A 126,824-nucleotide genomic window follows, 5' to 3' on the forward strand; every position below is an offset into this window, starting at 1 on the left:
AAATCAGACCTTTATTTAAATTTTCTGACCATCTAAACGATATTTTTCGGAAAAACTTAAAGAACGAAAGTGGTAGAGAATAAAAAGATCTTTTTAGAAAAATAAGGTTCAAAATTTAAATAATTATTTAAAAATGACTGTTCATTTTTACAAGATTGCTAATTTTTGAATTTTTTTAGAATTATTATAAAAAGAATTACGAAAATTTTGAACCTTATAATTCAAAGAAGATCTTTTTATTCTTTACAACTTTCGTTCTTTAAGTTTTTCCGAAAAATATCGTTTATATGGTCAAAAAATTTAAATAAAGGTTTGATTTTAATTAAATATAATTAAATTTCCCAAAATGCCCCTGCAAAGGTTAATGGTAACGGCAGAAATTAACGAAAAGGGTGCAAAGTGTCTACGGGTTAAAAGTCTGGGGCTACAAAGTGTATTTTCCAAAACTATATGGTGCAATGTGCAAGATTCTGAAATCAAAGATGTGCCAATTGCAATTAACTCTTTTAAGAAATATGTAAAAAATTCACTCTAACGTTTCCTACCCATTCCCTAAATATCAAGTATCCGCTTTTCATTCATTTGATTTTTTTAATGATTAAATATTTATCTTTTAACTTTCGCATACTTTATTATCTTTTTGTTAAAAAATTTGGATTTAACACTATCAATATACTTATATAAAGGAGGAGCGAGGGGCGTGTAGGTGGCGCCTCTCACATCGCTCCGTTCTATTTTTCTAATTTTCTGGAATTTGTGGAAGAAAAATATCAAAAATTAGAACTACCTTTTTTAGTTTCGGATATATTAGAAGCAAGTTTCAGAATCTGTTTTTGTTTCAGATTATTTATGAAATATAGTAACTTGAAAATTTTAATCTGATTTTTGTTTCTATATAAAGGAGAAGCGACTCTCACGTCTATTTTTCTAATTTTCTTGAATTTTCGGATGAAAAATATTAAAAATTAGACCTATCTTTTTTAGTTTCGGATATATTAGAAGCAAGTTTCAGAATCTGATTTTGTTTTAGATTATTTATGGAATATAGCAGCTTGAAAATTTTAATCTGATTTTGTTTCAGATTATTTAATCATGGGAAAGAGTAGCACACAAGTCTCTCTGCACTTATAAATACAAGGTTTTGGATCATCTAAACACAACCTAATCTCCCTCAATACTACAACTCTACCTCTCTCTCGTGATAGTTCTCTTGCTCGATTTCTGACTCGGTGGTGCTTTTCTTGTGCAACGATAAGTGAAGGTTGTTTATACGGTATTTAAAAAAATAAAGGTTGTTTCAAGCAAAGGTAGTTATAGACCGCTATGTGGGAGTCAACAAATCCAAACACGGGAGAAGAATATAGTCTTGACATGATTTTGATGGATGATATCAATAAATTAACTATTAGTGATGTATGTTTGTTGGTTATTCTTTTATAATATCTGTTTTGTTCATCGGACATGTTTGTTGTTGTTAATTTACATGATTTAATTTGTATACAAGAAAATATTATTCATGTATTATCTGTTTACTCCGTTCAAGCAACTTTTAAGTGAAGGCTGTTTAAACTTTTAAGTGAAGGTTGTTTATACAGTATTACAAAATAAAGGTTGTTACAGGGGTAGTATAGACCGCTATGGCGCTATCTCACGGATTTAAGTTAGATGTTTTTGTGCACAATCAATCCAAAAAAATTGGAGGAAAGTGACAATGTAAGAACATGATTACTTTTAAAAAAAACACAAATAAAATTAAGATTCGTCGTGCTTTAAATTGTTAATTACGTGTAGAAATTTATTTTCATTTTTTCACCATAAATTATAGTCCAATTTTACAATTTTATATATTAGTATTGGTATTTCATCAAGATTTTTATAATATAAAATTTATTTTATCCTACAAATATTAATTTTTAATCATTAATATACTTTTTATGGACAGCCACAAAATTATTGCATCCTACAAATATTAATATTGAATTATTAATATAAGTTTTATAGGCCGCCGCAACGCGCGGTTTCTCAACTAGTTATAATAATAATAGAGAACACAAATAGGGATTATTGTTGGAGTTGTCAATCAATATAGAATCCTTATTTTTTAGAACTTGAATTATTTATCATATATTTACGGAACCTCCTCAGAACAGTGGAGATGCTCTTAACATCATTACTTGCTGCAGCTACAGAATCTGCAAAACTACCTTCATTGGAGACCTACTAGAGTCAAGAAGGCAATGTACTTGTGCAAATCAGACCTAGTTTAGAAACACTTTTCATTTCATCCAACAATCTTTCTTGACGTCTGTTTCCAGTATATCAGCAAATGCTATTTCTTTCCCCGTAATGCCTCCATGACCATTCTGCGAGGTTTATGTGATTCTCACTTCCATGATTAGGCTTTCATCCTGTCACGATATCTAAAAGTACTACTACAAAGCTAAAAACATCGATCTTTTGGTTAATCTTTGCAGTATGGGTATATTCTGCATTTGAAGAAAACATACAAATTCAACATAACAATTTGAATTCTGAGAGGAGCAATGTGGACATGGTGTTGGCCTCATAGCCTTTTAGCTAAAATCTTAGCCGATCCGAATTTGATAGTCATGAAAATCAGAGTCCAACAATGTATTATTTAAGGAACTCCGCCTTGGAACATCTACATTTGTAGATAGGAAAAACCAGATATATTATAATATTATAATAATTAATATATTATTTTAATTTATTTTATAATATTTCATTTAAGAAGAATTTATAATAATTAATCAAATTTTAAAAATCGAATCGGACAAATATTATCAAATTGTTTAAAGCATGCTTGTAAATCTTTCAGATGGCCAACGACAAAATATACTGTATAATGTCGAATTGCAACAGGAAATCTTGAAAGTGGACAACTAAAGCAACTGCATGAACCTGCGCTTGGTAGTTGGTGATTTGCTTTTATCAAAACTCAAAAGCGCTTCGAGTGATTTCTTACAATTGAGTTTTTTTTTTTTTTAAAATAATTCGGAATTAGTTAAGGTTTTTAATAAAGATCATACTACATACCAGCTTCACACAGCCATGTCAGCTCAGCAATTTCATATGTTAGTTATAGGTCAAGAGTTATATATAGCATCGCTGTAATCAATCAAATATATTTCCAATAATCAATGATCATTTTTAATCTTGTAAACCGATTTTGACTAGAAGTCCGTAAATATCAAACCTACATGGTTGCCAACTTAGCATCAAAATGTCTAAATACATCAAAATGTTTAAAAGAGGCGAAAGAATAAAGGTATAAATCATCACTGTCGTCCTCTTTTTTCTGCACAGACTCGGTTTGATTCTACACAATCATTTAAACAAGCTACAAAGAACAAGGTTGGTTTCGATGGAAAATCCGAATACATCAATACAGGCCTCATTGTTGGCAGCGTTATCAACATGAAACTGTCCCCATCTTGCAATGGAATTTTTACTTTGATTTTGGGGTTGTCTATGGTGACATGTAAGTATGAATATTATAAATATCTTAGCAGAAATATCTACACATAGGTTAGTTACTCTAATTTCTAGCTCATTACTTCATCATGCGCAAGCAGGGGCGGATCTAGAAACGAAATCTATTTTCGGAAAACACCTATGTATTTTTAAATTGGGGGGGACTTCTATAATTTTGTAAACTTTAGAATGGTGAAAAAATGTAAAAAAATTAGGGGGACACTTGTCCCCCGTACCTCTTCCTAGATCCGCCCATGTGCGCAATCTGACGTGAACGTCAGGGCGCACAGAAGACATGCATATAGCTAATCCGTTCTCAGTTCGGAAAAAGCTACTGAGGAATGCCAAAACAATGTCGACATGCAGACAAGATGCTTCTATCCCGGTTCTCTCATGAATGGGGAGAATTGATGCCGATCGCGAAATTATACCACATTATGATCAGTTACATCTATGTAATTGCAACGCTGTATCTGTTTCATCTTGATTTTAACTAGTCCACGTGTTCTTGTGTACGATCAGTGTTTTAAAGGGGTCAGGAGAACTTTTGGATGTTTCATCATCTCTTCAGGATGCATGAACGCATCTAATAATTGAAGAACTTTTTTTTTTTTAAGAAGAGGTCCGCAGTCTTTTTTGTTGTGAATCCGCGGCTAGCGGCGTAACACAACTACAGATTTTTAGACTCGTCAATCGTAGCTAATTATGGATATGGTAGGAAGACTCGAACCCAAGACCCTTAACCGTAGCTAATTATGGATATGGTAGGAAGACTCGAACCCAAGACCCTTAACAAATCACGTTGATGAGTAACTAGCTCATTCAAAGTCTTAAGATTCCAGAGGGTGATCATCATATAGTTTTCAACAGTATCAACTATCAACTGATATGGTGTAGGATTTTAGTTGCAGTTATTTTTTACCTAAAAGTATAGTTTTTTTAGCTTCATTTATTTTCAGCTTCTACCACATTTGCGCCTTCAAGTGTACATTATATTTCTGTATACTACAAAGATGTGCATAATAACATATTTCTGTTCTAGTGAATTGTATACGTTCATAATTTGCACGCATTTCGAGACTCCTATAAATTATAATTTCATGATGCTTTTTTAAAAATTCTCTATTTTGAGTAAAAGTTTAAACATTAAACTTTTATTCAGAAAATAATAATTTAAAAATTTATTATGAAATTATATTTTAAAGAGTAGTGTTACATGCACAAAATTGGGCACATAATTTTATACAAAATGACATGGCGATCTAGATGGGAAGTTTTAATTGGTGCTATTAATGCATGTACAGGGGTCCATATTAATCAGAAGTTAACACACATACTCATTCTGTGAATGTTTCTGTACCCAATTCTGTGCATGTAGCATTTTCCTTATTTTAAAAGAGTCTTAAAAAACGTGTTAAAAAGTATCGTATACAATTGAATGGGACGGACGGAGTATACGAGGTTTTACACTTGCAAGAATCATACTGGAAAATGTAGCTCTCGTCGTGAAGGACAATCGGAAGAACCTATCATAGCATTCTTGCCACCGAAAGCATGAGGAATTCTATGGCATGCAGTACTTTAAAGTACTCTGATGATCAATTCATAAGAGTTAACGCATGCTCATTTTAGGCTCCCGAAATTCTAGTTTTTGTTCCTTAATGTATTGCCATCATGGTCTGGCCTTCATTATTGACATCATGGTCTGGCCTTCATTATTGACATACAGTTAGAAAATATATATGATCCTAACAAACCCTACTTTTAATACCTTCAAATTCAGGAGAATCGTTTATTTTAATATGATATCATAGCTAGCTAATTGCCAGGGGTCTCGTGTTTGAACCCTCCTCCCTCAGTTCTTGTCATTATTTAAATGAAACAAATTAAATGCACGTTGATGGTAACAAATGTAGCTAAGATTGACGTCAATCTGAACTCTCCTCCCTCAGTTCTTCTCATTATTCAGAATTGTCGTATAAATTGAATTGAATTTGCCGATCAATTTTAATACTTTCGATCAAATATATAGTTAAAACCCATGCAACTCCTCGAATTCAAAATTTTATGTAAAAATAACCTCCATCGTCAGTTTCTTATCTACACATGATAGCTAGGAAGAGGGCCGGATAGCTAGCGTAATCAGAAAAGAAGGAATATAATGTATGTTCTGATCCCATTCCACTCATGTACCATTCTTAGCCAGCTTTGTTTCTTTTACAAAGTTATAATGTACGTGACCACAATTTCGCACACAGTCATCCATTGGAATTTGTAGCTGGCCTGGGAGACTCATCATGCAATTCTGCGAAACGATGCATCAAACATCCCTGTCTTGTGTGGGTGGCAGAGGAATAAAGGTAGGCATCATATCTATCTCCTGCAGCGTTTCTCTTTCAGTGCTGTGCTGGATTAGCTGAGGGATCGACAACGAGACGAAGCAAGGACCACTGTCTGCTCATCTTAAGGCTAATGCACTCCTCATTCTCCAATCATTACTGCTGTTTTCTCTGTAATGCTTGCGATTCTTCCATATGCTTCCTTGCGATTCTTCTTGTTTGTTGATGTTGATTCTCCACTTCCAAAGAGCTCCAGTCGCAGTAGCTCGTTTCTTTTGCTAGAATCGCATCCATTATATATTGACATTAATCAAACAGTGACAACATATATACAACAATTTAAAGTGAAAACCTCAAAAGAGTGTAAAATCGCAAAATCACTAAACAAGAATAGAGTTCTTCCGTTTTGAGAACCAATCCATTTAATACCTTAAGTTGTTACTCTGATATCATGTTGAGAACCAATCTATTTAAAACCTTAAAGATATTAGAGAATTGTCCCGAATGGATCTTATGCTATATTCCAACACTCTCCGTCGCTTAACAAAAACACTCTCTCACTTTGATTACAAAAACGGTATGCGTTGTGTATCTCCCACTAACTATAATAATTAAACTGATTAAGTTTTTGATCGTAATGGCCCAAGATGTTGGCCTATAGTTATTGATATACGGGGATTTCATATTCTGGTCTAGACTCAACTTCAAAAATAAATAGAGAACATACCTATTTTAGTTTTGGTTCAAAATCATTTCAAAAGGTAACAGGTTCAGTTGGCTTCCATGAATTAACAATAGTAGATGTTTTTAATCTTGTTTCTCTAAAAATAATTCTAATTCCGCCGGTGGAGAGACTACATGTCAATTACATGCAGATTCTTGGACACATCAAACGTTGTCATATTCTCCCACTTTTTTCCTTTAGACACCAGTTGTGTCTAGATTCAGAAGTGTATATATATTTGGTTAGCAGCTGAAAAGCTTGACATTAATGTATACTGCAATCATGGTTGTCTGCTTCTATTTATACTATGACATTTTCCTTGGTGCTTTCACGTAAATCGCATGGAACTTCACACATATAATGTACGTAATATATGCATGGTTATATTTGTCACGGTGAGACCTGCACAATTAGGTATAATATGTTTGTTTGTTTGTCAAATCATAATTTATCATCCCAATTAATATTTTTTTTAGCTCTTCTTGTTTTTTTTATAACTTTTTACATTATTTGACATGTATTTTAAGATCTATATAAATTACAGTTTCATAATTTATTTTTAAATTATTTTTTTAGTATAAAATTTTAAATATTAAATTTTATTGAGGAAAATAATTAAAATAATTTATAAAATTATGTTTTATAGAAATTTTAAAATACTAGTCAATTTTCTGTACTAAAATAAAGAACCTAATGACAGAGAGACTACTAATTAAATATGTTATATATATATATATATATATATATATATATATATATATTTCTTCTTATAACTTGTGCAAGCGCCCATCTGAATCATATTTTTTTTTATATTTATGTCGGACATCTGACACTTAAATATGAAAATGAAAACACCGCGATCATTGTTAATTAAGATTATTGTTAATTAAGATCATTAACATCTTCCTTCAGTCCATTTTGATAGCTTTTTTAGAATTTGATTGGTGTCTTAATATAAGTGATTTTTTCTTGTTTTTATGTAAAGTTTTGTCCCCATCAATACAGTTTATATTTTCTATACAATATAAATAATTGTTTAATTTGAGCTTATTAATTAGGGATAGTTATGTAAAAATATTCAAACAAACATCTCAATATATATATAATTTGATTAATGTATGTTTATTTAAGAAAAACAGTTACAAACCGGGTGTATGTTTTCCAGGAATTAACAATTTCAATACTTGCGCATATTATATCTTAGACGTGAAATCTCAGTATAGAACTCTTTAGAGGAGAAGCTCGTGGTATAGGCGTGTTACACACGTGCACAAGTTGTTGATGAGTAAGTGAGCACTGATAGCTTGTACTCCCTCCGTCCCAATGAATTGTATACAGTTTCTTTTTTGGGACGTCCCACCAATTGTATACATACCAATTTTTATAATATAAAATAACATTACACCAACTACTTTCTTCCACTGTCTCCATTCTATAATAATATAAACACTATTACACCCACTACTTTCCTCCCCTATCTCCATTCTATAATAATATAAACACTATTACACTCACTACTTTCCTCCACTATCTCAAATCTATTATTAATAATATAAACACTATTACACCCACTACTTTCCTCCACTATCTCAAATCTATTATTAAATATAAATGTATCCCACCACTATACTCACTTTTCATCTAACTTTACTCATTTTTTACCCTTTTTCTTGGTCTCCGTGTCCCAGCCATTTGTATACAATGACTGGGACGGAGGGAGTAGTGTTTATCGAGAACAATATAATCCAAGTTTCTGTGCTCATCTCAAACCTACTCCCTCCGTCCCATTTTAACTGCTTTTGACTTTTTTCCACGTATTTTAAGATGTTAAAAAAATTACATCTAAACATGATTATTTTTTATAAAATTTATATCAAAGAGTGTAGATATTGTTTTTTTACACCTCAATATACGTGTTAAAAAGTCAAACATCAGTTAAAATGAGACAGAGGGAGTAATATCTATGTCTGTTTCAGTGCCTTTCATAGTTTCAATTCTATTTTCTTTTATTTGTAAGAACCTTGCTGGGGTAAATCAACAAAAGCATTATCTACTCAACTTTTAATATATTCAATATTTGATCCATGAAAAATATAATAGCTATAGAGATATGGCCGGTCAATATCTTGTGACAAAATTGTTCTATGCAAAATGAATCCAGATTAAATTCGTAGAGATTGAAAACTTAATTCATACAGTATTATTTATCTGGTGCAAATTATTTCTTTTAACAAATTCCAAAATAATTATGGACTTTGGCCTTAACCTCTCCCTCTCATTTTGGGAATTTTTTTTATTCCAGACTATACCCCTCTATATATTCTCTTTAATAAAAACAAATGATCCCCAACTTGTTCTACATTTTTTTAATATGTATTTATGTATAATTTTCTGAAATTACCCTACCATAATCATTTTCATTATCATCTATATCTATATGATATTCATTTCATTCTCATCTATATATGATCTTATATAATGCACAGGCAACATAAAAATTGTAATATTAGCTTTATATTGTATACGTTTAATATTAAAATTTGTTTTGAGAATATATTTATATTAAATAATACATGTCTATCAATTAAGATAGATTTTCATATAATTAGTAGAGTTATATATATTTTTATTGGATGTTAAATAATTTTATAATAATTAAACTCATCAAAAATTTTGTAAATAAAGAAGGTGAAGAGATTGAGATATGGTTAATTGAAATTTAAAAATGTGTTTTAGTTTAATTAAAAGTTAATTAAAACATGCTGTAAAATAAAAAAAACATGTAAACCGGCAAATTAAACTTTTTATATATAGTGCAAATACTAAGCTAACAAAATAATTATGGATAAAGATATAAAACAACACAATCACTGGATAAAAATATAAAACAACACAATCACTTAAAATTTATTAATATGTGTGGCATACTAACATATATTTGAAGTACGTATGTACATATTAATATTTGGAGTATGGACTTTTTAAGCCCAACTCTTTACTTAAATTTGGTTATTTTGTGAGTTTATGTAATAAATTGATAAGTTAATTTAAGTTTAAAGTCAAAAATTCTACTTTTTTTAAACTCAACTCGTCTCAATTTTGAAAATTTAACATATAAAAAATTATATTACTAAAAATAGATTTATTCAAATCTAATAAATTATAATCTATTTTTCATTTTTAGAAGAACCATGATAAGGACCTTGTATTATTGGCAAAGGATCTATCTAGCTAGTATCATGGTCATATTATTCCGACCCATCTTTTCACAATTTTCCCATAATGAAAAGCCGTCTTGTCTTGGTAATATCATGCCAATAAAAATTGCAATAGGGACTCCTCCTGTATACCAGAAAGATATTATTATTCATCTTACTCAACTTGCAGAGTTGCAGCTACATTTGTTAGGATTTCTGCTGAAGTTGACGCTCAACTTCGTATTCGAATTATTGAAATATATCAACTATACATCAGCTGCAACATCTTACGATATTTTCCTCTCTCAATCACATATATTTAAACACCTGTCTACTGTACAATTTGAAGTCCTATAAATACCCTGCATATCTTGGCTTGTAATAAGAAAGAAATCTCCATATCAGAAGCTCCAATATATATTCTCTTTGGCTGAAGCTCTCCACTTCCTTTACATTTTTAAGGATGGACCGAAATCAGATGCGAAAACAGATTGCTTGCTTGAGGAATTCATTCTTTGATGAGGTTCGTAAGATTTTGAGGTTTTTTTTTTTCTGTCTGAAACTACTACTTAGTTTGAAAATAATTTGATGTTTACTATTTGTACGTGCAGGGATTTCTTGATGAGCAATTCTTACAGCTAGAAGATTTGCAAGATGATGCTAATCCAAACTTTGTGGAGGAAATTGTAACGTCCTTTTATGGTGATTCTGTCAGATTGCTACGCAACTTAGAAATGGCACTGTGAGTACTCGATTAGCATGATGGTTAATTCTTGATCTGGAGACAATACTACTCTAGCCGTAGCAGTTAACATTATTGTCTATGTTCTTAATTATGTGCAGAGAGAAAAGGCCTTTCGATTTTTGTAAGCTGGAGAATTACATGCATTTGTTCAAGGGTAGTAGCTCCAGGTAAAACCAGCTCTGTGTGTTGGTGCAGATTAATGTCATCAAAAACGCAGAACGGAATTGGCTAAAAAAGGCTAAAATTCCCAGCCATTTCTTTACACTAAAAAAATATTCTATTCAATTCTTTACATTTCAAAACTTACCAAACATAGTAAAATTTTATAATATAAAAATCAACTACTCCTACTATTTTTCTCCATGATACTTACTTTATACATTAAATATCAACCAGCAATCCCACCACTATCCTCACTTTTCTTACTTGACCTCTGTGCTCAACCCAAATATAAACATTTGGATGGGATGGAGGGAGTATTAATTAAAGATATGTTAAAGGAGAAAAATAAAAGGATATATATGACAAACTAAGGCAGATGAAGATTCATCTATAGTTTCGACACAAACAAAGACACCATTTCTAGGCCTAGCATGTCTGATTAAGGTAACTGATCATCGATCTCGCTATCATGCAGCATTGGTGCCATCAAGGTAAAAAGAGAATGCACCCGGTTTCAGGACTACTGCAAGGCAGGCAATGCCGAAGGGTAATTCACTCATCTTCATTTCATGTACATGCTCATCTACGCGACTACGCCTACTAATAATCAGTATTAAATTCGAATTTTGATCTGCAGATGCATCAACTCATACCAGCAAGTAAAGCAAGAGCATGCGATTCTAAGGAGGAAGCTCGAGACTTATTTCAAGGTCTTCAATAAATCTCTCTCTATTTATATTCCTATCCCTCCTTAATTCTGTCGATAAAGATATGCTTATATTTGTTTCGAACTCAAATTTTCAGTTAGCAAGACAAGCCGCCTGATCAAACAAGCATAAGCTTTCATAAGGAGAAGAACAGCTAATTAATCAAGAATCACCAAGATCTTGATGTAATGTTATACTTCCATATATTTTGTATGTCCTGAGAGCTCATCTCTCTCACCATAAAATTTTCGATCTCGAAGTTATTAATAAAAAGACAAGATGCAAGTCTTGGTTCGATTCTAGTTGTTTGCCAAGTTTCAGTTCTTTAAACTTTGAAATTGTAGTGAAATCAAATTGTCTTGGGCCACTAATGGGTGCAATATGGGCCTCTGTACTATTGTATAAATTGGAACATGTCCATGTAAAAGTTTGTTGATGGACAGAAACTTATTTTCCATCAAGTTCAAGTTTGTTTTCAAAAGAACATAGCATGTAGCAACATGTTGCATGCGTATATACACCGGAGGCGGAGGTAATGGACGATAGAAAAATAATGGGGCAATGTTTAAATAAGTTTCAACCCCCACTCATGAAATAAGAATGCAATATCAAAATTTTATATTAGCTTCGGCGTGTACTTGTACAAGTAAAATCATCTTTTAACATATTTATGCAATTATTAATGACGGAGTTACTGTATGAGTTATGATCAGTGCTTACGAAAGAAAGAGTTTAAATAATTTTTCAAAATTTATTATTTATTATAATTATAGTATTTTTTATTAATTAAATTATCATCTTTTTTATATAAGTATATATACGATATTATATGTAAATATAAAATATAATATATATTTTCTATATTTTAAACCAAATGTAATGAGATATATAATAAGAATCTTATTATAAAATTGACTTTTAAAGAAAATCATAAAAATAAAAGTTATTTAAACAGGTATATTAGTGTACCAATTTCTGATTTTTTATTAACTTTTTCTTAATTATTTTTAATATTAAACTGTCAATTTTATTTATTACATAAGACATTTTTTAGTTGAGAATGGTAAACAACTTTTTAAGTCCAACCCCTCAAGGTCAGCAAACATGCTCCTTGTACCCTAATTAAAATTAACTCAATATGGCATGTACATATCCTCGTCACTTCCTTTCTCAAACGTTTGTTGTTCTTTCCTCAACAAAATTTACAACCTGATTTCATCTATATGATCTATATATGTTTCTTGTAAGTTCTATAGAAACTATCAACACCAAATTAGTAAGATCTGATAGCTGATCTTGGAATATATTAATTACACATTCTATGTGTGCTATATAATGTGTAGGAGTACTGCAGGACAAGAAAAAGTTGTTAAACGGGTCCAAAGTCCAAACTAGCGCGCACTTTTGTGAAAAATAAAGCTTGACAGAATTATGTAATAGTGGAGATATATCATGACCTGCTGCCCTACGGCCTATCCTCAGATCATCTCAATACACAGACGACCTTGACTGCTCACTTTTTCAACACTGAATTTCGAATATATTGAGCTCCTGTTGGTTTAGTTAAGTTAGTTGTAAAAGCTATTCATAATAAGCTTTGAGTGTTTAAGCCAGGAAAATTTACATGGTAATTAGGGTTACAAAGAACTAGCTAGATGTTGAGACTCACTGTGTTATGTAATCATGGTGGTGTGCTAGCTTCGCACTAGATTGCACCAATTTTTCCTACACAATAGAGAGAAAAGTGATCAAGTATCACGAGAAAGTCTAAAAACAAATCATTTGCCCTCTAAAAATTTCTACATCCATATGGTGCCCTTGAGCTCATACACATATATGTATACATGTGTGGGTATATATACATGTTATGGTCACTTACAAGTTACAAGTTACAATGCGCATGCATGCTGGTCATGTGCACATTTTAAATACGAAAAATATTTGATGCACATAATTATGTACAAAAACATGTACGTAAATAATGATATATGGTGGGTTTTAATTGGAATGAGCCTCTTACATTTACATCAACAACCTCAATTAAAACTCACCACATCACTTGCCACATCATTATGTACACAATTATGTGCACCTAACACTACTCTTTAAATATAATAGAGGAAGCTAGCTATATACTATATACTACCCAAGTGAAGTGGAGGTGGACTGGGATTAGGAAAGAAAGCAGAAAAATTCTCTCTCTCTTCCTCTCTCTAATCTCTCTCCCTCTCTCTCTCTTCTCTCTCTCTCCCTCTCCCTCTCCCTCTCTCTCTTCTCTCTCTCTCTCCCTCCCTCTCCCTTTCTCGCTCTCTCCCTCTCTCTCTGCCCTGCCCCCTCTCCAACTGAAATAAAAAGGCGAAAAAGTTCACTAGCTATAATCCGCCACTCTCTCTCTAACCGAAACGAAAAGTAAAAGTAGGTAACGGGTATTTGGGGCATTGTCAAGGTTGATATAATAATAAAAAAGGATCAACACTGAAAGGGTGGGGATCGGGGGTAAGGATTGTAGCATTGAAAGTGAACTAGCAGTCGCATCGAGTAGTGCAAGTCATAATGTGGAATGTGACTTTGATGATTTGATATATGTGCTTATATGGGGTCTTTCAATGTTCACTGAACCTCCTCTTCATCATTGCTCCCTTTGAACCTCACGATATCATTATAAAGCTACCTAGTTAGTGCTCAATCCAACCAAAAGATAAACCAAGTGTACCATGCGCGTTTCCATAATCTAAAGTTCCATTTTCATGTTCTTTATATTATACTAAACTCGTCCAATAATACTATATTTAAACCCTAGTATCCTTGTTAACCCTAATACCTTAATTCTGTATACACTTCTATAGCCACTGTGAATGAAGTCGTACTTAACTGGCCTAATGATCTTTTCGGATTGTAAAGCAACATTTTCGGATAGTAGTCGGTTTTGATCAGGTGCCACGTGTTGAACAGCAAGTTGGACCCACTTATTGTAAAAATCTCAGCTAATGACCTGTTGGTCGGTAAAAGGACTGAACGCGATCAAAATCGGTTATTATTACTGACTATCACTTTCGGTCGGTTATAATTGTAAAACCGATAAATCGAGGTCTGAGCTCACGAATAATTGATTTTGTGTTGTTTCAATATTCAATGACCTACAAAAATCAACTATAATGTAATTGATGATCATCAATGAACTAAAATTACAAAATTGATCGATTAAGATATTAACAGACTATCACTTTTAACTGATATTATATTGTTTTAGTATTTAGTGACTTATAAAAATCGATCATCATTCTTGATGAGTTATAATTATAAAATGAACGATTGAGATTAACCGGTCATCATATATAGACGGCCGATCTTATCAACTGATTTTATGTCGCTTTGTTGCAGTGCCTAGCTCACATAGTCGAACTCATCTCGTAAAATTTGAAAAATTATATATACCTTCGTCTATTGACCGAGTCTTTCAAAATTGGTAGGGCACATCGATCAGTTCAATACACATACACGCATAATCCATAAACATTTCGTGCTACACACTATACACACGGATTTATATGTATAAATATATCACAAGGAAGGAATTGAAAGCAAAAAACAGTTACCGATTAGCAGTACTATATATATATATGGTACTTCCAAATCTTTTCTCTCCTCGAGTGTCTTTTTATCATCTTTAAATCTCATTTCATCTATCAAATATCTGCAACCACTTCATAATTCCTGCAGTATAATTAGGTTACAGAGAAAACGATGGAAAGATATCCTGTAAGAGATATTAACAGCAACAAAAGAAGCCACGAAACAGGTCATGTTTCTCAGGATAAAAGCCTGGAACTCAAACTCGCGCCTCCCGGAGAAAACAAGCCTCTTATTTCTCTGCATTACATATCTCATAAGTCTCATAGCAATGACAAGAACAAAAATTTGATGAGTTCTGGAACTAAAAGAGATTTCCTTGACACGATAATCGGGGAGAAAGGCCGGGAGAGGAACTGGTTGACAGGCAGTGGTGATCAAGGATATCAGTCAGGTGTTAATCTTGGTGCTCCCAACAGCTCTAAGAGGTACTCAATTATACAAATTTCTTTGTTTTCTTATTCTAATTGTCTGTCATACAATTATGTCAGCATAATTGTAAATATATGTTGGAATTGATTGTAATCATGCATGCATTTTGATCGAGCAAATATATATGTTGGCTTTATGTACTTAATTGATCCAATATTCAAGAATTTAGGTCTCCTATTATATCCAAGGATCGAAAAATCATAAACTGCTTAACACGTCCCCAACACACGATGGCTGGATACCAGGACCTGTGTCTATCAGTATCCGCAAAGTATACTTTTACTATGCTGACTAGACTTTAACAAAGGGTTGTGTAGCGTCGGAGATGGGGATGCTCTGATGACTGAAGTCATTAGATATATAATTATATTGAAGTATTCTGTACATGACTTAGCTAGCTAGACACAGCTGATACATGATCATCAAGCATAATATCAGAAAAAGAATTATATACTACTCTCTTTGTCCCTTTCATTTTTTTACGTTTTTTTTTTCATTGTTCGACACACATTTTAAAGCACATATAAACATAGTTCCATAACTATTTTCTAAAAATTTTCTTTTTTATAAAAATTTAGATAATAAATATATATTCAGAAAAAAAAAATTCAAAATAATTTGTCAAGCTATGTTTTATGAGAGTATTAAAATACGTGTCGAGCCCTCGTTCCCTAATGTAAACAATTGAGGGGAGAGAGGGAGTACTATATATGATCTTGCTACTGTGAATAATTACTATATATAATTATGATTCATATCGATTTATTTATGATAAGTAAAAATTCTTTAGGATGGATGTACGTCCGATTGTGGGGTGGCCTCCAGTTCGCTCATCAAGAAGAAATCTTCTGAGCAGCAGCAATTCCAGCAAGTTAGAGACGGATTCCTCCAAGAACGGTGGGAAGAAAGGCGAAAAACCCGAAATCACTGAGGATAGTTTGTTTGTGAAGATAAAAATGGATGGAGTCCCTATCGGAAGAAAAGTTGATCTGAAATCCTATTCTGACTACGACAATCTTTCCTCCGCTGTGGATGAACTCTTCCGAGGACTTTTAGCAGGTACATTTCGCGTACTTGGACAATTTTGTAAAATTTCTCTTATGCTGAAATTTTTAAATAATGTACATTTTTGTTTATGAATTGAAAAATATAGCTCAAGGGGAGATATCGAGTTCTGAGAAGGAGAAGATGGAGAAGACGAAGACGATAACGGGATTATTAGATGGAAGAGGTGATTATACTCTTGTCTACGAGGATAGTGAAGGAGACAGGATGCTTGTTGGTGATGTTCCTTGGCAGTAAGCACCTTCTCTAATTTTGTAGACCCCTGCAGCAACTGAGCTGCTAGCTGTTTGATTCAAAATTGTCATGGGATTAGAATTAAACTTATATTTATGACGTTATTTGTGCAGAATGTTTATATCTTCGGCGAAAAGGCTTCGGGTTTTGAAAGAGATCTCCTCTTCCTACCTCAGAAAGTAAGTTCTGCAAAACTCTTTTCTTCTTTTCTGTTTCAAATTCTTTTAAATAGTGTGGTCTACTGTCGTACTATTTTTCCGTGAACAAGAGATTAATGGTTCAAGATGGGAGACATGAGTATGTTACTACGATCATCTCCAAGGACACAAGAAACTTGACGGAAACTAATGTACTATCACCTACTGTATTCAAAAAAATTCTGATTTGTTGAAAAATTCCCCATTAATTCTTAAAAAATATTTTACCATTTACATTCCTATTTAACTAAAAATTTCCGATTTATTGTGGCAAAAAAAAATTCCACATTTATCAGAAAAATCTCTGATAGAAATTAACTGATTAGTTCAGATTCTCGATTTCTGCATTAGTTCAGATTCTCGATTTCTTGCAACCATGTTTATGTACTGATATATATGTATTTGCCTTCTTGCAGAATCTAGGAACAAGGCGATGCGGCGTTTGTTGAGTCGAAATGAAGAGGGACATGTATGGATATAAATAAGCTGAAAGATCTTCACAGCCTACTGCTTGGCCAAGTACTCTAGTTCAATAAGCAAAACAATTATAGTAACTGATTGTTTTCCATTTTTTCCTTCAATGAAGAGGCAAACTGAGGGAAGTAAAATAGCTAAAGCCTAAATGTGATGTTTGCAATACACTGCCAAAGTACGGCATCTTGTTTCTGAAAGATTATATCAGTGTGGTTATTGTAGATATGTGTGATCGTGTATGATAGAGTTTAGAGTTTATATGAACCCTGAGCTTCACACTGCGGAACAATACTGTAAGATCTCAGTGTACACGGCCTCTCTTTTTACCTGTTTTCGTAAAGCCTGCATTAAAATACATACTCACGAAAATACACTAAGATTTGATAAATGCAGAACAAATAACTCTCGGAATTTATAACTGTTTTTCCTTTTAAGCGAGAATATTATTATCTTACAAGTTACAAGCATGAGGCATGGCCTTTCTTCGTATCTGCCTGAGTCCGGAATAAAATAGACTTACTCACCAGTCGACAAAAAGAAGAAGAAAAGGAATGGCAGTATATCACGCTCTACAAGGCTGTTGTTGCATAACGGCTAATAGCTAGTACTTATTGACCTGATCTATTGGTGAGTACATCAGTACTTCAGCTCATGTCATCAGCAACTTGGGAGCTCCGAATTCCCCAGAAGGATCGTGGCTTCAAGGATTTACTTGTAGCAGTAAACAGCCAACCCATTTGTGACTCGCAAGTGGCGCAATATGTAATTGTCCATGCATACCTGTAATATATATATATCTTATTAGCAGAGAACTCCACAGAATCATGTGTGAAGAAGAACCTAGCTATAAAATGAGAGTCTAATAGTCTATCTATCCAAAATATTCCCTGTCTGAGTTAGCACTATGTGAGCAAACCCATTTGCAATTTTACAATGCAACAATTAACAACACTTAGAGAAGTTACAAAAACAAGTCATAAACTTCAAATAAGTGATGCTGTGGTTTAAAACTCATCCGGAATATAGATCCATTACAAACTAATCAAGTCCTAATGAAGATGCTGGATCACATAATTTGATATAATTCCACATTACAAATAGTGCATAAGAAAAGAGAGGCATCTTGAACACGCACACACAATTATTAAATTTGCAATATTTTCTTCCAGCAGCTAACTTTTTCTAAACTAGATATTTGTTAGAAAGAATATTGTTAAGCTTATATTGATACAGCTCTTAAACAGCATAAAATCTACAGAACCAGTAAATCTCTACTTCCAAAGTAATTTTTCCAGAAGTTATTTGTTATAAAGATCATCTTAACAGCCTAGTACTAATACAGCTCTTTAACAGCAGCAAGACTAATATACGGAGGTATTTCTCGTTTAGATATACACACACTCTACTCTGAGAGGGGAGAGCTTAAACTTTAGCAAACTTAAATTGCAAATTATACCAGTTTTCCGGTAACTCCTGTTTGAAATAAAGTCTCCACTTAGACACAAATTTAAATACGTGGAAAGAATGACAATAAAGCAGAAGGTTGTTCATCTCTCCTGTAACCTCTAGGTTTGATAATTTAATATGCAAACCTTTTTATAACTTATTACACCCCCTTTCGAGGTGTGAACTCGACACCTCAGCATCCCATGTAGGGGTCGTTTGGTTCATGGGTATGTGGAATCAGGTATGGGGTTTGTCCATTCCAAACCCATACCTGGTGTTTGGTTGGTAAAAATATAATCTCAAACCCATACCTTAAACCCCCAAGGTATGAGTTTTTGATACCTAGGTGGGGAGGTGGGTATGAGATGGAGGTATGGGTATCCATTCATTTTTGATTTTTTTGTCTCTATTTAAGTAATCAAATATTAATGTTTTATACAAAATTAAATCAATGATGCAAAAATATATAACAATAATAATTTTATTAATTTTTTCAATTAATACAAAATTAATAACTTATTTTTTACAAAAATTGCATATATTGATTCCAGCACTCAACCAAACACATGATATCATATATTGATATCATATATGATACCTCAAACCCATACCAGCTTAACCCGATTCCTCATTCCAACCCGATACCACTCTTCGAACCAAACGACCCCGTAAAGTTACCAACAACTCTCCTAAAACCTTATTGTTTCTATATATTAATATAAGTCTACAGTACCATTAAAACAGTCCCACAAACGTAAAAAGAAGGGAAAGACACTGAAGATTCGAAGGTGCTTCAGCAAAGCATAAAATAGACTACAATACAGACACTTGTTTATAACTGAAACAGCAGCAGATAAAGTTAATATACTAAACCAAATTATTAAAACATATCAGGGAAAGACACTGAAGAGTCAAAGGTGCTTCAGCAAAGCTTAAATAGAATATAATACAGGTACTTGTTTATAACTGAAAAACCGGCATATAAGTATATAGTAAACCAAACTGTCCATATCAAGTCAGCCTCAGCTGAGAAACACTTCAACCATTTATTCACTCGAGTAGGGTGTGACTAGGGTACTCGTGGAACCCATTTTTAGCAATCATAATATATATTTGATGGTTTGCTAAGAGTGGTATTGAATTCTGCAACAAATTAAGCCAATAAAGGTAAGAGTTATACCCAGGAAACCAGCTGTATTTTTTTACTGGATGTCCAACAAGAACCAAGTCATTTGCTGCCAAGAGAGTCATTACTTCGTGGACAAAACCATGTGGATTTACATAAGCACCAAGAGGACCATCACTAGACATTACTAGCATATCACTACGCCTTGCAATCACCGTCTGCTTGCAGGAAGTAAAAAAAAGCATATTATATATATGATCACACAGTACAAGGCACATAAGAGAGTATTTAGGGAAACGCCAAAAAACTAATAACCTGACAAGTTTTGCATCGAACACGATCAAATTTCTCAAGTAACTCAATTTCTCGGCGCAATCTATAGGAAACCCCATCAATTTCCAAAAGTTCTTGCCTTGTAGATTCAGACACCGGCATTTTGCTGGCAATATGAAATGACATAAGGTCAGGTTTCTTTACAAACCCATCCATCTTTGGTGCCTTGACAATCTTATTCCACAAATCTGACAAATTTAGGCAGAACTATTAATTTCAAATAGTAAAACCAAATATCAGCACACTAGGATTAGGCTCAACTATCCTTAACTATCATTTTCTTTGTTAATGCTACCATATTGGAAGCATGTCGTTATGTTGTTACATTCTACATGCCATATTCTCTATGTCCACTTTGCTCCAGTAAATCCCAGCTAACCTAACTTAAGCAAGTTGATGAAAGCCCATATGATGCACAATAGAAAAAGAAATTCAACACAAAAAGACTCATTGACTACTGACCAGTCCAAATATCCACAAACAAATATTTTCAAATCATTCGGTTGGTGATGTTTGTTCATATAATACAAAATTAGAAGTGGGGGAAGAAAGCGATCAGCATGGCATGTACTCTTAAGAGATCAAGACATATACATGACATGTAACCTTAGAGATCAAGTCATTCAAATCTCTCACCTTATATACAGTTTATGAAGAATAGTAAAAAGTATATATAAAGAAGGCATAACCATCTATCAGTGACACCATAATGTAAAAAGAGTTGATTATCACGTGTCCCAATTAAATTTTGAACCATTAGTATTTCCTTCCTTTTGTTTAATGTTAAACTGGAAGGATATCAATAGCCCTCCAAACAATTTTCATCCGTAAGAGTTCAAGTGAGCCCAGTCAAATTACCTGCCACATGTTGAGCAAGGTGATATGAGTCATACATACGATAAACCCAACTGGGCCAGAACGCACTTGGAGCTTCCCTCAACCTGCTTACTGAATGCTTTCCTAACCCTACAATTCGACGAACTTCCCGATCTAATATTACCTCATTCCCAGTTTCCAAACTAGCAATTGCACTCTTATTGTTGTCATCTGAATGTATTGAGCCAATAGAGTAGGCTTGGTGAGATCCACCTGACTGGTGATCTGAATCAGACCCAAAGTTCTCCTCCTCCCCACTTGTAGACACATCATTTATATCAGAACTACAATAAGACGAGGCAGGAGCAGATTCACTCGGTCTCCTTTCATTCAAGGGATGTTCACTTGAGAAACTATCCTCTGACATTGAATCTGAATCACCACTTCCATTTCTATGCCCATGCTGTCTAGCTCCAAACCCACATCTAGCGTGCAAACTCCTCACTGTTGCCAATCGCCCAACAGCATCCCTCGGTGTTCTTAATGGGGAATCTTCTTGGATGATTTGGATCTCTCCACATGGCTAGAAAATAGTAAATAGCACAAGTTTAACAAGAAGGGACACATAACAAAAATTCCTTCTTGTAATCCCAGCCAAAAAAAAAAAAACTAAACCGGGAAAACATAGGAATCTTACTGCTCCCTCGACATCAATCCATCGGCGTCTTAAGCGAAAACGTTGTTGACCACGAGTAAGGACATTCAGCGAACCATCCTCTAACCGCCTGAATTGCCTTATCTGACAAAGGCGGCAACAGAATTTATTTATATAATATACATGTTTTCATATATAGTAGCTAAAAATAACAAAATTAGATACTCGAGGGAAAAAATAATACGTATTCTACCTCTGCTGTTGTTCCCGTGGTTGCAAATTGTAGTCTCCCATTATTAGTATCTCTATAAACTCGAACCTGAACAGATATCCATATTTCAATTTAAAGGTGATTAGTGGAAAAGAAAATCCAAGTCGCCAAGAGCAAGTAGAAGCGGATTTAATCTACATACCACACCCAGGGTAAAGGGAGCATCAGCTTGTTTTAAAGCTCTGTGCAGAGCCGCTACAAAATTTGGTTGGATAACTCGTAAAGGAAGGGTGGCCTCCGGGAACAGAACTACACCTGTTTTAGTTGAGAAGAAAAATTTTAAGTATATATTTTTAAAAAATTAAATGTGTCAAAAGATGATATAGATAGTATTCAAATATTAAAGTGATATCATATTCACTATGAATATGTTGCGCATATATGTATACTAGAACAACATGACAGGCTAAAACTGATGATTTTTAAGTACCAGGTACCTTCACATGCGCAAAACTTCGATTTATTAAAATCACCAAGCAGGAAGGAATCAATCTAAAATTTAATAAAGCATGCCTAAATTACTAAGATATAAAGTTGTGAACAAAAAGATTAGCTGTAAAATGTACAACTTGTTTGTTGAAGGCTTCAAGCACTTGGTGAACCGGGCATACTTCCTGTCATTTATATTTGGAGATCATCACTTTTAAGCACAATTTTATATATGATGTAAAATTATATATATAGATATATAGCGAGCGGAGATATTACAAACCTAAATAGGTCAAGGTGTCAGAGGGAACAAAGTTGACAGAGAAAAACTAATGAGCAAAATGATGGATTGTATTTACTCAATACAGTGATTGACTAATTACTAGGAAATAGGTATGCACAAAAACAAATAGAGTCGATTCGAAATCAGTGACCTGACAAGGATAACGTAATCTAGAGGCAGTTAATATTAAACATTTTCAAAGCAACATAATCAAACGTAAAACGTTCGAAACTAAAAAACTTTACCAAAAAGTGAATAGTGATACATATCTTATATATACCTTCTAGATAAAACAGTGGGAGGTTTAGTACGGCACCACCATCTAAGAAAGCCATTCTACTACGAGTATCTTCAACCTCTGCCAAACATAAATTGAACAGGAACTAGATTACGGATTTATCAAACATCTCAAAATTAAATTTCCACAACAGATACTTAAAAAATGATTGAGCAAGGTAGCATACCTCCGAGATAGGTATGTAAGGAAGCCAGACAAGGGTCATATGCAAATTCAGCTAAAGCAGGGGTCCCTCCAAAACGGTCACTGGAAAACAGTAAATGACACAACGGTGTAACTACATTTTACACAAGTGATAGATTAACTATATTTACAAAAAAGTAACACAAACAATACATAATACTACAAGACAATAAAATGTTTGTTGCAAGGCGGAACTCTGAGAAACTTTATGTTGAGATATCCTGCATCAATTTGGAGGGTTTAAATGCTACTTATATCCTCACCACACAAAATAGGTTCTGAGGTTGACAGAATGCCATTATCATGTATCTTTTATTTACAAATATAGAAAAATCTAATTACACAATACGAAATTACAGTCCACTTGCAGCAATACGTCTATCAATCGTATGTACATATACTAATTTTAGGACGATTCATAGCTAGAAAAATATTAAATTACCATTACTCAACTTGGTTGGGCACAAAACATCTAATTATAACTCCCACTTCTCATTTCTAAAAGTAACTCTTGAATCAAGCACCCTATGCACTCCTCTGAATTCTGATTTTAGTTTCTTCATAGATGACAAATGAGAAGCATGCAACGCATGGTGTTATTTAATCATCAAAATTTAAAGATACTGAGGGATAGATGAACGCTATGGACCCTAAATTTGAACTTGACACATGTGTACCAAACTGCTCAACCAATGGAAAAACACTAAGCTTTCTCAGTGGTTTTAAATTATCAGTTATAGGCAGTCCTAAGGCTGGTAAAAGGTATGACTGGCTTCTTTGCTTTGGTGTTCAAACCCAAAGCATTAAAAATGTGAATATAGATTACTTGGAATGGTTGTGGCTTGAGATTGATTTTGACCATATAAAAAAAAACATATCCCTTCAAAAGAACATATTAATCATAACAATATATCTAGAAGCTTTCAAGAAGATCATCCATCTTAATATCAGTCATGTTGAAGAATGCTTAATCAAGCTTATATAGACATGTATACAAGTTTATAAAGATACATACGCAGAAATGTGTAATGGCTTATAGACACACTCACAAGCATATATAAATTATTGTGTGTGTGAATATAGAAACACAAAATAAGAACTTCTTCGTAGGGTCCTCAATTGTATTTTATACTCGCACAAGCACAATTGACTTGACGGATATATATACATAGATATGCACAAGTTTATACACACGCATATATACATTCACAGATGTATCTACAGACATGTATGAACAGATACTCAAATTTTCATTTGCCTTTCTTTAATTTAAGTTTGTCCTATAAAAAATGACATCGAATTAAGGACATGCACAATCACACTAAACATCATTTATATATATATATATATATATATATAGGGGAGTGCTCAAATACAAACCAATCTTAAAATACAAACTACAAACCACATATAAAAATAACAAAACTCATACACAGTAATCCATTTTTCTTCCTTTACTTGGATCTACTTTCTCTCTCCTCGTTTCTCTTACCTCCATCTTTCTCTCAACCTGCCGCGATGTAAATCAATATAGTTTGCTACAACTGAATTTTGTTCCCATTGAGATAGATACAAATATATAGATATAATTTAGTGCTGAAGTTGTGGTGCTTTTGGTATTTGATGATGCTACGTTTTGGTAGTGGTGATGTTGGTGATGGGATGTCAACGGTGGTAGTGCAATGGTAGCGGCAGAGGTTGAGGCGAATTCACCCACCATCACGTCTCCACAAATCCGCTGTTTACGCCTCCTGCTATATACTTTTGTGATTTTCGCTTTGCAAATTAGTGATTTGTGCTATATAAATTAGTGATTATCACTTTAGAAATTGGTGAAACAGCGGGTACAGCACAGAAGCTAGTGACAGTGACACCGGGATGTGGCCGTGTTTTCAGACGACGGAGGTGAGGCTGGAGGTGACGGAGGTGAGGCGGGAGGGCACGGTGGAGGTGAGAGTGGATTTGGTGGTGATAGAAAATAATGGAGGTGGTGGTTATGGAAGGGGCGGGCGGCATAGAGGTGGAGGTGGTGATGATGGAGGTGACAGCGGAAGCGGAGCTGAAGGAGGTGGAGGTGGAGTTGGTGGAGATGGGGTTGTCAGAGTTTAGTAACACTAAAAACGGCTGATTACTAAATATTATTGTCATAATCACCAGTTTGTACGTTTGTAGCATAAGGAGTTTGTACTGGAATAGGACCCTATATATATATATGGGAAAAAAGATTCTTAAGGCCACAACAGAGAAGTTCTTTACTTGATATAACAATATATTTTGTGATTGGTTTTTCATAATCCAAGTGTACGGATGAAAATAATTTCGAAATTTCAATGATTCACTGTATAATAAAGTTTATGCAACTTAAGTCCTAGATTACTGGTTCTATAACTGTATTATTTTCGTAGGTGATTGTATATTCTTTGTGAAGAAACAATTGATCTGAATAACTAAGTGATTTCAAAATTTACATGTTTTCTTATTTTTATGTGACGATAACATTCGTACAGTTGAATTTCTCATCAAATGAGTAAATAAGGTTTATATGAGGCGCCTTAATTAAAAAAGTTCTGTAGTGAACAAGTGTGTGTGACAAATATGCGCATACGAGAGCATACATGAATATAACATAAACATCTATAAACTTTGCTAACAACATAATCGATAACTCATACGAAGCTCAACACTACATAACAATAAATCACTTCAACAATCACACCAAATACGTAAAATATTCACATAATTACTTGTCATCATCCGAAGATTCGTTCAATCCATCAACTTCTTCGATCATCAACTCCTCGTAATCTAGGCCCCTAATTTCTTCCATCTGGTGCCTTTCTCTCTCTAGAGCTCGATCCATACTAGCTCTATCTCTACAATCACAAAATTAGCCTCTTGTATTACACACAAAACATAGATATACAGGCATATGTATGTATATAGAGCAGTGATTGTAAGTAATAATTGATTAACATGATGAAATTAGGTCAAATTTGTGGAATTAAAGAGTATGAGGTGTTGCTGACCTGAATTTTCGATCGGAATTGGCGTCTTAGCCGGCGAATTTGATTTATCGGCGATTAATTTCAGTTTCGATGTGAAATTTCTGGAACGAACTGTGAAATGGATTTTTGTTTTTACAAACAGAAGGAGAAATAGAGCCGATTGAATGTTGAAGCTAATAAAACTTTGTCGCTACTTTTATCGTAAACTAATTAAAAATTATTAATTGTTAAATCACGGGGGAAAAAGGTTAAGTAAGTATTTATTTCATTCTGAATAAATTTTTATATTAAATAAAAAAAATTCCAAATTTTCAACTATGCCCCCATCATAAATTACTGTTTAAGTTTTTTGTAATTTTTTTTAAAAAATGATTTTTAATTATTTCATTAAATTCTGATGTTGTTGGAATTAACCATAGTCAAGTTTTTCTAATTCTTTTTAAATCTCCTCTATCTTCGAATATTATTTTCTCTGTTTTTATAAATGACTTTGGATTCTTGAACAAACTTCAAATTTTAAACTATATATAAAATGATTGATCTAAAAGAAACAGATTAAAAAATATGTATCATATGCAGTAATTCAGGAGAAAATGATTAAATAATTATATTAAATACCTGATTAAAATTATTTGAAATATGTATAAGAAAAAAGTTACCAACAATAATCATTTTAATATGCACTACTAGCTAGGCTGACTCTGATTAATATCAAACACTTCTTACACTCCTTTAATGAATTTGCCAGAGTCGCACAACAAATCTACAAACTCGAAAAACACATCTATAACACAAGTCTCCGATTCCTCTGTGACATTGAGTAATGGTGGTGAAAATCTTCTGTGAAGACGCCGTTTTTATAAGTAGAGGCCAGTATTTTTTTAGTGGAAGCTTCTAAATCGGCAATATCATCCAAATATATCTGCCGGCTTCTACATTCCACACTGCAGAACCCCTGATCACCCTTGTACATGTACACATCTTTATCTGCCCTCAGTTTCTTTCTGCACAAACAACACAAATTCATCGAGTACCGACCATCGTGATCCTCCGAGATGCATGATCTGCCACTGCTACTAAGCTTCAGAAGATCACGAGATTTAACAACAACGTTGGAGCTCAGTTTAGAGCAGTCGGTGAGATTGTGCAGCGGAAGTTGTTGTACTAGAATCCGCAAGCCTACTGCAGCAACCTTAGCCTTGGCGACTTGATCATGAGCATTCATGTTTGATCTTGCAATTAGTCGCATGTTCTTCAAGGCTGGAATCACAAATGAAAGATAATGAGATATTTAACAAGTGAAGCTCACAAAGGACACAGTAGTCAACCTACCATACACCACGCGTTTCATTTGATTTCTTTTCATTTTATTTTTCTGAAAACATCACGTGTTTCATATTTTTTATATCAAATATTTTAATATATTATATCTAGTGTATTGTCACCTGCCTCAAATGATAAATTATTAGGCTTCGTTGTCACTCGTCAAGGCAAATAGTATGTTACGTGGGTCTATATTAAGCATACTGTTACCGTAAATTTCTACTCCAATAAGTTAATAATAATTAATTTCTAGTGTTTAATATTATCTCTTATAAATAATGAACTTTGTAAAATATAATAGATATAGAAAAAAATATTCATTTATACAAAAAATAGCATATTTAATGTACCTAAAGCTACAAGAATGCATATTTAATCAGTACAAAAAAATAGCATTTATAATTGTTATTCATTTATAAATATTTTGTTATTTAATAATTTTTAATTTTTTCGAACTATACGGAACATCTACAATGAAGATGATATGAACGAGAATGATATCAAATTATAAAAAAAATGAAGAGAATGGTTTACTTATACAATAGAAATAAGGATCTTTTTTTTTCCCCAGAAGAAATAAGGATCTTAGTTCTTATAATATTTGATAATAACAAATCCAAGTAACGTCATATGATATTAATTTTTCACTGAGAGTTTTTCAGCTGGTTAGTAAAATTAATTAAATGGAATATAGATAATTAAAAAGAGTGCATTCGGTTTAAGTATAATATAATTATTAACAAAAATGTATCTCAATAATTTACTAGGAAGGTCAATTTATAATTTATCATTGAATTACATCTCTACGGTACCAGAGATTATTCTCACATGGGGAATTGGGATTATATGGTTACGGAGCGGCCTCGCAGCTAAATTATTATGCACATTGACATTTTAATGCAAAGTGGGGACTGCTCATTAAACAAAGAAGTTCCTGATTTCCTAATTTATAAAACGTGAAATTTGTTTTTTATATAATTAGATTAACATCAATATCACTAGCTTGATGGTGACTCATTCAACATAATTATTTTTGTATTTTATTTTTGAACAAGTGAATCTCACCTCTGCAGAAGAGTGGTCTACAAGACTCCACAGAATCACCCTTCACCAACAAAATCCTAGCATTACAAGAAAATGTGGCTCCAATCCAATAAATCTACCAGCAGCAAGATCCAATTTCCCCAAAACATAAACCTTGTAAAGACTCAGCACAATTCATCGAGCACTTCGAGAATTTTAATATTGCACAAGTTCAGCTCATAACTATTTGGTAATAAAGCAGAGCACTTGCATGGCTTCCAACCAAGTAATTACTAATAAAAGACTATACAAACTTCAGTTAATAATATTTGGTACTCTTAAGGTTAGACTGCTTGAACTTGAAGCCTCCAGCGGTTTTTAACTCGAAAAACCAACACACCCCAATAGTAGATCTTCTAAAATCATACTTTAACATGCCCTAAATACAAGATTGGCATTAAATCAATTCAGAGGGAATAAAACCCAGATGTCGAGTACTAGTGTGTGCCCAAAACACAGGTGCCTTCAGAATACATCCTTGACAAAATCGGGGCACCTTCAAAATGCAATGCCAGACAAAAATGGGGGACCTTATGAAACAGTTCGACCATAACTAATGGATGCAATATACAGATTCTTTGCCCATTTTTCCTGCAAAAAAGACCATATAATCCATGTCACGATACACAATAAACACCAAGTACAAATCAACAACGTGAAAAGGTAAATTGTTTACTCACCTTGACATGTGTGCTAGGAAAAGCAGAAGTCCGTAGTGTTTCTTGCGTTTCATCTGGTGGTTTTCTTCTTGGTATACTAAGAACCAAAGCAGTTTGGTCTGCAGTTGCGGCAGTTGATGTGATGCGATAACCTCCATCCCACCTTCTATGAACACCTTCACTAGGATATAAAAAGTCTAGTTCCACAACCTGCATAAGGTAATATAAACATTTAAGTTTTTTAAACCTGCAAGCATGATCTTTACTAAAATAGAATCCGAGCAAAACCTGGTCAGAAAACCCAGCCCCACGAGACATTACAATCCCCCAACGACTTCCTGCAGTTGCCATAGCGGTAACAAAAAACCCCTCTCTCCACTTCTTGTTTATCCACTTAAATGGAAATGAGTCACTAACTTTATAGGACTGCTGTACAAACTGAGTGCCTAGAATTTAAGAATAAAAACAATCTTAGGTAGACAAAAAATATGACGGAACAATAATGTGCATTCTGGCCTTGGTGCTATACTTACTTTAATAAAAGATTTCAAATGGAGCAACAAAAAGTTCAATATGAAATTATCACAAGCATTATTTAAAAAAATAGGTGTTAAGCAAGTCCACCAACCCTTTGACATTACAACAAGCGAACTCCCGTTGTTAGCCCCTGCTATAGCAGTAATGTAATAATTTTGGTCCCATTGTTCCATGATCCATTCCTAAATTAAGAAGATTGAATATATTAGTTAACTAAATCAACAAACAATATTATACCACAGAAAGTGTAGCATGGATTAAAAGCATGACAAACAAGCATAGTCTACCTTATGAAGAAACTGAGGTGAGATTTCATATACTTGTGAAGAGAATCCAGTCCCGGCATCCATGATTATAGCCCAAAGGTTCAAGCAAGATGCCACACTACTGATAAATAATCCATCTTCATTCCCTTTTTCAATGTGTTGAGCAAGTCTCCCTTCAGCTACATTGTAGTGGTATCTACACAATCAAGTAAAATACAGGACATCAACGTTTTACCATTTACTATGACTATATGAAGCACACTTGCAAGAGATATATACCTTTGCTTCATAGGACGTCGAGCATTATAAACACTAATCCACTGCGTTGCAGGCATTCCGATCCTGATTTTCTTCTTCGGTTGGTCTTCGTCTTCTTCATCCATCACAAGACGTCCTCTCTTCTGTCCAACTACAAGCTACATATAATGTACAGTTACACAATTTTAGTTTATGCTCAAGACAGTTTACGGCCTTCTGTTATATACTTATATTAAAGACTTACAATGTACCACAAGGATAAAGGTTTGTAAAAAGAACCAAAAAGGATAAATGATATATCAACAGTCTAGAAATTTATCAAAAAAATGAAAAAACAGCAGCAAAGGTGTACAGAATTTGGAATCATAAAGCATACCTTCTGAGCACCTTCAGTGTTAAGTGGCCTTACATCTGGATTTGGACCAACTATTCCATCGAAAAGGGAAATATATTTTGCATAGTTAGGCTTCTCATCGAACTTCAAATTTACTACATGTTCAATAAATTCTCGAAATGGTGAAGGACATAAGGAACAAAGAGCTTCTGGGGAGGTTGCCATCTTTTTCTTGCAGACAAGGAACCCTTTATTTTCACCCTAAATGAGATGCTAGTGTAAGAAAGAAATTATATATGACATGACCACATTTTCTTTAAAATTCTGAAACCAACCAACCTGGAAACCCTGCCAAGGCAATCGTCCACGAAGGAGAAAAATGAGTGTGTAGGCAAGAGATTCTAAATCATCTCTTCGGCTTCCAGTTCTTCCAAGATGAGCATGCACACTGGCATACCGCACAGTCCCCCTACACCATGAGTGTTTGTGCAATAATATCAATCATTCATATTACAGATACACATTAAAAGTTAACAGGATACCCAAGACAGAAAGAAAGAAAAGAGCATGTCAAGATACAGTACCTAAAAACATCTGGGCGCTGATCATATTCAACATGTTGGCTTGAGCCTTCTCTCCACTTAGTAGCTGATATCGTTATGTCATGTCAAAAGGGAGGCAACACATAAAGACAAGGCATTGCTGCATTGATGTTTATGATAGACAACTTACCTAAGCCAAGGTCCACCAGAAAGAGCTTCTTCTCTTCTGGTGTTCCAGATGGACCGAGCAAAAAGTTCTCTGGTTTCACATCCCCATGTACATATCTGCACAAATTGAAGTTAATTTTATCAGAACAACATACTTGGTTCATTAAATGTTCATCTAGCTTAATATAGGGAATTTATTTATTTACTGAAACAGAACTTAAATAGAAGGTATGCATTAAAAGGCAACTGGACATGTCATATGTTTTCTGAAGTGATCTCACATATCAAAGATGAATGAAGTATTAGCAATCAAAAATGTGGTCCAGAAAATATGATACAAGCAAATTAGCATTGAAAAATCACAGTGAATTTAGGTACTATTCAGAAGTAACTATAACCCCTGCTGTGTATAGATTACTTTATTTTTTGCTAACAAGTATGAGCCACTTTCTAAATGAAAACATTTTAAAAGGGTTGGACCTGCTGCAGGACACTTATTACAAGTGAAATAGCACAAGCTAAAAAACATCTGTAGAACAGTCCCATGTCATCTACACATGATACATTATATAACGCCTATCTGCACACTATGTAAAATGTAAATACACAAAATCCTTTCACAAAGGACTGTAGCTATATTACTAACCTAGACAAAGGCTAACAATAATCTTTTCTGCTTTATATTTGGGACCATAAGAAAAAAATTTACCCTTTGGAATGCACCTTCTCGAGAATAGAGATTGCCTCAATAGCGATACATGCAACCATTTCAGTTGACATCCTGGAGTTAACAAAGGCAAAATAAAACATCACTAACTCTTAGTTGGACCATATGCTATGATAAAACGTTTCTGGCCTCAGTATAGAAAGATAGCTTACGTGTTAGAGTTAGACTTATTGTTCCAGATGTCCCACAAACTAGGTCCAAGCATGTCCATAACCTGCAGAAGTTGTTCAGTCACTGATTTGTTGGAGAATAAAAGAAATGCAACAAATCTATAGGTAGCCCCAACAACAAAACTAAAACTAATTAACATTTGAAACTAAGAATATTGAAATACCATTATATAGTAATCACCCTGCTTGCCTTTGTAGTGCACGCGCGGAACGCCATGAATGCCTCCAAGGGTACTAAAGAAACAAAATTAACTAAATTACACAGACTTCCCTACAATTAAATGAATACACTGCATCAAACATAACATAAGAATATAATGGAGAACTCCTCACCCATACACTTGCCACTCATAAGGTGGTCCATGATTACATCCTTTGCTGCTTTTGTGCTCAAATTTCAGAGCAACCTAATAAATTTAAAGCATTTCAATTAGCCAATAAGTAAGCACCATTCTCACATGTCAGAACCTCTAAAAGTACCATACCTCCACTGCTCCAGCGCCAGTTCTATCATGTGGAACCGGAGCATTAGTTCGACGTCCTACATACACCTGTCCAAATCCTCCTTTGCCCAGTTTTTTCTCAACTTTGTACAGTGGGGAAGAGCCAACCTGGACCTGTTATATATGAACAATAGTTAAATAAAATCAAAACTACATGGTTGAAATACATTATATGCAAGCAGAGGTCTACTTGAATAAAAGGCCGCTTATGCTTAGATCATGACACATTAAAAACACAGGACTATAAATATATATTTAAAAAATTAGGATTTTTTGATGTATACGATTTAAGGATTTTTTAAGACACTGCTAATATATATACAAATTATAAACTTCCTGTATGAACATTAAATAAAAATTTCCCCTCTATCTTAATCATGTCTCCACCCCTGATTGTCACCAAAACAACAGTTGTAAAGAGACACAACAGATCTACAAACTTACTCATACCAATAAATTCGCAAAGGCAACCCTAGTAATAAGCATAGATGTGTAAATCACGAAAAACATAAACCAGGACACAGTTCAAAATCTCAAAATATAAATTTATTACATTGGGGTGTTCATAAACCACTCACCGCAAAAACCACTTACAAGCTACGATCAAATGCAAGTTAAAATTTATGCACCGCAGCTGCAATTCATATTTAAGCAAACAAAAAATTGGCCAAGTAAACCACAACACAATCTTATAAAATACTAACTTGTAACGCTTATACATATGCTTAAAATTATCATGTTATCAATGTTAATGTTCAGTGTTATGTATAACTTTGTAATTGTAAATTCAACAATATCGCATACATATATATATGTTCTATATGCCAGCAATTTCCACTCTAATTTTCAAGCCAAGGCAGCCCGTAGACCATAAACAATCATAACCCAGTGCGGCTTCATATCTGGAAAATCTCCTACTGATACTTAATTTCGCAGAATCTAGATACATCACACAAAAACATACCATAATCATCAAGATTGCATCTTTACACCACAAAACACATTCAATTCACACAAAACTAACATAAATCAAAACCCCAAAAATATACACAGACAGGTAAATACACAACAATCCTAAGCATAAAATGAACAAAAATTACATATATACCCTTTCAGGAATAGGAGTTGTTCCTTCATCTTCAGCATCCAAACCCTTGTCTCCGCCACTCGGTTCACCACTATACACATCCATCTCTTTCAAAACCCTAATTTCCCCAATTCAATCTATCTCTTTCAATTCCGCCGCATACGACGTCGTTCTCACCGCATATCGACAACCACCTTGCTAATTTGTTTGGTTCTAGAGGCCCTTTTGTTGTTGGTTCGTTCTGCGCCGGTCGGGTCGGGTCAGATAATCGGGTCGTTGATTACACGGCAACTGCGAACTCCTTGACGGAGCTGGAGATGAATATCATTAAGAAACAATATGTCAATTGACCAAAACACCCTTCATGAAGCTTCTGGAGAAATTATGTCGATGATGATTAGTGCGTATGAGGGAAGGAAATTAAAATTTGAATACGGGGTAAAATTGGAATACGAAAAAAGAGTTTTGTGTGCTTTGCATAGGGAATAAATTCTGTATGTAATGTGTATTTATATGGAGAGGAATTAGGGTTAAGCGGGGTGAAATTGGGGGGAGATTTTAGGATTTGTGGAGGGAAACCCAAAAACGAGGAGTAAAAATTATTAATAAAAAAATAGTTCGAAAATAACAAGAATTAATTTCAGTTTTTTTCTCTGGATTAATACCGTAAATTGCAACGTAAATATGTGATATATGGTAATTATGAATCTTGACCTTTTTGGCGTTTTCGGATTCATTGGAGTTCTTAGAATTTATTAATTTTGAGTTTTTAAAATATATGGCTGCCGAATTTGGGTAAATTATGGATCATAATTTTGAATTGAGAAAATATTAAAAAAGTTAAATTTTTACCCCAACTGAATATCTGTTTCCAGAATTTTCAACATTTTTATTACCATATGCTCATTTTTATCTCTTTTTTTGACAAAAATATGCTCATTTTTACTTTAAATATCATATAGAATACTATTATATTCCTGTTTTATTGGGAAGAATTTGTATGTTTACATATAAATCTTAGATAGAACACTCATTTCACATCCGAATATGAAAGGAAAAAATATTTCTTATCAAAAAATATCAGAACAACTTATACCTTTAGAAAATATAACAATTTGAATAAGAGGTAACTGTATATCGCCCCCCGTAAGTATCGTCCAAAAACGATCAAGTACCTATATTTTGAGAAACTCAACTCTCACCCTTTATCTTTAGTGTTTAAGCCCGAGATGCACCCCCTGCCGTTAACTTCCGTTAACTCTTTGCACTCTGTTAAATCGCTATACAGGTAATTGCAATTCGGACCCGCTAACTTACGTTCAAAAACGATGTTGTACCCATATTTTTGGAAACTCGAATTGCACCACCTACCTTTACATCTCAGGAACGATACGCACACCCTCCGTTGAATTTCGTTAACTTCCGTTAAAATACTCCTCCGTCTCAATGCTATAGAAGGGAGAGCAAGAGTTTTAAAAGGAATGAAAAATGAAAAATGAAAAATCTAAAAGGCACCGCAAAAAGGAGAGGAACAAAGAGAGTGGAGAAAAAAATAACACCCAAGAGGCCCCAACATCACATAGGTGGAATAGGTGATAAACCCGGATTTCTTACGACATTTTGTAACACTTCAAGTGGAATAGGTGATAAAATGCTAAAGAATTATCATAGCCTAAGAGGTCTGCAAACTAAAAACACATCAGTATTACCGTATACTACCATGTCACCGACGCATCCAATAAATCAGGACAAGATGCAAGACATGCTATGATTCAAAAACAATCTTGATAACAATTTTTAATCAGCATCAGTAGCCAATTCACATAAAAAAGGAAGGAGAAATAATTCAGAAATATAAAAAGAAATAACACCAAACTAATATTGAAATGTATTCATGATGTTGAAGAAATGCAACGCCGCCTTGTAGATCTTCTACTGGCCACCAAACTATTAGTAATCTCATCTCGAACCTTTTTCATCTCAGTAGCACTCAAACGATGAACCTCTGGCAATGAGATACACCCAGCATTCGCTAGTACTTCGCTAGTGCTTCAGGTGGAATAAAGTTTGGATGTCTATCCATGATCGCAAATGCTAGGTCTGAAATATTACTTCTTCTAATATAGTTATGCAATGCACATGAAGCACAAATGATTCTATTCTGATCTTCTGGTGAATACATTGGCAGTGCTGCTAGTATCTTCCAACGTGCTTTTAAAACACCAAGTGCTCTTTCAATACAACTCCTTAAGGATGAGTGTGCTTGGTTAAAAATTTCTCGAGCTCCTCTTGGATTCATCTCAAGAATTATTAAAACAAATACTAATTTATAAAATATATAAATCTAAATTATAACAAAAAAGAAAGAAGCAACAGATATTGCCGACGAACCTATAGGTCCTTAGTAGCGTTAGATAAAGAAGAACAGTCGGTTCAAAGACAGCGCATTTTTGTGCAGTGAATTGGCGAAGGCCTTCACTACTCAAGTGTTGTTGTGTTGGTGGTCTTTTTGTTGATAATTTGCTAATATAATCACCAATTCTTTAACCGAAACACCAGATGAGGGTTCACTGATTTTATAACTGGGCTCATCTTGATATTCATATTACAGGGTCGACCATTATGACAGATCTTGAAAACTATATATATATTGCGAGAAAAGGTTAAAATAAAATTTCTTAAATTACTTCCACAAAAGAATATAGTTAACATTTTCTCGCTTTCATGAAAAAAATCACTTTCCGCTAAACGAGTAAAATCTCAAATTACAAAATGTTTCCCACAGTGCCAAAGTTATCTAAGCAGATCTCCATGGGAAAAATAACAACGCATTTCCGAAGTGGCCCATAAAGTATGGTAACGGATAGCCCACCAGTCCACCTCATCATCCAAGCAGGGAGGCCCAATATATCCCGTAAAATGTCTCATTTTCAGTTATATATGTTTAATTCTTTTCGCCTGGTTGATATTTTCCTGAAAAAAAATAGACACCAATCTCTATTCTCTTGTGCGTGAAATATAGTGGGTGTTTGCCCCGGAGACTTAAACTCGGATTCTGAAATTATAAATTATAAAGCACTTTGTACCGTTTGTTTAAAAAGGTAAGAATATTTATATAAAGTTAGAGATACTAGCTTTTGCTTCATGTTTTTTATTTTTTTCCAAACACTTTAATCATTTATAAATTTTAATTTGTTTCTAATTTCTATTTATTTTTTATTTTAAATAAGAAGCGCATATTTTTAAGCTCCTCAAACGACCCATAATCATATGAATCGATCGTGAGATCAAGTGAATGTTAATACGAAAACAGGTACTGAAATCTCTCAAAATTGCGTGAAATTATTCACACACTAATTACATGTGTATATATGATTTATAGGGTATCCATTGTTCCATTTACATTATTATCATTTAATTCCGTTATTGGTTGGTTGGACCGAAGTAGGAGGTATTTGAGAAAACTTAAAAAACCTCATACAAAATAGTAGAATTTAATTTTGTTATTAGTCACTAATTATGGAAAATTGGTAACAAAATTTAGCATGTTTTTAGATGGGTTGGCTGATCATCGACTTGTATATTTTTTTTTTAAATTAGGACATATCCAGGGATTCATATATTTTTATGCGGTTTCTTAATATCTACATTTTTAATTTTTCAACACATATTTTAAAATATTTTGATCACATATTTTGAGATATTTTTTAATTTTTTTGTGAACAGAAAATTGATATAATATTTTTATTCAGATTTTTCTAAAAAATTATTATCTTTAATTCTATAATTAAATCACTTAAATATGTCAAAAATTAAAAGACAAATATTTCAAAATGAAGGGAGTATTAATAAGTCACAAGCAGACTTTGTTAAACAAGTACAAAATCTTTTCTGCTAGGTTTGGACCCCATTTTACATTTTGATAACAGTTCTTTTTGATAGAAAATATGTTTGATAAATGAAAAGTAGTTTTTGCGAACAATAATTTTTTGATGCTAATTGATGATGTAGCATTAATTGTTACATATATGTTGTGGTTTGTTAATTTAATTATTTATTCATACAAAATTGACTAAAATAATAGATAATGGGTTATATATGGTTGAAGTGTGATGTTTTTATAATAATTTTATATTTTTTACTTTTTTGATATGTTTAATCTTTTTTGTTTGATTTAAAATTTTTAATGATTAGAGTTTGATCTCGGTTCCAGGTAAGAAGCAACGGTTATTCAATAACCAGGCTTGTATTTTATATTTGGCATGTGTTTTCCTTTTTTTAACAAGGTTTATGCATGTGAAATCTTTCTGCTTTCTTTGTATATATTTATTTGTAGTGTTAGTGTTACATGGCGGGTTTTATTTACTCTATTTGATTTTCTTTATCTCTTTTAACAATTTTTTTAGAGTAACTACTCGAATGTACATTGTACCTCACCATGCATGCAAACAAAACACCAAACATACAGGTCTTACTAAAAATATAAGATTCACTTTTCTTTTTTTTTTTCGGCATCTCCTTCCAGGATCCCTGTGAACTTAAATCTTTTTACAAGCTTTATGTAATTTCCCTCTTGCGTCTCCATGCATATGTATAATATCTAATTTTAGTGATGAAACTTGGTTGGTTTAGTTTGGTTCCTCGTGATCAGAGAATGCTTGTTTAATCTGCAGTGAGAAGTTGATATTGTACAGTCATTTCCTATCTTTGTATCCGGCCCTTGCAACAGAAAGTGAAGGAGTTAAACAAAGAGATAGCCAGATGATGGAGTGGTTGAGCTGGAGTTTAAATTCTCGTGATCAGAACCATGAAAAAGTTACTTGAGAGGTATAGAAAACTAAAAGTACTTCTTGGTTGAAATTAATTGCGTGTGTCTTTGAGATATTTTCCTTCACGCAGAAGTCAGAACAGATTTTGTATGTGGAAATAACTAGACCAGATGATCAGTTTACAGGAGCTTCTAGCGGGTCTAATTCAACTTAATTATAAATATTCATTTATTCATTCAGAGCACTGTTGTCAAATGTGAAATTCGAACTCAATTGACTAATACACACAATAAAGATTGATTGAAGATTAATTAAAATTTGAGATATTAATAAAATAATTGGAAATTTAATTGGTTCAGCAAATTATAAACATGAATTAATCGACAATTGATTATGGTCAATAAACGATTTTTGGAATGATGATTAAGAGAAATATGTGCTAGAACAATTTTTTTTTTTCAATTTAAGAGGGTTATAAATCATTGCCAAACAAGACATGACCAGTATCATTTCAAATAAAAAGCGACAAGAATAGTATATTCTACCTTTTTTCCATGGTATTTAGATGCTAATCTTTGAGCTTAGTGTAATTATATTGTGTTATCTGAATTTATGAAAAATTATTACTATTATTATCAGAGTCTATAATGCAAGTCCCACGTCGACTACATAACAAAGCAGCTGCAAGAGCTGCAGTTTGATTAACCCACAAATATTTAAAGTACTTATTGCGCCCTAACAACCAATAAAAACCAACACTGTTCCTCTGCACACTCATCATGCACCTAAATTATACTTTCAGGTAACAGGTAACGACCCTGTTGCCCTCAGGCATCATCTTTATAAAAGTAATAAAGTAAAGTTTTTATATTTCTTTCTCATCAATAAAAATGGGATGCTGACCCCAAAAGTAGGTCTTTTTTTCACAATAAATAAAAAAAACTAGATCACATTATATGATAATTACAGCTAACGTCATATTTTTCAGATATATATATATGCAGGGCGTGTTTTGGGAATCTGAATTTCATTTGAAATCCAATTTATTTTAGAATTTGAATATAGATTTCATTTGAAAACCACCCATTCAAATATTAGTATATATTAGTATAAATCTGAGAATTTAAAATGACAACTCAAATTCTGTTATTTGAAATGAAATGCATGTTTCCAAACGTCGTTTTAGAAGTTTTAATACATATCAATATTTAATATAATTTCCTTTTATCTTTTCCTCTGCATGACACATGCAACTTGTGCAAAACCAAAACGAAATAAACAAAAGTTGATACCTTCCAGAAGTTTGATGGAAATCAGAGTATATATATGACAAGATATCGCTGGAACTTCCATGCATAAACCCAAACTCTAGAACAAATTTTACTCTGCAGTAACAAAAAATCATATATTTTTTTTCATCATGGCTCCTACTAGAGATAATTACCCTGCAAGAGTGGCTCTATACACTCAACCCACCCCAACCCCTCCTCAAAAACCCCCAAAGCTCTCCATGGACAGCCTCCACCGAACTATCTCCGACATCTCAGCCGAGCTCCGCAAAGAGGCCGAAGCCGCATCCCACGAACTCAACCATAAACCACTCCCCCCGATCTCCGAGGTCGAAGACGCCAAGTGCGAGTGCTGTGGCTTGTCCGAGGAGTGCACCCCCGAGTACATTAGCCGCGTGCGTGCCAAGTTCTCGGGGAAGCTGATCTGCGGGCTCTGCTCGGAGGCCGTGAAGGAAGAAATGGAGAAAAATGGGGGGCAAATAGAGGAGGCTTTGAGTGAGCATATGAGTGCGTGTGCGAAGTTTAATCGGTTTGGGAGAACGCATCCGGTGTTGTTTCAGGCTCAGGCTATGAAGGAGCTTCTGAAGAAGGGGGCGTCGTCGAGAGCCAAGTCGTTGAGCCCGAGAGATCTTAATAAGGGTGCGAAGAAGGGGGGGATTGCGAGGAGTTCGAGTTGTATTCCGGCGCTTACGAAAGATATGATCGAGTAATTAAGTTCAATGATCGGAAGGTGATTATTTAGCTAATAAGTTTTCAGTTGATAACATGCACAAGCAGGTTATTTACATGCACGGGGGTTTGGAAACAATTTAATCTCCGCTAATGTTCACTTGTAATTGTTTGAACATATATTACTATAACTTTCTTTTATAATCCGGTGCTTGATCAATTTTCACGCATCTCAATTAATCAGGATAGGAGTAACTGTTAGCACATACACCCCAGAGATTACTTCTCTATGGCTAGAAGAATTACTTCTGCGGTTCTCATCCTGATGTTCTTTTTCATCACTAGCGATTTAGTTATATAATTGATCTTAGTTGATTTGGATTAAAGCAAATGGGACGTTTGATTGGCTGATGTTATGTCTTTCATCGCAAGACAAAATTTGTAGCCTATTCAAATTTACTAAAATTTGAAATTTCAAAATTGTTAATGATCGGAAATTACTTTAAATACTACTGAGATACTAATTTCGGTGTTTTTTAGTAGTTCAAGGGGAGAACGGGGAGAAGAGGCAGTGAGTGCCTTAATTTTGATAAAAATCCAATTCTAAGCCGCGGTCTACTTGGAATAATTATAAACTTGTATCTTTTTGGTTATGATTTTAGTTTTTATTTTATTAGCAAACTTATTATTTATGTAATCATTTTTACATAAATCAATAATGAGAAGGTTATATATTTATGATAAATATAATATATTAGTAAAATATAAATAAATTTATGGATCATTATACGTATACTGGTCATAAAATATATGAAAAACATTTATTATAAGATTTTCAACCACACTGCATAATATATGTTGCATAATATAATATATGAGAGAGTTTCTGTACCCACTACATTACAACTTTTAATATAAGGGGTATTATCGAAAATCACAACTCTAACGCAACAATCGTTATAGCCAAAACAAACAAAAAGATTTATAACGCTGACTATACACAGCCTACAATAGATTTATTATACACGGCCTACGATAGGTTTATTTAGTTCACTCTTGTATCTCCAACTCCGAGTTTTCTTCCAATCCCATATAATTTTAATTTTATTTAAAGACTTCACTCTATTTATTTTTATGTATCTGTTTAATAAATAACAGTCATGTAGAATACATTCACTTGATGCTCATGCACAAAATCTGGCCACTCGTAACAAATATTTATGAGAAAGGAACAAACGATGCATGACTCTTCTTGGCTAGCCTGGGTTGTGCGTTTTTTAACCTTCTGCAACAACATCAATAAATTATTCTGCAACCATTATTCTTTTGTGAAGCAACTCAGCGACAACACAAATACTGATTAACGTTGCGTTCACGTGAATTAAATGAAACGAGAAGATAATGTAACGAATTATAAATGGGAGGAAAGAGAAAGTATAATATTATAATTAAATGTGAACGTCCAAATTTATTATAACAAATTAATAGGAAATTATAATAAATAAGTGGATTAATATTTTCTCATAATACCTGGGTTGATTTTCAGTTCAAACAGTTAAAATGAAATGAATGAGCAGATGAAAATTATAGCATTTTTTCTAATCAACCATAATTTTGAGTAAAAATTTCATTTAATTCTCTCTCAGTTTCATTTCAGATTGAACCCCAAATAAAAGATATTATCTAAGAAATTTGTTTGGTGTCCGAGAAATCGATCTCCGACTAGATCCACTGCTAGTTGTGTGTTGGTTTTCCATTATTGCACGCCGAAATGTGGAGTTGTAACGACTAGCAACTCCTAGCGACTAGTATACTATCATCATTTACCCTGCAAGAGTGGCACTCAACCCACCCCAGCTCTCCATGGACAGCCTCCACCGAACCATCTCCAAATGTTATTATGAGACTGCGGTGTATAAATATTACTCCCTCGAGTTTTTATTATTTGGCGTTTTAATTTTCGGCACACATTTTTGAGTGTTTGATCGGGTAGTTAAAACTATTATTTTTGATTGATTTTTTTTTTTGTGAATTAAATTTTGATTATATATTTTCATTCAGAAAAAAATTAAAAAAAAATAATATTTCTAACTATCCGGTCAAAGGACTTAAAAATGTGTGCCAAAAATCAAAATGTCCATAATAAAAAATAGAGAGGGTAGAGATTAGGCTAAATGTGTATTTCGGTGTTTTTGTAGTAGTTCGTGGGCAGATGTAGTGAGTGCCTCGTTTTTTCCGATTAAAATCCAATTCTTAGGCTGTTTAAGTTGAAATAAAGTTGGATCTCTTCTGTTATGATTTTATTAGCTGATTTGTTATATATTTATTTAATCTTTTTTGCATAATAAATTGATAATGAGAAATTTATATATTTTTGATAAATACTTGAAAAAGATATAATATATGACTTGTCATAAGACTCATAACAAAACAATACACCTTCAATATACCATCAGAGATTAAATGTAACAAAATATCCTATAAATAACCACAATATTCAAAAAAAACAATTATAATAGTGAAAACAAAAGAATACACGATCGGAATAGACATAAGATTTATTTAATTCACTCCCATATCTAAAAGTTTTCTCCCAATCTTATAATTCTAATTTTATTTAGAAATTGCACTTTGCGTATATCTGTTTTTATAGATCACAGTCACGTATTGTGTACTCGCTTATGCTCACAAAATCTGTGCACTTGCTAACAAAACTTTATGAGAAAAACAACCAATGCATGATTCCTCTTGGATGGCCCGAGTTGTGCGAGAACATGTGAGTACGGGCATTTCATTTGTAACCATGATTTTCATATAATAGGATTTGAGCATTTAAATTCTCAAACTTACATATACTAATAATTTAATATTTCAAAAGAAATCCAGATTCTGAAACAAATCATAATACATGTTAAATAACATTATATGCCACAAGAATGAATTACACATTATATTTGAAGAATTTAGCCATCTGGTGACTGATACTAATACTAAGATCCCTACCATGGCCACGGCGAGGTTGGCTCTAGTAAGTTGGAGCTCGAATAAAGTTTGACTGTATTTAGCAGAACTAAGCGGTTCATTTGTACGGTTGCAACATTGGAAGAATTGACAAATAGTAATCTCAACGACGCTGTAAATTTCGAATCAACACCACGCCAACTTTGTGTGCTGTAATATAACACTGGATTACCTTTTCTTTGCTTTCCGTTCTAGCTCGAAGCTGTGAGAATCGTGACACACAGGCTCACAGCAGAGGATTAGAATTAAGATAGTTCATATACAGGAGGTGTGTAGATTCTACAAGATTGCATAATTAGCTTGCTAAGTTTTCATTTGAGCAAATATTTATAATTTTTGTAAAAAATGTGATCGCAGGATTCATTCAGCTCAAAGTAAGATAGTATATAAAGTTTTGGAGAGTTTTTACTAAAATGTTCTTTTATAGTAAGCTTCCTTTATTAACGTCTCAGTGTTCTTTTGACAACTTGTTTTCTCGAGCTCATAATTTAACAAAATTATAGAACATGTATAACTATTTAATAAAAATTGTAAGATGAGATATGGTACTAAAGTTCCTTAAACTACTGTTACGATGCTTATAACTATTTTCTAATAAACGTCGACGACACACCCCTAATTATAATAATTATAAGAAGCACACCAAGTTTGAGAAGACTTACAAGTCACACTACTTCTAATACAACAAGTAATTTTAGGACCCGTGCCAATTACAGCAAAAGACTAAAAGAACAAAAATACATTCTCATAATACATAGTTTATTTAGTTCACTCTCATGTCTCGAACTTACTATACATTCCACCATTTTTATATAATTTTAATTTTATAATTTAGATACTTCACTTTGTTTATTTCTCTACATCATTCTTATAATTTAGAGCCTTCACTTTGTTTATTTCTCTATATCTCATTCTTATAGATAGCAGTCATGTACTATACTCAATTAATGCTCACATAAGATATGAGGACTTGTAACAAAATTTTGGGAGCTACAAAGAACAACCGATGCATGACTCTTCTTTGGGTAGCTAGGGTTGTGTGTTTGTTAACCTTCTCAGATCTCACGCTGAAAGTAAGCTAAGCTAGCTGCAGTTGTTATCAAATTTATCATACGGAATGTGCCTCAACTGCAGATCTATTTCAGTTAAATATATGTGAGGTGATTTTGCAAGATTTTTTAAGACAGCTGGTAGTCATCGAGTGACCTTGTTGTTTCAATCCTTCGTTATCGTATCTTCACATATTGCCTTTCAACAAAAGCGGCTATGTTTGACTGTTATTATTGACCGGTATCTATTTTCAACTGTTAATATTGAAAAATAAAAATGGTCAGAATTATACGGTTGAATTTAATTAATAGTAGCTATTTTAATAAACGGATGAAAATAGAGACTGTCAAAAAAGAGCGGTCAAATTTATTCTGCCAATTTATCCCACCCATTAATTTGGTCGAAAATAATTTCAGTTGAAATATTTTAATGACGAGAAATTTGTTGCATTTTTCAATTAAAATTAACTAAAGTCTAGACTCTAGAGGCCGAGCTGGGTTCTTTCAGTTCACTAATTGATTTCTTTATCATTATAATCAAATACCAAGATGTATATAAGGGTTCGCCTATATAGAGTCGCAATTTCCGGTTCATCAATGACAGAATTCTGGAAATTAAGGTTAGTAAATAAAACATACCCCCTCCATATCTCAAAATACATGTCCATTTCAAAAAAATTGTTTTAAAATACTTGTACACTTCAAATTTCAATATAAATTTATATTTTTAAAATCAACTCCCCTTCACATATTTCTATTCATATTTTCAAGATCAACCATATACCATGCTCAATTAATGATTTAATACACTTCTTATTTTCTTAAAGTTGAAATTAAAATTGAAAGAGGAAATATACTTAATTGAATAAATCAGAATTAGACAAAAAAATCTTACTAGACTACTTCAAATTTCTAATTTAAAATTTTGTTATAAATAGAGAATGATCTAGGGCTGGTTTTCGATAAATAGTGCCCTATCAATACAATGATATACCTATATCTGATATTAATCGGATCAAAACCTTTTCACTTGTTTTAATGCAATTGTTGAAATCCAAAATCAATACTTATTAAAGACATTCATAACTATACTATTTAGTTCACTTTAATATCTACAAATGTAAATTTTGATATCGTATCAATCTGAACTAAATTCTTATATTCAATAATAAAGTACAGCGCTCTTAGCTCTTAGTTTCTAAAATATATGGCCACTAGTCATGTAAAATATATCTACATACGGAGTTGATGTCTTCACAGTGTTGTAGTACTTTCCTTCTATTATTCAACGCAATACAAAAGCCACAAGATATATAAGGGGTCGTTTGGTTCAGCTGATTCTGGTATCAGGTATGGGTTTTGTTCATTCCAAACCCATACCTGGTGTTTGGTTGTCTATTTTTATAATCTGATACCCATACCTCAAACCCACCTGGAATCAGATTTGATACCTTAGGGGGGAGGTGGGTATGAGAGAGGAGTATGAGGTATCAAATGAAAATTTTATTAATTCATTTTTATTTATAAAGTTAAATACAATCTCAAAACACATAAATTAAATATGATATTTTTTTAATCTGAAATAAGTTATACTTATTTTTATTTACTATTAATTAGTAATATTAGTTATTACTAATTATTTATTTTTATTCTAGTACATAAATTATTTATTTTCATTCCAGTATTAAACCAAACACAAGATATCAAGAATGATTCCTCAACCCATACCAGCTTAACCCGATTCCTGATTCCAAACCCATACCGTCTCGTGAACCAAACGACCCCTAACTTATTTTGATTAATATTTGCACATAGTTCTGTAGTTTCCTTATGTAGTGTTGACGCCTGATTAATCGAAAGACTTTCATCAACTTATGTAAGAGCGGGTTATTATTAAAAAAAAAATTATTTAAAAAAATAATTTTAGAAACCAATTGTGTAAAACATGTAAGGAGTCAAAAAAAAATCATATAAAAATGTGAGGACTAGTATATTACTTACTTTAATATAACTTATTGTATATGTATGTCTTATGTGAGCATTAATTGAGTAGTATAGTACATGACTGCTATCTATAACAATGATATAGAGAAATAAACAAAGTGAATTCTCTAAATTATAAGAATGATGTAGAGAAATAAACAAAGTGAAATATCTAAACTATAAAATTAAAATTATATAAAAATGGTGGAATGTACAGTAAGTTCGAGCCATGAGAGTGAACTAAATAAAATATGTATTATGAGAATGTATTTTTGTTCTTTTAGTCTTTTACTGTAATTAGTACGGGTCCTAAAATTACTTGTTGTATTAGAAGTGTGACTTGTAAGGCTCCTGAAACTTGGAATACAGAAAATACGTCTTAAAATATATAAATTTAGATTTGCGACGGAAATACTCCGCCGTAAATTTAAATTTTTCTCTATAAATTATGAAAAATATTCAAGAAAGAAACCGTCAATAGTTACTTTATGACGTTTCGTTGAACTTACTATTTAAACAAAAACAACGAATATGTTCAACTGGAAACTCCAACATACACGTTTTTAATTTTCTCTAGTATCTTATTAATCACACTATAAAGATTTAATTTTTCACTATGTCCTTATAATAATTCTAGAGCAATCTTAGAAAATATTCCTTATAATAATTCTAGAGCAATCTTATAAAATTTCTAGGTCTGTTCACAAACTCATATAGCTTTCTTTGTTGGTAGGATATTAGTCATCTTATATATACTCGACCTTTTTTATTTTTGAAACCAGTCATGTCTATAGTATATACTTACTTTTTAGACATGCCTGACGCTCACAAAATATATGACAGCCAAGAATACATTTACCTAAGGAGCAAAGATGCATGACTCTTCTTGGTTAGCTGGTGTAACTAATTTGATCCTGTTAATCTTTTCATGGTCCAACATACAAAAAAGAGAACGAAAGATCGTGAATTCCCGGAAAAGAATAAAAGAAAATAGATTCTGGATTTGACCAACCAATATTAATTATATATAAGATATACGGTCGAGGTTAAAGAAACAATTTAAAAGAGCCGAGTGAAATAATTAAAAAATGTTTAAGATTAAAAAATTATAAAATATTCATATTTTAATAATAAATAAAAATTTGTTTGTAGATTTTAAAAATTATTATAAAATTTTGTATTTTGTTCTTGAATCTTACAAAATTTGTGCGCTTAAAATTCCAAGTATTATGGCCATTTCTGTGTTTTTGACATGCCACCGAGTCTATCAATAGAAGAAAACAAATTATCTTTTTATAATCTTAAAGCATCTCCATCGTGAGAAACCTAAACTATAAATTTAGTGGACTTATCAAAAATAAAAATTATAGTCAAACGTCTTCAAAAAGCGACACTCCAACCAGGCACACTCCTACATAGACAACTTCCTATGAATGACTAAATTTGTCGAATATCTACATGTCTGTAAGAAATCTATAGGAAGATTACACATCATTTATTACCATCCCAAACTGATATATTCTATTTATAACAATTGAAATTAATATTAATATCATACTATTTTTAAATTATAGCCAACTAATATAGCCAATACCATCGAAACACAATATCTTACCGAATTTTACATAATATCTTACAGATTCAATATAGCCGACGATTATAACCAACGTCATTGGACATGCTCTTAATTAGTACGCTCAAATAATGCTTTAGTTTACGTCGTTGTCAGCATTATATTTTTTAAAGATAAGCATCATATTTTTTAAAGACATATCTTTTTATCTCGTTTGACTTATTACACACTATAAATTTTATTATTTTTGAAATGTACATTGAGAGAGATGTCCAGAAGAAAGATTACATAAAAATGAAAGCACAGACCGAGCGATTCAGCCAGTTTTAGAATCGCTCAGCCCACTGTCATGAAATCCAAATGATCTGATTCATATGAATCGGTCAGATAAAAGTCATTCAGCGGCCTTCAGCAGCAAACAAACGAGACCTAAGGACTAAGGAGTCAGAAAAAAAAATCATAAAAAATGTGAGGACTATTTGCACGAGGTATATAAAAAGATATATTTCTGCCTATTATTTTCAGAATTTCTTTTTTATAATTACATAAAAATGAACGCACAGACGGAGCAACAGAGTATAACTGTATAAGCACATATATAATAGTGTTATTAATTGAATCAATGTGACAGATCGAGTCATCAACTACAATACTTACACATTATTATATATCAATCTTCGGAATGCAACTCCTGCTTCTGTTAATCTTGAGTTTAGATGACGTGGCAGGACAACAGTTTCTACTCTCACAGCTCCTCTTAACAATCTCCTTCATAGAACTTGTTAAAGAGAGCTTAGGGTTTACTCTGGTAGTCGTGTTGAAATCTTGACAGAAGCTTCTCTGATTACTCACTGCTTCATCCATTTCTGTCGATGGCGCTTTCGACATCTTCTCTTTCACAACTTCTGAACAGAGGCCACACAGCCACTTCCCCGAGTGAGATGTCTTCACTTTGGTTATGTAGTTTGGTGTGCAGTCTTCTTCGAGGCCACAGCACTCGCAAGCTGCTAGCGTCACTTCATCGATTCTTGTTAGGGTTTCGAAGTCTTCGGCTTTTTTATTCATGTCGCTTGAAAAATCTGCTACTGCCTTTTCGAGATCCTGTTAATCACAATGGTAATAACACAATATAATGGTGAAAGAATGAGCTTAAATGTTGTGTACTCCTTATTCCCGTTAGGTTCTTTAATTATATTAGAGGACAGAGGGCTTGAAACCAGTTAAAACTCTTATAAAATGTGATTTTATAAATTATTTTAAATTAATTTGAATAGAAATCTAATATTTAAATTTTGATAAAAAAATGAAAATTTTAAAAAGAAATTATAAAACTATATACTAGAAGTATTGAAATACGTATCAAACACTATCAATAAATCTACAAGGGGAGATACCTGATGACTATATTCTTCTCTGCTTTCAAATGCTTTGCCTTTTTCCATGTTCTTCAGCAAGAAAGCTCCGGTATTCAAAAATTTGTATGAGCTAAACATGTATATATAGGTTATGAAAAGCTGGTAGATAAGAGCTTGCTAGGACTAGATATCCTATGGGCCTAATTAACAAGTGAAATCAAGATAACAAATTGCGCTCACACTTGCTGCTCTTTTTCATCACTTGCAATTAATTCAAGTAGATGTGGGCTTTCTCAGTTCACTAACGAAGTTTAAATTTGTTTAATTTTTTATCATCAAATATCAAGTTGCAGGTTAGGGTTAGCCTAGAGTTGCAACTTGCAGTTCCTCTTGCCAATGGAGCCTGCCAGCCTTGTGTCATTGCATGTGTCATAAAGGAACCCTTTCGTGATCTTCTACATGTATCAGTACACAGATAATGTACCGATAATGTATAACCACACGTGTATGGGTGGAGAAATTGAAAATCGGAATTTATTGGAGATTTTTTGGATAAATTGGAGAATTTTAATCAAATTAGAATGTAATCGATAAATTGATATTTTTTTAAAAGTGAATCGATTTTTTTTAATAAATCAGGATTTTTAGAATAATTCATGCATGTATATTTTCATTCAGTGTCGTGCTCAGAATTTGTATTTTCGGCAGGATGATTAACAAAAGTGCCCCAAATGATTATAGTTTTTTCTTTTCATACAACAGATCTTTAAGAGAAATCATTAATAAAATACTTCTAATTAATAGTATTTGTCTAGATATATAGGATATTGCATGCTAATTCATTTCATCTCTCAGTATTCAGCAACATTAATTAGTTGATCTTAAATATAATTTAAATAACATATATATAATAAAAAAATTGATTTAAGTAATTTATATATTAAACTGTTTCCCTGTATATGAATTCAGCCGCACAAAGTACGAACTGCAACTTCATTAGAAAGATTAAACGCATAATGATAACGTGAAACGAAGTAGCTAGTATGAGATTAGAACAGCTAGACCTAGATGATCCGACGTAATAACTTTGGGGGCATGCATATTTTTTGTATACAAGTAAAATCTGGTATGTTTTCTATTTTTGTGCGATATTTTAAACGAGATATCCAATCAAAAGAGTTTTGCACTTTCTGGCTACACATGATCAATGCAAAGCTTAGGCGCTAGGTGTAGATATGAGTATCATGTGACCTTTTTCACAACACCCGCGCCCGCGCGAACGTCTTCAGCAAATTGTTCTGTGAAAAAAGAGAGTCGAAATAAGAACGATGACACTCAGTGGGTGTCCCGATTTGTTGAGACCGTGATTTTAGGGATTTACCATCTCAAAATCATAGGTTCAATTTTACTGAGAGGCACGGAAGTAAGTAGATTATCATGCTCTCTAAATAAGAATGTGTTTACGGTTTTCGGAACAGCCAAGATACGCGAGAAAGCCAACAAGGTGTTGGTGTGATGACGGAGCTCTTGTACCCTCTTTGTACCCTCTTGCGGGAGGTTGGAAGTTCGACTCCCGCGTCTGTAATCAACTAGCAAAAAAAAAAAAAAGAAAGAAAGAAAGAAAGATACGCGAGAAAGCTGATTGGGGTTATAAAAAAACAATTCATGTTGCATACCCAATTACGGGCCTTGAGAAAATCAAATTTTATATTGGACCAGTGAATAAGGGAACCTAGCTGGCCCAAGCTTAATCCAAAATTCATAAAGGATTTTGTGTCAGTCGGATTCTTTTATCGACAGTAAGAATACAGAATCTGAAATTCATGAAAATATTCGATGATCACAACATATTTTATAAAAATAACATAATAGGCCTAATAATTATATACTGTTATATAATTTTTAATATATGTGGTTGATACTTCAATTAATCATTCCGATTGTAATCACTAAACAATAGTTACACTGATAGATTTCGATTTCCTTCGTTTCCAATACTGTTTAAAATTCATAATTATATGGGTCCTTGCAATATTTTCAAAATGGCTTATGGAAGGTCAAAATGGAACGCAGTAGTACGTAAAAGGTAAAAATTTAGACCTGGCAATTCGTGCAGATCGTGTACTTTCGTGTCGTGTACTTTTTCGTGTCGTTCTCGTGTCGTGTTTCGTGTAAAATCGAATTTAAATATAAATATAAATAAATATATAAATTAATGTAAATATTAGATTTTTAGGCAAAAAATTTACAAAATAGTATGAAATATATATATTTAAATCATTTACACTTACAATATTATAAACTATGTATTATTTTAAAAGAATATATACATATATTTATTATAAATATACATATTTATAATTAAATATTAATATTTAACTATAAAATTATATTTATTTCGTGTACCTCGTGTCGTGTACCCAAAGGGTAAACACAAAACCGACACGACATCTCAGTCGTGTACTTCGTGTCGTGTACTCAAAATGCAAACACAAACACTAAATTTTCGTGTCGTTTTCGTGTCGTGTATTCGTGTCGTGTGAAAATTTACCGGGTCTGAGTAAAATGTTACTCCCTCCGTCCCATTTTAGTTGTCACATTTCCTTTTTTGTTGGTCAAATTGACTAATTTTTGACCAAATATTACAAGTCACTCTTTTATTATTTTAAAAAACTGAAAATTACATCTTAAAGTAGATTAAAAGTTATTTTCGGTGACATATTTTTTTTTATTTTTTCAATTGATAAAATATTAATAAATTTCAGTCAAACTTTGGTCAATTTGACCGGCACAAAATCAAATGTGACAACTAAAATGGGACGGAGGGAGTATTTCGCGTGATGTTACTGGAATGCTGGATTATCCATCCTATAACCATCAGCCCAGTTCAACTGGACTTGCTATGGGCTAAATTTAACTATTTAGCTGTGTTTAACGTTATTGCCACTTCGCAAGTCGCCAACGTGCCATTTCACTATTCACAAATTTTATTTTATTTTTGATATTCGCATATGTTACATAAAAATATAAAATGAATTAAACTGATATAAGCTAGAATACAGCTGCATTGAAAGCTTATTTATAAGCTTATATAATTTATTTTTTTTGACGAATATGGCTTATAGTTTCACAACAAATGAATAACAAATGAATATCTGTTCTAAAATATTTTTGAGGTGAGTCAGAGTCAAACTCAGGACCTGGCACTATCCAACATCCAACTGTGCGCTTATATAATTTTAAGAATATTGGATGTGAGCATATATTTGATGAAAGAATAAAAAGTAAAAGAACGAATTAAGTATCATCATTAGTGATATGATATAATCCATTCTAGTCAAAATTACACTGATCCCGCTACAAAACCACCTTTGGGACCATTTCCCTCACATCAACTCGGATACAAGTCCGGTCCCGCTACGATGATCCGGACAAAGTCACCTAATCCCGCTACCCCAATCCAAGAAGCAAACAAAGTGTCCCCTCTGAGACATCCCAGACACATAACAAACATGACCCCACATGTCTGTTGCAACAGCTGGTAATGGTCGGAGGAATGGATGCAGCCAAACGTACGAGTCAGTACATTCTTGGAATCATCCTCAACCACAACGGCCAGGACACGTGTAAGGCGCTGGTAAATGGAAGATGTCCTTCTTGGACCACCACAGCAGTCAGGACACACGTCAAGCGATCAGGACCTGCGGCCGTTCCCAGATGAACGGTCAGGATCAAAGGTACCAACCCTTAAACCCTAGTCCTTCACCTATAAATAGGGAAAGGAACAAAGGGTTAAGGGTTATGAATACATACACACTCAAAAGCTCACACACTCACCCTCTACATTTTCTGATATCTTCTACTTTCCGTATTCCCCTTCCAAAGCCACCAACTTATTCTCACGCCGGAGGCGCCGCGGGGCCACAACCCCCCTCCGGTGTTGTTTTGCAGAATCCCACCAGCAGCCACACCATGACGAAACCATGCATGGCGGAGGAAGGATCGGAACGGAAAATGAAGTTATCAATTAGTTCTTAAAAAAAAAAAGTATCATCATTAGTTATAAATTATAAAATAAACAAAAACATACAACGACAGTTGCATAACAAAATTTTGTAAACTATTGAAATACAAAACTGTTATACAATTGTAATCTTGAAAACTAAGAACATCCGAAAATGTCAAACATAAGTTTAATATTTCGAGTATTTGTTTTTAATCCGTGACTACTTTTTCATCCCTATTTAATTGTCCTCTTTAAAAAAAAATTATTGGGTGTTTCTCTTCCATGTAATAATTACTAATTAGGATCAATTATGAAAATCGCTACCAAAATAATTTTTTTTAAAAATGTACTAAAATAAGAAGCTACCGAATCATATCGATGAAAGCATAGCATAAGCGAAGCTCTCGTTCCACGTGACATGTCACAAGAGGATCCCACGTGAGTTACCTTCAACACATGAGTTACCTTAGGCACATGGCCTCACGTGACAATCTAACGTAAAGGAAGATCATCACTTAATAAAAAGATTAATTAAGAAAATTAGATAAATCTCCCACAAAAGAAACATAAAATTTTTATAAGTCGTTTGATTCCCGCCACGTGGCATTGACCACCGTCAGCAACGGCTTTGATACACGAATCAAACCAAACTCATCCTTGTCACATGCTTCACTGACACTGTCTTAGCGTCTATCACGTGTTGTTTGGACCCCCTTGCCATGTTACAAGCGATAAGAATTCTAAATTTTTTAAACAAAAACAAAGTGAAAAAAGATGAAACAGATAGCATTTAAATATAAAGGCAAAATAAGAACTGAATTTCGAAAAATTAAATACAAATGATTTAATCAGTAAAAAATATCGTCTATATAAATATTTAAGATTAATACGTTTGACTGAAATTACAAATAAATTATTATCAAAAAGTATATATTGTATAATTTTTCTCAATTTTGTATATACATATAATATTTTCAGTTTATAAATTATAATAAAACCCAGCTGAATCCTACTGCCATTTGTTTTAACTACTGATCTATAACTTTATCGCAAGAAATTTACTTTCTTTAATTCTTTTGAAAGGTCGATAAAATATGAACATAATGCAAGATAATATTCTACAACTAGACATGGTAAAATTATACGCCAAGCTATCACCAATATGCTTTGGCAGTCTTTTTCATTGTGCTCAAGCATATATAAAGAACTCCAACATCAAGAATGTATGCTCTATCTTCTTGAATAATAATAACAGCCATTTCATTTTATTTCCACAAGAATTTTCAAAAACTAAACGAATAAGTGCATACACATTATACAAGAAAAATAAATCCATTTTAACAAAATGTGTCAAATTTATAATAGCATTTTTACTAATTTTGAAAATCGGTTGACAAGATTATAAATCAATTTCGACCCGTTTCCCGTTACTTTGATGAATTTATACGCAGAAAATGATTCCGAAATTTTCATAATAAATTAAATAAATATCCATGTCATTATGTAACGACAGTAGTACCATCAACTTAACCTAGGGATTGCTTTCATCGAACTATGACCCACGTACCCGAACCGTACTTATTAGGTACTGACACGTGTCCATCGGAAAGAAGCATTCACAGTGGCCCTACCGATTATCTACGTGGCAGCGGTCATGTAAAAAAGTTAAAGAAGCTCACTGAAAAAAGAAAAAAAAAAGGGTGAAGGTGAGGGCAACACGTTATGAAGATCTAGGCCGTTGATTTTGATCAAGTCGAGCTGGAAGCGTCGTGCTTACGAGTGGGTAGGGTTTCTTATAATAATACAAATATTCATGTGGGTGTAAAAGTTAAGTAATCAAAAAATACAAGGTGAAAATCAGAGATATTTATTAAATAATATTTATTAAATAATAGGCACGAGGCCCGAGAACAGAAAATGAAAAGCAGAGGAATCAGGCTGTATAATTGGATGCTAATACAGTGGTCTCAGCGACAAAGTGGCTAGATCGGTTCTCATGGGTTGTTAAGTTGCCTTCACTAATTCACTAATGTAGAAATTAAGCTTAATTAATTATTACTATATACTTAACCCAAATTTGTTTAATATTAGACCTGTACCGCTACATGGCTACATGCAGAAGGGTGGCCATATAGCCTTCGGTGTGCTTGTTTAAAGTTCTAACAATGATTTTATAAGTTTTTTCTTATTCTGATATGGATTACATGGACTAAATTAAGAGCAGAGCCATATTCAAACGGTCTTTCTAATGTGTATCCAAAACACACAGTAAGCACCAACTCTCGTAAAAATGACTTCTTTTAATTGGTAGAATTGATATAAATGAGGAGACCATCAATATTTATTATCAATCCATCAATCAAAATTAGCATCACGGGAGTTAGTGACTATTGTGCGCCCATGAGCACACCATAGAAAATTTGATATTAAAAATACCAGAAGTATATAATTTTTCATATTTGCGGTTTTTATATATTTCATTATTATCTTCTAAACATTTAATATGCGTCATACCACATAATTGAATTACAAAATATTAATCGGGAGCAGTGTTACTGAAATCGGGAATCGGACCTAATCGGTTGAGCTACCGATTCAGGGATTAATCGGAAATCGGGGATTAATTGGAAGGATTAATCGGAGTGAAAATCGGACGTATTTTAATATTAAAATATTATTTAATATTTAATTATTATTATAGTAGCTATTTAGTAACTAATATATTTACTATATTCATAAACTCTATAATTGTTCATATTTAAAGTAATATGGTATTTTTGTAATGACCCGGATTTTTTAAAAATATTTTTATTAGTATTAAAAGTGATTTTAATTCCGAAAAATGTTTAAAAATTCTGGAAAATTCCCGAAAAATCATTTTTAACCCAAGACTTGATTTAATATCAATTGGGATGGGAAACCTTATGTGTTGTGTGTTGTCTGCTATGGGTTGGATGTGTTATGTGCCGATATAAGAGTGAGAAAACGGTTTTAAACATATCTTTTGATCCGTAAGTCGGAATCAAGTGAAACGAAAGAGAGACAGAAGCTTATAAAGTCTAGTTTGATATAACATAATAATATGATGGAGTCGAGAATGTGAATAATTGTTGTTAAATGTGCACAATGTGATTATATGTTATTTGATTGCTATTAATTGATGATTACGTGATATACATGTTTATTCATGATAGTATACACGTGTGATAAAAGATTTGGATGGCATAGTGTCGTGAGTTGATTGATATTGGATAAGAATATATGGATTATAGTAATTGGATCTTGTTGGTTGATTGTTGATTGGGATAGGATAACAGGTGGATAGTCTAATAAATAGACGAGACGATGTCGGATTTTCGATAGGATTCATATGATAAGTGATTGGTAATATGTTATGTGAAATATGACTTGACTATATGGTAGAGTCAAAGCATGATTACGTGTTAAGTGATATGTGATAAGTTTAAAGGGGTATATAAGTGGGTATCGATATACGTGATATGTATATGCGATATATTGTTTAGTGACTATAGTATTATCTTATTCTCGTAAAGGATTTGGAGGAGACGTGTACGCTCGAAGACGTCAGAAAGTCGGAATGGTATTGCAAAGCGAATAAGGGATGAATCGAGTAAGCGAAGCGATGTGGCGAATAGAGTATAGCTAGAGATGGTCTAGAGATTATGAGATGCATAGATTGTGAAAGTGGAAAGATGAGAATGAGCTGTGAGACGGGAGTCAGATTTAAGGCAAGTATCCTACACCCTGCTTTTGGATATATTGCATATTCTGATCCATTCTTTTCTATATGTGTTGCAAGTATCCTAAACCTTTCTCTTGGATATATTGCAAATATTCTGATCCATTCCTTTGGTATATGTTTCAAGTATTCATACCTTTCTTTTCAATGTTTGAAAGTGCGAGTATTCTGACCCATTCTTTCTAATCTTCAAGTTTCTAAAGAATTTCCGTTTTACAAATTAATTCGAAGTTCAGATTGTCATTGAAGCATGTGTTGCTCAGTGATAGTTAGAGCTTTGAATGAATTGGGATCTTCTTGATTATTCAACCCGCCATTGTCATGCTGGTTTAGCAGGCTAAATTCAGTTGCTTAGCCGATAATGGAGGATACTGAATAGTTGAGGATTTCCTGAACTGTGATTTATGAAATGATGGATCATGAATTATGAATAGATTATTATCAAAGTTTGAATTGGAATTATTCTGTTGTTGATGATATTTATGATGATGTTCTGTTAATTTACATTGGCTTTTTGAATTGAATTAGAGAATTGGATTATTGTTTTTATATAAACCTGTGGACCAGATTCGTGGTCATGTTAGGCCAATGAGTGCCTTGGATCCAGTGATAGAGCATGGCGGGGCCTGCTCGGGGTTAGTGCGGAACTGATCAGCTGCCTAACCTTGGTTTTAATTAAAATGTGATAGTCCAATTCAATAATTCTTTGGAAAGATTGAATTTCTCAGTTTAAATGCTGCAAGGTATTGTAAATCATTCTATACAATACCATGAACTCATGAACTCAGGTTGAATCCTCTTATATCTTGAACTCGTGAACTTCTGTTATATCATTTCAGAACTATCATTGTTTATTATTACTTGCTGAGCATTGTTGCTCACCCTTGCTATTCCTTTCTAACCATTTCAGAAAGGCGTAAAGATGAGATGATTGATTGAGATTGCGAGTAAAGTTAATGCTAGGCGAGGAGACAGAATTGAGGATCCAGTGGTCGAGGAGTGTTCAGGAAAGTTGATGAGGTTGGTGCAAGCTAGAGCTGTGCTATAGGGATTCAAGTGTAAGTCATAGCTGGAATAGTTGACAGTGATTCTTCTTATCGAAGATGATCTGATTTGGTAAGAAATGTTGTGTAATATTAGTGGTGGATTCTAATTTCAATACTGTAACCTGGATGCGATCCTGTTGCTTTTAGGGGGTTGAAATGTTCTCTTTCGAATCATTTATTAAAGTTTTCAGGTTTTAAATTCTTTGAATTTCACGTTTTAAATTCTTTTGGTTTTAAATAAAAAAAAAATACAGGTTTTCAAAAGTGTTTAAAAATGGGTTTTATGTGGTGACGTCAGAATCCAGGCCCCCGGATTCCTAGACCGTCACAGTTGGTATCAGAGCAACAGGTTATAAGTATTTGAAATTAGAATATAGATCATAGTTTAGGTTTTCTAGAGAAAAATGTGGTGTAACCTCACATAGAGGTATGGTCGGACTATTCGGGAATAGTCTAGAGATGTGAGTGAAGCATAGAGTCTAGTTAGATGATCAAGTTAAGTATGGATATTTAAGGAGATTAGGATTCTTAAGTTTAGACATATGATTTCTAGTATGTTAACTAATTGAGATGATGAATTGTGGAAAAGGTCAGTATTAGACCTATATAGAAGAGTTTGATAGTGAATGATTGAGTTGAGAATGGTGAAAATGCAGAGTTCAGAGTATTCTGACTATACTGCATATTTGAAATTGGATTATTGTATTGATTTAAGGATGATATAAATGCATGGTTCATAGTATGTTGACCATGTCAGATATTTGGAAGATGTATATTGTTTTGAGTGAAGATATGAAAAGTTAGTGTAAGATATGAGTTGTACTGAATTAGAAGGGGAGATTGGTAGATAGAGGTTGATAGATGAGAAGTGCCTGATAGAGAGTATGTGGAGTTGAGTCCAGTTATTAGAGGTGATGTCTGCGAGTAAGTTAGTACGTTAGTCCTCGACAACGATGTTTTAAGTTAAGCGGGACAAGGCGGGCCCATAACCCACAGGGCGACAATTCAGAAAATCGAAGATATGCTACGTGTGTGTTATGGACTTCACAGGCAACTGGATGAAGCACGAGAACGTGAACTACATGGTCCAGAGTTATTACGGACGATAACGTCTACGATGACATCTTACGAGGCTATTACGAGTCAAATCGATTGATTATCGAGAACGTTGAAAGGATGACATAAATCGAATAACGATTTTGTGAAGCAGAGTAGAAATTCGAGGAGACCTTGGCAATACCTTTCTTCAACCAAAGATCATTTAATTATTTTCTTTATCAGTGAGTTATTATTATGATACTTTTTCAATAAATGAGATCTTCAATTTCTCAAATTCTAAGATGACATTGATATTGACTATTGGTGTGAGTTGGTATTGATTTGATGGGTGATAAAGGTTTGATGTGAAAAGACAGTGATGTTCCTTGATATTGTTTGATACTCCATGACATTCCTTGATATTCTTTTATATTTCTTGATATTCTTGATATTTTTTTTACATTTCTTCACGATATTTGATATTCCTTGACAATCTCTGATATTCCTTGATATTTCTTCCATCTGATTGGGATGAACAACCCTACGTATAGGGGACACAAGGTATACCTGTCTGTGTGATAGGAGTTGGATGGGATGCCATCACTTGTGTGTGTTGTGATTACAAGAAGGTTAGCAACCTTTAGTAGTGTCTAATGTGGACACGCAACACCAAGTTCATTTGATCGTATTGATCTCCCAGTCACTCTTGTATTCCAATGTGACCTATTTTGAAAATATCTTGTTCCTCCGAAATTCCCAAAGATTGATTCTTGGGAAATGAAGTTTGCAATTGTAAAAGTTTTGATTCTCCTATTTCTTTAACTGTAAAGGTATGCCAAGGTTGATTAAGGGCGGATGAGCATGTGATATTATGAAGTGTGTACAATGATTTTACAGATGATACGTTTTAGTTCTCATCGCGGATTCTGAGGACAGAATCCTTATAAGGGGGGTAGAATGTAATATCCCATATTATTAAATTTAGAATTGTTTATTATAAATCTATTTGTCTAAATATTATTGTTGGCTTTAGTTGAAAAGTGAATTGATTATGTGAATAGCTTTATATGATTACACCTGTTTTGTGGATTAATATGGATTTTACAAATATTGCATCCTCCTTCTTTCTCTGATTCCGAGGACGGAATCCCTATAAGGAGGGTAGATTGTAATGACCCGGATTTTTTAAAAATATTTTTATTAGTATTAAAAGTGATTTTAATTCCGAAAAATGTTTAAAAATTCTGGAAAATTCCCGAAAAATCATTTTTAACCCAAGACTTGATTTAATATCAATTGGGATGGGAAACCTTATGTGTTGTGTGTTGTCTGCTATGGGTTGGATGTGTTATGTGCCGATATAAGAGTGAGAAAACGGTTTTAAACATATCTTTTGATCCGTAAGTCGGAATCAAGTGAAACGAAAGAGAGACAGAAGCTTATAAAGTCTAGTTTGATATAACATAATAATATGATGGAGTCGAGAATGTGAATAATTGTTGTTAAATGTGCACAATGTGATTATATGTTATTTGATTGCTATTAATTGATGATTACGTGATATACATGTTTATTCATGATAGTATACACGTGTGATAAAAGATTTGGATGGCATAGTGTCGTGAGTTGATTGATATTGGATAAGAATATATGGATTATAGTAATTGGATCTTGTTGGTTGATTGTTGATTGGGATAGGATAACAGGTGGATAGTCTAATAAATAGACGAGACGATGTCGGATTTTCGATAGGATTCATATGATAAGTGATTGGTAATATGTTATGTGAAATATGACTTGACTATATGGTAGAGTCAAAGCATGATTACGTGTTAAGTGATATGTGATAAGTTTAAAGGGGTATATAAGTGGGTATCGATATACGTGATATGTATATGCGATATATTGTTTAGTGACTATAGTATTATCTTATTCTCGTAAAGGATTTGGAGGAGACGTGTACGCTCGAAGACGTCAGAAAGTCGGAATGGTATTGCAAAGCGAATAAGGGATGAATCGAGTAAGCGAAGCGATGTGGCGAATAGAGTATAGCTAGAGATGGTCTAGAGATTATGAGATGCATAGATTGTGAAAGTGGAAAGATGAGAATGAGCTGTGAGACGGGAGTCAGATTTAAGGCAAGTATCCTACACCCTGCTTTTGGATATATTGCATATTCTGATCCATTCTTTTCTATATGTGTTGCAAGTATCCTAAACCTTTCTCTTGGATATATTGCAAATATTCTGATCCATTCCTTTGGTATATGTTTCAAGTATTCATACCTTTCTTTTCAATGTTTGAAAGTGCGAGTATTCTGACCCATTCTTTCTAATCTTCAAGTTTCTAAAGAATTTCCGTTTTACAAATTAATTCGAAGTTCAGATTGTCATTGAAGCATGTGTTGCTCAGTGATAGTTAGAGCTTTGAATGAATTGGGATCTTCTTGATTATTCAACCCGCCATTGTCATGCTGGTTTAGCAGGCTAAATTCAGTTGCTTAGCCGATAATGGAGGATACTGAATAGTTGAGGATTTCCTGAACTGTGATTTATGAAATGATGGATCATGAATTATGAATAGATTATTATCAAAGTTTGAATTGGAATTATTCTGTTGTTGATGATATTTATGATGATGTTCTGTTAATTTACATTGGCTTTTTGAATTGAATTAGAGAATTGGATTATTGTTTTTATATAAACCTGTGGACCAGATTCGTGGTCATGTTAGGCCAATGAGTGCCTTGGATCCAGTGATAGAGCATGGCGGGGCCTGCTCGGGGTTAGTGCGGAACTGATCAGCTGCCTAACCTTGGTTTTAATTAAAATGTGATAGTCCAATTCAATAATTCTTTGGAAAGATTGAATTTCTCAGTTTAAATGCTGCAAGGTATTGTAAATCATTCTATACAATACCATGAACTCATGAACTCAGGTTGAATCCTCTTATATCTTGAACTCGTGAACTTCTGTTATATCATTTCAGAACTATCATTGTTTATTATTACTTGCTGAGCATTGTTGCTCACCCTTGCTATTCCTTTCTAACCATTTCAGAAAGGCGTAAAGATGAGATGATTGATTGAGATTGCGAGTAAAGTTAATGCTAGGCGAGGAGACAGAATTGAGGATCCAGTGGTCGAGGAGTGTTCAGGAAAGTTGATGAGGTTGGTGCAAGCTAGAGCTGTGCTATAGGGATTCAAGTGTAAGTCATAGCTGGAATAGTTGACAGTGATTCTTCTTATCGAAGATGATCTGATTTGGTAAGAAATGTTGTGTAATATTAGTGGTGGATTCTAATTTCAATACTGTAACCTGGATGCGATCCTGTTGCTTTTAGGGGGTTGAAATGTTCTCTTTCGAATCATTTATTAAAGTTTTCAGGTTTTAAATTCTTTGAATTTCACGTTTTAAATTCTTTTGGTTTTAAATAAAAAAAAAATACAGGTTTTCAAAAGTGTTTAAAAATGGGTTTTATGTGGTGACGTCAGAATCCAGACCCCCGGATTCTCGGACTGTCACAATTTTAATATTAATAATTTATCATATGTACTTTGATTAAAAAATATATGTAAGGAATAATCGGATTTCAAAAATCGAATCGGTGACCGACCTTGCAGGGGATTAATCGGAGATTAATCGGTTAAATCGGAAATTTTTAGAACACTGATCGGGAGTAGTAATATATCTATTATAAAGGCCGAAACTGAATAATTTTCGTTTTTATTATAATTTATTCGTTATGACCTTCTAAGCTTTAAACATGCGTCAGCTGTTGGCAAAATCAGTTACTACAAGATTACGAGAACTGATAAAAAATGAAGAAGTTATTCAAGGGTTTAAATTAAACTTCAGTTTTTCTATGGCGTGCCCGTGGGCACATACTAAGCACCAAAATTTATGAATTTAGATGGTTTCTATTGACTTAGCTTCTTTAATAATGATGGACCTCTGTAGTTGCAACAACCACATCAATCAAAACTCTACAATTTCAATTTTATAAATGTTAGTGCTTAACATGTTCCATGAGCCCACACTAGCCAAATCCATTAAACTTTTACGAGTTCTCGAGAATTTATGTTGAAAGCGGGTGAGTAAAGTGAAAATGGAAAGTACACTCGTTCGCCATGATCATACGAATTAAGGTCAAAAGTTATTGCATTTCTCAAGTTGTGAGTTCACAAGAAAACTTAAACGACGTGCCACGTACCGGTGACCGCACGATGAGGATAATGATATTCAAGTACTAAACCGCAAGCTCAAAGCACACGTACTCCCATTGATTTCAAGGGGACACTTGAGTAGTTTTCACACCAACATTACCCTTTCTCTTTGCCAAATGTTTTCTTAATAAAATGATATGCGTTAAATTTTTAGTTGAACGAGTCTCCTGTATTCACATTATTAGTTAATTAAAACATTAAATATCAATTATTTTTTATAAAATTTGTATCCAATTTATACATATGTTCGAAATATGTATGATATTTCTCTGCATAAGCACTAACCTTCATCTAAAACTTCTCGTTTATTAATAAATATCCTGATTAATATTTGACAATTTTTTATAAATATTTAACTGATTTTTTTGATTATAATTTGATTTGACTATAAAGTACTCCCTCCGTCCCTTTTACTTGTCCCTTTTGAAAAAATAACGCATCTTAAGAAAATGTTAGGTGGATATCTTGTTTTCATATATATCTCTAATAAATGTAATGAATTAGATAGAGTTGTGTATATATATGCTAGTCAAACATTGGAAATTGTTACATTTTGAAAAAACATACAAAAAGTTGCTTTGAAAAGAGAAGTGGACAAGTAATTTGGGACAATTTTTTTTTTCAAAAGGGACATGTAAAAAGGGACGGAGGGAGTATATATTTATCAAAAACTCAGTTATCGTGTTCAACAATTAATTCTGATTCCCAATTCTTATCCGACTCACCTCAATTATCGAGATTAAAATATCATATATATTATAAAATCATAAATCTATCTTGAGAGCGTGTATTGGAATTCAACAGCTACGGTAGATTGAAATTATCTTTAGATTAATTTAGCAGGTAAGAAATAACAAATAAAAAATAGATCGTCAAATCTGGGAATAAATTATTTTTAGGTGTCTCGATGCCCCCTTCAAACGCAAATAAACACTCCCCTCTCTTCACTCACACCCACATAACCCTCCTACACCTACTATTCTCACTCTCTTTATTGTTCTTACACTCTTTCCCTCTCTCTTTTTCTCCATCACTACATAATTCAACCAAATATTTCTCCTCAACCATGGAAACACCCCATGAATTCTACCAAGCCTCGGCTGCTGGTTACTACAACAATGTCCAACAATTCGCACCCGAGAAGCGAAACTCCGATATCAAGCCGGGTGACCATTTTGTGATCGAGGACCTCCTCGACTTCCCTAGCGATGACTTGCTTGTCACGGATGCTGCTTTCGATAATGTCACGGGAACTTCCACTGATTCTTCTGCTCTCACGGTGGTGGATAGCTGTAACTCCTCGTTTTCGGGGAATGAGGCGAGGTTCGGTGGCAGTTTGGCTGATCATGCTCAGTTCTCGAACGAGCTCTGCGTTCCGGTAATTTTTAATTTGTTAGTCGTATTCTAAATTTGAAGAGTATAATATCATGTTTGAGTGGGTGGACGGCTGTATAATTATAATTTAGTTATGTATACGAATGCTTGAGATTTACGTTGATGAATTGACTTTCTGTTTTCTTCACGTGAAAGATATACTTCCTTCGTCCCTCTCATTTCTATGCATTTTTTTCTTTTCACTGAACACACGTACTTTAATACTACTGTAAAGTACGTAAAGTATGTGTCACGTCTCCGACCTCCGGTATATATAATTGAAGGGGTGTGGGATTTTAATAAGATTAGTAAAAATAATGATTAGAATGAGTGGAGTTAATGGTAATTAAATTTTGAAAACTTGCATGAAGTTAAGATACTAAATCGTCAATTTTGTTGTGGGTGACAAAACACAGTATGATGACATGGCTGAGCTGGAGTGGCTGTCGAATTTTGTGGAAGAATCATTCTCGAGTGAGGATTTGCAGAAGCTTCAGCTGATTTCGGGAATGAAAGCTGGCGGTGATGCATCGGAAAATCAGCAATATCAGCCTGAAACTAACCGTAACAACCCGATATTTCGATCAGAAGTGTCAGTCCCCGGTAAGGCACGGAGCAAGCGTTCACGTGCTGCTCCATGCAACTGGACGTCTCGGCTTCTAGTCCTCCCACCAACCAACACACCTGCAATGTCGTCCGAGTCGACTGAGTCCGACATTGCAGCGATGGGGAAGAAAATGGGGAAGGCTTCGATAACGGGAAAGAAAAAAGAGGTTTTCGACAATGGCGGTGGGTCTGGTGGTGATGGGAGAAAGTGCCTCCATTGTGCGACTGATAAGACTCCACAATGGAGGACCGGGCCTATGGGCCCGAAAACACTTTGTAACGCTTGCGGGGTCAGGTACAAGTCGGGCAGGCTCGTGCCCGAGTACCGGCCCGCGGCAAGTCCTACGTTCATGCTCACAAAGCATTCCAATTCTCACAGGAAAGTCCTTGAGCTGAGGAGACAAAAGGAGATGCAAAGAGCACAGCATCATCACCAGCAGTTTATTCATCAGGGCATGATGTTTGATGTATCTAACGGCGAGGATTTCTTGATTCACCAACAGATTGGGCCCGACTACCGACAGCTAATCTGACACGTACCAATCGAGTCGAGTTCGAGTTAAGTCAGAAGTTTAGCGTCACTAATGTTGGTTAATTAGTGATTTTATGAGTTTTTGATCAAATTTCCTAGAGTTGATGTGTCTTAACTTATGGAATTTTGTAGTTCTTTTGGCATTCGAAAATTTGAAACTACCTCAGCAAAAGGTAAAAAAAAATTAGTCTGGGACCAAAGGATAGAAGATTAGACTCTTGAATGTCCTTATTAATTTGCAGATTTGCCAATGTTTGACAAATTTTTCTTAATTGTAATTGAGAATCATTTCCTTCCTCTCAGTGTTAAGTTCCGTACTTGATGTTTACGTTAATTAAAAGACTAATTAGGTGATCAACCCACCTAACAATATTTTAATTAGAGCCAAAAGAGAAGAAAGCATGGAGTGATGTTTAAACTTTTTTTTGTTTGTTTGTTAAACCGGTATCCGACCAGCTTGCGCGCACCCGGACTATCCGGTTAGCTACTAGGACACTCATACCCGAGCACTCCCACGGGATGTGATGTTTAAACTTTACTTGCATTGTTCTCAATATTTGATAAAGTATCCAGTAATTACGGACAAAATTATTGTTGAGAAAGAGGAGTTTAAAATCCAAAGGGGCATAGAATTGAGGGTTCAGTGATTTTAAGGAGCATAGAATTCAGTGAAGAAGTTGAGTAACGAAAGATTCAGAGAATGTTAGAGACAAACTGTGGATTGGTTATCTGGTTATTTTACCGATGAATCTAAACATATTTGTGTTGTGGATAGTTGAGAAAATGTTACTCGTATGCATATGAGTGCGGAAATTGAAATCAGAACTGATGAGTTCAACTATTAATTCAAGATTTATCGAAGATTTCATTAATAAATCGGAGATATTCAGTCTAATCAGAAACTGATAAACAGATAAACTAATTTATAAAAATTAATCAGATATTTTATTTGTTGAATTTGAAGTTGTTAGAGCTATTTTAATCTTGCTTAACACTTTTGCTTAACATGCTAATCTGTTGAGAATCAAATCCTTAATCACTATACTCCCACGAAAAAGGAATATCTAATCGAATTCAAAATATGGGACATCGACGTCAATATTTGGATTATCCAACCTAGCGATGAACTTAAAACATCTGATATTGCAGTCCTCGATCCTATCAAAATGATTAGTTTTAACCACCGTAACATATTTATTAAATATCGTTTGCTCATAGTCCCTGTTATTTTATGGGTGATCCTAGGCATTGCTGATCCATAGGCCTGCAAATGCTTCAGCTCAAATAAATTTGTTAATTCCCAGATTTATTTAAATTGCATGGGAGAGAGGCTAATAGAAATATAGAATAATCCGTAGTACCAGTATGTCTGCTGCACTACACTCTGCTACATATCGATTCTTTAATACAATCACAAACGAAGGCACATGAAAACAAAGGTTAGTACAATTATTAATCCCACCACGTACAGTTGATCTACCATGTAAATTAATTACTGAATTCTGCAGCTAATTCATCGGTGATCACATGCTGCAGCATGCCTCTCTTTATGCCCAGAAATGGACCATCCTTCTTCACACTTTCCCCTACTTGCTGTCAGTCCGAGTCCTCTGGCTACTGTTTCGGTACGGTTCCTTAAATTCGACTCGAATCCGACTCGATGAAATAGTTAACAAGCTCCGGTTTGTGCTTCAAATTTTGTTTCATAAGCTCGACTTGGTTCAGATAAGAATGTAGTGCTCATAAATTTATCGAATTCAACTTCATTCAATGAGGAAAAACTTGAACCGCTAATTCAGTCAAGCAAAAGTTCACTTCGACTCGGCTTGTTCAGTGTCCTCTGAATATATCATTCAGCTAAATATTATCTCAATCTAGTAACTTTATACGTCGAACACATTTTTTCCTCTGAATATATGCTACTGACGTCCGTATATTCTAGTATTGTTCTACACCAGCTGCCATATATGTTATAGTACATATGCTCGCTTCCAAACGTCCACTACTGGTTCACAGTAGGTGACTCCAATGCATAATTTTTATAATATTGCAACACTGTTCAAAAGATAACGATATAGTTAGAGATAGATGGGGTTCCATGCATGGGGGATATTTGCATGTTCATCATAGACAGTCTTGTCTTGTCTCCTCTCTCTTTTCTTAAGACTACCAGCTCAGTCTGATCGATCTGGATGCTTCTACTTTTCCTTGTCTAATTTCCCTTCTACATTACCTAATAACAAGAGATCGATAGTTCAAAATCTCAATTTTACATGAAATGATATATAAAAATAAAACGCGTTTCTCACTCATTCTTGAATGACAACCAATTAAATTAGACTATCATAAAATTTTATTAAGAATATTTTCAACACTCGACACTTGCAATGAAACACTGTTTAGTGTTTCATTGCATGAGTTGGTTGTCATTCAAGAGCGATTACGGGCCTATTTATTGTACAAATATACTTTTATGATGAGGGCAATTTAGGGAAGGCCCCTTTTTCCAGAGGATGGGAGACATGAGGAACAGTATCATCAACCTCTCCACTTCGTCACGTGCACAGCACGTTTTCTGCCGATTCATGCACCCCTCCATTCATGAAAATGTTTCAACTAATATAGAATACTTACAAGAACAAGTCATTTCCCTGTTAGGACCAAGATTACTATGATACTCCAAGCTAACTTGTGCCTAAATGTATACTACAATAATATATATATCTATCTCTATGTAAACCCTCAGCACAATTACCATTTATTGGTGTGTGCTGGTAAGAATAAAACTACTATACACAAATTCATAAGAATCCGAGGACTCCAACCTGCATTCAGTACTATGCAAATTTATCTCCATCCCCTTAAAAAAACTCGAAAATTCACCACAGTATTATGCTAAAACAAGGCTGTTAATGTTAAGCTGACAATCATTTAATACAGAAACTTGCACTACTTGTAGATTACCTGATCAAGAAAGATGAGTTAACTTGGTCAACTTTTTTTTTTTTTTTTGAAATCAACTTGATCAACTTTTAAAAGGGATTTTGAGCCCATTGTGGCTTACGACTTAACGTGACTTTAAATAAACGTTTGTCTGAGTAATTTTGACTTATTAGTAACTTATAATATTAAAAATGTAATAAAATAAAAATAAAAATGACTTACGGGTAACTTATGACATAAGGGTAATTTTATCAGAAATAAAAAAAAAGCCACTGAAAATATATCACAAACTACCTTCTAATTTTAAGTCATTTTTTATTTATATTTGACTTAAATCAGTTTCTTGCTTATTACGCGCACAGAAACAGCTTTAAGTCACCGGGTTTCAGCTTTGCCAAACAGGCTCTTTATGTGATGATAAATATCTTTATCTATTTTTCCTGAAGTCACCACCTGTATTGTATTGACTAAATTTTGCACACAAAAAACGATATATTTTGGTTGATTTGCTGTCTATCCATCTTCTTTTCCTCCATACTCCAGGGTCCCTACTTTTGAGGCAACATATGGCCAGACAATATATATACTTAGTGATGGTCTATTAGTTCGACATGTCATTTTGTAGTCTGGCAAATTTGGAATTGTTCAACATTTAAAATCTTAATATTTGTTCACAACTTCTCTGTCAAATCCTAGGACCAATTTGGTTGAGAAAGGGTCTGTCAAGATCTTCAAGCAATTGCTTAAATCAATCGATATCAAGATGCTAGTAAACATATGAACAGCTTTGATGTGATCACAGAAATGATAATTCTTCGCAATTAGAAAGGTGGCATACCTTTTAGAAATCCATTTGTTGCAATTATGAATTTCAACGTACAAATTAATATCAGGAATAATCCACGAGTGTTATGGGAAGAGCATCAGTAGATAAAACGCCACATGCACTTGTCACCCAAGCAGCTCCTTTTTCTGTAAACTTCGACTGCAAGTATCATCTTGTTGAGGCACACTGAGACCTAATTGTGATAGCAAAGGAGTCCATTAGATTAAGGTGGGATGGGCACAAGCCTAACAAATAAAGCTTAGTACAGCAGTATTAGTAGATGTTAATAAATGCAGCAAACAAACAATAAAAGCATGGAACACATATGAGAATGAACATGACTTGGTTCAAGTTAACCATTTAATGGTGACCGACTCTTGAAGCCAAACCTTGAGCTGAAATTATGAGCAAAACTAGCAGTGCACATGGCATTTAGATTTTTAAGTTTGACCTTATGGCTACACCTCAAATTTCCTTCAAAAGAACCTAAATCTTCCATTTATACGACGGAATATTATCATGCTGCACCTACATAAGACTGATGTTGGACATTGACTTTGTTCGTAAGCCGTATTTATTTGGCAGGTATGACTCCAAACTTTGAGGATAAGGCAAGGAGCAAAGCGCAATACTTAGACATGCTAGCATCAGCGTTAGAACTGGTACAGTGACCCAGTTGCTGTTTTTTTCCTAAACCTGCCAATGTTACAAGATGAACAATTTACATCAAAGCTTCCTTCTAATAATATCAACAACCGGGAGGCAGCCTACTGGTGATAGCTACTTCAAGATTGCAGATTCTTCCACTCCCCTAAGGAAAGGAAAAAATGTACAGTGAACCTCTAGTTAAAGCAAATAAGCAGGTCCTTCTACATAAACGTATTACAAGCTAGTAAATAAGGAAAGACTGTAACAGAAGAAATTCACATGTGTTAGGGAAACTATTTTTTTCAAGTCCTTTGCAATCAAGCGAAATCTTAAGCATCATCATCACTACAAATTCCCACAGCTCTTAACTGATGCAAACACTAAGGTCTTTTAGGTATTACTAAATGGTGACTTATTCATTGAAGGTTAAAACTTAAATAAACCTGTTCATAAAGGAAGCGAAACATATACTTAAACATAAAGTGATTGACGAAGACACAATCTCCAATTCCCCAAGTATTATCTCCCCAGTTATATAGAAAAAACTAAATTTTTGTTGGAATCAATATTTAACAATACAGTAAGCTTAAATCGATGTGATAATACAACACTAAGATTAACGCTCATGTCATAACTAAAGCATAGAAATGTCAGATGAAAACTTATTGTGATCATGGAGAGCAGAAACTTTAAAAAAAAATCAAGAAAGTAACTTCCGTTTATCATGTAATCGCTACTATAAGTTCACATACAGGGAATGCCAGAATCCTAGTTATCTAGATAACTTGAACTATCTACAATGCATCAGAATTGGGACATGAATAGAGATATCAGATCGTGCAAAGGGTAATTGTATTTCACCAAGCTGCAAACAGTTGCCTCGCAGTACTATGCACTGCACAGCCCATAGCAGGACCACAAATACTTTGTCCTGCCTGAAATCAACTGGTTGAAAACAAGTACCAAGCAACTTCCCAACACTCCACAAAATGAACTATACGAGACATTACTTGATTCTATTATGACCAATCTATGTGAAGACTTAATACAGAAGATGAAGACAATTTTCAGATCATAAAGACAAAACAAACCAACTATAATAAAATATTTATCGCAAAGTAGTAAGTAACCAACTATAATAACACTATAATCCCAATGTACTTTCTTTATACTTGACTACGGATCATGGAGTGAGTTCCTAAAATTGGGAGAACATAATCAAATCCTAACATAATATAAACATTATGCATCAAAAATCCTATGAAAAAGAATCTCTATTTACAAGAACACCAAATTAAATTTATGTAGAGCAGCTAGTTTTATATAAACATATGAAACATTTCAGTTCTCTTTGTCGGCCAAAAATGATATTTCCTACTACAAATAATGATCTCATTTCTCCATATTCAGAGAGGTATCACCTATTCATGGATTATAGAAAAGACATTACTGGGAATGGAGAAAAACTAAAAAAATAATCTACAAATTTTTACATGAACCGTTTCTTCTCTCCTCACATCAGAAGCTAGCTTCCTTGCTCTCAAAATGAAACCATATACATATATGTCTGTGTGTCTGAAGTTTATATCACAGAGTCCCTAAATAACTATCCTTTTGAATGCCTCGTGCAGTTGCCTTTGTCCAGGGGTATATCAGTATTACTGAGCAAAAGCTAAGATTAGTCTATAGTCGCCCTAGTCGCCCCAAGACCCGATTTCCAGACCACAATGAGTTTGGTCTACCTATAACAAGTATAAGTCAGCCTCCTTCACAATGATTGTGGACCCGTAGCACCACGAAAGCTGATGTCAGGTAGGCAACAATAATTTCTATCTGTATGGACTACCATTTGAACGAGATCCATAACTTTCAGGAGTGATCGATAAAATGTCTTTAGGTTGGTCCAGACTTCACAGTTATACTTATACATAAATAGCTGACCTTTGGGCAAAAAAACAAGGGGACATTGAGGATCCTAAGTCCGGGCCTGGGACTGAGCTGGGGTTTTCCAGATTAGGCTGAGCCAAATTTTCGAGTCCAAGTTCAACAATTTTTTTCTAAAAATGTATTTCTTGGGTAAATTCAATGCTGACATATCCTGCTAATGTTATACATGTGTGCATATAACTCATCTATAGCACAAAGCTTTGCTGGAGTCCAAGAAACTTAAATACACCTCAGATAAAACAGTGGTGATTTCATGGTCTATGACTTTATGTCATCTTCTGGATTCCAAAGACCTCCATTGCAAAAAAGGTCACACAATTGACAGTGGGAAAAAAAAAAATTAGAATTAGAATATAGGATTAGTTATAAGTATGAAAAAGAAATGGCACTGCTTCCCAGCAGAAACTAAATAAGCTCAGTTATAATTATAAGAAAAAAAATGTGTCGCCAAATAAAATTTTGTTACACACATTTTAATCACGAAAGGCCAAACTGGTTTACAGGAGGTAGGCAGTTCATCAGCTTGAGGTTACAGGGCAGTTAATCCATACTCATTTCCTGACCTGCAAAAGTATTAACAGCTTCCATTTAAAAACCACATAGAGCATCAAATAAAGGTCTAATCCAACAAGGGCTTACTGCACATACTCCACAATAGGAAAAAGGAAAATATGTGTTGTGATTGGCACCCTGTACACTGTAAGTATAATTGTGCTGGAAATGGGAAACACTAAAACTTAATATAGCAAAGGCAACGAATGATATAACCCCTTGAATTTTTCCATCAGGCCGCAATTGTATGTTTAATAATATTTTCTTGAAATACAAAACAATTGAACTGTATCACAAATAAGCTACGATGTCTAAAAAGTATTTCTCAGAGTATAATTTTTGAATAGTTTACTGTCATGTCACTTGCACTACACAAGACAACACTTTATATCCTTGTTGTATGCATGTTCATCAAGTGAGATGCAACCAGAAAATGATTATAAAAAATCTGCATACCGCATGACAGGGCGAACGGCGAACGGATGAAGATTCAGGTGCCTTTAGATCTGATAAACGACCTTTACCACGGTTAGGTTTCTTGGGAAGTCTGTCACTGTCTCCAGCTTGGAGTGCTTTTTGCTTGATTGGTGATTCACTACTAATACAGGTAGAAATTGAAGAAACTGGAGCAGATGCAGTGATTGTGGAAGTGTCCGGTACTAGGGTTATTGTGTTAGGACTAGTACCTGGAGGCATAAGAGTCTTACTCAGAACTTGGCCCAAAAATTGGCCTTCATTAGCAGCAACACTCAAAATTAGAACCATAACTGGCACAAGCAGCCAACCCTGTAAATTAGCTTACAGGGTTAACGGCTGACCATGTTCCACCAACTACTTTTACAATAACAAAATTTCCAGTCTGTCATTCTATCAGATATTATAGCAGCACAGAAGAATGCAACAGATAACTCATTACCAGAAGTTGTAGCTTCAAACTTCTCTCTCATGGTCCGTACGAATTGAAACAAACCATTGCTCTTATTCAACTCGATGATTAAGCCTTTTGTGTCATTTAGACATGGATCAGAATCAAGTACTGGAGATAAAGGAGAAAGTAGTTAAATAATATCAAGATAATGTGTATCCAAACTAAAGACCAACTAACAAACAATTTCTTTATTACTCACAAGAGTACACATCATTCTCATGACGGATTGTAAAGTAATATTCTTCCTTGGGATCATTTGGATTGATATTTTTAAAAATAAATTTTATCCCTGCAGAAACAATAAATATTGTAAGAAACAATTTCCACAAGATTGACAGCGCCAGATCTGACTAGTAAACATACCAAGTCCACATTGAATCCGGAAACCAAGAACCCTATTGTACCAAGAGATAGCCTCTTCAACTTCTTCTCTGCATTTAGAGTCCTTTTTGCACTTTTCTTCACATGCTGAGAGAACTTTATGATAAAGGAAGTAGGTATAAGGCAAACATGAATGGAAGAGTAATATAATATTATAAATATATTATTACACGAGCAAACACACATCAGTAACGAAACCAATCTATAGTGGCAGTACACTGTAGCCAATTGGCAGATTACCAAAACCAATTCATTTACCATGGAAACAGCCCAAAGAAACAGCAATGTGATGCATATATCAGTTGGATACAATAAACATGTAGCTAAGGTGAAATCCTACTACCAGAGATAAAATTTGGAACACAAATAGGCACATGTTTGGAGTCCTATTATATTATAGTGCATGTCTTGTCTCTAAATGTTTAGTACCATATAGCTAATTGCTGTTAAGTATCCAACCTCATAGACATCAACTATTAAATATTATAAAAATGCAAAACTCTAGTATGCGGCTCAGTAGTTTAAGAGATTTTTTGTTCATGGTCAGAAGACAAAATAGGTGATGGCTTAAAAGTCACATAGATTTGTAAAAGAAATGTATCAAGTCAAATTCTACTAGAGGAAAACTACCTTTAGATTGTTGAAAAATAATTTCAGCATATTTATCTTTCCTCGCTTTTTGCTCTTCTACCACTCTTTTCAGACTATCTACTCTTGCTTTGGTAGCAGCCAATGAATCCATCATTGCCATCCTCTTTGCCTCTTTCCGTGTCTTTACTGTACATTGATTATAAAGAACAAGTTAGTAATGAGATAGCTCCTCCTTTAATTAATATGTTGATCAATAAAATCATAACCTGCTATACTTAAAAAATTGCCTTACAACTAACTGATAGGTACTTTAAATAGCAAGATACTTTGTAACTAGAAATATAGCAAGCAAACATGAGTACATGACGCCAAAAGAAGGTTCTAAAGGAGGCTTTTCAGACCGCTAATACAAGAGCAGGAATACAATACAATTAAAAATCAGAAAACAAGCCACATACATCTCTCTACATAGTTTAATCCTATGTCACTCTGACTCAAATACGAAATGTCGGACACGACACATATCTCAGTGTCAGACTTGAAAAATCTGAAAATTGGGGACACGGGGACATTGTCCTATTTTTGAACATGGTTACAGCATGATACATTAATAAATAAACATGGTAAGTAGATACCATAATAAAAAGTAACAACCAAATTATGAAGAAACACAATTTTGTAAGAAATTTTTCAAATTAGGGATTTTCACCTTGTTTTTTGTTTATTTGATGTTTACTAACGGAATGTACTCGTTGACTGACAAAATGTACCCATTACTGACTTAAGTGACCAGTTTGATACCATTTTAAGTTTGGTGACCAGCTGGATACATTGAGCCCACTTCACTAATTCACTTGATTATCAACCCGATAAACAAAACATATAATAATAAAGGGTGTTGACCCAATCTATCACGTTTTTAGGGACAAGACCCCACATATCACTATTGGAGATAATGGCCCCATATATCACTTAATCCAAAACGCTACATCGTGTAACGCTCATTCCTCTTTCACTTTTTAATGCCATATCGTGTAGCGTTTTGAAGCCCTAAATGCTATTTAATGTAGTGTTTCACTCTTAAACGCCAAATTGCATTACGTTTTGTAGTGATTTTTAGACCTAAACGCAACACGATGTAGTGTTTTCTTCTAAGAATTGAAACGCTGGATTATTTGGCGTTAATAAGTGACATTTCGGGCCATTTTTGACAACTCTGGTATTTTGGGCATTTGAAAATTTTGTCATATACGAGGCATTTTCTCTATTATAAACCCATAAATCGTAAATTCCAAACAAATCAGCTAAAACAACAAATAACCAACAATTCAAAACGATAAAGGGACCGAAAAACATTACGAGCAAGAGCTTTGACCAAGTCATCCTCCACAGCTCTCAATTCTGCTCTAAGCTTCCCTAGTTTAGCTGCAACCACTCAACACACGAATTATCAATTAAACCCTAAAAAACAACAAATTCTATATTTACTAACAATAATGACAAAATTAACAATAATAATTGACGACGATAATAATAATGATTATAATGATAATATCACCTTGATTTTGATAAGTTGTTTGGGCAATTGATAATTGAGACTCGAGAGAGCCGCGAAAAGATCGGAGAGATGTGATTGTTTTGTGATGTTGAGTTTCGATCTCGTTCTCGCATTTTAATCGAAGCTCGCGCATATTAGATTGGGTTTTCATGCGCTTGGAGACTAGAAGTAAAAGGTGAATGATGTATTGCCCCGCCTTTTTTGTTGTTTGATTTCAAAGAGCTGAAGATCAGGAATCCGTGAGCTGTTGTATGTGGCTGGGTTAATGAATTTTACAATTCAAAGTTTCTTTTTCTTTTTGTCAAGGAATATTACTATTTAAAATAGCTTCGGCTGTTTAGGGCTTTAAGGGTTATCGATAGGGGTGATCGCGGTGCGGGCGGTGCGGTTTTGAAAACTCAAACCGCAACTGCACCACGCTAGCATAAAAACCGCGTAAACCGCACCACAAAAATGCGGTTTGTGCGGTGCGGTTTGTGCGGTTTCTATGCTTAAGAATAAAAAATTTTGGTTGAAGTTCGAAATAAAATTTAAATATACAATAATTAAAATCTTTTCTTGTAATGAATTTATATGATATTTATCATTTTAAAACTACAACAACCACTAAAAAACACAAACAAAAGTGTAAATATGATAATAAATATGGGTACTAACTACAAAGAGACATATTATAATAATATAATCATTTCATACAAATTTGGTATAATAGTAATGCGAGATTGATTATATACTATTTAACTATTATTTGAAGAGATTTAACAAATACATATAACATAATTATAAATAATATATATATATAATATAATTTTATTTGACAATCACTAATATATATATATATATATATATATTATAATATCGCGGTGCGGTGCGGTTTGAACCGCACTACTAATATGTTAAACCGCAACCCGCACCGCACCGCGCGGTTTGTGAAAAATTCAAACCGCAACCGCACCACGAAAATTAAAAACCACGTTTTGTGGTGCGGTTTGGCGCGGTGCGGGCGGTTTATGCGGTTTTGGCGGTTTTCTGATCACCCCTAGTTATCGACAAATTTGAACCAAAAATATCGAATTTGTATTCTTATCAGAATGATTTGAGCTAGGAAGTAGCCTGATTTCAGAATTAACGAATAATTTTTAAAATATTTAAATGAAATTAGTTAATAATCTTATTAAATAAATAAATTTATTTAACATAAAATATTACTACGAGTATTCAAAGATAATTGGTTATAGGTTAAAATTTTAAAACTGCTTATTTATGCATGTAAGATTATACGCAAACAATCATTTCCTGATCGTTGATCAATGAGAATCGAAATTTCAACTAACGTATCGACTTTTGGCTCAGTAAAGTTTTTGTATGAAATATAGCTCTTCTATTATATGGATAAACCGTTCTTCACACACTAGTTATAATTAAAAGCATCTGTAATGGGACTGACAATAATCATTGGTTAAATTGGATATATAAGACAATATGTAAAATTTGTTGAACCGGTACATTGTGCTTAGATATTTTGTTTTGATGATATTATCTGTCTATAATTTAAAAACAGTATATTGTTGATATATTTAGATTGGTATAAATAGAATATATAAGTTTTATGTGGTAATAAATGAGTTATAATATTCCCACAAATTTTTACACCCCTGAGTCAGACAAATATAATCATACACATAAGCTAGCTAAAAAACATAGATTAAGGACGGGGTAGGATTGAAGTGTGATTTTTTTTAAAATAATTATATTTGAAATTCACATTTTATAAAAGTTGTATTAAAATTATAAATTTTAAGTTTATATCGGATTTATGAAATCAACATGTATTTATTATCCTGATTAATGTATATATTTAGCTCTTAGTCCATGAGGTATTATATATACACGACGGTAATTTATTAAGAAAAAATATTAATCACAATAAATTACATATACTCATTATATCTTGTTTAGAACGGGATTGAGGATGACAAGATTACATAAATCATACTAAAAGTAAGGAGTCTCGATGATAATTTTTGACTTAATCTGCAACAAGATATAATGAGTGTGATATAAAAATATACATAAAACAAATAAAATGTAAGCATAAAAAAATGATAATACATAAATAAAATTTAAATTTTGTTGATAGATAAAAAGTATTTGAATATTTATTATTTTTACAAATAATTTAAAAGCGCCCGTATAGCTCATACTTCAACTGAGCTTAAAACCTCTTCCAAACGGACCCTAAAAACCCTCCAACACCTTACATATCTCCGGCGACTCTCCGGCAAAATGCCCGGTGTCGCCTCCAACTCCGATGACCTCGCTCTCATCCCTCACTCACCAACCAACTCTCACACAATCGCACTCCACCACACGGTGAAACCCCCAATTTCTCGCCTCTCAATCGCGTGGGCGCGTGGAAACTCCCTGCGCGTCGCCGTTATCCGGAAGCCGCAGGCCGGCGAGTCCGACGACGAGCCGGGAGGACAAGTAGTGGAGGTGAAGCTCGGCGTTGACGAAGCCGATATATACGAGGCGCAGTGGAGGAGAATTGCTTATGGCTCCGTTACTCCGTTTGCGGTGCTTCAGAGTCGAAAAAATTTGAATACGAATGCGTATAATGCTGATCTGTAAATGCCTCTCGAGCCTTCATATTTTTAGTTTTCACTTGAATTTGTCGATTATAATGTATATGTGTATGTTTGTGTTCTTTAGGTTGTTAGATTATTGATCAGAAATCAGAATGCCTCTATTCCGTATTTCCACATAATGCTGACTCGTAAACAATTACATTATGCGTTTAGCAAGAGATATCGTTTTTTAAAATAACAGAAATTAAACTTTGAGTGCCTATAATGCTGACTTGTAAATATCTCTATGGCTAATATTTACATATGTGCACAAGTATTTAGGTCAGATTACGTTATTGAAATGAATGCCTGCATTCCGTATCCTGCCGACTTATAAACAATTCTACGACTTCTTCACATATGTACATATTGCTTTTGCTCTTGCTCGAGTTTGTTTGTTAGTGACATGTGTATATTTGTGTATGTGTTTAGGCCAGCCTATGTGATTGAGTACAGCAGGGAAATAAACTCATTGCTGGGGAATCAAAAAGTGCTTCCTGATCCGGTTATTGAAGATCCGAAAACAGTTCTACAGGTAACACTGATACTTTGTTCTTTAAGTTGGTTTGGATTTGGAAGAATGTTGATTCGTATGTGCTATTGTTTCTCTGTGCATTTTGCTTAGAGGGTTGACGAGCCAACATTTTCGAAAGCGGCTTGGGAACTGATGGAAATATTCTTTGCTGATAAGCAGTCTGATGGTTGGATACCTGAACGCCTTGTTGATTGGTTATCAGTAAGGATTTTAGCTTATCTTTGTTTTTTTCCTGTTGTGATATCATCTACATTTTTTCTTTTGACATTTCCATCTCAATTCATGATTGATTCTGTTATAGTAATGCTTTTATTTGTTACCAGGATTACGACAACCTTATCCACGGAGAGCAACCAACAATCTATTCCAGACTTGTAGATTTTCAAACTGAGCTTGTTAATTTACAGGTTCGGTATTATTAACCTTTAAATGCCTCTACGAGCATGTTTTTTGAATGAAACAATACCCTTATGGTTATTATGCTTTGTACTCTGGCCTCATTGGTTGGCATTGCGAGTTTAATCGTGACTTACCTTATCACTGAAAATCGTTACTCATTAGTGTGTATTGAATGTTATTTCTTAGCCTTTTGATTCTATAATGAAGTGAACTAATTAATGTGTGTGCATGGAATTTTTCAGGCAGTTGAAGAGGATCCCAAGTATTGGGACGTACTATCAGCTGCACTAGCCGTTGGCTGGCTAGATATTGTGGTATGTGTTGAATGCAATTTACTAACTATTGCAGTTGACATCTTTTAATTTGAGTGTAGGATTCACACTATATATGGTTTGTATATACAGTTTAATCATATAATTCAGAACTTTGAGAACATGCATTAAATAGGAGGTGATTTTGATTGCAGGTGAAATTGTTGCGCCTGCACAGTTCTTATCAGCACAATCAAATAGGGAGTCGTGAGGTAAGTAGGAAGTAGCTCTAAGTATTTTTTGTTTGGATTTTATCACTGATCTTGGCATGCTTGTTGACTAAAGTATACAATCATCTGACTTGTCTGGAATCTGGTTGGCTATTTAAACAGACAGAGAATGGATTGGTAGAGACTGTTGTTGTTCTTGTCTCAAAAATGCCACGCCTGCGCCCTAATCTATCAGCAGGAAAATTAGGCGAATGCTTTGACAATAAGCCTGATTTTGTTAAGGTATGCTGTCTAGAATATTGTAAGCCTGTTCCTTCACCCCTTTAACTTATTCGCTCTGCTGGCTTGACTAGGCATGGGAGAAATGGCGAGGACAAATTACTAAGCTCGATTGCAGTGCCTTTTGGCTTCAATGTGGGCATCAGGACACAAGGGAGGGTCTGAAAAAATTGTTGCAAATTATGTTGGGTAATGCTAGTGTCCTTTCTGCTACAACATTTCATTGGGTAGAGCTGTTTATCGGACACTTCCTGTACATCAGACCATTCACTGTGGTCAGTTCCAATGTTATTTCTTCTCCTGAATTTAGAACCAATGAGCTTCTGTGATGGTATAAAGTTTTTCATCTTCTATATCTCTGTTGATGAAGTCTTAAATGACATTGCATATCTTATTTTGCTACAGGGTATGGAAAGCATGTATAATCTTGCTCAGAAATGCATGCAATTCAAACCAGGATCCAGTCCTCATAAATTGATGGAACTACTTAATGGAATTCTTGGAGAAAATACTGAGGTTAGGGGAATATTGTTGACACTGCTGAAGTACTATACCTAGTCTTACTCATTTGTATTAGTCTGAGGTTTTCTTGATTACAACCCATGATCCAGGTTGTCTTAGCTGAATGCTCAAGATCGTTTGGTTCCTGGTGAGTTTCTAGTTTAAGCATATTATCTGTTTGTTTCTTGCTTGGGAAATAGAAGCTTAAATATGTATCTTGTAAATACGTGCACTAGTTCCTCTATTCTTGTTAAAAATGTTATTAGATGTATAATATATAAAAATCCTTGGTTCCATATAAATAACGAGCTGTGGGGTTGTTAGTTGCATATTCATTTAATCCACCCGCTCATGCCACAGAGTATACAATGTGAAAGAATTTCTTCGTCAACTGCTCATGCAACTTTTGGTTCTCCCTTTTAGGATGATTACTCATGCCATTGAGCTGCTAACGGCTGGGAGCACACAAGCAGATATATTATTGCATGAAGAGCGTAATAATCTGGGGGGAATTTGCATAGAGGAGCTCCATCGACTTGTCTATGCCCAAGTTCTGTCTTCACATGCATTAACTTGGCAAGTAAGAAAATAATTTGAAGACCACTATTACTATGATTTTTTCTTACTGTAGTGGATCTTATCCAAATCCATCTAGAACGAGTCCAATTTTTACTTATTTGCAGCCACTTCAACTCCCATCTTCTTTAGCAAATTTTTATGTCTATTTCTACAGATTGCTCCAATATATTTGGCATCATGCAAGAAGCAAGGAATGGGCTTGTTAGAGATATTATTGTACAAACAACCCGTAGGACATAACCAAGTACTGCTCAAGGTTATTGTTTACCTTTGATGTCATTTTTACTTCGAGAAACTAGTATCTGCTGAAGCTGATGGTATCTTTCTATTTACTATACATTTTCTAATTAATAACTTGACATCTTGAGCAGAATATAGAGATTTGCCGGATGTATGAACTTGATAATGTTGGTGCAAACGCAATGAAGGTAGTTCCACCCTTCTAATATAGGAAAGAGATGAGGTTATGATGTGCTTCTATAAGCTACAGTTATTAGAAATATAATATTCTGACACATTGATTTGCTTTGCTTCACTTCTCTTTAATGTTCTATATAAGATTGCCGGTGTACATCACTGGAAGCATGGGAAGAAAGGGTCTGGAGTTTTTTGGCTTCAGCAAGCTCAAGATGAATTTCGTTTGAACAGAATTGCTCAGCAGCTGTTTGATTTTGTTGGGAAGTCGGTCTCTGATGAAAGTTTTAAGGTATTAATAAATTGTGATTTAGATATAATGTATTATCCATCTCCAGTCTACTCCAGCTAACCTATTATATTTTTTATTCCCTCCTGCAGCAATGGGAGGGATTAATTGAATTATTGGGATCTCAGTCTAAAGCTGCGGGTGGTCTGGACTTTCTCCACAAGTAGGCTTACATCTGTTTAGTGCCTTTTGTTTTCTGTGTTCCATTTGCAGAAAGACTGAGTAGGCTATTCCTTCTCTTGATTCCAAATTTCTGTGCTGCTTCAGGTATAGAGATTTCAAGAGATCCCTTCAGCAGGTTACTGATATTGCATGTATTGATGCTGCACGAAAAGCTTCTGAAGCTCTCATATTGGTATATTTTTCCATGCTCAAGTTTACATGTATTGCCTCAATTTAGACTTCAAAAGAACAAATCTTACTGGCAGTATATTTTGGATTTGATTGCCATTTTCATGAGAAAATGACATTAATGGTAAACATTACATCATGTCTAGCATGTTAACTAATCCACATTACAACATGTCTAGCATGTTAATTAATCCAAGTGGCAATGCCTCTTTTTGATTTGCAGCTTATGAAGAACCCATCAACGCCTCAACGTTTCTGGCTATCTCTTTTATATGACTCGGTGAGCTCACCTTATATCTTCCCCCTTACCCTAAAACCAGCTTTTTAGGAATGTTTTATTTTTTGCTAAAAAAACTAATTGTTATTATTCTACTATTTTGAAGCGAAGACGAAGGTGTTGTATCTGCATGTATAGGCCATAGGGAATGTAGAATACAATTTCTTGTTGACACTTTCTTTGCGTGTTGTAATGTGTAGGTGAAATTGCTTAACTGGAAGGAGCGTACTCTCTTAAACGTCCCTCAAACTAACTTGTTACTAAATAAATTGCAAGAGTTGTCGATGGCAAGGCTACGTCCTGACTTTATAGAAGCAGACTTGCCGCCTCAGGCCTTGAGCTCTGTCAGGCTGGCCCTTGCAACTAACCTTGGACGAGCCATCTTGGAGGAGTAATCAGGTTTATATGACTAGAAAATTATATGAAGTATGTTTCTTGCTTCTTTTTTCCTCTTTTTCATTAGTATATTATTGAGATGTTACTGAATTTGTGACCTGTATCTTCTGAGTAAATTTATGGGTTATGTTTACTAGCATAGATGTTGCTTGTGCCACAATTGTCGATAATCTCTTCAGTTGGCGTAGAATAATTAGCTATACCTACACCGGGAGAACTTTTTTATTAAGGATAACTGTCGAGAAAGTTCTTTTAAGTTTACATGTTGATTTTCTCAGAACATAATATTAATTTTATAAAGTCAAGAATTTCTTTTACCTTACATCATCTTCATCTGTATAAAATTGTGGTGTTTTTTCATTTCAGACTTTCCAGGAACAACATTTGAGGATTGGTTGCAACTGTATATCTTTTAGTGTTTTCCAAGTCGGCATGTAAAATTTAAAGAAGAAAATAAAATATACACAATAAAAGAAACACCATGTTCGGAGTTCGCTAACTTATTAGCTAATGTTATTTCAGTTACTTATCCTCAGTTTATTAGAGTAGATTTTATTTGATAATAATATAATATATAACCTTGGTAGAATACTTTTGGAAGGAGGTAGTTTATGCGTTTGCCGGAGGCTTTTCTATTGAAGATCAGTTTATGTGCCAAAATGCCAATAAGAATTTGATGCATACAAGTATATGCCAACATTAATGGATGTCACTCCAATCTATAGAGATATGTTACTATTATGTTCTGCCTCAGACTTTTTTTTTTTTTTAATTTGATTGTTTCAATTTTCAGATATTGTAATGCAGATATGTGCAGGATTTGGTGAAGATGGTCATCATATAAATGTTATACGCACGGTCCTGCACAAGATTCTGCCGCTGCGCAAGATTCTGTCGCTTCTGTGCAGGATACTGTCGTTTCTGTGCAAGATTCTGTTGCTGTGCAGCTTCTGTGCATCTTATTAGTTAGAAGTATGGTCCTATTGAAAATGTAATGCAGCTGGTTTGCTATTGTATTGATTGTACCTAAAGTATATTTAAGTTGTTACTCTATAATATAGTACCGTTATAGGGAGAAGAGATATAGTGGCTGTTTGGCGGGGCTTTTAAGCCCCGCTTCTGGACTTTTAAGTTAGAAGCACTTATTTCGTGGGTGTTTGGGTTGGACTTATAAGTCTTATGAGCACTTATTCGTACCGTTTGTGTAATAAGTCAAGAAGCACTTATAAAAAGCTAGGAATGCTATCTTTTGTTTCAGGACTTCTACTTATTTCCCAAACACTTTAATCACTTATAAGTCTTATCTTGCTTTTAACTTCTACTCCACTTATTTATTTTAAGTAAGAAGCACTTATTTTAAGCCCACCCAAACGGCCCCATAGTTTTGTGAATTTGTTTTAGAATTATTAATATAGAAAACACGAAGAGCTTTCAGCCGAGATGTTCCATGGAAAGATACAACTTTGAAAATGCAGTTAATTTTGTTTAATGATCTGATGGGTGATGAGGTTCCCTTTTCCTGTCCTTAGGCCAGGATGAGAGGCTGAGAGCTAATCTACACTGATACGCTTTTACCTTTGCTTTTTTAAAGCTCTTTTTGTTTTTACTCGGAACTGAAATTAAAAATGATAATAAGAGATGAAAGCAATGATAGTAAATCAAATAGCAGATGCAACAAAGAGAGACGAACGGGAGACAATATAAACGGATCATAAATGGTTCGAGACATAAAAAGAAAGCTGCTGTGCATATGGATAACTAATCTAAGGAGATTTGCTCTGCAAAATATTAGAAACTCGCTTCCAATAATACTTGAAGAAAACATAGAAACATCGAGAAATATGGTCAATAAAATTTCCATGCGCGAGAATATATACAAAATAATTATTTAGGAGAGCAATCAATTAGAATTGCTTGGTGCAGGAATCCAAAACAACTCTCTTCTGCATTTTTCTTTACTTCTGTTATGAATCCTTACGCACAAAATCATGCTCAAAATCCTTACGCAAACGCAGTAATTTTGGTGATTAATATCCAAATTTTATTCGTGTTCTGTATATTTTCGTCGTTTTCTTGAAGTGCTATGTCCATACCGTGTCTTTGCTGAATTTCTGCAGATTTGTGTTTTGAGAGTGAATGCGAAATGTGAGCAATGCAAGATGAAGATGATGAGCGTACTAAGTTCAATTTGCGGTCTATACGTGATTATTATAAATTGTTCTTGAAGGTTATTTTTTCGAGTTTTGTTAAGAGTAACATATTAATAATTTTTCTGTATTTTCATGATTCACGATGCTACAATGCATGGGTGTATTCAGTATTTCAGTTAACGTAGATGCAGACAAGGGCCTAGCCGAAATCGAAGGCCAGGTAGATCCGAATCTTCTCTCAGGAGAGCTGACTAAGATCAGGACTAAAATTTTGTATAAATAGCAAACAATTTTGAAAATTGCAATATCCTGGGGAACTATGGGGAACAATTTTACCGAAGAGTAACCATAATCATCCCGGGGAATTATGTTAATTCTATGCAACTAGCTTTTTAACCCGTGCAAAGCACGGGTTGTTTTAAATTATTTTTTCAATATATCTCATATTTTTTTATTCATCTTTTCCAAATTAAGATTATTTGTGTTATAAACGTAATTTAAATGTAATATTTGTTTGTATTTGAAGTCATATCATGTGTATGTTAGGTTGTTCCTGCTTCCGGCTTCTTAGAGCATCTCCAAGAGCCTCTTCATTTAGGCTCCTAACTTGAGATTTGAGGAGGGAGAGGAAAAATGTTGCTCCAAGAGACTCTTAAATGGCTCTTAAATCTTAAGAGCCTCTTGTTTCTCTCTCCTCTCTCCTCAAAGTTAAGAGCCACCACATGGCTCCTAACTTATTTTTTTACAATAAAAAAAATCTTTCCATCCAATTCACCTCCATCTTTCACTTTCTTTTTTGTTGTAGTGGAGCCCAATATATGAATAAAATATGAAATAGAGAAGAGATGTAGAGAGTATTGTTGGAGTTCACACTCTTAACTTTGTTCTAAATTGCTAAGAACCACATTTTTTATATTATATTTAGGAGCCAACAAGGAGGCTCTTGGAGATGCTCTTAGTTTCTACTTTTATTGACCCGTTTGTGTAAAAAGTCAAAAGCACATATAAGAAACCGAAAATTCCATCTTTTTATCAGGACTTCTACTTTCTTTCAAACACTTTAATAAACTTAAAGTCTAGACTTACTTCTCACTAATAGTCCACTTTTTTTTTTAAGTAAGAAGTCACTTTTTTTAAGTTTATCCAAACGACCCCTATGCTGATGTATATATGTACACATATCGTCACTATAATAATATTTATTAAAATATAATTACAAAAAAAATACACTATTTAAATTTTTTATTATATAATTAAAATACCACTCACCTAAAATTATTGAAAATTTGTTTTAAAAAAATGAGGTTCTTGCCGAATTAGAGTCTTTGTCATATAGTTAAATATTATTTATAATCATTCTAATATATATATATGTGTGTGTGTATATATATATGTATATATTAGTGTGTGTGTGTGTGTGTGTGTGTGTGTGTGTGTGTGTGTGTGTGTGTATAAATTTTATTAAATCATAATAATTAAATTCTAAAAATCAGCCGAATTAACGGAATAATCGATAATCGGACAAATTTTGATCCGATTTGGTAAAATCCGGTTAAATCGATGTCTAATTGGTAAGAGATTTGATTAATAGTTTGAAAATCAGCCAGGATATAAAAAATTACAAAATTTATGGGGAAAATTTAAAGTTTAAAAATGATTATATATTGTTTTAACATATATAATATTAAATTAATTTCAAATAATGATCATGTTTATTAAATCATAATTATAAATATTACTCCCTCCGTCCCTCCCATTTCTTTACACTTTCGTTTTTGAGGTGTCCCATCCAATTCTTTACATTTCAAAACTTACCAAAAATAGTTAATGGGTCCCACTACTTCTCCATTTTTCTTTCCTTTTCACACTACTTTTACTCCAATATCTTGTTTTTATACAATAAAAATCAATGGGTCCCACCACTTCACCCACTTTTCTTCCTCTTTTCCACTACTTTATACATATTTTTCCACTACTTTATACATATTTCTTAACCTCCGTGCTCAACCCATTTGATAAGAAATGGGAGGGACAGAGGGAGTATATATATACTTATATGTATATTGGAGTTTTAATTATAAAGTAATTAATGTATATTAATGAAGAGACATTAATGTCTAATAAATTTGTTAAAATAAAAAGTCAATAATAGCCTCACTATTTATGAATATATATGTATTGTGAGCAAGGGTAGTTTCGTCTCAACGAATTAAATTACTCACACTTGTTCTATTAGATATATAATAGATTGCAAGAGAACAAGCAGCATAATACCATCCAAACCCTTCGTAACAGTGTATATTTTTGAAAATCGTAGTATTTATGTAATGTTACTATGTTCCCGATTGATGGGATTATAATATTTTTAGATTAAAGAACTTGTTGAATATTATATGTTTTAACCGATCTGAAAAAAAAGTCTACTTATTTAGATCGTGTTTTTTTACGATTGAGTTGTAATTAACAGTTTTGAAGTTTATGTTGGATTTCCGGTATAAATTCTTCGCTTTTCGTAAAAAAAAATAATAAGCAAAATAATTATCAAGGTCTTGTAACTTCATTCTAACGGTAAAACCCTCAACTTTTTTTAAACACACGGTAAAAACCCTTATCAAAACTGATCCCACCATCCCAAATTCCCAATACCCCTCGCCTTTCTTGAATCTTTTGTATGTCACAATTGAAGTTTAAAAGATTAAAAATTGAATTGAGAGTGAAAGAACAATTGTAACAGAAAGTGTCGATGGGTTTATCTTGCTACTTGTCAGTAAGAGCATTTGGGGCATCTCTGCTTAGATTCTCAAATGGGGTTTTGCTTAAACCTCCTATCTCTTTCCCTCTTCAAGGTACACTAATCTCCCTCCCTCCCTCTCTCTCTCTCTCTCTCCCTCTCCCTCCCCCTCTCCCTCCCTCCCTCTCCCTATCTCTTTCCCTCTTCAAGGTACACTAATCTCCCTCCCTCCCTCCCTCCCTCTCTCTCTCTCTCTCTCTCTCTCTCTCTCTCTCTCTCTCTCTCCCTCTCCCTCTCCCTCTCCCCCTCGCCGTGTGAATCTTGAATGAAAGTGTTTTGGTACTCAGGTAGCGATTTGATTAGCAGGAAGATATGTTCTCCACTATATAACTCGTTTTCTGCAAATGGGGTTCATTCATTTGAGCTTCAATCTGCGAGAAAGATTTGGACTTCAGGTCCTCTTTGTATGGGAAGGCGATCCAGCAAAATTGCAGGAAGAAAGGTGTGTTCTAGAATATTGTGTAACTGTGTACATGTTTGATTGCTTGTGATGTAACTGAACTTCTATAGCGCATGATAGTGCTGATGACTGGATGAATTTTTTGTTGTTTTTGCATCAATGAATTATATCTCTCACGACTACAAGTTGAAGAATAAAACTGAAGCTTGTCATGAGTAGGTTGGATACTAGAGATGGAAACATTGGAAAATGAATACAGAAGCCCAATTTGTACAAGCTGAAAGAAAAAAAAATATCTTTTCTTATAAATAATGGCGTTTAAGGTCACTTGAAATACCATGCTCAAGAGGGCATCCACCACTAGTAATACTAGATGCGAATTGGGATTGTCATCATTTGTTTGTTGATATTTAGGTTATCCTAGCCCTTAAGACATGATTCAGTTTCTTGCCTTTCTGGAATTTAAGTTGATTACTTAGGTTTGAAAGTTTGTATATAGGTGTTTCTTTGAGGTAATTTGGTTGGAGTGACGGGGGGAAAATCTTTTTTGTTACTTGAATACTAGCGGCGACCAGAATTTGTATTGCTATGGATTAACTTAGAAATCAGAGCATGGTGTGATGCAATTGTGTACGCCGATACACCAAATTGGACTCCACAGAGGGGTATGGATAATCGAGATACAGGTTTAGCCATGGTATTCATAGTTATAAGGATAATCAAGCTTTGCTGTATCCACACATTTTGGAAAAAAATATATTTTGTATAGGTTTGAAATTTTTTAAGTATATATAGGAGGAATTTCAGTAAAGTAAAAGCAATTATGGCTCACACGCTGTGTGCTAAAAGGTTTGTCCTAGTGCAGGGGGCTCAGGATGCTAAGAAGGCAAAGTTGTATTCAAGAATAGGGAAGGAAGTTATATCTGCGTAAGTTTTTCCACAGATAAATTGGTGGAGTTCCAGTGGTGGAATTTCCTACTTGTATGCATTTCGAAGGGCTTCTATTTAGAAGTGATTGGTGGTCTGAATTATTTTTGACAGTTTCATCTGGTTAAGGTGTTTGGTTTAAAGTGAAAAACCAGTTTTTGGGTGTTTCTTACTTGTGAGTAATGTCACAAAGATAATTCTATTAGACTACACTTTTTAATTTCTGCCACTTTTTACAGTGTTAAGAAAGGCGGTCCCAGTCTAGTATCAAACAAGGCATTGGCAGATTTACTCGAGAAATTTAAGGAGCTTGATGTACCCAAAGAAATATTCGAGCGCAATGTTAAGAAAGCTTCTGAAAAGGGACAAGAAGCTTATATTGAGAAAGTTTATGAGGTGTTTAAATCATAATCTCCAAGTGTTAATTATTATTGTGAATGTTTTCTCCATATTTGGCACCAATTATATTAATGTTGATATATTTTGATGTTACAACTCCATAAGTTTCCTGTATATTTAGGTCTATGGATATGGTGGAGCTGGAATTATAGTTGAAGTTCTGACTGACAAAGTTAATAGATCAGTGGCACTTGTCAGAGAGGTTGTGAGGGACTGTGGTGGAAAGATGGCAGATCCTGGATCCATTATGTTTAAGTTCAGGCGTGCTCGAGTTGTCAACATTAAAGCCAAAAATGCTGATAAAGATCAGCTCCTTGCTGTTGCTTTAGATGCTGGTGCTGACGATGTCATTGAACCTCCAATTGATGAAGAGGACAATGAGGAAGATCTATCTGAAAGGTACTGGGTGGCCTTTCCTAATTTATTGGTCGTCGTATTGTTGTGCACGTTCTTGCCCAATTCAATCACTCCTATATGCCTTACTCTTGCATAAGTTTTTGTTATATCTTTTTGTGAATGCGTTATTCTTAAATAATGCTGATCTGTTCAACTTGAAGTCAAAGTCTGATTGATACTTAAATTAGCAGAAAACTAGAGGGACCTTTAAGCAATGCTGGTGGTTAATTTAGAGGAAAAACATTCTGTTATTACTTATTAGGTATATTATTCAAGAGTGTTGCAGTTTACAATTTAAATTAAGTTCAGGTAGAAGAACAGTTTTTCTGGTGTTGTTTCTCAGGTTTTTAGAGGGAAGTCTGTGTAACTTTCTGCAAAGTTATATTAGAATCCTTCTATGTATGGATATTAAACTAGCTTACAACCCGTGCGTTGACAATAATATATAAACATTCTTTGAGATTAAATCTAATGGTTCTCGTCTATATATTGAAAGATCTAACTGTTGTGGGTAATCAAAGGGATAACCAAAAATAGTGGATTAACCAAACTAGATTTTTATACCTGTGTTCGGTTATAATAGTATAGTATGGATAGATTATACGGGTGGCTAGAATCTAGATATAAGCTTAGAAGTTGGTTCCCAATTTGTATTCTGGTAAATCATTATTATTATTGATTGGTGTAGCATCTCCTTTCGCTGTTTGTACAAGGCATTCATCTTCTTCTCTACCATTCCTTGATACCCTCTTATTCTTTTGTAGATACTATAAAATTGTAACCTCCACAGAAAATTACACAGCAATATTATCAAAACTACGCGAGGAAGGAGTAAATTTTGAACCAGACAATGGGTCTGAACTTCTTCCACTAACTACAGTCGAGGTACTTTACTCGTTGCTAACTGTATATTATGCATAATTTTCTATATAATCGGATAAGTTCTCTTGTATTGCTTATAATATTTGACATTATTTGTAGTACTTATTATGCTTGTGTAAATGAGTGCCATATGACAACAATTAGTTACCGTGTAGGATTTGTTAAGCTTTGTCGAGATCCTTAAGATTTCTTAACTTGTAAATTTCTTTGGAAAAAGTGGCATACAAGAGCCAAACTGAAATCTTCTTAATCAATGAAAAAAACTTCTGCAATGGGAATTGATGGAAGTGAATGGGATATTTTAAGAACTTGTGCAAATTATTTATAATAGAGGTACCCTGCCCTATGGGCTATGAGTGGGATATACATGGGTCTCGTTCATGTCGATGTAACCTTGTTATGTAACTGCAAGTTCCTTGGAACTAAAATGAGTTGCTCTGTTTGTTTCACAATTTTTGGAATTGGACAAATGAACTTTTATTTCCGATGTGCTTATAGTTACAATTACACCAAAACATAGGAACTTGGTTAACTAGCTTACCCATGTTTGGATTGGTTTGGTTCAGGATTATTTGTTTTGAATGTTATTACAATTTCCTTAATATAGTAGTGAACATATGGATTCTCTTTGGAAAATATGGTGTTTGGAATTTCTTACTGAAGTTATTTTATATGTTAATCCCTGCAAGACATACTGCTAAGATAGGAATTTGCTAGTTAAATCAAACTGGGTGTGCTTGATGACGCTAAAGAATCATACTGCGACTTTAGACGGAAAAAAGGGCTGATACATACTGCCATACTGGACTGTTACATAATCAGTTCATTGTTGAAGCTTTAGTTATATTAAGGGGCATTGCAAAAATGGAAAAGGTAGGTATATGAAATTCTTACTTTGACATCTGAATGTGGTTTCAGTGATCAGCGGCAGTGTAACTCTTCACGTTTTGTACCAGCTCCTGGTCATCCCAATACCTTCTTGGCCATGGGAGAAGGGCGTGTTGTATATAATCCTAAAGTCACAAGGGCCTTTCTATGCACAGTGTTTAAGTTATGAATGGTTTATAGTGTCATTTCGTGTAAACCATCCTCCATCTTGCTCCTTGTCTATTCCTTCAACATTATGTTATCATACAAGTTAAAAATGCAATCTTCCCTAGAACTTTTTCGATTTCTGGTCCCCATCATAATTGAAAGCTTGAGGAATGTGTTTATTAAGTACACATTGTAGTCTACACCGCCTGGGATTATGTAACTTTTAATTGTACTACGATTTATTAATTTACTAACTCTGAATCGTCACATGCTATACAACTTTGGATGTTGCAACTTGGCATTCTAAAACAGTTGTTAATGTATAAACTTACAGTATTGCTCTTGTTGTAATCTCCATCTGTACAGCATTGCACCTGAACAATTTTGAGTTCGAACTATGCACCGTACCATACATTTGCAGATCTTGTGCATAAGATTACTATTGTGGTTCTATACTAGTTATGATGCCATTTAGGGTCCTTAGTCCTTACTGTTTTAATCATTTGAACTGCAAACTGACTGTCAAACTATCGTCGGGTCTCAGGTAGATGACGAGGCAGAGGACTTGAACAAAGATCTCATGGCCAAATTGCTTGAGCTTGATGACGTGGAGGCTGTTTATACAGACCAGAAATGATCAAATAATTACAGGCTATTGAGCTATTTTTTCAACAAGTAGTTAAGCCTAATCATAAAGCTCCATAGTTCGGCTCAGTAAAGAAAAAGGTATACTGATTCACGCAACATACTTGGTAGAAAGGTTTACATTTTTGTTTAGCTTACAGATTCAAGTTAAGGCATGATCATGTACCAGCATTTGGAAGAGAGTTCATTGCTTTCGGAACTTATAACATTCTTAATTTTTTTACACAAGACAGGTACTCTGTTAATAAAGTGATTGTATGAAAGCACATTATAAAGCAGTGATATGTTAATGCAACAAATGTTTATTGACTGAAACCTTCTTTTCTAGTTAGAGTATCCCATAAACTCAGGATAAAGACTCGAAACTTTCAAATTTTCATTCATGTTTTCCAGTAATATTAGAAGGGTCATGGTCGTAAATGCCGCCTATTATTTTTTAGCCGTTAAATGAATATCAAGCGATCAGATTCCAGCCCTTTTTAATCGTCGGATAGGTACTCGTTTAATGCCTTTAATGACCGGGTGACATAATCACTTCGATTATTTAGCTAAAAACAACCGCTCAACGGACAAATAATCATTTTACTTGTCAAGTGATTAAAAAGTGATGAACGTGTTAAAAAGTTAGATTTTTGGTCAATCTATATTCATCCAATAGCTGAAAAATAATGTCAGGTAATCCTGAAAAATAACAAAGAAGAACATTCGGTTTTTTTTTATTTCTGATCAAAGCAAAAACTGTCAACTACACAAGCACATACATCCATGATCGATTCACGCACAATACACTTCAACGTGCTGCTAGACATTGCCGAAGCCTAAACCCAGATACAAAGCTATATTCCTCTCAACTGAAATAAAATCAAACTAACTTTTACAAAATATATATATTCACATCACAAACAATAAATATGACCAACACATAGCCTCGGTCACTCGACAATCAGACATAGAAATCGACACTATTTTTACAGGACGGAGAGAGTTTAATGTATATTTTTCTCGGTATAGTTATGGCGATTTCTTCGGAACCCAGCATCCATGGAGGCCATAAGGAAGACCATAGGGAAACTTAGCTCTTGCGATTTCTTCGAATGATTTCCCATCTAAGACCAGTGCATAGCCTTCGCCATTTTTGTCACTGATCATCGAGATCACAACCCCTGCAGATGCAAATATTCGTTTTTATTATTTATTGTGATCGAATCTCGAAAGATTTTGTCACGGGATTATAAAATCCGAGATGTACAGATGTGAAGATGCCTTTGGTAAGAATAAATTACTTGATTACTCTAATCTAGAACAGTTTAGTAGTTAATTATAAGTGGAATTACCATCGTCTTCCTCAGTTGCACCAGGCCGTGCCACGAAGAATGGTTCAGACGGAACTGCACCCTCATCGTACCAGTTCTTCGCTTTCTTGTCTACCAGGTCAAGCTGCAATTCGATATCGAAACATTAATTAATTAACCGCATTATCATGCATCTTATATGTCTTACAATTTAGTATTGGTTTTAATAAATCTCGATATAATTGAGAATCTTGTTAAAATATAACATATGACCCCTTGAGATTTTGAGAGAATTGGTCACTTAATAAACTCAGTGTCACAGGAGACTCGGATTCGACCGGTTGAAATTACCTTAGTGAGGGTGTTGGGGAAATTGCATGGACGCACAGCACCGCAAGCATAAGCATACCGGTATGGCTTGCCCAAGAAATCGGGGTTAATGCTGCACATATCCATTCCTCTTCCATGTTCATCTGGATTCAATGCTGCCTCTAGCTTCCCATTTGGACTCCCATCGAATGGTATCACAAATCTACCAACCCTATAATACCAAATAAATTTAAATTCCGTTAATTTTTCATCAACACCGAACACATATATTCCCAGCTTTAGTACATCAGATCGATTTTTTTTCTCCTCTCGGTAATAAGTCCATTACTATTTACTTACCGTGCATCTGGCAAGACATCCTCTTCACCCGAATAAGATCGGAGACTGTTCAATCTGAGCTTATCTAGAATTGTGGTGTCGGCACTATGTTCACAGCAATCAGCAACAACTCCGATCACCCTTCCATCTTCATCTGTTTGCTCATACGCATTAATGAAGTGGAACGTCACAAACAGCGGAACCTCCACACTTGCCACCTTCAATAATATACATTCAGCTATCAAAATTATTACTGAATAAATCTCGACAGTTTTCTGAAATTATCATGATCCGAAGACTGTAACACTGTTCTACGACAAATAAACAATTTCAGAAAAATAAATGAAAAAATATTGTTCGAGATGAGACTCACCACTTTCCCACTAGCTTTGCACATAACATGCACAAAGGCTTTGGATTCGGGGTGCCACTCAAACTTATAAAGCGGAGTCGGCTCGGCCTTGAGTAAATTTTGTGCACAATATCTCAATGGCATCTCCGGCACAACCACATAATGTTCGGTCACCGGAAAAGAGTGAACCCAACCCGGAGCAGGTCCGTTTCTGCAATCCACCCTACCGATCACTTTCCTTTCATTAGTCCCCGGCTCCATCCGGACCACCAAATACCCGGGATTTATCAAATCGGGCAGTAACGTTAAAAATTCCGAATCTGTCACTATCGGATGTGCCGAATGAATTAATCCACCTAAAGTGTCACTATACTCAAACTTGCCTAATGTGTCCAATGTGTCGGGATCGATAATAATCGACCCTTTTTGCGTTTCGGTCAAGCAAACGACCCGGCCGTCGCCTAAATGGACGACGCCGGTGTTTGCATTATCAGTCAAGGAGGCGCCCGAGAATAAATTCGCTAATTCACCGATGTAGGCCAAGAAATTGTCTTGCTTAGGAACTTCGGAAAATTCACGATAGCAAAGCTTGTTGTTCTTCTTAGCAGCTATATATGCATCGGATTCGAGCTGGCGGTGCCCCATCACGAGATGTCCGTTCTCGAAGCGGAGCCGGACTAGGGTGGCGTAGCCGTCGAAGAGGTGCCGGAAGTTGTAGTCGCCTACGTGCCATAATCCCGGTCCGTTCCTTAAGTACGTCCCGTTCTGCATGCAATAAATAGATCAATATTATTAGGGTTTCTTTTTCCAAAAATGTGCATTATTGAATAAATAGTTTTAAAAAAATTGCTAGCATATATAAATAATTAAAGTTGCCCCATGTTGGAGAAAAACTAAAGCGCCAACAAGATGAATGATTATACATTTATACATCATGATTGTTCCCCATATAAATTAGTTGCAAAAATATATGAGTTAAATTATGCATCCATGAGAAATAATGCTGGTATATTTTATATTTTCTGTCCGCGTGGATCTTAAAAAAATGTTCCTCCCGTGAACAATGAAAATCAAAGCCATGAAGTACATAGCTATGATAAATTTGTAGTTAAGTTTCGAGAGGAGGGTTTAACAGGATCATCTATTATAACGTACCAGCCAAAGGGGCAATTCGCCTTCGACAGTGAGCTCCCCCTCCCAACGCTCTTGTTTGACACTAGTCCATGCCGCAAGCTTCTTAGTCTCATCATTTTTTCCAGTTCTTGGATTACCAACAACTCCCGGTGGTGGTTGCGTTGCAATACTCACGATGGCCGTGTTGCGTTTCTTAGCAAAACTACTATCGTTAGTAGTGACCGAACCGAAACTGAAACTGAAACCGCCTCGAAAATCATCGAACTTACCTGAAACAGCCTTGTTCAGATTAACTCCCGAGGCTGAAAGTGCGAGAGAAGCCATGTCTAAAGATGCAAATGATAAGTGTTAATTCAAGTAGTAGTTTTAAATATGAACTACTTTGTCTATGCCCAACATATTTATAGTACCTGAAAATTACTTAGTACTATTCGATTCGTCAGGTATCTTGATTGGAGGAATTCCCTTGCACTACAAGACACTTTGATTTACTATGTAATAAAATATATTTTGCATCGTAGTGAATCACAGTCAATTTCGCGGAGCTGTGATCCAAGTAAAAAGACACGTGGCATGCACGTCACGACTGTTATTCAACAGGGATATATTTTGTTTTGATGCTCTTATCACACAATAAAATATCAATTTAATATTAGAAAAATAATATAATATGGTACCTTAATTTAAAATAGTAGCTGATGCGTTCAAATAGTTGCATGTACATTTGTAGATCCAGGTTAGTAATCGGCCGATAAGAATAAAGAATGCAATGGTAAGTTACACTTGTAGATCTATAACATAGTTTATAATCCATGGACCACGCACAAAGAGAGGTTAATCTGTTAATATATAATCGCTGAACACTAAAAATTGAGGTAATATGTATAATGTGTAGCACGTTAAAATTTTGTTTAAAATTTTATAATCTTGCTCTTAAAATTTTATACAAAATTTGAAAATGAAATGAAATTTAGAAATTATATGATTTGCATTATACATAAAATTATTCTAATTAATAAAAATAACATGTATCCTTATATAAAAACTTTCTTTGATTGAATTTAGAAGAAAAATTATTTTTGAGTTTTATTAACAATATATAATTACTATGTAAAAATATCACCATTAAAATTTGAGAATAGTAGAATAACATATCAGTAAATAATAAATTATTTTAATAATTTAGAATGACACACACACACATATATATATATTTGTATGAATTTTTTTTATTGAATTTAGAAAAAAAAATTACAGGTACTGTTTGGGAATCAGCGGTTAGCGGATTGAATTAAATGTTTTGACTAGCTGATTGAAAGAGATGTTTTGACTAGCGGATTGAATTAGCGGTTTCATGTAAAATTGTTTAGTAAATAATTATTTCATCAGCTTTTTATGACACATACCGAAACCTCTAACCCAAAAAACTCTTCAAATTAGCTTTTTGAAAATTAGCTTTTTGAGCCAAAACCTCTATTTCAATTCGCTAACTATCAAGCACTATCATTAGCGGATTGAAATGGTCAAACCTCTAAATCACCACAAACTTCTAATTTTATACCAAGCCACTAACTTCCAAATGCGGCCATAAATATATTCACAATAAATAATTATTATTTAAAATTATAGTCGTCAGAATTTTAAAATAATAAAATAGTAAATTTTTAAATATAACTAATCATTATAGCTATTATCATTGAAGCATTTTATTTACAACATCAACAAATTTTACCTAATCATTTATATTAACATATTAATAATTTTAGTTAATAGTTAACTATCTCCCTGGAAGATGCTCTTAGCAGCTATTTAACAAAAAGACCTCCCTACTTAGCGCCGAGGAAAGTAGTAAAGGTGAATAGGTGATAGTCCTCCGTCATCTCTTCTGAAAAAATTAGGCTTTTAAAAAAAAAAATTTAGTTAAGTTTATGGCTTTCTTGTCTATACATTTAGTTAAGTTTATAGAATACATGTACTGAACTAAATTAATTTATATATATAAGTATGATAGTCAAATATGAAAATTTGTATTCAAAAGATATTCTTTGGAAAAACGCTAGTACAAGTATAAATAGAATATATATATATATATATATATATATATATATATATATATATATATATATATATATATATAGGCTTTTGATCAAATACAAACCTTTTTAAAAATAAAAACTAGGAACTTATCTTATCCATCCATTAAATAATATCATCTTTTAATCTCAGCCATTGAATTAAATCAAATAAAAAAAATATAAAAGACAAAGATTTTTACGTAATCAACGCATTCATTCCGTTACTTTCTCTCTCATCAAACACTCATCTCTCTAACTGTCATATCTCTCTCTCTAAACTATCATATATTTCTCGATATCATCGTCTCTTAACGATTTGTCGGAGATTTTTCACTGAGCAAAAGACTTGTGGTGAATAGCTCTCTGTTCGAACGGTTGCTTCTCTCTTCGAACTGAGGTTGTGTTGTTTTTTCCATTGATCGAAGATGATTACATTGGATTTGGCTAAAATCAGTGATAATCAAGGTAATTTGCATCTTATGTGTATTATATTTACTGTTAATCTTAGTTTATTATGTTTTCGATTTTGAAGTATAGTTTTTTGTCGAAGATCAAGCTTTTTGTTTTGATAGTGTTAGGTATAGAATGTTAATTGAGTTGTGATTTTCGTTATTATGTTTTGAGGAATTTTGTGTTTGAGCTTTGTAATGGAGGCTATGTGAGAGTTTACAATGTGAGAATCAAGTTTTTGCTTTGATTTTTTAGATATATAATATTAAATTGAGTAGTGATTTTGATTATTATCTTTTGAGGATTTTGTATTTTTGAGCTTGCAATTGAGGCTATGTGAGAGGTGACTGTGTGATTTTGATGATGATATGTTAGATTTTTTGAATAATTCTGTTTTTATAGTTAGTATCTAGTTCAAAAGAGTTGAGCAGCTGATATGTGCTTTTGTTTTTTTCGCAAACAGGTTCGACTTGTGGTGATTGTTCTCGTGTGGGGGCTGTTGATGTCAGTGATGTTGTTGTTTCTGATGAATGTGATAGTTCAATAACAAACTACACGTTGTCTCCTGGTGGTCAGAAGTATTATTTACCAAGTTCTGTTGACTTAGTTGAGTTGCCGTTTCCTAATCAGGTGTTTGATAGTTTAGACAAGGCGTTTAAGTTTTATAAGGAGTATGGAAGGTTGGGAGGTTTTGATGTAAGAAAGGGAACGGAGAAAAAGGATGCTGATGGGACGATTATTTTGAAACACTTTGTTTGCAGTAAAGAAGGTTATAATGTAGCTAATTTTGGCAGTGAAGAAAAGGTTGGTAAAATTGTTAAGGAAAGGCGTACGGGGTCTCGTAGATGTGGATGCAAAGCGAAAATAGTTGTCAAGATTATGAGTCTTAATAGGTATTTTATATTGAATTTTGTTGAGTCGCATAATCATCCTTTAGCTAGTGAAGACGGTCGGCAGTTTTTGAGATGTAGTAGAGATATGAGTATTAGTTTGCGGAATATGGTTTTTGATGCTAGTAAGGTTAACATTGGATGCAGCAAGGCTTATAGTTTGGTAAAGGAAATGGCTGGTGGTTATAGTAATGTAGGTGCAACCTTACGTGATTTTAGAAATTTCAGTCGTGATTTGAAAGAATATGTTGGTGTAAGAGATGGTCAGATGGTAATAGACAACTTCAAGGTTATGCAGGAGACTTCGAAAGCTTTTTATTTTGCTTATGAATTGGATCCAGATGGACATTTAATCATGCTGTTTTGGGCTGATCCAACTGGTAGACGGAATTTTGAAATATATGGAGATGCCGTGTCCTTTGATGCCACATTTGATACGAACAAGTAAGTTTGGTGTACTTGTTGAGTGACATTTTTCTGTGTATAGTATGTTTTTTTTGAATTGTATTACCCTGTTTTTGTGAGTCTGTTATAGTGATTAAGCTAGTAGTTTTTAGTGATCTGTCTAATAATTTAGTGTGTTATAGTTATTCAGCTTGTAGTTTGTGTATGGCAGTAGTTAATGCTAGCTGGTAGTTTGTGTATGGCAGTAGTTTACACCATTAGTTCGCTGTCTTGCATAATTCATACTTGTCACTGTCTCAATTTACCTTGCTATGCTTCAAAATTTTCTAAGGCGCGCCGTTTTGATTAACCAGTTGTTTGATGATCTCCACTTTTGATTTAAAATGGTTTCTTCTTCTTTTTTATCATTGCATGTCATCTTAATTTTGTTGGAGTCCAGATGCTATCTCCATCCTTGCCAAACGACTATCTTCACCATTTCTTTCTTCTTTTTATTTTATCATGTAACCTCTATTTGTGCTCATCACTTTGCTTGACCATTCTGACTTGTACGTAAAATGTCAGATTTTTTTTCTCTGATAACTATGTGTTGCTACGTTCCCTGTAACCACTAGGCTGCAAATCCTTATATTTTGTAATGAAGGATTTTGGTTTAAATACAGTTGCATTTTAACGTCCGAATGTACAAGAGTTTTTACAAGTAGATACGCCTTTGCCTCAATCCTTGAACTGCAGTGTACTGGTTTTTCTGAGGTTGTTATAGTGATTCAGCTAGTAGTTTTAGTGATTTTTGTCTAATAATTTAGTAGTATATGCAGTTTGTTTTAGTGATTTGGACATTTTTTTAGTTTAAGTGGTTGTAGTGTTTGTAGTTGAACTGCATCATTTTGTGCAACATTGCACTGCAATTTTTTATTTTTTCTAGGTGTAGTAGTTTGTTCTATATTATATGTTTATATTGAGTTTTTTATTTTTGTTGTTTTTTGTGTAGGTATAATATGATTTTTGCGCCGTTTACCGGTGTTGATAAACATGATCGATGTGTTACATTTGCTGCTTGTCTTTTAGCAAAGGAGGATGTTACTCATTTTAGCTGGGCATTTAGGCATTTTGTGAAGGCAATGGGACGTAATCCAGTTGTTTTGATTACTGATCAGTGCCCTGCGATGAAGATAGCTATCCCTGATTGTTTTTCTTCTGAAAATGGATTAGTTGCTAGCAAGCATCGTCTATGTATGTGGCATATTATGCAAAAATTTCCAATTAAGGTAGTAATTTAAAGTTATGCATATTAGTTGAGTTGATTATTTTTTGGTTGCACATAGAGATACTGACCAATTTCGTTCTTATTGTTGCAGCTTGGTAACCGTTTGTGCAAGGAGACTGATTTTATGGAGAAAATGAAGGCTTATATTTGGTCATCAACATTGGAGGTTGAAGAATTTGAAAATGGCTGGAAATCTGTTATTAAAGAGTTTAATCTTGAGGAAAACAAGTGGCTATCTGATATGTATGAGATGAGGGCATCATGGATCCCTTCATATTTTAGGGACAGTCCAATGTTTGGTTTGTTGAGAACAACAAGTAGGTCTGAAAGTGAAAACTTTTTTTTTGGCCATTTTCATAGACAGAGTGATACATTGTGCGAGTTTTGGATACGGTTTCAGAGTGCTATGGATAGGCAACGGAATGAAACAAAGAGACTAGACCACGAGTCGAATTCTAGCAGTCCATCAACGTTGTCAAGATGGTATATTGAAAATGATGCTGCTGACATCTTTACGCGTGCAATTTTTTACAAGCTTCAGGAAGAAATTTTAGCATCGTGCTTGGAAATGCAGATTAAGAAGATGAGTGAAGATGTTAATGGAGTCATTCATCTTGAAATTAGAGATGTGAAGGTTAAGGACAAAATTTTTAAGGTATGTGATGAATAGTATAATATAATTAGTTTAGTTGTCTTAATGTGATATAAAACCTGTTAAATTTAATTTAATTTTTATCATATTTTGTGTTGTGTTTACTTTTTTGAATGCAGAATGCATAACTAACATAACATATATTTTAGGTACTAAGATTATAGCAATGTAATGTAGTTTAACAGATTTTCACATATATTTTATGGGAACTGATTTCAGTTATTTTTTTTTAATGCAGGTTTCCGTTAGTAAAGCTCATGCTGTATGTTCATGTCAGAAATTTGTTATGTGTGGAATAGTATGTAGGCATGCATTCTGTGGCTTGAAGCAAATAGGCGTTACAAAATTTCCTAGAAGCCTCGTGCTTAACAGATGGATGAAAATCGCTGAGTGTGGCAGTGGATCAGATGTTGATCTGGTATCTAATGACTATTTCAAGATGGAGAGAGTGTCTTTAAAGTTGTCAAATATATGGTTTGATTTTCGTCAAACGGTTAACAATGCTGGTATTGATTTAGAGAAACTTGAATATGTGCACAAAGCTATAAAGGAAATAAATGCTGAGCTTGAAAAATATGGGGGTGATGCTGCTGAGTTTAGTAAGAAAGATCATATTGCATCTATTCTTGGTGAACAGCCAGTTGGAGAACTTAATATTCTTGTACCAAACATTTCAAAGAACAAAGGTAATCATTTCAAGAGGTTGATCAGTGACCGGGAGAAAGCATTGAATAAATCGAAGAAAAGGATTAGAAGATGCAAAGAATGCTCTGCGACGACTCATGATTCTAGAACTTGTCCAAAGAAAAAAGGAGGAATAGAAACAAATGTGTGTTAAGTGGCTTGAAAGTATTTGACAGTTTGAAGATATTATATAAACACTTTTTAAATGATGCTCAGGAAATTTGTACTTTAAGACAGTTCATAAGTTGACAGTGGCTTGAATGTATATTTTGATTCTTGTAGTTTATGCATAACTCTATCTATGCTTTTAAGGCTGGGGTCTGGAAGTAGACGTTTTCGTACTCTGTAGCTAGAGAGGTACAATGTTTTGCAAAAAAATGAGCTGTGTAATGAAATTTGTGAACCTATTGATTCATGGTTGAAATGTTCTTCCCAGTGATAAGAGGGGAACCACTGCTTATTCGTCTCGGTTAACGACTGCTTGTCTTAGTGAGAATATGTTTGTCGAGAATGGTTTGATCAGAAAATCAATTTAGTAGTTTAGTCACCTGATATTAGTGATTTGTACTTTACATTTTAGTGATTTGCAGTATGTAAGTTAGTGATATGCAGGGCAAAAAATGAATAATTGGATGAGTTTTTTATACTTTGAAATAAATTGAATTCGAGTAATGATTTTTAGAATGTAAATTAAGATTTGTTGATATTCTATCATATCTTCGGTTTAGAGTGATAATTTTATACCTTAAACTAATTAAATTCGAGATATCGTAAAAAATTTATACACTTACAATGAAAAACGCCACATTATATACAATTATGATTTTAAAAATGTTTAAAAGATATGTGTTTTTAGTTGAAATTGATAATGTAGTGTTTTTCATATTTTGATTTTTTGCTGCTAATGCGAAAGAGGAATAAAAACATATTAATACGATCAGATTTAATAGAGTAATTTTTTGCTCTTTTGAATATTTATAACAAGTCTAATATCTCAAAACAGAACATGAATTATACTAATATCACAAAGTCACCAATATATCACAAAAACAGAGTCAAACATTTGTATCACCAATATATCACAAAAAACAGAGTCAAACATGAATGAACAATTTTGTGCCAAAGTCACAAAGGCAGAACATGAATGAACAAGTTTGTGCCAAATTCACCAATATATCACAAAAACAGAGTCAAACATTTGTATCAATTTTCCTCTTCCGATTGGCAGGCTACATCTTCGAATATAGTAGCCAAGTTCCTAGCAAATTTGACAGTCTTTTTTGTGGAGCTTGTTTCTTTCTCTTTCTGCTGTGGTGGTTGTGGTTTTGATGATCTGGATTTTACCATTTCAAAAATTTTCTTATCTGCTGCCTTCTTGTATAAATCTTCTGCTTCTTTCATGATTGGTTCCCTTAATTCATTAGCAGGCGAAGACAATATTGCAGTTCCATACTTGAATCGGAGACGTCTGATTTGATTATCCTGGAGGTTCTGTAAAATAGAATGATTAAGTTTGCAATTAGTAAATGCATTGACATTATGATTAGATATTTGAAACATCTAAAAAGTTATTTAAACTCTTACCCCTTCTTCCACAAAATCAATTTCCCAATTTTTGACATCCCCTTTGAAGGTTTCCATATGTCGCATCAGGAATATTCCGCAGTCAGTAGAATTATAAACTGTTTGCCACGACATCTTCAAGTAATCTGGCTTCAGTCTACGTATTCTCTTTGTCACATGTGCATATCCTTTATCACTCAAATAGTTGCATAAGTGTGAATGCTGAAAGAAAATGTTAAAGAAGTAAATAAAATTTGTTATTCCCTTGAAAGATAAAAGATATAAAGGAAGATTTTTGCAGTTCATTTTATTGAATTATATTAAATAGTTATAACAAATACAAAAGATATTTTATATAACAACTAGAAGTGATTCATGTGTCTTACCAAAACATCCGGTACCCTTGTATAATATGGTCTTGGTTTGTCATCACGGCGAATATTGTCAATTAAGAAGCATTCCGGGGTCTTCAGATTGTAACAGATCAAATAATAGTGTCCATTCTTATTAATGGGAAAGAATATCTGTATTCAAAAGAAAGGTTAGTAGCATGGCAAAGACCGGTCAATATATCATATATCATATAATTAAGAAGATCTGTATTCCCATGGCAAAGACCGGTCAATATATCATATATTCATATGGTATGATGAACCGATGAATATATACTTGGAGATGAATGCATTATTGCCATCTGAATATTTTTAAGTAAGATGCAATAAAGTAGAAAAGGATGAAAAACATGTTATAGAAGTTGGTGCCGAAATCATGCAAATATTTTTAGAAAAACAAAAAGGGTTGAACAAATAATATTAAACTGTTAAAAATGCATTAAATTGATATTACCATGGTAATATCTTCTAATCTTTCCATAGAGAATGTGCTGAGTATTTTGTCCATCCCTTTGGAGAATAGAGGTAATGTCTCTGGAAATCTTTTTGTTGGATCAAGGCTGAAAGTCTGAAAGCATCACAAAATAGTTAGGAAAAATATAAAATTAATGAATATTGGTAATGTCTAAAATACTGATATGTATTGGTAATTACCAAATCTCCAACAGTACAAAAGAAGCGGAGTGGAGAGTCATCAGACTTGTACTTCTCAGTTTCATTTAAAATTGTAGCCCATACATCAATGACTGAATAGTACACACTTGTTTTTGGTCTCAACGTTTGAATATGCTCCCTAATGCTTTTCACCCCTTTGCATCTAAAGATAATTTCCCTGTAATTGCATGTTTATTGTCAATTTAGTATAGATTATAAAAGTAAAAGTGAACATTAATTATTGAAATAGGAAAACTTACAGCAGATTACTTTTCTGGATTAAAAAGCTCCAAAAACCAAAATCAAGATTGCCAAGGTGTTTAGTTATATCAACCACTCTGTCTATATATGGTGATCTTGCATGAGGGCCGATCTTCTTAAGTCTTGTGCTTTTCTGTCTTGCCTGAGGTTGTGGAACAGTGCAGTCATCAGCATTTTGATTTGGTTCATCATCTATTCCAAGTGAGAAACTTGGAATTAGTAGACTGTCTTTGTCTTGATTATTAGCTGGACTTGTTCTCTTTTTAAATGTTATATAGAACTTCTCAGCGATCTCCAATTGTTCAAGACTCTTAGGACTCAAATCACGATCAAAATCATTAACAATCTCTGGCTCCTTATCTCCCAGTTCTTCTGATTGATTAGACATTTGGACTGTTGGGGGTTCTTTTGATTGATCTGCTGGTGCATTAGTTGTTGAGGGTTGTGGATCAACTGGAGGATTCTGATCTTGTTCATTTGCCTTACTTGGTGGATGAACGTCTGGATCAACTGCAGGATTGACATGTTCGTGTGTAGAACTTGTTGTTGGTGGAGGTTTTTTTGCAGGGAAGTTTTCACAAATAACTTCTTCAATTGTCTTTAGTGAATAACAATTTGGAAATTTTTCCCTTGCCTTCCTCAGGTCATCCTCTAGTTGGAACTTGGCTTCCAAGATATCTTGAGCTCTTGTTGTCAACTTTTGCACAATATCCTGAAATATGTTTTATAAGTATACTTTAAACACTTAATTTGTATAATGTTTTTATGTAATTTTTGTACAGAAGTATATGGATTTTTTGCATATATCATAAGTGATCAAAAACTAGTTTCTTAGTGATTTAACATTCATAGTTAGTGATTTAACACATGCAATACAGTTAACTATGAATGCAAAGTTAGTGTATTCATAGTTAGTGTATCATAGCTTTTAGTGATTTAACATTCATAGTTAGTGATTTAACTAGTATAATCTAGTGATTTAGTATAGAGATATTGAAAAATACCTCTTCTGATGGTTCAATCTCTGTGTCCTCTTGACTATCTCTGTTGATTGTATTTTCATTTATGTTGCCATCATTTTCTTGAGGATCATCGGGTGAAAAGGCTTTTTGTGGTTCTTTGTTCCTAATGTGGTCAGCTTCAATATCATCCACTGTTTGCCAAACATTCAAATCATCCCAAATCTCATTTTGTTCGCTAGCGTTTGTACCAGAATTGCTAGGGTTCTACAGAGAAGTGAAAAATAGTTAATATCTAAGAATTATATATTATAAAAATTAACAGAGATTAGTGTTTATACCTTTGGTTGATTTTCAAATGGATCTTCTTCATGTAAATATTCTCTAAGTGGTTTCAAAACCTGGCCAACTCCAAAAGCTCCACCACCTAACAGCTCCAGTGCTTGTCTTTCCCTTAATGTATCTACATCCCAACCTTTGTAAGATGGGAACTGCCTTTCAACAATTTTGATACCTTTGTTTCTTACACGGTCAACATAAAACAACTGCATAAAAAGTGGAATATGCATAAAAGTGAAATATGCATAAAAACAAAGTGATTCACGAAAGAATTTAAAAAAGTGTGTTGGAGACTTACAGTGAGGAAAACAAGGGATCCACGAAAGAATGTGGTTGTTGTCCTATTCCAGTTCTCTGTTGCAAGCACAAGATAATCTAGCAAAAACTCTGGCCAATTGTACTTCCTTAGATTATCAAGATCATCATCAAACCTCAGTAGCTGTCTGTCAATATAAGAACTAGTTGTTGTTCCAAGTAGAGCATTTGACATGAGAAGTAGAAAATTCAGCTTAAAATTCTCCGTAACTGGTTGTCCTCTCATGACTTGCACAAGTCTTTGGGCTGTGATTTGATCTTTATCATATTTGAACTGTGCAAGCCATGCATCTATTCTTTCTCTATATTCGTCCTCTGTGCCAAGTCTTATTGATAGATCTCCATGCGGCAATCCCAGCACATCAAATACATCATCTTCTGTGATGTTGATTTCTTTATCTTTAATTTTCAGAGAAACTGAATTATGATCAAAAATTTGAAGGACGTTGTAACTGAGTTTGGCTGGAAGCATCTCCAACTGAAACTCCAATAGCAGAGAAAAACCAGCTTTTTGGACCCATTTTCTTTGTTCTGGAGTGAGAAAATAGATGACCTCACTAAACAATCTAGGTGAAACTCTTAGTTTCACTTCATCTTTCTGTTTATTAATGTGTTTAGCACCTTCAATTACCTAAAGATATGAAAAAATGAAAATTAGTTCAAAGCAATGATATACTTTAAGTATGATATAAGGTTAGTGTAGATGAATGACTATATATGAATAAAGTAGTGAAAATAATACCACAGATTCCTTGTTGTTGTATCTCATCGTTGGTAAAATGATCGTAGGCTTCTTCTTTTTTGGTAAATTTGTATCAGGATAAAATGCCTTCCTTTTAAATTTAGTGGTTTTTGTCTTCTCATTAGCTTCTGGCACTTCATCTTCTTGTTCATCTGCTTGCTCATCTTCTTGTAGATTTTGTTCTTCTAGATTTTGTTCAGCTTCTGGTTCTTCTAGATTTTGTTCTTCTGTTTGTTTGTCTGATTGTTCTTCCTCTTGAGGTTGTTCTTCATTTTCATGTTCATTGTTTGGCTCCTCTTGATCGGTATGATCCTGTTCAAAACAATCAGTTTACTAAGTGAAAGTAGTACTACATACAAAAAGATAAACAATTAGTTTATTAAGTGAAAGTAGTACTTAATACAAAAAGAGAATGAATATCTAAATACATACATAATAATTGCCTGCAGGTCTATGTGCTGGTTTTTTCACTCGAGTCATATTATTTTCTTCCTCTGAATCAACTAAATCTATTGGATCTGTGGATGTTGTTTTTGGGAAGCTATTTTGACGAATTCTTGAGCTTCTTCGCACTTGAATTTTAGGACCTGCATATGTCAAACACTTGCAAAAATTTTTGTTACATCAAAGTACACATTTTATATATGTTAAAACTACTAAAACCTTTATTTTTTAGTAATAGCTGTACATGATTTAATGATTTAGATAGTTGAATTTAGTGATTCAACTATTATCTACGAGTGAAAATTGTGTAATTTGTAACAGAACTTAACTTACTAGTAGGACACTTTAGGGTACACTTGCCTATGTTCACGATTTGCTATTTTTTATAATCAATAACACTTAGACAATTAACTATTATATCCTAATTTGTTCTAAATATCACAAAACTAAACTATAAGATTGTGTAATTTGTTCTAAATAACACTTGTCTATAAGATGCTTAGTAATTTGGAAATTTATTTAGAATGGAAATCTGCAATAACTATATCAGCTAAATAAACTATATCAGTCTATCATCACTTATCAGACAAGTGATGATAAACTGATAAGATTATGCAGACGACTACACAGAGTATAACAAAATCGCAATTACACGCGTGCACAAGTAGAAGGCATATTTTCTATTCACACATGATGTCTAACATTTTATGTTCAGAGTTATTATTTTATCCTAATACTTAAACAATTAATATTAAATCACAAAACTAAATTGAATAACACTAAATCACAAAAACAGAGAACAATTCATAAGTTAACTCACTCATGTGTTTAACACCAAATCACAAGTTTAACTCGTATCACCAAGGTTAACTCGTATCTCCAAATCACTAACTAAATTATCACCAAATCACTAAATTAAACAATACAAAATCATCACTAATTCATCACTAAATCAATAACTATCACTCACTCGTCTGTTTAACAAAGTTAAATAATATCACCAAATCACTAATTAAATTATCACCAAATCACTGAATTAAACAACACAAAAACATAACTAATTCATCACTAAATCACTAAACTATCATCAAAATCACTAAATACTGACTTGCACATCAATAAATCATATCATATAAAAACAGAACATAAATCATATCATAGCATTAGACAGTAGATAAATAGAAGCACAATAAATTATAATAAAAAAACATAAAACCCTAGATTAACATACCTCCTCTAGTTCTAGCCATAATTAGTAGCTTTTTGAGATCGAAAACAGATAAATTAATGCTGTTATAGAAGAATAATAAAGGTGAAGAGTTAGATTGTAGTAAAATCGGTACAGAAGATCTCAAATTATATAAAAACCGAACATGCACTAAATAATACATGTTTTATAACTAAAATGTTACTAATATATGTTAGAAACATTACCTTATTGATTAATTCGAAATGAGAAATCGATCGTGAACAGTGGAGCACCAAAAAACCCTTGCCGCGCCTCAAATTTGTTCGAGAACCTTTGAGAACGACGAAATACGCATCAGTATGGTGAAAAACGAGTTAAAACGCCATGAAAATGCTGTAAGCTTACCTTGAGATCGATGAAGAAGAAGAGGGTTTTTGTGATTATGGCAAACTGTATTGTATGTATATGCGTAAGTATTTTTTTTTTTTAAAACAAGCGGTAACAGACAGCGGGTGTATAAATGAGTTGGGCTTGTTTGTTATTTTTGTTGGGCTGGGCTGTGTAAGAGGTGGGTTGGGTTGCAGGTTTTTAGTTTTTATTTTAAATTAGTTTGTAGTAGAGTATGACTCTATATATATATATATATATATATATATATTCTATATATACTTATACTGGTAATTTTATATATTTACATTGGTTACAATATTTAATTTTGTTTCAAAGATATTTATTTTAAAAAAAATATATATATCTATTTAACTAAATAAAATTTTAAATTAATACTCTTTTTTGTTTGATATATTTTCATCACACGTGTGAACAAGTTTGTTGCAATTAAGCTCGTTAGAAAATATATAAACAAATAGAGACGAGATATATTTTTTAATATAAATATTTGAATATATTCTAGTTATAATAAATAACTGGGTAAACATGAATGAAAGATCTACTCATAAAAATTTTAAATATTTAAAATTTATAGATATTTTATTCCATGCTATTATTTCATTATGTGTCTGTTTGGCTGGAAGGAAAAGTACTTCTTTTTCCAAGGTGACTTCTACTTTTCTTAATCCGGTTAACATCTTTAAAAGTTACAAATGCTAATTTGTCTCTGGAGCTTATACTTCTTTATGTCACTTATAAGTATTAACTTCCTTATAACTTCTAATTCACTTTTTTATTTTAATGAAAAAGCACTTATTATAAACTCACTTAAACGCCCTTGTATAACAGCACTCCTTCGATTGTTATTTTATGTAATACTCAGTTCTTTAATGACACACTGTATAATACAAATTATCACATACCAACACATGTAATCTATGTTATATGTTTTCTTATATAATTCTAACATCTTCCCAGATCTTTTCAAACTTTGAAAATGTTAATACAGACATACACTTATATATATATCTAGCCGTTCAAAGTGTTTACAATATACGCAATATGCACAATGAAATTAATGATAATGCCTACCATGAAACATACTCCACACTACTGCACTTTTTATAATAATTTTCATAGTTTATACTCATTTTGGAATGTGGGTCAATAAAGGCATAACTTTTTATTATAAAATTAATATATCTATTAGACGAGTCAAAGACCTAGCAAGTGCAACAAAGACCCACTTGTCTTCCACCTCCCCTCATTTCTTGTCATAGTTTCCTCAACCTGGATCATAAACCACCTTTAATTTGTAGCCCTAGCTGGTTTTGCTGCACCAAAGATAACTCAACTCTGCTTATAGTTACTTGCTACTTTATCAGCCTAGTTGAGGAATTATGCTGGTCTTCTTATTCAATTATTTTCAGTCTTGTTATTCAATTATATTTTTGGTGAACAATTAATAATGGTTCTTTTTATTTTTCCATTTTATAAATCTTGGGGGTTTATTGCATTAAAACTCAGATTCTATCATGTGAACAAGAAATGGTCTAATATAAACATATATTGATCTTTTCATAACCATTCATACTCTTATATTTTTATTTAGCCCTCTTCATAATTTTTCATATTCTAACTTAAATATGTGCCAAATAATAACACCATATGTATAAATTAAAAACTCTCTGAATACAATTACCAAGAGGCACATTTGCCATGCCTGAATTAGTATAGAAATTATGCTCAACTTTGTAGGTTGTTGATGTCTCTTAGTGACATAAACAAATATTTCCAAGAAGAAAAATACATGTTCTTGTCTTTTCCTTTCACTTCTTGTACTCCTCATCTTATGAAAGTCGCCGATTTTAAATATGTTTACACGTTCTTAATCACTTCAACTATGAGCTATGCATCGTGTTAACTTAGCTAGGATAATTAACCTAAACATACAACTCATATATTATATATGCAAACTTTCTTTTAATCCATCTACTTAATTAATTATGTTTAACCTTTGCTTTCTGGTCCAGACAAAAGTTATTAAACTAACAGCCGCACAAAATATTTGACTTGCATATGTTATATTTTTGGCATCCACTGCAAGAGTGATTCGCCTATGTATATCTGCAGTAGATACCCTAATGCATGAGTTTCAATACTGTAACTTATGGTTGCTACACGGGCATGCGTATGTATACGAGGGGAATATGCATATGAGGGGTGGCAATATATATCAGACTCGACCCGAACCTGACCTGAACCCGCAACCCGATTTACTGAGATAAAATCCGAAAATGACACGAAATTCACCCGATTGTTACGAAATGGACCCAAAATGATCTGAAATTAGAATTTCGTTTCTAATAGCTTTAATTTTCAGTTTTATTCAATTTTAAATGATTTTAGCTTGATCCGAAATCGATCTGATTGTTGACACGAACACGACCCATTACCCGAAATTGTCACCCCTTATGCATATGTATATTTTGTTTTATGATCGAACATGTAACTATAATGAGTCTTAGTTATGTCTTAGCCTGACTTAACATGATAAATTTAATTGTTTAAAATGTTTGATTAAATTATTTTAGGTATTGATTGTTAAAAATATAATAAAAAAACATAATTATAAGTAATTTATGGGTAAGTTTTATAAATTTTTTAAGAAAACTAATTCACTGAATAATATATCTCAAATAAACTCTTTGCTCTAAGTATAGACTTACTATACAAATATTTTTGAGTGTAAAATCACAAACAAATATAAGTCCTTACTTAAAATGCACGTAAACAAGCTCAATGTTATAATGTTGGAAATCGAATAGAAATGTGATTAGCACATACTTAGTGACCCACTTGTGCTTAATTACATCACCAACGTATACATTGATTTAAGGTCACTTCTTGAATCCCATTAGAGTGATTACTAAATACTCCCTCCGTCCCTCCCATTTCTTTACACTTTTTTTTTGGGTGTCCCATCCAATTCTTTACATTTCAAAACTTACCAAAAATAGTCGATGGATCCCGCCACTTCTCCACTTTTCTTCTCTTTTCACACTACTTTTACTCCACTATCTCCTTTTTATACATTAAAAATCAATGGGTCCCACCACTTCACCCACTTTTTCTTCTTTTTTCCACTACTTTATACATATTTTTTAACCTCCGTGCCCAACCCAAATGATAAGAAATGGGAGGGACGGAGGGAGTACTGATTTGCGAACACAATTGATTGTGTCTTCTCATGGTCTAGTTGATTCCCACAAGTATCAAGCACAGTGAAACTTGTGGCAGACATAATTAGGGTTAGCCCACCCAAGGTTACAACTAATTCGGTGTCTCATTTAAATAGATTTGTTAAATCGATGGTCCGTCAATTTATGATTAAATGTGTGGACGGCTATGACTCCCACTCACGTGTCACCTAAAACCAACTTGCTTGATTTAATTCATCGCTTTTAAATCATTTTAATGATTACCAGCTAATTCTATACGAATCATTGCTGTTTCAACGGCTTCATTATTCAAAGCTTGGCCTCTTTAAATACTCACCTTCGGTGACGAAGGAGATCGTGTTGGTATTCTCACCGAAATATAGGTGAGGAGAGGGAAGTCAATCATATATAACAAAATTATACACTTCGGATTATAATATTTACATTAGGAGTATTAATATTAATATTTCGTATATATTATAAAGTATGTAGTGTAGAGCATATATATAAAATCTCGATTTCGTATACTGTTTCTTGCTTGAAGATATCATCTCATATAGGTTTGAAATTGAACGCTAGTTAGCTTAATTATAGTGGTGAGTTTGATTTTTTGTCATTCATATTTTTGATCAATTAAGAAACCCAGATCATATACAATATGATGTAATATTAGCTCTTCCTGAAGACCACGGGCATTTAAGTCGGTGTGAATCTAATTTTAAATTAAAAAAGTATTTCCAGTTTCAAAAAAATTAAAAATATTATAAATTACAAAACACTAGTTATAAGATATTATTAATATAAGCGCGTTAATAAAGCACTTACTATGATGAGGCTCATCTTAAGACATATATTAGTATTTTAATATTATGTACATAGACTTGCTCTAAATCTGCAACCTCAGATCGGTCGCGGAACCAGAGGGGGTTAGGGGATACTAGAAACACCCCTAACCTCGAAAAAATAATATATATATTTTTTCAGCCCCAGCTGAATTAGTGTGATGTTAGTATAATTTTTTTTAACCCCAGCTGAATTATAAATATCATAGAGAGGGACTTATTGGGAAAAAAGGAAAACAAAGGCACTTTTAGTCTAAACAGAGTCTAATAACAAATACATTCGAACTGAGAGCGACCCCAACAAACTCCTTAACTTTTCTCTAAAAATAAAATAGACAATCAACTCTTAAATATATAAGAAGTAAATTACACAATATCTCCAACAATATTCCCTACATGTGATCTCTATCTATATATGCTAGGAGCTTGTTGGAGTTCATTTCATCTCCATATTCTTCAAATTTAGGCTAAAGAGCCCATATGAAGAATCTTTGGACATGCTTTCATAAGTCATACGCACACATTGACACTACCCTAACTCAGTGGAGTTCTTTTGATGAAAGTTTTCTTCGCAATTACTAATGATTTGTCATAAGCTTTACAACAAAGAACTCGAAATATTATAAATATCATGACAATAGTTCGAAGTATGAAAATTAAATTGCACCTATTAAGAGAGAAAGACTGGGAGACATTTTTAGAAGATGTTCAGTGTTATAAAATTTGTTTACTAACTTTTTTATCTAACAGTTTATTGATCAAGACTTATCAGCGTGATAAGGTGGGAGATGCATGACGGAATGATAGTATGATGATATATATTGAGAAAGCTATTTATACAAGTATAGATGAAAAAATATTTCAGCCCCCTAACTTTTAGTCCTGGTTCCGCTGCTTCCTCAAATAATTAAGAAATCAACTCCCGAAATTTTTAATTACATGTTGGAGGAAGATTACGTGGTTAACGAATCAATTGCTATATTGGGATCACGAATCAACAAGTCTCGATGTATATAACCAGCATCTTTAGCCGTTTGATACTGTTTGGAAGTATTGTAAAATGGTGAAATCCTTGAGAGTGGCTTTATAATAGTAAATTAGTTTGCCACGCCAAGTGTTGTAGAAAGAAGAAATAATCTAGCTAGTAAACAGGACTGCGTGCTCATCAGCTTCACCAAATATACTTTACTATACTTGATAACATAGAAAATTCATACTTAACTAACATTGGTTACGATCTTGAATTGGAGTTTTAACTAAATTCATTATAAATCACAGGTGATCATGACAGTCCGGGTAAAATATGGCGTTCTCTCTTTGACTTCACTTTTCAATTTTAGATATTTATTTTGAGAGGAAGCTATATATTTATATATTTTTAATCAAAAAAAGGAGGTGTTTATAATTTTATTTATTTTCAAAAATAACATATTACAAGAAAATCCGGAATTACCGACCATAATTTTTGTTGATAAAAATGATATCATGTGACTAATTCAAAATTGGGACAGAATTATCCACAGACCAAATCATTTTCGTTGAGAAACTGTAAGAATGCTTATGTTACAAATTTTTATTGATAATTCTAGGATTTTTTATAGTAAAATATTGTAAGAAAAGTATTTTTAGATTTGTTTCATATATTACTACTTGTTTTCTAAAATAAGATAAGTGACATATAGTATTGGTCCACTTAACTTACTTTTTCGGTACACTTAAATTTAAGAGACCATGTCTGGTAGAAGACAATGAAATGAGGCGACTGTGCAATAAAATAATAAGTAACAAAATTTGTATCTCTTTTGAACATTTTGAATGATTTCGATATATGCGAAAATAAATGATTAAAATAATATAAAATACAGATTATATAATTTTTTTGAACTTTCCAATATTTCAATAAGACTGGTTATAATCATTCGTATTATCCTAAAATGATTATTAAATTTGTTATAAACAGAATACTATATTAATATGACAATAAAAGGCTGTTACTATAACTATGTATAAAATAATGTAAGAGATTTGGTGGCTGATAACGTGTTTACCCGTATTAATATTACGGACAATTTTCGCTATTTTCCACTTTTTCCTTGCAGATAGCCCGTAAAAACAATATGAGAGCAAAGAGTGTCTTAACGGTGGATGTGTTATAAAAATAATAGAGTATGACGTTCTAATAGTTTAGGGGAAAAATGGTGGAGAGAGAGAGAATGATAATATTTTATTATTAAAAATGAAATGAGGCTCAAATAGATAGCCCTATAATAGAGCTGGAGTAAGTTATCTTGAGCAATATTTTTAATCAAATATCTTAAATTATGACTTAGGACATTGAGGCGGTTTTTGGACTTGCTCTGAGTATGGTAGAGAACACTACAGCAGACCACGATACCATATATATCAACAATGAGTATGTTCGAAAAGAACAAAAAAAGCTTTCGATGGTTATAAAGTTAATTTCCAGACTATGTGTTGCCTGCGAATTGATTTATTTGGAATTTTTGAAATTTACAAACAAGGACTTGGACAAATTTAACTAGATAGGAAATTCAGAAGCTTGGATTATTGGCTTGTAAATATCCCTATCATACATTGACTTGGTATATATGTTATTCCCTTGTTTACATTGGCTTGCATTTCGTTTTACACGAGCTTGGCTTAAAATTATAATATGAATTTTTTTGTTTTTCCAAGTAAATGCTCTACTGGCTTTCAGCATTTTGTACGGCCTGTACGACAAAACCAAAATACGCCCTCTTTTGAAATATAAGTTGTTTAACTTTTTTATACATATTTCTAAATTTTTTGATCGCACAGTTAAAATCATTATTTTTTTAAAAAAAAAATTTTACGAATAAAATATATGATTAATATTATAATTTGGAAAAAGAAAGTTTTTAAAATAACAATTTTAACTAAGCGGTCAAACGACTCGAAAACGTATGCCAAAAAATCAAGCGACCTATATGTCAAAATCGAGGGAGTAAGATATTTATATGCTCATGTAATTTATTTAAAATATATGCGTGTATGGGCCAGCTTTTTTTGTCAGACTTAACGGTTTATCTTGTAAAAAATTTACATATAGTTGCAAGTTTTTTAGATATAAATGTGAAAGAGGTGTATTATACTCGTTATTTAGCAAAACAATGGTGACTTATTTCCAAAAAATATAATTATGTATATTTTTCTTTAAAAATAAAGTATTGTTTCATAACCAAACTGTCACGTAATCTATTCGATTCTTTGTGTTGGGGCTGTGAAGCTATCAATACCTTAATATGGGCCACTTCGATTTCTTCAGTTTGGACTTGCTTGATATGGTCCAAACTGCACTCTCTCATGGCCTAAATATTTGTTTGGAATTTTCTTTAGCATTTTGAAAAGGACCACTTGGAAGTTGGACTATGTTTGATTTTTCAAGTTATAACATTGAAAATATCATAAATTTGTGAGATTGTTTGTACTCAACATCATTCTGCTGCATTCACCCGTGAACGGTGGGCACCGTGGATCGAAATACGTGAGAAATAATTTTCCGTACTCGTCGGAGTTAATGTTTTTTTTCTTACTGCAGCGGTAATTATCTTGTCGATTGATTAAATTTTTGTGTGTTATACGTTCACTGTTTGCACGCCGAAACTCCAATAAAATATAGTTATATAATGTTTTTTTTTGAAATTTTCCTTTCTTGAATAAAAGTTTAAACATCAAATTTTTATTTAGAAAAAAAGGGTTTAAAAAAATATTGTAGAACTATATTTTAAAAGATCATTAAAATGAGTGCCAAAAAGTATACAATTCATTGGGACATAGGGAGTATATATCTATTAAATTCTCAGGCAAGTACCTCAAAAAAAGAAACAATTCCTTATATCAATCAGACTTGTTATATAAGTATCTCAAAAAAAAAAAAAATTATAATATCATATATAAAAAATTGGGAACCGAACGTAATCAGCGAAAAAACATAATAAGAAACAGTACTATGTTTGGTAACATGGAGTTGTCGAGGTAGAAAGAAGAGCAACCCCATGAGCTCGGCTCCTACGGTATAGGACCAGGCCCATGTTGACTTGTTTGTGTCAGTCCATTGAGGCCACAACTCAGTGGTCCAGTATCTATATGAACCACATTTATATGCCTACACCAATTCTTTTGAGCTTTGATTCATGCGAAAGAGAGGCTGATGCTCTAGAGGAAGACAAACAAAACAAACTGGATCCACCAAATGTCAATACCAGCTAGCAATCTAGCAGTCGCTGACAGCTACAATATCGAAATATCATATACACAAAAACGTGAATTTTTATAAAAGTTGAAAATTTTAAATTCGAATACTAGTCTACTCACGTCTTCGAATTACATATAATGTGCTTCCTTCTGTTAATGCTGGACGTAACTTACAAAAGTTGATTTTAATCGGGTCATAGATTTATATATTACATAGAGTGATAGAGATATATTAAGTATTAACAACCAAAATTTGAAAAAGAAATATTTTAGAGCAGTTTTTATTTTTTTTGCCATAAATTTAGAGCAGTTTTTAGCTACTTATCATTGTCCTAAAAAAAAAATTTACTAATTATAATAATTCATAATTTTCTTAAACCAGGTTATCCTTTAATATGAACTATGAAGGGATCATACTTCATAGTATTATGTATTGGAGAATGAGTAATATATCCTCGTGTTCTATTGTTATTACTTATTAGTCTCACTCGTATGTTTATATTTAAGTTGTGTATGCATGTTAAAAAATTAAGTAGAGTCATCTGAAAATTGAAAAAAGTGATTTTAATTTCAATCTAATAATAATGTCAGAAAGGTATTGTGATTTTAATTTCAACCATCTTAAATATGAATTTTGTGTTGACTCTGCATTAGTATGATATTGTCCGCTCTGGATTATGCTCAAGCCCGCATGGAGTTGTTTTTGAGCTCCTCCCAAAAAAGCTTCATACAAATGGAGTTTTATGATTGTTTATATTCAAATAAATCTTCTTTATCTTTGTGATGTGAGATTTGGATTGACACACTCAATATTTGGAAAGAAAATAATACTGTAAATAAGATTCTGTATTTGTTTTTCGATATATCTTCAGACAAAATCGCTTTTTAGGCCATTACCGAAATTGTTAATTAAGTGGCGAACTCGATTTTAGCTTGTTACCAACCCATTAGCTGCAAAAGCTTCGCCACTTTAGTGCTGCACTTATTGCGAAGAAGAACGTATATACATTCGCAAACGTCAAAAAGAAAATAGTGGCCAAGTACTTCGCCCACGTCATAATCTTTATTTGTTGTTGTCACCATTAAATTTTGATTGGACAACTCTAAAACTTTTTTTATATGAAAAAAGTAACAAACAATTTTGTGTCTGATATAAAGTTAGAGAAATTATATTTAATTTGTTGGGAAAAATGCATTACTCATATATATAAATATGTTTGGTGGTATTTGGGAATTGGGATTATAACTTTTATTTTATTTTCATAATAAAAAATTTGATACTTTATGCTTTTTTGTTTTAAAAATTAATCTCTAATTAATTATCTATTGAATTTTTTCCTAAAACAATATCAAATACTATATTATAATTTTTTAAAATAATTATAATATTTTAAAAAATAAAAACAATTTTTTCCTTACCGAATAATTATCCAGCTCCAAAATTCACTTTAAGTTGGTCTTACCCTAAATTATTATGCTAAACTTTTGAGATGTCCCGACATATTGTGACAAGCATAATAAAGCATATACACCTGCGAGACCCCTCCAATAACTAGCTCATTGCTCACACTTATCTAACTTATAGTCAGGGGTGACGAATAGAAACTATTTATATACATACAAACATATTATAATATCAAGATATAACTTTTTGCAAGTATCAATCTCAATTCTCACACAGTAAAGTCAATTTCTCGTGCAAATTTGCAATGCACCAGTTCTATTATTAGCATAAAGTGGTTGCATGGAGTCAAAGGTTCCAAAACGTTCCAACTTCATGTAATTATTTTACTCACTTTAACTACCTTATTTTTCTCACTTTAACTTTAACTTGTAAAAATATGTGTATTCATTATTCATGTAAATAATTAGATATTATAACATAAAAATAGTGGGAAAAATAGTTATAACAATCTACTTTGAGGATCCCGAACTAAAGATATATTGCCGATGCTTGGGAAATATATAGAAGTTGGTGGTATTTATTTTACTTCTGCTTTAGAAAGAAGTTGGAAATTGAAAATAGTAAACTTTTTATTAAAACTTATACTTTTTTCCAAACAACTTAATAACTTATATAATTATTAATTTACATCTTATTTCTATACTCCACTTTAAGTTAATTTTATTAAATTAACCCAAACAGTCCTTCTTCGAGTATACTTTCTTTGTTATCATTTCTATTCTACAATTTGTAGAGTTTTGTGGAAACATTTGATATGGTATGATTTAGAAGTGTATGTTTCACAAAGTGAGGCCACCGTAGATATGTAAAGGGATAGTCTAACACTTTATAGTCATGCAATAAGTAAACTTCAACTAGACACCGGTTAATTTATAGTAGTGATTAGGATTTTAATTAATATTGTAAAAGCATGACTTTAGTTCAAAGGTAATTGCCCTTTATTTTAATAGAGTCTGATATCGAATCTCTTTTATGATAATATATTTCTAAAGAAGGATTGCTTTTTTGTTAATTTGCTATGTGGTAATATTGCCGATTTTATGACTTTCTTGACTTGGATTGATATCTGGTTCTCGCTACTAAAGTGTAGATTGCTTAAAATTATACCACTGGGCATCCACTTTAAATTAGTAATTAATATTGAAACCTTTGATTAAATTAATCAAATGATGTTCATATATCATATAATTAAAATATATATAAATATTATATCAATAACATATATATAACATTTTTAAAATATATTTGTTAGTTATAAAATGATTAATCTGACTACAATATATTAAAATAAACTAATATTTATAGACATGTAAAAAACATCTCCAACACTGTGGAATAAAAATGCCCGACTCAAGTGGAAATGTAAGGTATCATGTGAAATTTGTTGAATTTGTAGGAAATTTAAGTTTAATGATACTATCTCATTGATTATATTCCAAAAATATGTAATACATTACTGTTATTATTTTATGTTATTATAAATTAAATTTATATTATTTTAATAATATAATAATATATGATGATAAAAGATTAGTCAAATATAACCAACAGAGGGTTGATTATAATTATACGTAAGAGTTTTGTTTAGTGAAGGGGTGAGCTTTATACATATTATATTGAGATTTTGTTTTTAATTTATATGTATGTACCAATATTTTTAGCCAATTTTATTATCATTCCTCTAGAAAATATAAATACAATTATTCATGATATGTAAAATTTTGTTACATCATAAAAAAGAGTATAATTATAAACCGTGGATAATTTGACATAGAACAATAATTTATTAAAATTTAGTGCGTTCACGATTTTTGTTTGAGTAATTTTATCGTAAAATTTATCAGATTCAACCTACTTGACCTATATAAAATTGTGTTCAAAATTCTAGATAATATTTGAGAATATTACACTGTTATCATTTACATAGAATATATACCTGATATAATTTTAACCAGATAAATAATATTTTAACTAAGAAAATTTCCCTGTTGAAGAGGACTACTTAGCCAAGTAAAGTAATGAGTCCCTAATCTAAAGGTAAATACATGACATTCTATGCTTTCCGCTTCAATAAAAAAAGTTATTAGCAAAAGTAACCCCTGCTCGACTGACCAATACAATATATTAAAATGATTCGAACAATATAATAGTTTCTTTTTCATAATGGGTAAAATCTTTGACTTTGTGTAGGTATACTTTAAATACTTAATTTGCTTTAATAACTTAATTATAAATTTAATTAGACGAGCTACCTAATACTCCATCCCCATAAATCTTTCTAGTTTCTTTCTTTTTGGTAATGTAATGGATTCGTTAGTCTCTAAAGTTGATAAAATAAGTACGATATATATTTAAGATTTTTTCAAAATTTATCCAACGAATAGAGAGTATCTGTTGACTGTTATGCTAATCTAATATGCTTTAGTATGCTAAATGTACAGTAAAATATTTTTTTTATTAAAATAATAAAAGACAATGAGTTTGATAAAAAATATTGGTGGAGGACACGTGTCAGGAAGAGGGTGTGCCGACAGTCGCTATCAGGAATCGTGCATATATCTGAATATATATAAAAAAAGAGGATAGTACTCCTGTAATATATTCCCACCACCAGACACGGACTACGACGCCGATATATTTCGCCCTTTGGCTAAACATTTCGTTATCTGACGCTCGACAATTTTTTCTTTTTCACAAGAAAAGTGAGGCATGTACGTATATATATGCGTGGATCATCAGAGTTTTGTCAATTTTTTTTGATGGTTCATTATTTATAAAACCACTCGATACTCCTCAATTCCGATCATTTTTTATTATTTTTTGAATGTTTTATCCAATTTTTAAATTTCAAAATCTATAAAAAATAATCAATTTGTTCCATTACTTCTTACTTTTCATTCATTTTCAAACTACTTTTTTACTCCGCTATCTTTCTTTTATGAATTAAAAATGAATGGGTCACACCATTTCACCCATTTTTCTTTCCATTTTCCACAAATTAAACGTATTTCTTAACCTCCGTCTGAAATCATATGTAAACAAATGGCTGAGACAGTAGGAATCTCTACTTTCAACAATTTATTTAATATGTTATTATTATTATTATTAATAATTTACACATGAGCACGAAACGACATGAAAAATGTAGGAAGCTTGGGGCAAGTAGTCACTTAGGGTGGAGAACTTAGCTATGGATATATAATTAGGGGCAATAAATTTTCCATAATTATTAGGGACCATTAGTTAAGTGTACGTAGTTCTGTGGGAAAGTTGGGGTTATGTGATTTTCTACATATAAATACTCCTGCTTATCAATATTGTATGTGGATTGTGCATTACTCAGACGAGACCTAAACGGAGTTGATTGTTTTCTGTAAACTTTATGGCTGACATAATGAAAGAGTTATGATCGATTAAATGTAATTATGTCGCCGTGTGCTATAAATTGACATTCAACGGTTATCAACAATTTTCTTGTCGATATGTTCCTGTACTACGAGATATAGGAAACAAGTCTCCTGATTCAGCTAAAAACTGCATTTCGGGCATATGATAAGAGCATTATTAATTCGATGTTCAAATAAATTTTAAATTTTAAAAAAAAGTGAATAATTTGTGTGTGTAGACTCTAAATATTTTCTTCAAATTTATGAGTCTCGTCACTATAAAAGAGCATCTAGATATTTATAACCTTAACTAAATATAATATCCACCTTCTTCCGGCCATTTTATTCAATTCCCTCCAATTCTATATATCTTCAACTTTTTCTTCAAATTATAATAAAATATAAATTGATAACAAATTAAAAGTGATGCTGGAATTATAGCGATATTCAATGTATTAAACTGGTAAGAACCATATGTTATATTGTTGTTTAAAAATTAAATTAAGAATTTTACTGAAGATGCTCTAATTATTCCGATAAAAAAATATATGACATGTAGGAATAAAAAAAATACATAACATGTTGAAAAAATGGACACTTCAATGAGATATTCTGAGCCCAACATATGTGAATCATTTTCTATTATCATGTTGAAATAATATATTCAATTTATAATAATTTTAAATGTTAATAATATATTATTTTTAAAATAAAGTTAATTCAAATCATTGTACAACATAATAAATTTTATATAAACAATATCTTTATATAATTACCTGTTGGATATGATCTAAATAATTTATGATTATAGACTTCTATTTTTCTTTACAAGTGTGTGTAAAAAATCAAAATAATAAACTGAGCATGACCTTTGTCTCATTTTTTCTATTTCTTTTCTTCACATTTTAGTCACTTATTTAATAATCTAAGCACATTTAGACTTAGCCAAACGGGTCCCATTGTAACATATCGTTAAAACAAGTGTCATAAACAGCGATCCGAACCAGTGTGCGTATACATGGGTCATGGCCTCATGAGTGAATAAATGTCCATAACAGCGATGTACTTAACGTGTGCATGGATGGAGCTATTGGAAATGCTGCTACAGTTGAGACTTGAGAGGCCACTAGTATATGTAATTTTGCGTTCACAATTATATAGAATAAAGGATGGTTTTGGGAGCTTGGTATTTATTGAGAAATGATCGAGAATGGTGGGAGCGTCGTTTCTTACCTGCAATTCATCACAACTTGCAATACAGACCTATCGCTATCTCATTCTTTGTCTGTTGCACTGCATGCATTAAGGTCCATATAGATTCAAATAAGTAATCATTCTACATAAAATTTCGTCCAATGTATGTACATTTGTGCAGAAATTCACACAAATGGAAACCCTACATTTGGTTAGTGGTCACTTAATTGGTAGAAACTAGAAGGGGATCTTACTACTTTGGTGATTTCGAACAAGGTTATTGAGTATGATTATATATTTGTATCGGTTGAAATATGATAGAGTATATGAATATTTATTAGATTTATTTAAAAAATAATCTGTATTATTTGGATGGAATGTAATGAGGAGATAATGAAATGAGATATTATATATAAAGAAATTTTGTGGAAAAAACAAAGAAAGTATAAGATAATGTCAACTAAATATCACAAGTGAATCTTAATTTCTTAGGATGAAGATCGTAGAGAAATATAATGATGAAGTGGAATGAGAGCATTTCTCACAAAATATGTATTTAAATTTTTAGTTCAAATCATTATGAAACAATAAAATGACTGAAAACTATATAAATTTCTAATGGGATTCTCAACTAGTTATCAAAGATCATGTATGATAGAGGTCTCATTTTGAACTTTCCGTCATCCCCAGTATTTTAACATTACAATGACAGTGAGTATTAAGATCTAATATGAGATATATTTGATTTGAGACATTTATCTAACATCTTAATATTCTAAATTAAGATGGGTCTTTCTAGTGTGTGCCCATGGGCACACATTATACACCAAATTTGATGAGATTGGTGGATTTTAATTGGTGGACTTGGTGTAAATGCAGGGGGGCCATCTTTATTTATTATTAGATGACCAATAAGAATGCACCAAACTCATAAAATTTAGTGTCTATTGTGTGCCCATGGGCACACCATAGAAAAACCGAATTAAGATATTAACTTTATATTTTCCCGTAAATAATTCTATGAAAAATTTTCATGAAAACTTTCTCATAATATTCCTCTCAAATATTTTCCAGAAAATTTCTCGGAAAAGTCTCAAGAAAAGTTTCCGATGAAAGTTTTTTTAGAGAAATTTCTTGTAAAATTCCCATGCAAATTTTCTCATGAAATATCTCTGGAAAATTTTATAAGAAAAAATTCTCGGTAATTTTCTCGGGAAGTCTCACCAAAATTTTATTCTTGGACAATTTCTGGTTAATATTTTCTCTAAAAGATCTCGAGAAAACTTTCTAGATAAATATCTTGTGAAATTCTCGCATTAATTTTATTTAGTATTTAATGATATAATTCTAATCTTAACATATTTTTTTTAACGAAAAATGAAATGTTATATATGATAGTGTTTTGTGTTGTTTTTTTAAGGTGTTCTTTGTGTTGTGCAACCCTGCATATATTAAAATATTTAAATTACATATTTTAAGGCTGCATAAGAAAATGATAGCATGAGTATTTTTGAAAAATGACAAAAAATATTTAAATAGTATTAAAATATTGTAAAATATCTAAAATATTAAGAAAGAGATAAGCAAGTAATAGTCGGTTAGATTCGTTTTTTTCGCAAATATTCTTTTCCGTTCACATACGGTTGCAGCAGTTAGGAATCAAATCTTTGCCCGTCATGGAACCAAACATTTCATGGTTTATTCTTACTAATATTTTACTAAATAGGGGTGTTTAGTTGACCGTTAACAGAACCATAACAATGAAACTGATATAGAAGTGTGATTAGATTAATTATATTACTTCCTATTTCCTAAATATCTTTTTATGAACTCCGCAGTATTTTTGACTATATATGAAAGTATCAGTTTTATTTTAATTTTATATAATAACGGTTGTTTGTAAGCTTGCATGCGTCCCCAAAGGGAAGCAAATGCACTTAATATCTTATTTAATTAAGTAGGTGATTTTATTTTAATTGTCTAGTGGGAGTTAATTATATTTTAATATTACTTTCCAAGTTTCAAAAAATAATTGTCGGGGGTGAATGATGAGTTTCT

At 33.2% G+C, this 126,824-nt stretch overlaps 13 protein-coding genes across 21 annotated transcripts; 7 read left to right on the top strand and 6 right to left on the bottom strand.

Moving 5' to 3' along the window:
• The first annotated feature begins 9,930 nt into the window (after positions 1-9,930).
• Positions 9,931-11,671, top strand: LOC108198023 (histidine-containing phosphotransfer protein 4). The gene is made up of 6 exons (XM_017365806.2): positions 9,931-10,278; positions 10,367-10,497; positions 10,599-10,667; positions 11,138-11,209; positions 11,300-11,372; positions 11,467-11,671. The coding sequence occupies exons 1-6, from the start codon at positions 10,219-10,221 to the stop codon at positions 11,485-11,487; spliced, it is 426 nt and encodes a 141-aa protein (XP_017221295.1). The 5' UTR covers positions 9,931-10,218; the 3' UTR covers positions 11,488-11,671.
• A 3,277-nt stretch (positions 11,672-14,948) lies between these two features.
• LOC108204829 (auxin-responsive protein IAA26-like) lies at positions 14,949-17,622 on the top strand. The gene is made up of 5 exons (XM_017374460.2): positions 14,949-15,427; positions 16,222-16,490; positions 16,585-16,729; positions 16,844-16,909; positions 17,344-17,622. Exons 1-5 carry the CDS (start codon positions 15,114-15,116, stop codon positions 17,348-17,350), a joined length of 801 nt encoding a protein of 266 aa, XP_017229949.1. The 5' UTR covers positions 14,949-15,113; the 3' UTR covers positions 17,351-17,622.
• A 165-nt stretch (positions 17,623-17,787) lies between these two features.
• On the bottom strand, positions 17,788-26,415 carry LOC108204828 (uncharacterized). Its single transcript, XM_017374457.2, has 11 exons — positions 26,268-26,415; positions 25,986-26,114; positions 23,225-23,304; positions 23,041-23,118; positions 22,191-22,303; positions 22,031-22,096; positions 21,820-21,921; positions 21,165-21,705; positions 20,289-20,494; positions 20,028-20,191; positions 17,788-18,181 (listed from the first exon to the last, which is right to left on the bottom strand). The coding sequence occupies exons 2-11, from the start codon at positions 26,099-26,101 to the stop codon at positions 18,046-18,048; spliced, it is 1,602 nt and encodes a 533-aa protein (XP_017229946.1). The 5' UTR covers positions 26,102-26,114; positions 26,268-26,415; the 3' UTR covers positions 17,788-18,045.
• Positions 26,416-27,030: 615 nt separating this feature from the next.
• LOC108197138 (FCS-Like Zinc finger 17-like) lies at positions 27,031-27,495 on the bottom strand. Its single transcript, XM_017364655.2, has one exon. The coding sequence runs from the start codon at positions 27,493-27,495 to the stop codon at positions 27,031-27,033; it is 465 nt and encodes a 154-aa protein (XP_017220144.1).
• A 1,291-nt stretch (positions 27,496-28,786) lies between these two features.
• LOC108205066 (casein kinase 1-like protein HD16) lies at positions 28,787-34,302 on the bottom strand. Its single transcript, XM_017374841.2, has 16 exons — positions 33,925-34,302; positions 32,799-32,930; positions 32,647-32,720; positions 32,478-32,547; positions 32,296-32,357; positions 32,126-32,197; positions 31,439-31,533; positions 31,291-31,354; positions 31,046-31,175; positions 30,749-30,967; positions 30,394-30,530; positions 30,136-30,310; positions 29,940-30,030; positions 29,600-29,757; positions 29,333-29,521; positions 28,787-29,243 (listed from the first exon to the last, which is right to left on the bottom strand). The coding sequence occupies exons 1-16, from the start codon at positions 34,006-34,008 to the stop codon at positions 29,184-29,186; spliced, it is 1,812 nt and encodes a 603-aa protein (XP_017230330.1). The 5' UTR covers positions 34,009-34,302; the 3' UTR covers positions 28,787-29,183.
• A 5,716-nt stretch (positions 34,303-40,018) lies between these two features.
• On the top strand, positions 40,019-40,834 carry LOC108197324 (uncharacterized). The gene has a single exon (XM_017364909.2). It carries the CDS (start codon positions 40,093-40,095, stop codon positions 40,669-40,671), a length of 579 nt encoding a protein of 192 aa, XP_017220398.1. The 5' UTR covers positions 40,019-40,092; the 3' UTR covers positions 40,672-40,834.
• A 23,779-nt stretch (positions 40,835-64,613) lies between these two features.
• Positions 64,614-66,511, top strand: LOC108196109 (GATA transcription factor 12). The gene is made up of 2 exons (XM_017363220.2): positions 64,614-65,064; positions 65,477-66,511. The coding sequence occupies exons 1-2, from the start codon at positions 64,753-64,755 to the stop codon at positions 66,197-66,199; spliced, it is 1,035 nt and encodes a 344-aa protein (XP_017218709.1). The 5' UTR covers positions 64,614-64,752; the 3' UTR covers positions 66,200-66,511.
• Positions 66,512-67,525: 1,014 nt separating this feature from the next.
• On the bottom strand, positions 67,526-76,869 carry LOC108206700 (kinetochore protein SPC25 homolog). Of its 4 annotated transcripts, none has more exons than XR_010288200.1 (10): positions 76,573-76,869; positions 76,374-76,439; positions 75,054-75,200; positions 74,406-74,519; positions 74,242-74,331; positions 74,031-74,150; positions 73,571-73,800; positions 73,033-73,125; positions 69,980-70,160; positions 67,526-68,431 (listed from the first exon to the last, which is right to left on the bottom strand). XR_010288200.1 is itself a non-coding variant. In XM_064086076.1 (8 exons), exons 1-8 carry the CDS (start codon positions 76,721-76,723, stop codon positions 73,114-73,116), a joined length of 930 nt encoding a protein of 309 aa, XP_063942146.1. In that variant the 5' UTR covers positions 76,724-76,869; the 3' UTR covers positions 72,909-73,113. The 4 variants fall into 4 exon arrangements, 1 of the variants encoding a protein (XP_063942146.1); XR_010288201.1 differs by having other exon boundaries at positions 69,980-72,855; XR_010288202.1 differs by lacking the exons at positions 67,526-68,431; positions 69,980-70,160 and adding an exon at positions 72,909-73,024 and having other exon boundaries at positions 73,060-73,125.
• A 1,896-nt stretch (positions 76,870-78,765) lies between these two features.
• Positions 78,766-84,957, top strand: LOC108204458 (nuclear pore complex protein NUP85). Of its 4 annotated transcripts, none has more exons than XM_017373908.2 (19): positions 78,766-79,199; positions 79,632-79,734; positions 79,825-79,935; positions 80,058-80,141; positions 80,376-80,447; positions 80,600-80,656; positions 80,777-80,896; positions 80,968-81,168; positions 81,299-81,409; positions 81,505-81,542; positions 81,818-81,974; positions 82,128-82,229; positions 82,345-82,401; positions 82,533-82,679; positions 82,769-82,839; positions 82,944-83,031; positions 83,251-83,307; positions 83,505-83,730; positions 84,494-84,957. In XM_017373908.2, exons 1-18 carry the CDS (start codon positions 78,859-78,861, stop codon positions 83,697-83,699), a joined length of 2,112 nt encoding a protein of 703 aa, XP_017229397.1. In that variant the 5' UTR covers positions 78,766-78,858; the 3' UTR covers positions 83,700-83,730; positions 84,494-84,957. The 4 variants fall into 4 exon arrangements, with proteins under 4 accessions (XP_017229397.1, XP_017229398.1, XP_017229399.1 ...); XM_017373909.2 differs by having other exon boundaries at positions 84,508-84,957; XM_017373910.2 differs by having other exon boundaries at positions 84,518-84,957.
• A 3,565-nt stretch (positions 84,958-88,522) lies between these two features.
• On the top strand, positions 88,523-93,636 carry LOC108204460 (probable transcriptional regulatory protein At2g25830). Of its 3 annotated transcripts, none has more exons than XM_064086077.1 (7): positions 88,523-88,696; positions 88,929-89,083; positions 89,907-89,968; positions 90,208-90,364; positions 90,489-90,766; positions 91,528-91,648; positions 92,564-93,212. In XM_064086077.1, exons 1-7 carry the CDS (start codon positions 88,594-88,596, stop codon positions 92,564-92,566), a joined length of 879 nt encoding a protein of 292 aa, XP_063942147.1. In that variant the 5' UTR covers positions 88,523-88,593; the 3' UTR covers positions 92,567-93,212. The 3 variants fall into 3 exon arrangements, with proteins under 3 accessions (XP_063942147.1, XP_017229402.1, XP_063942148.1); XM_017373913.2 differs by lacking the exon at positions 92,564-93,212 and adding an exon at positions 93,225-93,634 and having other exon boundaries at positions 88,525-88,696; XM_064086078.1 differs by lacking the exons at positions 88,523-88,696; positions 92,564-93,212 and adding exons at positions 89,541-89,706; positions 93,225-93,636 and having other exon boundaries at positions 88,946-89,083.
• A 378-nt stretch (positions 93,637-94,014) lies between these two features.
• LOC108215310 (carotenoid cleavage dioxygenase 8 homolog B, chloroplastic) lies at positions 94,015-97,165 on the bottom strand. Its single transcript, XM_017387758.2, has 6 exons — positions 96,773-97,165; positions 95,639-96,382; positions 95,287-95,483; positions 94,969-95,158; positions 94,660-94,762; positions 94,015-94,488 (listed from the first exon to the last, which is right to left on the bottom strand). Exons 1-6 carry the CDS (start codon positions 97,073-97,075, stop codon positions 94,337-94,339), a joined length of 1,689 nt encoding a protein of 562 aa, XP_017243247.1. The 5' UTR covers positions 97,076-97,165; the 3' UTR covers positions 94,015-94,336.
• Positions 97,166-99,251: 2,086 nt separating this feature from the next.
• Positions 99,252-103,328, top strand: LOC108225857 (protein FAR1-RELATED SEQUENCE 5-like). The gene is made up of 5 exons (XM_017400812.2): positions 99,252-99,291; positions 99,740-100,610; positions 101,563-101,839; positions 101,930-102,493; positions 102,729-103,328. The coding sequence occupies exons 1-5, from the start codon at positions 99,252-99,254 to the stop codon at positions 103,326-103,328; spliced, it is 2,352 nt and encodes a 783-aa protein (XP_017256301.2).
• Positions 103,329-105,568: 2,240 nt separating this feature from the next.
• On the bottom strand, positions 105,569-109,144 carry LOC135150621 (uncharacterized). Its single transcript, XM_064087219.1, has 8 exons — positions 108,832-109,144; positions 108,400-108,711; positions 107,641-108,288; positions 107,345-107,548; positions 107,049-107,270; positions 106,044-106,756; positions 105,784-105,961; positions 105,569-105,697 (listed from the first exon to the last, which is right to left on the bottom strand). Exons 1-8 carry the CDS (start codon positions 108,877-108,879, stop codon positions 105,569-105,571), a joined length of 2,454 nt encoding a protein of 817 aa, XP_063943289.1. The 5' UTR covers positions 108,880-109,144.
• Between the last annotated feature and the right edge of the window lie 17,680 nt (positions 109,145-126,824).

This window comes from Daucus carota, chromosome 1 (assembly GCF_001625215.2).
Source record: "Daucus carota subsp. sativus chromosome 1, DH1 v3.0, whole genome shotgun sequence".
NCBI lineage: Eukaryota > Viridiplantae > Streptophyta > Magnoliopsida > Apiales > Apiaceae > Daucus > Daucus carota.

Bases quoted from the DNA above. Each gene is read 5' to 3' on its own strand.
- LOC108215310 (XM_017387758.2), bottom strand. From the start codon at position 97,075: ATGGCTTCTCTCGCACTTTCAGCCTCGGGAGTTAATCTGAACAAGGCT. The intron at 95,484-95,638 runs GTGAGTCTCATC...ATATTATTGAAG, and splicing joins GCAAAGCTAGTGGGAAAGTG to GTGGCAAGTGTGGAGGTTCC. The intron at 94,489-94,659 runs GTAATTCCACTT...TTGCATCTGCAG, and splicing joins TGCAACTGAGGAAGACGATG to GGGTTGTGATCTCGATGATC.
- LOC108204829 (XM_017374460.2), top strand. From the start codon at position 15,114: ATGGAAAGATATCCTGTAAGAGATATTAACAGCAACAAAAGAAGCCAC. The intron at 16,491-16,584 runs GTACATTTCGCG...TGAAAAATATAG, and splicing joins CTTCCGAGGACTTTTAGCAG to CTCAAGGGGAGATATCGAGT. The intron at 16,730-16,843 runs GTAAGCACCTTC...TTATTTGTGCAG, and splicing joins GTTGGTGATGTTCCTTGGCA to AATGTTTATATCTTCGGCGA.
- LOC108205066 (XM_017374841.2), bottom strand. From the start codon at position 34,008: ATGGATGTGTATAGTGGTGAACCGAGTGGCGGAGACAAGGGTTTGGAT. The intron at 32,198-32,295 runs GTAAGCTATCTT...TGTTAACTCCAG, and splicing joins AATAAGTCTAACTCTAACAC to GATGTCAACTGAAATGGTTG. The intron at 31,534-32,125 runs GTAAATTTTTTT...CAATTTGTGCAG, and splicing joins GAGAAGGTGCATTCCAAAGG to ATATGTACATGGGGATGTGA.
- LOC108204458 (XM_017373908.2), top strand. From the start codon at position 78,859: ATGCCCGGTGTCGCCTCCAACTCCGATGACCTCGCTCTCATCCCTCAC. The intron at 80,448-80,599 runs GTATGTGTTGAA...TTTTGATTGCAG, and splicing joins TTGGCTGGCTAGATATTGTG to GTGAAATTGTTGCGCCTGCA. The intron at 81,543-81,817 runs GTGAGTTTCTAG...TCTCCCTTTTAG, and splicing joins TCAAGATCGTTTGGTTCCTG to GATGATTACTCATGCCATTG.
- LOC108196109 (XM_017363220.2), top strand. From the start codon at position 64,753: ATGGAAACACCCCATGAATTCTACCAAGCCTCGGCTGCTGGTTACTAC. The intron at 65,065-65,476 runs GTAATTTTTAAT...GACAAAACACAG, and splicing joins CGAACGAGCTCTGCGTTCCG to TATGATGACATGGCTGAGCT.
- LOC108197138 (XM_017364655.2), bottom strand. From the start codon at position 27,495: ATGCGACTAATTGCAAGATCAAACATGAATGCTCATGATCAAGTCGCC.
- LOC108198023 (XM_017365806.2), top strand. From the start codon at position 10,219: ATGGACCGAAATCAGATGCGAAAACAGATTGCTTGCTTGAGGAATTCA. The intron at 10,668-11,137 runs GTAAAACCAGCT...GCTATCATGCAG, and splicing joins TTCAAGGGTAGTAGCTCCAG to CATTGGTGCCATCAAGGTAA. The intron at 11,373-11,466 runs GTCTTCAATAAA...TCAAATTTTCAG, and splicing joins AGCTCGAGACTTATTTCAAG to TTAGCAAGACAAGCCGCCTG.
- LOC108225857 (XM_017400812.2), top strand. From the start codon at position 99,252: ATGATTACATTGGATTTGGCTAAAATCAGTGATAATCAAG. The intron at 99,292-99,739 runs GTAATTTGCATC...TTTCGCAAACAG, and splicing joins TAAAATCAGTGATAATCAAG to GTTCGACTTGTGGTGATTGT. The intron at 102,494-102,728 runs GTATGTGATGAA...TTTTTAATGCAG, and splicing joins TTAAGGACAAAATTTTTAAG to GTTTCCGTTAGTAAAGCTCA.
- LOC135150621 (XM_064087219.1), bottom strand. From the start codon at position 108,879: ATGACTCGAGTGAAAAAACCAGCACATAGACCTGCAGGCAATTATTAT. The intron at 108,712-108,831 runs GTATGTATTTAG...TGTTTTGAACAG, and splicing joins GACCTGCAGGCAATTATTAT to GATCATACCGATCAAGAGGA. The intron at 107,271-107,344 runs GTATAAACACTA...ACTTCTCTGTAG, and splicing joins CATTTGAAAATCAACCAAAG to AACCCTAGCAATTCTGGTAC.
- LOC108204828 (XM_017374457.2), bottom strand. From the start codon at position 26,101: ATGGATCGAGCTCTAGAGAGAGAAAGGCACCAGATGGAAGAAATTAGG. The intron at 22,097-22,190 runs GTATGTAGATTA...ATATCTGTTCAG, and splicing joins CTCCCTTTACCCTGGGTGTG to GTTCGAGTTTATAGAGATAC. The intron at 21,706-21,819 runs GTAAGATTCCTA...ACTATTTTCTAG, and splicing joins GGATTGATGTCGAGGGAGCA to CCATGTGGAGAGATCCAAAT.
- LOC108197324 (XM_017364909.2), top strand. From the start codon at position 40,093: ATGGCTCCTACTAGAGATAATTACCCTGCAAGAGTGGCTCTATACACT.
- LOC108204460 (XM_017373913.2), top strand. From the start codon at position 88,594: ATGGGTTTATCTTGCTACTTGTCAGTAAGAGCATTTGGGGCATCTCTG. The intron at 88,697-88,928 runs GTACACTAATCT...TTTGGTACTCAG, and splicing joins TATCTCTTTCCCTCTTCAAG to GTAGCGATTTGATTAGCAGG. The intron at 89,969-90,207 runs GTAAGTTTTTCC...CACTTTTTACAG, and splicing joins GGGAAGGAAGTTATATCTGC to TGTTAAGAAAGGCGGTCCCA.
- LOC108206700 (XM_064086076.1), bottom strand. From the start codon at position 76,723: ATGAAAACCCAATCTAATATGCGCGAGCTTCGATTAAAATGCGAGAAC. The intron at 76,440-76,572 runs GTGATATTATCA...GAGTGGTTGCAG, and splicing joins AACAACTTATCAAAATCAAG to CTAAACTAGGGAAGCTTAGA. The intron at 74,332-74,405 runs GTATGTTTACTA...TTGTTTCTGCAG, and splicing joins CCGGATTCAATGTGGACTTG to GGATAAAATTTATTTTTAAA.